The 144,179-nt window shown below is 39.3% G+C and overlaps 1 protein-coding gene and 1 pseudogene across 1 annotated transcript; one reads left to right on the top strand and one right to left on the bottom strand.

Moving 5' to 3' along the window:
- Window positions 1-29,765: 29,765 nt before the first annotated feature.
- On the top strand, window positions 29,766-104,472 carry LOC117312634 (transient receptor potential cation channel subfamily M member 3-like). The gene is made up of 6 exons (XM_033858162.2): window positions 29,766-29,862; window positions 47,136-47,349; window positions 50,478-50,602; window positions 64,193-64,364; window positions 82,083-82,157; window positions 104,294-104,472. Exons 1-6 carry the CDS (start codon window positions 29,860-29,862, stop codon window positions 104,470-104,472), a joined length of 768 nt encoding a protein of 255 aa, XP_033714053.1. The 5' UTR covers window positions 29,766-29,859.
- Window positions 80,295-80,670, bottom strand: LOC101322242 (transcription and mRNA export factor ENY2 pseudogene; annotated as a pseudogene).
- Window positions 104,473-144,179: the final 39,707 nt, after the last annotated feature.

Genomic DNA, 144,179 nt, shown 5'->3' with positions numbered 1-144,179 from the left:
GTCCTGCCTAAAAGTGGGTACAGAATGGAGTAAGAGTGATCAGGGAGGGTGGTGAGGCTATTCAGCCAGTCTGCCCATGTGTAGCTGAGAGAGGTAAGGAACTTCTGGGATCTCACTGGTCTGTCTGTAGACTTTCACTCAATATTTTTGTTTTCAATCTGGTGCCTCATGCCTTGTTTCAGCTGTGCCCCAGAACCCAATCCTCTGAAGTTCAACTTCTCAAAAGATACACCTCTGGTCTTCTGCCTGGGTGGGACAGGGGCAGTTTCCTGGCTCTGTGGAGTGGAGGAGGAAATTTGGCTCCTTCTTTTAAATATTTTCAACCAATTATCCCTGTGGGCTTGGCCTCACAACCCCACCCACATCCCAGCCTTCAAAAATACCCCAATGTCTCTATTTCTAAGCCTGTTTGAGGTTCAGCAGAGTGAATCAGCTTCTTTGTTGTTGGCTTATGCCACCCTTTCCAGTCCCTTAGCTTGGAAGAGTCCCTCGTCAGCTAAATCAGTTATCACTCATCTACTTTGAAGCTTCCAAAAATGTTGTTGACATCCTTCATGTGTTCCCAGTTCCTTCTCCATGCTCCTGTCCTCATAGGCTATGCCTTTGTTGTTGTTCCTTTACTGTCATTGTAGGAGAATATTTAAGAAGAACCAGGAAAACTGCATATATTCAGTCTTCCATGTTTGATCAGTCTCTTCCCATTCCAAAACAGACATCATCACTCCTTAACTTACGCAAAGGTCAGCGCAAGGGAACCATATCTCCTTCCTCTTCTCATCCTAGGCCCAGGAGTCAAGTCAGTGTCTCTGCTGAGCCAAAGTAGCTAGACAAAAATATTAGTGGATTGTCACAACCTCAGAAGGGGAGGGTAAGGTACATCCAGCCCTTCCAGTTAGCACAGAAATTGTTTAAAATGGTATGTAATGTACATGAACAGTGGAGGTAAGACAATAAGCAAAAGTTGAAAGCAAAACATGTATTTGTCAATGGAAAAATAAATTCAAAAATAAAATCTCCTAATCAGAGAGAAATTTTCTGAGCAAAATTTTGGAGAATATATACTATCTGGTTATTTCCAGTTTTATCTTAATTATCCAGAAAATTTTACATCTAAGATTGGATAAACCACACACACACACACACACACACACACACACACACACACACAAAAGCAAAACGTACTCTCTTAACTCCTATTAGCCCAATAAGAAATTTTTAAAAATGAAAATATTGTTATAAAAATTCAAGTTTTCAGGCAACTACTATGTGCTAAGTGGTTATAATAGTTCATAGTAAAGATTGAAGCTAAGCTTCCTTTAGTGATAGAAAGCCTCATCATTATAGTGATTTGGGGAAAGCCAAATCTTAATAATATGCCTTCTTGGTTCTATGGAGCATGCTACAATCTGTGCCAGATGCAATTAAAGAATGGTTCAAATGGCAATCTGTAGAGCTTTGAAGATATCCGTGGGAAATAGGCTGCTTGGCTGTTCATTACCATTGTAATAGATTAGAAGTGACATTGGTTTAAAAAAAAATAACAACTCATCATTCTGGTCCAGTTGACCAATTAGGGCATTCACACTTCTCATACTGCAGTTGCACAGTTGTTGACATTATTTTTCATCATATAATGGTTATGGGAAAGGAACACGGTATTTTATAGACCTTTACAATATCTGTGCTTCTGCCCAAATGTAAGTCTTCTTGCATATGAGAGTTAAATATGTTGTGTTTATGTACATAGATATAATGGAGGAAACCAGTGTCTGGTGATAAGGAATAAATGGATTGATAGTTGAAAAACAGATGTTGAAACAAACAGAAAACCAGATATCAATAAAATATGAGATTTGTATGAGCTGCCTCGCTCACCCACATGTAACGTAAATGAGAAGAATTATAACTACCGAAATGGGAAACTTATAGTTTCCTGCCAGAAGTTTATTCTTGTCATTTCAGATATTCAGGGAAACTCTCTTCTGTAATAATTCATAAAAAGAAGGCATTTATACTGACATGAATATTATAGTATAAAATTATACCTGTTAGATTTGTATCACTGTATATTCTAAAATGCTCTAAAAATGGAAGAGAAAGCATTTTTATGTTTATATTCCTTATATTGATTCCCACTAAGTTTTATTAGCACTTTAGATGAGTAACAGTGTAGACAGTGAATAATTAGCTCTTTGAAGATCTTCCCAACACTTAAATAATCTTCAATTTTCCTTTTGTAACTTCAACATTGAAATTAGGAGGAAGACTGTGTATAGATGTGACACAATTTGGACTTAATAAGACCTGGAACAATGTAAACTAAGTCACCTGAATTCATATCCTCAGACCCCTTTCTTTCTAAGCAGGAGCCCGATCAGTTGAGCATAGGTGATATGAAAGAGCTCCAAATGGCTTAGGAGTTAGGTAGTATATATTGGTAAACTTAGGCAGAATGCAGTTACAGATTTCCATTTAGAAGAATGACTCTCCTTTAAAACTTTGTTTTGGTTTTGTCTTCTCCCAGTTATTAGTGATAAATAAAGACACCTTACAGGTAAAAAGAAAAACTCTCAAAGGACCTCCACCACCACCATCTTCCTCAGTAGTCCTCATTTCACCCTTGAGCTGTTGTCCCCATCTCCTCCTTCTGAGTTCAGGGTAGCTAAGGCGGTCAAAATAGGCACTTTAGATCTGGGCTGACATTGGGTGTTTAGGATCAACTAGATGTATTTGTTATACAACATAAAGTAAGGACACAGGGCAATGAGGGGAGAATGGAGACAAGCTAATTGTTGTAAATTACTGTGATTGTTAATCCATTAATAGAGTAATTCCTAAAACCTAGAACTTCTTGGGAGTTCCCTTTGTAATAATTCTACCAAAGATGCTAACGTAGCACCTACTGAATCAGTGCTTTTCAAAGGTGATTTGAGGTATAATTTATATCTATTAAAAGCAGGAAAACACTAAAGTGAGCATTGCTACTTGGTTGGTCTGGGACTGGTTTTGTTTAATTTTGGGCTGCTTATGAGTAGTTTGGTTACTTTTTCTTACTGATTTTAACTTTAGTTAAGGGCTTACTGCAAATTAAATATTCTAAAATGTTGATAGATAATATCCTGACTAAAAATGTAATGCTGTAGGTCTATAGCACACACATTTAATTTTGTTTCCATCATTCTTGGTGAGTCAGTTATAACATATAGATTAAAAAACTTTTATTCTCTGTGGTGTGCTTTAAATGTCACTTTTATTCATTTGTGCAGTTATTAAGGGCCAACTTGTGCTTTCCCTATGCTCAGTGCTTATGACTTGGGAAGAAATACGTTCTGGTCTTTCCAATTGAGAGGGGAAGAGATGGGCAAAAAATTGGTTGTGGGACAAATCTGAATAAATAAGCTCTAGATAGAGGAAAAAAAAAAAAAAACTAGTACACACAAGGAAGGAGTGGAGATAATTAGGAAAATCAAGAAAACTTTGGAGAAGGTGGATTTTGAGCTAAGCTTTGAAGATGTCAGGTTTTCCTGGGAAAGCAAACAAAAAAAGAAAAGGATGCTTAAGGCTTGAGAAAAAGCAGAAGCTAATGTACAGAGTTGTGAATATCAATGGTTCTTGATATTGGGTAAACTAGAATGGCCTAGTTTGGTGGAGAGCAAGGATCATTGAGTAGTTTAGCAGTAGGCACGGCTGGAAACATGTTTTGGAGGCAGATCACATAGGTATTTGAATGCCATGGTAAAACATTTAGACAATAGAAGAAGAGACCTGAGGTTTAAGAGCAGTGGTGTTCAACCACGGTCTGTTTCTCCCCAAAGGGATATTTGGCAATGACTGGAGACAATTTTGGTTGTTACAACCAGGGATGGGGATGTTACTGGTTTCTAGTGAGTACAGCCCATAGATGTTGCTAAACATCCTACAAGGACAGGACAGTACCCACACCCAGCAAAGAATTATTAAGCCCCATGTGTCAACAGTACTGAGGTTAAAGAATTCTGGTTTAAGAAGATATTTCTTATGGCACTGTGAAGGATGGAAGAGGGTGAGGGAGTGGAGAACAGAGAGGCCTGTTAGGAAACCTAGAGTAATGATGTTGGAGTGAGAGAGAGGACTTAACCAAGGCAGTGGCAGTGGGTTTGGCATCTTGCAAATAAACATAAATAGCTGACTTCAAGAAACTCAGATTCCAACCAGTGGCCGAGAGGAAATCTTAGTGTTGCTCAGACAGTAGTTCACGGAATTAACTGGGGTTATTATTTAAAAATTGGGATGCTGGAGACCCACTATCACCTACAGATGCATAATCTATGAACAAGGGACCATAATGTACATTTTTCACAAACTCCTGGAATAATTTTTAGCAGGAGTTCCACTTCATTGATTCTTAAACTTGTTTTCTAATACATCAGAATGCTATAATTATCTCCAAGATTATCCTAGTTTTTTTCATCACTTAAAGTAGCAAAATACATGTCCCCCAGCTCTGTGAAGCAGGGGCATAAATCAGGCATATTTAGGATATTGCAAAAACAAAGGCATAGCTATGTCCTCTGTATACAGGAACTATTTGGGGTATTTGTATAAAATGCCACATCTCTCCTGTAATAAGGAGCACCTTTGCCGCGTGCCACTTGCACACTCTGCCCCATGCTGGGGCCATCACTAGTTCTGCCCTCACATGCCTGGTCAGCACATTCTCAGATGAATGGTTAATTCAGTTCTGCATGCTTTCACCAGGTCACTGTATCCCAGGGAGAAATCAGACATTTGCCTTGTAGGCTTCTGGGGTATCCTATACTTTTCCACCAAGAACATATGCCAACATGTTATCAGAGTTCTCTGTGGGTGGGAGTCAAGATTAGAGCAGTCAAGATTATTTTCTGTGGGTGCGAGTCAAGATTATTTTCTTCTCTTTGTGTAACTGTTTTCCAAAGGACCCTCAGTGAATTAGCACCACTTTTGTAAGACAGAAAGAATGTACAAAATAAGTTGTAAAAAAGCAAATTAAAGAGTTTGCATGTGGGCATTGTCCCTGCAAGTGATCATTGTAAACCACCCCTAATACAGGAAAACACCCTAGGAAGCTCTTCATTATGAACAACAGCAAAGGATGGAGACTGAAAGGGGATGAATCTCACTGTAAATACATGTCCCTAGATTTCTTAAGATCCCCAAAATATGTTTTTCAATATAACCAAGAAAACAGCTACCCAATGCCGAAAATTATTGGGTTGGCCAAAAGGTTCGTTCGTTTTTTTCCATAAGATGGCTTTAGTAGCACTTAGTTATCTTTAACTTCATTCGAAGCAATTTTGTTAGCTTGTATGTGACAGCTGTCATATCAGCGTGCATTTAAAAAAAGACATCAAAATTGGTGAATTTTTATGTAACCATTTTAATATTGAAGATGAAAGAAAAACAACATTTTTGGCCTATTCTCTATTATTTCAAGAAAGGCAAAAACGCAGCTGAAACGCAAAAAAACAATTTGTGCAGTATATGGAGAAGGTGCTGTGACTGATCAAACACGTCAAAAGTGGTTTGCGAAGTTTCGTGCTGGAAATTTCTCGCTGGATGAACCGCCACAGTTGGGTAGATCAGTTGAAGTTGACAGTGATCAAATTAAGACACTAATTGAGCTCAGTCAACGTTATACTACGCGGGAGATAGACGACATACTCAAAATGTCCAAATCAAGCATTGAAAATCATTTGCACCAGCTTGGTTATGTGAATCGCTTTGATGTTTGGGTTCCATATAAGCAAAAAAAAAAAACCCTCTTGACTGTATTTCCACATGCAATTCTCTACTTACATGTAATGAAAATGTTCCACTTTTAAAACAAATTGTGACAGGCAATGAGAAGTGGATACTGTACAATAATGTGGAACGGAAGAGATTGTGGGCAAGCGAAATGAAGCACCACCAACCACACCAAAGGCCAGTCTTCATCCAAAGAAGGTGATGTTTTGTATATGGTGGGATTGGAAGGGAGTCCTATATTATGAGCTCCTTCCAGAAAACCAAACAATTAATTTGAACAAGTACTGCTCCCAATTAGACCAACTGAAAGCAGCACTCAACGAAAAATGTCCAGAATTAGTCAATAGAAAACGCATAATCTTCCATCAGGATAACGCAAGACTGCATGTTTCTTTGATGACCAGGCAAAAACTGTTACAGCTTGGCTGAGAAGTTCTGATTCATCCGTTGTATTCACCAGACATTGCACCTTCGGATTTCCATTTATTTCGGTCTTTACAAAATTATCTTAATGGAAAAAATTTCAATTCCCAGGAAGACTGTAAAAGGCACCTGGAACAGTTCTTTGCTCAAAAAGATAAAAAGTTTTGGGAAGATGGAATTGTGAAGTTGCCTGAAAAATGGCAGAAGGTAGTGGAACAAAAGGGTGAATACGTTGTTCAATAAAGTTCTTGGTGAAAATGAGAAATGTGTCTTTTATTTTTATTTAAAATACCGAAGGCACATTTTGGCCCACCCATTAAGTTCCTTTAGCTGAATCCCATTAAGGGAAATGTTGGGACATCCAAGACTCTTGGTTGTCAGAGCTAACACTGTAACTGTTTCCAAAAGCAAAATAACAACTAGAATTGTGTCCTTGATACAAGCAGAATGTGTCAGCCTCTCTCTACTTATCCTACAAATCAGCCCCTTTTCAGAGATGAAAATGTTTTAGATGCCAGCTGACTCTGCCTTCCATGTGGAGGGAGTAGTGTGATGGGACTGGATTGCACAGGTGTCCGGATCAGAAGAGCTGGCTTTAGTTCTGCCTTTGCTAGTTGCTAGTGGTGTGACCTTGAGCAAGTCATATCTCCCTCTCTGAACGTCAGTTTCTCCCAACATGGAGCTCAGGTAGAGCAAATGAGATACAGCACTTGAGAGCTGGATCTGTGAACTATGAAAAAATAAGGTTTTTTGGTATCTTTTGGCTCATAAGATTTTATTGTTACCTTTCCTAGCTGTTCTAATGAGAATCACTCAAGTCATGTTAGGGAAGAAGAAATTATTGTGAGCCTAGAAATTGACTAGAATTGGAATGGGAAAATCATCAGGAAGCAGGACTACTCTCCCCATCTCTCTGTCTCTCATAGGCTACCTTGTTTCTCTCTCATACACAGCGTTTCTACTTCTAACTGCACAGGCACTGTGGAGTACTCTGATAATGCACATGTTTCCCTCTCTGAATTTCTACTTATACCTAAGTGTTGTTACCTAGTTGGAGCTTTCTCTGCCTCAAGACTTTTCTGCATTAGTTCCCCATGGTTCCTGGCTTCATTTTCTCTGAGTTTCTAAGTTCAGATTTCCAAGAAAAGGACTATGATTGATCAGCTTCCCTTTGGGGTCCTTCATAAGTCAAAGGTAGTGGCCAGCCTATGACTTTTTTGCTGTGATGTCAGGCACCACCACTGGTCTATTCAGTTATGACCATGGTGCGGGGGGGGGGGGGGGGGGGGGTAGGTGAGGATATGGTATCACGATAAAAATGGCTACATATGGACAGGCAGGCACTAACTGAGATCTCTAGGAAGCACACTGGTTTGAGTACTTCTTTATAATCCATGCTTTAGCACTCTTATATATCTATCCTTTTGAGGTTTGTTACTATCATATTAAGTGTTATAGGGGACATATATGTCTAGGGATGTTGTCTTGAGGAATGGGTCCATGGTTTAAACGATACCCAGTCTAAAACAAAATCACCGCTCACTCAAATGAAGGACCAGAATCAGGTTTCATTCTTCTCTGCCCTTTATGATGTTGTGAAGTCATTGGGAACAGTCGCCATGACCTGCAGCCAAACATCCTTGCAAAGTCACTTGCAAGGGAGAACCTTACCAGTAAGTCAAGGTAGACCTCGTATGAAGTGGGAGACATAGGAGTGGGATTAAGTTTAAAACTAATTTTGAGGAAGGTGCTATGTTCCAGAATACTCAAAATGTCTCACTAACTTTGAAGTTCAGGTGTCATTCTGAAAAAATAAAGTAGCTATAAAGCCAATGGAGAAAACAGAAACCAGCAGTGATTCCTAAGGCCTGAGTCTCCACACCTGCAGTCTTGCTAATAATCTGATATCCAGGAATGGAAGAGAAAGAATACCAAGATTATTTCTAGAAACTTATTTCTAACCATTCCAAACAGCTTTGGCATTTCCTGTTAAGAAATGTTATTTATATCACCTTCCCCCAGTGTAGCATTTTTCACTGTCTGGTTTGTGACTCTGTTAGAAATATGGCAGACCTAGGAGTCCCAGAGGAATGAGGCCTCTGTCTCTTCATGTTGTGATGACACCAAACGCATGTAACCAAATCAACTAAAGTGAGGACTGGGTCATGTCAAGACACTAAGTTAATTTATTTAGTCGACTAACAGGCTGAATGCTCTGTGTGTCCAAGAATCTATTGGGTAATAAATCATCATTTTACTCTTTCGTACAATCTCTTTCATATGTTGACTCTTAGTCTTTTGGCTAACACAGCAACTTTATACTCTGGCTAAGACTAACTTCCTAGAACTCGAAAACTTGGTGATAATGTTATTTTTAGAGCATACTTTGGATTATTTAAGATAATTCATTGTTTTTTAGGCAAACAGACTGAGTGCCTCGATATGCCAGATATGGTACTAATTGCTAAGGAATCAGATGAGAGACACGGCCCCCACCCTTGAGGTACTTACAATCTGGACAAGGGGATAGACAGAAAATTTTAGGAAATAGTGGAAAAGTTCTGACTTAAGGTAGAGAGAGCACAACTTGCTCTAACGTGAATCTTTCCATTCATGGCTTACATTGCATGTAACTAACCTTAATTTCTAAGTAACATAATTCACAGGTGATGGGTTTTGGTGTCACTTGAGAGAGATGCAGGAAACTCCAAAGGCAGCGCTCTAAAAGAAACTGCAAAAATGCAGAAATGGCCAAAAGCACCAATGTGATGTCGCCTTTTATTAGTCCACAGAGGAGATGTAATTATTCTGCTAAGTCTTTGTTTGCTATTTGAGAGCAACAAATTAAACCCCACTAATCTACCTCGCTGGATAGTACCTACTGAACCTAAGAGGCTTCAATTATCAACAGCTTAATAAACTTACTAATCTGCATTAAATGAAATCCTTTGCAAAATCACATTGAAACAATGCTTAAGTCGTAATCAGCCTGCCTGGTATCTGTAGCCTGCTGTGGCTGAGCCCCAGAATGCACTGTGTAATCAAATTCCATGTTACTTAAATCTTAGAAAATTCCTAATAGTTGGTTGTGTTTGTGTGTGTTGTGTGTGTGTGTTTTGTCACATGAATTCATATAGTGCTTTTTTTAATCCAGAGAAAATTGACATTTAGGTATAAGTCAAGCAAGAATGTAATTTAGAACTGCTTAAATTCAACCACCTATACCATAAAAAGAAAGCTTAAAAAGAATGTTCTATCCTGCATACAGCAAGCCAGCATTCTGTGTAACAAGTCTTCATATGACACTTAAAGAATCCAAGGTTGTCATCATGTTATCAATCCAGACCACAGTCCCTTACGAGGTAATAAGAGAAGTATTCTTTAGGTTTGCAAAAGGAGAAACGGAGGCAATGGAATGCTTTGTCCCCAGTCATAGAAGGGAACACCAGCAGGCTACCATTTCATTCCTCTTTCTTTTTCTAAGCAGTCCAGGTAAGGGAGGACTGTTAGAACAGAATCACTAATTGAGTGGTTTAGGATTCACATAGATATTCTCCAAGTGATTTGTATTGATGTCTGGCACAGAAGCTCAAGTTGATAGTAACAATGCCGTGAGGAACTCATCAGTTAGTTCTTAAATGTTAAATAATGAGCAGTGCAGTACAGATGAGGGTAGGATTTGTGCACCTAAGAACAAGGAAAGGGAGCCATAAAATAAACTGAACAAAGCATTTCAGGATTTTGTCCTCAATTTTATGGACTAATTAATCATGTAAGCCTGTCCAGGGCACACACACGCAAATGCCAACTAAAATCTATCCATTTAGGATTCTGCTGGCACGGTTTTATTTTTTTAAGGTATAAAATGCAGAATTTTCTATCTGGGTAAAACAGAATCTAGCAAGGACTATCATTTAAAAGCTACCTAGGTAGTAAAAGTTCTGATCCTCTCTATTATTTTGAATTATGCTGACTAGAATTATTTTTCAGATCATCTTCATCAGCCTGTAGTTTCTAAGACTTGAAAATTTTTGAGCAGAGGGGAGGTGTAACATGTCTAAATTCAGTGGTAAAATATAATTGATGGGCAATTATACTGTTTAACAAATGGCTGAATTTAAATAATGACCTCTACTGACATTAAGAAAAGACTACATACCCCCAAAATAGCATTTGACAATCCAGAACTTTTCTAAGATTTTTATCCTTAGACTACAGAATATTAATTTGAAGGTCCAAGCATTCAAGAGTGATCTATGAACCCATTGTCCTTAAAATGCACTAACAAGCTATAATGCCAACAAAAGGAAGGGTGGAGATGAATTACATTTTTATATATTTCTCCCTTTTCAGTGCTTTCCAGCATGTTTTTGTAATATAGAACTGGTAAAAGTAGAACTTGGTGTGTGCCTACCAGATTCCAACAGAAAAAAGTGTGTGTGTGTGTTTCTGTGCACAAACACCGTGTGTATGGGCATGTGATCAGTGTAATCAGTCAACTCAGTGGCAATGCTTTAAGTCTGACAGTTATATTTTGCTAATATTTTAAGGTTTGACAGTTCATGTTAAGGTTCTGGCGCAGAACGTGTTAGGAAAATAGAGAGCAATGAATATCTAAAAGAATGTTCCACCTGCAGCTGAACAATCTATTTTCTTGGTAACTTTATATTATTTTAACAAAGGTTTATTGAGGTACCAGGCACTTGGGGTTCAAGAAGAAGAGAGATGCGTATCAAAACTACAATGAGATATCATCTCACACCGGTCAGAATGGCCATCATCAAAAAATCTAGAAACAATAAATGCTGGAGAGGGTGTGGAGAAAAGGGAACCCTCTTGCACTGTTGGTGGGAATGTAAATTGATACAGCCACTATGGAGAACAGTATGGAGGTTCCTCAAAAAACTACAGATAGAACTACCATACGACCCAGGAATCCCACTACTGGGCATATACCCTGAGAAAACCATAATTCAAAAAGAGTCATGGGGCTTCCCTGGTGGCGCAGTGGTTGGGAGTCCGCCTGCCGATGCAGGGGACGTGGGTTCGTGCCCCGGTCCGGGAGGATCCCGCGTGCCGCGGAGCGGCTGGGCCCGTGAGCCATGGCCGATGAGCCTGTGCGTCCGGAGCCTGTGCTCCGCAGCGGGAGAGGCCACAGCAGTGAGAGGCCCGCGTACAGCAAAAAAAAAAAAAAAAAAAGAGTCATGTACCACAATGTTCATTGCAGCTCTGTTTACAATAGCCAGGACATGGAAGCAACCTAAGTGTCCATCAACAGATGAATGGATAAAGAAGATGTGGCCCATATATATACAATGGAATATTACTCAGCCATAAAAAGAAATGAAATTGAGTTATTTGTACTGAGGTGGATGGATCTAGAGTCTGTCATACAGAGTAAAGTAGGTCAGAAAGAGAAAAACAAATACCGTATGCTAACACGTATATATGGAATCTAAGAAAAAAAAAAAAAAGGTCATGAAGAACCTAGGGTTAAGACAGGAATAAAGACACAGACCTACTAGAGAATGGACTTGAGGATATGGGGAGGGAGAAGGGTAAGCTGTGACAAAGTGAGAGAGTGGCATGGACATATATACACTACCAAATGTAAAATAGCTAGCTAGTGGGAAGCAGCTGCATAGCACAGGGAGATCAGCTCGGTGCTTTGTGACCACCTAGAGGGGTGGGAGGGAGGGAGACACAAGAGGGAAGAGATATGGGAACATATGTATATGTATAACTGATTCACTTTGTTATAAAGCAGAAATTAACACCATTGTAAAGCAATTATACTCCAATAAAGATGTTAAAAAGAAAGGAAGGAAGGAAGAAAGAAAAGAAAGGAAAGAAGAAAGAAGGAAGGTAAAAACGTAAATAGATGTGGTCCCTTCCCTACGTGAGCCTGAGGACATAGGCTAGCTGCACATTGTTAATCAGGACAGAAGGTGTTAATGGGCCAGGAAAGAACAAAGTATAGGGAAGCTCAAGGAAGGAAACAAACACTTTCACTATAGAGTTGGAAACAGGGGAAATAAGAGAAGAAAGAAAAATTTGAGCTGAATCTTAAAAAGTGTAGAGTTATGCGAACAGGTAATTAAATTGAAACCACCTCCCTGAAACTATGGAAATAGGGAAGGACAAAAGTTATGTAACTCAGCGAAATGCAACCAAAATCATTTAAGTGCCTACTGTATGCTAGGAATGCCAGATATGTGCCAGACCCAGCTCAAATACCTGTCCTGTCCAAAGTTGATCCTTCCCACATCTGAGCACCCTGTCAGTCAGTCTCAACTTCTCTCATGTCCCTGAAGCTATTCTCATTCCTACATTCTGCTTCCTAGCTGTGTGACATTGAACTAGATGGTTAAACTCTATTATCTGGTGTCCTTACCTGCAAAATGAGCATAATAAAAGCACTTAACTTCACAGGTTTGTTATGAGGATCAGATTAGTTGATGATATATGATAATAATTAGACCAGTGTATGCATACTTCCGGTAAGGGCTATAAACCTGTTTGCTGTTATTGCTATTATTAAATGTTATTGTAATCTTTCATTCGTCTGATTGATTTCCCTGCAGAACAGTGCTTTTCCCCTGTGGGTCTTATTAAAATGCAGATGCAGATTCGGTAGGTCTGGGGTGGGGCCTAAGAATCTGCATTCCTGACAGGTTCCCTGATGCTGCTGGTCCATGGACGACTCATCGAGTAGTGCCTTATGGTACACAAACTGATGCTGGCCCACGAGCTGTTTGTGAATGATGAGAGAAGAGCAAAATTGAGAGTAAACATCTGGAAGCTTTTAGAGCCACTGCCACAAAATCCAAGTGCCTAATCAATTCATGGCATTTTACAAAACTATGAGTTTGTAACAGATCGAAAAAAGTTTTTAAAATGGTCCTTCACCACAAATCATTTGAGAAACTTTGCTCTAGAACACAGCATAAACTTAAAAACAGATAAGAGGTCTTTGTAAAGTTTTGTACCACCTCATCAACTAAAAGAACTTTGTACAAGGTTGGTGTTCAACAGATATTCTTGAATGCTTGTGAGAATTCATTTTAAAATAAGGGACTACAACTCTGACTGCCCATTTTCAAATTCTCCATGTAATGGCTGGAGTCAGAGCTCCAGGTAGCATCAACTTTAATGAAGTACAGTTAGCAGTTGTACGACTAAGCTTCTGTTTACATCTTATGCTTAATGATTGTTTAAAGACTTCTGTGTTAGAACTGTAAGCACAGGAAGGTGTTTTCTCTACTTGGTTCTCTCCTGTGAAATATTAGATTTGTACATTTGTAGAAATACATGCCCACGTTCATAATAACTGACTTTTAAATAACATTAGGATCTGAAGAGAGACAGAACACATACACACGTATGTTAATGTGAGTCTCATATTTCATCCTTGTTCTTCATCTACTATGGCCTCAGGTAGAGCAGTATTTAACAGTAGTATACATATCAGTATGTCAAAGAAAAAAGTAAAAGGGAAAAGAAATACCTGTTTGAACAAAAGAAATATATTATTATTTTGTGTGTGTATGAGTGAAAGTCAGTATTACAGTATATTTTATGACTTTACCTGTAGTGGCAGTTTTAATGACTGGTTACAGACAGTATTCTAATGAAAGGGATCGCATCCCAGAGTCAGGAATTTCATGTGAGTGTGTGTATTTATGATTTTCCTTTGCAGTTATCTCACCAGCTAGAAACAAGGTGTCATTCACCAGAAGAACTTACTTAGTTTTCTACTAAATGTTGGAGAGAGGACCTAAGATCTCTAGCAAACTTAGGGTTTGAAGTTTAAGTTAATAGATGAATCAGGATACTTGGTCTCTGCTCCATGATTTTCCAGTGATTAACATCTTTACTAATGACTTCCAAAATCATTATCTACTTATCTCTCATGTGCCAAACAGGAATCTTAAAATAAACTACATTATCAAATTAAACAAATCTGTGTTACGAAAACTTACATTCGAAATGAGGACATCAGATGATCCACAACCCCCTCCACCCAGGTCATGAGTGTTATTTGTATCCCCTCAAAAAGTAGTATTCAAATTAAAGAGTAAATTCTATCGTGACATTTTTACTCTTCCATCTCTTTTATGTGGAGAAGTTGCAGATCTGAAAGAAGGCTGGTATGGCTGGAGGTAGTGAGTTGGGATGTGACTGTGCAAGGCCTCTGAGGCCTGCTAAGGAATCTCGATTTTATTCTGGGAGTCACTGAGTGATTTAGAGTAAGGGAGATGGAATGCCACGAGCTAATACATCATTTTAAATGATCATCAGTAAAACTATTCTATATGATACTGCTATGATGGATACATGATATTATGCATTTGGCAAAACCATAGAACTGTACAACACAGAGAGTGAACCCTGATGTAAACTGTGGATTTTAGTTAATGGAAATATATCAGTATCGGGTCGTCATTTGGAATAGATGTAGCACAGCAGTGCAAGGAGTTAAATAATATGGGAAACCATGGGGATAAGTGGAGGGAGGGGATATTTGAGAACTCTTTGTACTTCTGGTCAATTTTTCTTTAAACCTAAAACTTCTCTAAGAAATAAAGTCTATTAATTAAGAAAAAAATGATCACTCTTGTTGCTGGGTGGAGAATGAATTAAAGGGACCAATTAGAAAGCCAGCACAGTCCATTTTTAAAAATAGCTTTACTAATATAGCTTCCTTCAGAAGAATTTTGCTATCAGAATATCATTTTGGCATCAAATATCCAAAGAATGGAATTCTTTACATCAGAGTAAGGGTGAGGTGGTAAGAAAACAGGAGGAAAATATCATGTTGCCATCCAATGGAATACAACTTGAAAACTAAATCTATATTTTTGCACTACCTACTAACATTTTTTACACCTACTTCTGAATTTTTGTTCATTTCTATGTGCATCAAATTTAAATTAATATATTTAAAGAAAGCTAATAAATGTATTAGTATCTTCCAGGACCTGAAATCTTTCAGAGAAATTTTTTGTATTAACATACTAAGGTAAGAATAAATCAAAAAGATATAGGCTTTGGTAGGGAGTATGTAAGGAAAGGCATAGACAATATATATGGAAGCTAATAACCTTGAACCACTTTAAAACTGTCACATTAGTACAACATAACCAGAGGCTGAATTTATGTGGATGGCTTTATTTTCTACCTAAAAATCTAGTAATTTGACAGAGAAAGATGACTATCAGACAGAAATACATTTATGCTGCATTACCTTAATACCTAATAATTTTTCATTTCCAGAGAGAGAGAGGAATAGCTTTACAGTTACATCGCTGGACCTATCTGCTTATAACTTACTTCTGATGATAAAAATGGTATTGATTTGGCCTCAGTTTCTCCAGTTAAGTAATTCTTGATTGTTAGGTTAAAAAAAAATTACAAATCATGGGCAGACTCTGCATATTCTGACCAGAATGACCATCAAGATTTGATTTATCATTTGGTTGGGAATCAGGGCAAGAGAACACCAAGTTCTGGTCTTGAAAACTCTCTCGATAGCAGAAATAGAAATGTCAAGTTATTAATTAATTGCAGTAATGTCTTAATAATACTTGAAGTCTTATTGAAACAGAATTAGGACTTGACACGTGTGCCAGATTGCTAAACCAGGGGCATTCTTAAGAATGGTTGGGGGCTTCCCTGGTGGCGCAGTGGTTGGGAGTCCACCTGCCGATGCAGGGGATACGGGTTTGTGCCTCAGTCCGGGAGGATCCCACATGCCGCAGAGTGGCTGGGCCCGTGAGCTGTGGCCGCTGGGCCTGCGCGTCCGGAGCCTGTGCTCTGCAGCGGGAGAGGCCACAGCAGTGAGAAGCCCGCGTACCGCGCAAAAAAAAAAAAAAAAAAAAAAGAATGGTTGGGGAGAATTCTTTCAGGGATTACTTATTAATTCAAATCTCCTTATGTGCTTTGTGCTCAGTAAGCACAAAACTGTGTGCTCTGCTACATTTTCATTTGTTGTCAAAAGAATAGTGGTTTCACGAATTTGTAAAAATTAAAATACCCTCTTATTTTTTATTATTTTTTTAATTTATTTAAACTTTTTTTTTAATTATTATTATTTTTTTAATTTATTTTGGCTGTGCTGGGTCTTCGTTTCTGTGCGAGGACTTTCTCCAGTTGTGGCAAGTGGGGGCCACTCTTCATCACGGTGCGCGGGCCTCTCACTATCGCGGCCTCTCTTGTTGCGGAGCACAGGCTCCAGATGCACAGGCTCAGTAGTTGTGGCTCACGGGCTTAGTTGTTCTGCGGCATGTGGGATCCTCCCAGACCAGGGCTCGAACTCGTGTCCCCTGCATTAGCAGGCAGATTCTCAACCACTGCGCCACCAGAGAAGCCCCTACCCTCTTATTTAAAAAAAAAAAAAAAAAAAAAAAAAAAAAAAAAAAAACCTCTACATCTATTTTGTACACATTAATGAGGAGCTAATGACAAAGCTGTCAGGTTCTGATTCCCAGAATCCTCAGCTCTGAGAGCTGGGGTTGACCATGAGATCACCAAGATTAAGTCCTCCCCCAAGTTTACACGACTAGGTGTCAACAAGACATGGCTAGGATGCATATTTTGGGACCCCCTAATCAGTCATGCTTCCACTAGGCTCTGCCTTTGAATGGATAAAGAAAATCAGGATTTCAGAAATAAAATCCTGCACCAAATTTAAGCCTATACTTTGTGAGGATAAAGAGTTTGAACTGAACTAATCACTCATTGATTAAGATGAGTCTGTTTCTGTACCCAAAATACTTTAAGGTAATTAGGACTGATGATAAAGAAACTAAAAATAATAAAAATGAGAGAGAGAGAGAGAGAGAGAGACATTGATTTCCTAAGTAGTTAATCCTCATATGAGAACTCTATTACAAATGAAAGTACAGCTACTTATCCATTGTCCCCTTCTTCTTAGCATCTTCATCCTTCCAGGGCAAAAGAGGCAAACAAAATAAAAATCAGCCTCTGAATCTATGATATCATTTGTTACATAAACTCCACGTTTCAACATAACATAGAATGTTCCAATTTCATGACTCAGCACATTTCTTTGGTCCCTGACAAAATCAGAATGATGCGGGAATGAATTGTGAAAGCTAAACAGAATTAAGGACTTAAAGGATGACATTACATTGCCCCAGCTCCACAATTACTTGACAGAAAAGAAGGTTGTATTTCCCATGTATGCGGCCTCCAGGAATATAAAAAGCCCTCCTGGTGACTTGCTCTATGCTGGCATTGTCACACTGTTGCTGCTTTCTAACAAATGATCCATCATTTTAAACTTTCTAGCTCTTGAATATGTCAAATCTCAGTCTTATAATTTTGTTAGTCATAATTTTGTCTTTCATTTCCTCCTTCTCTGGGTGAAGTTTATCCTATTATTATCTTCTTAAGATGTACACCGGTTTTATAGAGCTGGCTCCAATGTAGGTATGTTTTTTGGTCAATGAAGGCAGTGAAGTCGCTAAAAGTATGTGTGGAGCTTTTAAGTTTTTATGTCACCGTGTATGGAAATAGCTATTATATTCAAACAGATGTCTAATCCTTGATCATAATTAGGATACTTTTGAAATAGAAGCCTATGTCCTCATTTCAATTTTTCAGCAGTCTTTTAAGCTTGATGAAGTGTGTATATCTTTATTAAGATCATAATGATTAAAATGCACCTATCCCACCACAAAGAAGAAAAAGATGACTCAGCATTCCTAAGGTTAGTCATAGAATATAGAGGATGCAGGGTTCTCTGTACCCACTGTACCCTATGGAAGCACAAGGGCTTTGGCTCTATCAGGCTAAGCCAATAGCTGATGTACAACTTAGGAATGAGACTAAACCTCTGTAGACCCCAGTTTTTAATTTGCGTAATGGAATTTTATAATACCTACCTTACAGAGTTATTGTGAGTATTGCATAAAATACTATGTTTGGAAGCATTTGTGAACTGTAGAATACTTTATAAATGTAATATATTATTGCCAAGAAATAATTAACTGATTCATAATGAAGAAACAATTTTCCAAAGAAACATGAAATATATTTTTAAATTGTTTACAAATATTCTATGAGGTTAACATTCGTATATATTCATAGTACATCTATATAAAATTCTGCCTGTATTCAAGTGTAATTTACACAGTATGACCTACTGAAAAAAGATGTTTCAGTTGTAATTATAAAGCATAGTTTATTGAATTTTTTGCAAATCTAGTGATAAAAATATAATCTAATTTAACTTTATGTTAAGGTGTATATGATTTAAGTTTAGGGGCTATAAGGAGGATTTTAGTACAAATAATTTGTATAATAATTTATATACTAATTATAGTAATTAAAATAATTTAGTATAAATAACCCACAAAGAATTATTCCCCAAAGATGACTAACTAGGAATGAGAAATTGATATTTCTGCAGAAACAATGTTAAAAATAGAAAAGGAGAGTGTCCTAGGCAAGGCTATGAAACTCTAGTTACGCCATGATAGACCCAGAGTACTGTGTGTTTGCAGCAGAAATTGGCAGTGGGTGATTATAAATCTTGAAATGAAAACAAATAATTATAAAATTATATGATTTTTCTCCTAATGGAAGTGTGAGCAAGGTATGGAAGTGGATCGGTAGTTGTGGTGATTCATTTTGTCTGGCAGTGGCCAGCCGAGCTTGTCAAAGAATACAATATTTTGTGCAGAGTTAGGAAGAACAAACAGGTGTTTACTAAGTACAGAAGGAGGAACCTAGCATTCCAGGCAAATGGGACAGCATATTCAAAGGTTGAGGAGTATGGCACAGCATGGTGCATTAGGGAAAGAATCAATAATCTAGTGTACTGGAGCATAATGTGTTTAAAGATTTAGAGGGAGATTGAGAGATTTGAACAGATAGTTTCAGAGGCAGATCCTGAAAGGTTTTAAATACTGAACTGATCTGATCTTGTTGGGGTTGGGGAGCCAAAGAAGGGTATTGACCGGGGGTGTCCTGATTGACTGTTTTAGGAAAACCATGTTGGTGATATTATGCTCCAGAGGCAGCTGGCTTTGTCATGTTCCTCTGGCATTGTTTTACTTTATAGGTCAAGGGCAATTCTGAATATTAGAGAACACAATACATCTACTTTCATGCATTAGAATAAAAACAAGGAGCCAAAGGGACATTTAAGAGGAATTGGTCCTGTGTTTCCCAAACTTCATTTGCTTACGTGGTACCATCATTATCTACAAATCATTTTTAATCTAATTTATTAAATTTTTTGATGGATTCATTTTTTCATAACTCCACAAAAGAAAATGTATGTCACCAAGCAATAATATTTATTAAATTACAGGTTTAGCCATTCCTTAAATATTATATATTATTATAAATCCAACTGTTAAAAGAAAAATGCATCTGGGTACCACCTTTAGGGAACACAGGTCCATCTGATGTCATCATCTTACAGGTGAGGAATTGATGTACAAGTAAATCAAATGTTGTCCCTAAGTCACCTGTGTATGCTGACCACATCCCAAACACAGTTCTAGGTGCTGGGGTGACAGCAGTAACAAAATAAAATCACTGCCCTCAGGAGCTTACATTCTAGTGGGGGAAATAGACAAAAAATAAGTACGTGAACACGTGGCATAATGCTAGGTAATGTGAAGAGCTGTGAGGAAAAGAGAGGGAAGTTACAGAGTAGAGAATGATGACACAGGTTTGCCTTCAGATGGGGTGTCTGGGCCTGTCAGTGTTCCTAATGTGCTGATGGAGCAAGTTGTGGGCAATCTGAGGATGGAGCTGTCCAGGTAGAGGGAACAACAGAAGCAAAAGTACCTGAGAACTTGCCTGACATGCTTAAGGAAGAGCCAAGACAAGCTAGTGGTGGTGCCATGGAAACCTGGTTTTTAGGACCATCACCCCCCGACCCTGCTGCCCCATCAGACATACCCCCTTTCTCTACAGCAAGGGCTGACCAGTACACACCAGTTCCAGCCCACTGCCTGTTTTATCGGAATGCAGCAATGCTCATTTGTTTATATCTGGCCTATGAGCGCTTTTGTGCTGCAACAGCAGAGTTGAATGTTGTGATGGAGGCCATGTGACCCACAGAGAGCCTAAATTATTTACCATCTGGCACTTTACAGAAAATGTTCACTGACCCCTCCTCTATATCATGCTCTTGTTGTCATTGTTGTTATTAAATGTGGACATCACAGAAAGGAATGCTTTGGACATCTTTATAAAAATGAATACAAATCATCCATGTCAAAGTCTAGTTTCTACTTGTAGAAAATCTGATTTCATTTTTTAAAATTGAGTTGTGTACTAGTGGGAACTTTTTAGTATATTCTATTCAAGTGTGATCTTTTTTTCTTAACGATGAATTGGAAGAATAAGGTAATCTGGGCTTCCCTGGTGGCGCAGTGGTTGAGAGTCCGCCTGCCGATGCAGGGGACACGGGTTCGTGCCCCGGTCTGGGAAGATCCCACATGCCGCGGAGCGGCTGGGCCCGTGAGCCATGGCCACTGGGCCTGCGCATCCGGAGCCTGTGCTCCGCAACGGGAGAGGCCACAACAGTGAGAGGCCCGCGTACCGCAAAAGAAAAAAAAAAAAAAAAAAGAATAAGGTAATCTGCCATTACATGAAGATAGGAGTGAAGAATAACCACAGTTCGCATTACACTGTGGTTTCCTCTTGTTAGTATTCAAAGTATATTCTTTCTAAACTACATCTGAAACAAGATGATGATCTATCCTGTCAGGAGTTGGAGTTGCATTGTTGGGTAATGCATAGGAGTTTAAAAGATCTGTGTGGACAGTGTGGCCCAGAGCTACAAGTCTCTTTGGAACTAATTACCTTCTTAAATCAAAGAGTCCTGAAGATCATCTGTGACCTCATATGAAAGAGATGCTGTGCTGATTTTACCTCAGGCTTCCTTGTTCACATAGGCATAGAATGCTCGTGGTTCTGGTGACAGTATTTTTGTCTTTGGTGTAAAGTTCATAGAAGGTGCCTCATATTCTTTTCCCTATCAAATATTTCTCTCTGGGAAGGAAAAATAAGCAAAAAGAAAAACAGCAACAAAAAATGAGTAAGACTAGCGAGAATAAGGCTAAAAAAAATCATGGGCAATATTTAAAAGACTCAGTATGGATCTGATTGAACTCAAGATTTAAAGTAAATCAGATGAGGAACTGAAGTGAAGAAGGAAGTGAGAAAGCTGGATTTTTCAAATATTTCTTAAACTACTAGGTCAGTATCTCTCAGATGCCTGCCTGTCAGCCAGCCCCCCCACCCCCATCCCGGTCTTCTTCCATCTCCTCCTCCTCTTCTCTGTTCCCTTCCCTGCTCCGCTCGCTCACTCTCTCCTGCCTTTATACCCTAGGAAACTCACCCTGTACATTATAGAACGTCCCTTTCCAAATATTACCCACTGGGCCCTCTCTTTTAACTGAGCTCTTCGTAAGTCACTTCCTGAACTACTCTTTCCTAGTGACTTCCCATTATCATAAGGTCGAGCTTAACAGCTGGAAAAAAAATCTGGAAACCTTCTGACCACATAGAATATAGTTTCATGAGTATAAATATATGGTTACAGAAGAAAACTTTGGAAAATATAAAAAAGCAAGAGGAAGAAAATAAAAATTAGCTACAGTTTCCACTTTAGTATATTCCCAGTTATCTCTGTATCTATTTAAAATTTGTAATTGTTCTCTACTTACAATTTGGTCCTGCTTTTCTCACATAACAATGTGAAAATGTATATTTCTCTTTGTAATTAAATAGTCTTCTGAAACCTGATTGTGGTCATCAAACAGCATGAACCATAGTTTAATTAGCCTCCCATTAATTTTCTTTTTCTTCCAGTTTTTCTGAATTATAAATAATGCTGCGGTGAACATCTTTGTGTGCTCACATCTCTGTTGATTCCCTAAGAATAAATGCATAGGAGTGTTACAGCTGCATAGAAGGATGGGTATCCTCATTATTAAGGCCATCACTACGTATTATTCTGCAGCCAACTTCTGAAGACTGTCAAAGGGACTTCTCCATCTCATGTTTAATGCTAACACTCAGTCTGATGATGATTCATTTGCATTTTGCTTATTGTAATGTTTCCTCACTTGAAAGTCACTAAGTAGTTTGTTGCCCCTTGTCTCCGGGGAAACCTTGGTAAGTGAGAGGCCAGAAGATGGGGGAGTTTGAAAGAGATCCATCCTGGAAACAGCAGAGAGGCAGGGAGAAGGCTGTGGATCTGATCCAAGCTAGAAATAAGTCACCCAGTTCCCACTGTGACTCTCAGGGAGTGCCCACATAACACATACTAGGTGCTTTGACAGGAGATTGTGGGAAAATGAAGCTCAAAACGACACTGCCCTCAGAGGTTCACAGCCCACAGAGTTGATGATGAACACACCTCTCAGCTCTGACTTCCATCTGCAAGAAAAGTCTTTTGGAGATGAAGTGTTCACATAGTCACTTCTTTAAAAGTATTTTTGCCTTTTGTTGAAAGTTGAGCTCTCTTCTTCCCCAGTTCGTTCACTTATCTAGCTAAGAACTACTATTATCTAAAAAACTTATTCTTGGAAGATATTTGAAAGAGCCCTTTTGTGTTGTGTGAGCCAAAACCTCTAAGTTGCCCTCCACCCGCCCCAGATAAACACATCACAATGCCACTGCTTTCAGCCTGCATCCATGTGCTGTAATAGTCCCAGCTCATCTTTTTTTAATAGGGGAACAGGGGAGTGTAGGTTTCTAGTCACACATTTACAGTAGTGGGGGAGGGGCTGCAGGATAAGAAGTGTGATCAGTTTTATTATTATTATTTATTGACATCTCAGAAGTTGTGGAAGGTTACTGACAGACCCCAACTTTATTCTCCTTGGGCTCACATTCAGGGACCCAGCTATCCTTTTGAAACATTCAGAGTTTTTAGCAGTTCCTCTTTAAAGAAATGCTATCATTCCATCCTTTGGGAAGGAATGAACAATGCCGCTTGTGTGTTCAAACCACTCGGAGCATTAATATACTGTTTCTTTAGAAGGATTTGCTTTCCAAAGTTGAACTTTTCAGAACTCAGAACACCTTATCACACTTTCACAAGCCTTCTCTCTGAAAATGGAAAAAGAAAAGGGGGGAGAGCCTGTCAGGACTTGTGCCAGTTAAATCCGATCTCTCCGGGGATTTGTTTTTCTTCTGGCGTCAGATTAGATGTTCAAATCAAGCAGTGTTTGAGGGCTGCGAGGGAATGTCCATGGGATTCTTAGTGAGGCTAATCCCAAAGCAGCACATTCCAAGGGGCTAATCTGCCCAAATTCATTGCTTACTTGAAACGTCTCTTGGGGGAAGAGCCGGGCAAGTGACTTTTTTTCCAGTGGGCGGTCATAAGAGCATTATTAACGGGATGACCAGCCCCAGACACAGCAAAATGAAAGCAACAAGAGCCGCTCGTGGGACTGCCTTTGCCACCACCCAGAGTCAATGCTCAGGTAAAATGATTTCAGCTCATTTTCTTCTTGTTCAACTTCCCAATACTGGATCTGGGGATCTAGAGGAAGACCCAGGGAATGCCAGGGAGATGTTGAGGGAAAGCAAAAGGTAAAAATGAACACAGGCATTCAGTACCTTGGGGTCTTTGGTGTTTTGTTCTGATTAGGGCAGAGTGTACCTTTTAAACCTGAGAGTCTCAAAATGAGGGATGTAGTAAAGTTTTGCTTTATTTGTTCCTATAAAGTTAGTGGACTCCTTTTTTTCTAATTTTGCAATTACTGGACTGGATTGGTGTCCTGTTAAGTTGCCCTGCTAAAGGGTAGATTGCAGTAGCAGTTTCTGAGACTTTCTGTAGACAGATTTAATACATACTCTGTGTAAGTACTTGTAAATCATTGTTGCGCGGAGAAGGTCTTAATTCTGTAGCTAATGGGGAGTGGGTGGTAAGAAGAGTCAAAGAAGTTTGAGAGACTAACGTTTGTAGCAGAGTCTTTGTGAAAAAGAGTTGAAACCTGGTTAAATGAAACAATATTTTTTTCTTTTTTCAGTTCCAATTATTTTGATGCTTTATTGACTGTATATTTGACTTTCAAAATTCATACGTACTTTATTCTTTGAGAGTTATTATTATACTTTTCTTGAAATGTGAATGTCCTCATTTTTGTTTTGAATAAGATGTCCTTTAATTATTAGCCTTTGAAAAACAGTTCCCTATTACACATCACACATGACTGATAATGCAGAAAGACAAGAAAGAAAATAGCCCTTCACAAACTCAGTCATGGTGATGTGACTGTTCTACCTTTAGAAAAGTGATTTTCTAAGAGCTGATAGAAGCCACCTTTTCTAAGAGTACATGAGCCCTCCAAAGCATGTTTAGAAAGAAGAGATTTTAAGGCATGCTGCTGAAGTTTTGCGTTAGAAGAGAATTAAAGGGTCAGCTAGAAATATGGCATGTCAAAACTGCTTTATTCTTTCTAACAATAAGGTTAGCCATTCTGTGCTAACTTAGCTGGATGTTGCAACCAAGTATAAAGCTTCACACAGAGTAGTTCAAAGCCTTTGAACAAAAGAAAAGGGAATTAGTTTAGGGAACAAGTTAAATCATGATTATACATCAAATATGCCTTCTCCAAGAAAATGATTTTAAAAATCTAATATCCATCCACACTGAAGACTGAATAAAAGCACAATAAAGCAAAGCCCACAATAAATCATAGTAAATTGTGCATGATATTTGGTAGAATTCCTAATTCATGTGCTATATGTGCACTCTTCCTGTTATATATTATGCTTTTCTTCTCAAAAAGAGAATCCAACTCAATTATGAATGATGGAAAGATTTTTTTACATTTTCCCCCCTCAAATTTTCTATGCTTTTGCAAGAGAAACTGTTAGTTTGCTAATAATAAGAAATAAAAACTGATCCTCAATCCCTTTGCTGACAGTGAGGTAGCTTTTCACCTTTGAGAAGGTAATTAAGTTGCTAAACTGCACATAAGTCAGATTACTTAAAGACTAACAAACAAGTTGGCAATCCATATGCAGTCATTCTTATTACACACCTTCCAGGGCCTTCCAAGTTGAAACCAGGATCCATGAGTGAGAGAAATAATGGAGGTGCCCTTGAAAAGTCTAATCTATTTGTTGCGGCCCCCAGATTCTCAAGTTGGGAGTCCTGTGTGATTACACTTCTTTGGGGTAGCCGTTATAATGATCCCCCCCCTTCTTTTATGTCTTTCTTATATTCTGATGTCTGCCTAATGTCCCACCTCTATCCTTGGCCCCAAGGAGAGAGGAACAGAGAGCAGAGTGTTCATTACTCCACTTGTGGGGACTGGAAGGGGGAAATAAGGAGGGGAAAGGTGCAGGTATGAACTGGTTCCCAGACATGCCTCTAGAAGGCACTCCCAGGCAAGCCCAGATGGCACTGCCCAGATCTAGGGTATTTAATACCAATAACACCTAATTTGGAGAGGCAGTTGAGTAGAGTGGGTAAGAGTGTGAACTCTGGAGTCAGACTGCTCACGTTCAAACTCTGTCTTCTAATCTGCTGCATCTCTGACTCAATTTTTTCATTGGTAAAATGGACATAATAGTAGTACTTCCCTCATGGGCTTCTTGTGTGGCTCCATGGAGATAATACGTATACAGCGCAATTCCAGGTACATGATGAACCCGTAATAAAGGTTAAGCATTGTTATTAACTACTGAGTGCCTACTATGTGCCAGGTGCTTTCTCTGAATCATTTGCTTTGATTAATACAACAACTCTCCAAAGTAGCTGTGGTACCCTCATGTTATAGAAAAAGCTCAGGAAAGTTAAATAACTTTTCTGTATACCTTGTTTGTGGCCAGCCAGGCCTTCTGGGAGCATATCATCTCCAGTGCAAAGTGAAATCAATTTAGGTCAGATCTGCTACAGCAGTTTCATAGGAATATCATCTAACCCTTTATCTGAACTTGTAGTACCAGACCAACCTAGGACTGGTCCCTGTTCTTGAGGTGAAAACTTGGTACCTAAATAATGATAACAACTCTGTGTCAGGCATTATGTTTGTGCCCATTTTATAGATGAGGAAAACCAAGGATCAGAGAAATTATACGACTTTGTCCGAGCTGCAGAATCCCATTCACGACAACATTTTCTAACTGCAAACGTCATTGTCTACACATGATACTGCCATTCCTGCTTTCTCTCAATGAGTATTGAGCAGCACTCCCTGAAATTCCCAGATCGTGGGCCACAAAAAAAGGGAAAGTATGCTCTCCCTTTTCTGCTCCCCAAGGTGAAGGAAAAGTTGGTTTCAGATGTCCAGTGAGGAATATTTTTACCATCTATCTGCCAAGAGATGTTATCAAAGAAAGTATTCAGTTTCTAGGAAAAATCACAGCCTATGAATAGTTTAACTTACAGGCTTTTTATGAAGATAAAGACTGGTTATCTATGCTGCTAAGCTCATTTCTGCTGCAAAGATGAACCCACTAGTTTTTCCTATGTATTTGAGAAGAAAAATCTTTAAGAATAGACACTGGGGCTTTTTCCATGCCCAGATGACAAATGACTGCAAATGTTAGTTTTGTGGTGTGAGGGTGCAGAGGGCCACCTGGACCCAGGGATCTCTGTGGCAGGGTGGGTGCTCCTTTTCACTTGGACAATGTTTATACACTCAGAAATTATGCAACCTGATTGTAACCATGACTGAAACAGGATGCAGGTCCTTTGTATCCCTCAAGCATCCCCCGCGTTGCTACTTTTAAAATGTGCTTTGTCATGAATATAAGACAACTACTTCCTTCTGTGCTACATGCTTGCATAGACTCCACTGTGAGAGAGGAGGCAGGTGCAATATTAAGGGGTTGAGGGCAAACCAGACCTTAGCACAACTTATACAGACATTTGGGTCCCTGGCAGAGTCAATATCAATTACAGCCAACAAGCAGGGGCTTGTAACAGTTAACACTGGTCACTGGGACAGGCCAGGTAAACAGCTTAGTTGCACTTTGGTCCTGTATATTTTAAAAGTAGGAATTTGGTCCTGATGCTGGGTTAGAGAGAAGACGATACCTTGTAGATATAACATTACATGTTACTCTAGCAACTTCTGTCTTAAACACGCGCTTAGAGAAGGAATCTTCTGAGTAGCTTACTGGATTTCGTAGGAGGCTCCTTTACTGTTTCAAATCCTGCTAAAAAAAGGGGTTAAGGGATGAAGGATGGACACTGCTTTGGAACAAAGATGGTACAGTTTGTTGAAACTTCCTTTATCCTTCTGGGAGCCCAATCTCAGTGGCCAGGCTTCTGGGTGGACAGTCCCAACAGTGTTCATTCTAAGAAGCCATGTTTGCTATGCTGAAAGGCATGTCAGTTGCCAAAAAATGTGGTATCTTCCTTCCAAAGGCATTACCTGTGAAATTTTGGACTGTGATGAAGACATTTATCTTCCTATGTTTCCATTTCCTTTCTTCCCCTCCATATTCAAGCATTGCTAATTTGGATTTTAGTAAAAACATGGTGATGGATTAGGGCTCGAATTATGTAATTTCCTCACCGTTTTTCTCTCTTTCTATAAGGAAAATATAATGGAAGTGTTAGCCATGAAAACCATATGCTTCTTTAGATATATTTCTTCCTACCACTGAATACTTGTTAACTAAAGGGTTATAAACATCCTGCTCTGTGGCTTTCATTTTCTCTGTAAATAGCATTATTTTTCTGTTCTTCAAAAGTCACTATGAACTTGTATATAGTTTCATTACTAACATTTTTTATTATGGTCATTTCCTTTAATTCTCATATTATAATGTTAAATAACCTAACCAGCAGATTCTGGTAATAATTGATTTTGTTATATGCAGTGTTTATGTGTGAAGTAACCACAATTTCAATTCAGTTTATGATACACTAGTCTCTTAAGTGATTATGAAATTTTGCTTTCTAGTCAAAAATGCTTAAAGGTTGTGTTCACCTTTCTTCTTCTTTTTTTGTTGTTTTTTTTCAGGCTCAAAAGTCCTGGATAGAAAGAGCGTTTTATAAAAGAGAATGTGTTCACATCATACCCAGCACCAAAGACCCCCATAGGTAATCTTGCTGTCTCTATAATGTAGCAAGAACTTGAAGTAGCAATTATGGGAACAAAAATATGATAGCAGTCACTATCCATTGCAAGAGAACAGATGTTAAAAGATCATTTTTTAATTGTTGCTGGACATCTTTGAAGCAATCTCATATATACACACCATGTAATATGCCATGCCTGCAGTTAATTGTCTGAGAGCCTGTACAAAATAAAAGCTACACCATAGGGAAGGGAATTCATCACTGTCTATAGGAATGGGATATATATATATACATATATATATATATGTATATATATATAAAATATATGAATGGGATATATAGATATACGCATATACATATATATATATATTTAGTGTGGTTACTGGTTTTCCCTTTCCAGCATTTCATCAAAATGCTTACTTTTTACCAAAATGTTCTGCTACAGTGAAAAAGAGACTTTTAAAGGAAATACTCCTAGCAGATTACTAATTAGACTGCAGACCTTCAGATTTCTATCCAATCACTGGATAGATTTCTATCCAATATTCTACTTACCTTCCTGAAGATCAACAGTATATAAGGTGGAAAGCATTTGGGATAAAGTAACATATGAATGTCTGGAAATGCCCTTATGAAAAGGCAGTAAAATGGAGTAGTTTAAAATATAGACTCTGGAATCTATAGACCAGCTGTATAACCTTGAACAAATTACCTAACCTTCAAAACTATAATATTTTACTCATAAAATGAATGTCACATTGTTAGTATTTAATAAATGATAGCTCTGTATCAGTATTATTGCTAATAGTCATAACAGTGCTAGTAGTAAAGTATGAAGGACATTTTCATGATATGAGGGGTGAATTTTGTTTTCAAATACCTTGTGAATAATTTTTTCATTGTTTCTTCAACAACACTTCAGCTGCAGATCTTCATTCTCAGAATTGGATATATGACAGAGAGTGTCAATTGGGAAAAGACAAGTTAGGTTGTGACTCACATATGATTGAGAGTCCTTATTTAAATGTACCTGTTAAAATTCTTCCCTCAAAGCTGTTCAGTGTCCTTCGTGCAAGATTTGATAGATGGGAGGAGTGAGAAGTAGAAAAATCTACATGGCATTCGTTCTTTTCGTTCCAATCCTGAACAATGTGGCAGGTGTGAAAGGTGGTAGGTGCAGAAGGATGGGAGGCATGTTACAGCCTATACAGCTAGAGGAAAATGTGGAGGGGCCAGAAAAGAAAAGAAATGTATGTCAAGTAAATCCCGAGTTCACCATTTGCCAGGTATGGCCACATTATGGTTTCCACCTGAAAACTGACTCGCTGGCTTGCTACGGTTTGTAGGTTTCTCCAGCAGGTTGCCTTCAGTGTGTATTACAGTTGTCACTAATACAAGGGGTTCACTTTGACCTCTTATGTTATAGGTGTTGCTGCGGGCGTTTAATAGGCCAGCATGTCGGCCTCACTCCCAGTATCTCAGTTCTTCAGAATGAGAAAAATGAAAGTCGCCTCTCCCGAAATGACATCCAGTCTGAGAAGTGGTCCATCAGCAAGCACACTCAACTCAGCCCCACAGATGCTTTTGGGACCATTGAGTTCCAAGGAGGCGGCCATTCCAACAAAGCCATGGTAATCAGAAACCATTCAGTCACTTCTCAAATTCTATCTCAGGTCCTGCAAAGGAATGGTGAAGAGCTGGAGATTTAGTCTTTGGGCCGAATCCCAGCTTTGCCAGTCCCTGGCTGGGTGACCTGCTCTAACTGCATTGCTCCTGTGCCTCTCTGCTCTTCCACTGTCAAATGGGGCAAACCTTCCTCTCAGGATTTTTGAAATGATTAGTATGAGATCAGACACAGTGACTCTTGTTTTTAATAATAATAACAAGTAGCTATCTACAGTTATCCACTGTTCATTATTTTATTTTCTGGGTCTCATCCATTGAGACATGTTTTTCTAACTCCTTTGGTAAAAAATATCTTAACTTTAGGTCTCTGTTTCATTCTGTTCGTAACTAGCATTTCTCTCAATTCAAGGTAGAAATTATCATCCCAGACTATTTCCTTCCCTGTTCTAACAGAGATCTTGTCATCCAAATTGAGTGCTTTTTCTTCAAGCAGCTGCGTTCAATAATGTTCTCAATAGAACAGCTCCATATGAAAAGCATTTTTTTTTTTTTTGGAAAGGAGACATTAGGAAGTATACAAATTTTACTTCTAAGAGTTGTTGCTTCTAAATTTTTTTTTTTTTTTTTTTGCGGTACGCAGGCCTCTCACTGCTGTGGCCTCTCCCACTGCGGAGCACAGGCTCCGGACGCGCAGGCTCAGCGGCCATGGCTCACGGGCCCAGCCGCTCCGTGGCATGTGGGATCTTCCCGGACCGGGGCACAAACCTGTGTCCCCTGCATTGGCAGGTGGACTCTCAACCACTGTGCCACCAGGGAAGCCCTGTTGCTTCTAAATTTTAGCTTTCATCATGGACCTCTCCCTACTTGGCTGACAGATTTTGCCAGGAGAAAAGTCTACCATGTGTTTTTGGAAATTCTAGAAATGCTGTATTCCAACAAGCTTGCTTCTAACTTTTGAGAGAGAGAGAGTTAGTTGAGGGTGGAGCAGTTGGAGATGACTGTTCTCAGGCATGCCATGGAGCTTTCTGAGTTTGGAGAGGAAATTTTTCTTAGAGAAGCATACTGCAAAATGCAGGGGAAGTCACTTCACACCAGTTACAGTCTAAAAATGTGCAATAAAGCCACCTCTCTTGTCTCTTTCCTCTTCTCTCCCCTTTCCCCCATCCCCCCCTTCCCACTGCAGTATTTTCTTCACCAAGAATAGCTGACCAAGCTATTCTCACAGTTCTTCCCTAAGAAAATTAATTCTGAGCAATGTACTGAAAAGGAGGATGCTATGTGCAACCCGCAGAAAGGCCTGGGGAAAACAAAGAAAGGGTTAGGTAGTCTTGACCTGGACAGAACCAAGGGAAATGAAGATTTGGTAACTTCCTCATCCACTTAAGAGTTGGATATGCCCACACAAGATCCTTAAGGGTTCCCAATTCAATACAGTCCCCATTCACAGTATGAGATTGAACCATATGCAGTGTGGATCCTCTGGAACCGTGCATTAATTAAAAGTCACGAAAGTTCTCCCTATAAGAAAAGTGCTGCAGATGAAGAAGTAGTTTAGCGGTCAATAATCATTATAGAGTAGTATACCCAGTGACTTCATAGGGTGCTTAAATGATGCCTGTAAGCATGGTGCCACAAGCCCATTTTAGCCATTATTTCCTTCATTAATATGCAGTGTCTGTCAAATATAGAGCATAAATTTGGTCTTAAGTAGAGCATTCCTCCAAAGTCATCACCTAGGGAGATTCTAATTACCGTGATGCACGAGTGCACAGAACAAGTTTTGGGGACTGCTTTCAGACAATTTATAGATCATGAGAGAAAAGCACTCTGTATTTTCTTCAAATGATGTTTTTGATCAGAAGTTAATCCCGAGTACCTAAAATTCAAAAAACTTAGGGCTTTGTCACAAACGGCTTCTGCTAGTTTTTAAAAATCAGGTCTGTTCTCAGAAGATAAAGTTTTCCACCACTAAAAATTCTGAAAGAATGAAGTACTAGTTTGGAAGTGAAGAATGTGGGTTTTGGATGCAGACAGTCTAAGATTATCCCAGAACCATCATATATTTGCTGTGTGACATGAGAAACATCAATTAAATTCTCTGGGCCTCAGTAATTTATTGTTATCTAGGAATAATAATACTACCATTATAAATGTTAAATAGATAGCATATGTAAGTCATCTGACACAGTGCCAGGACACATAATAGATGTAAAATTAATTTTAACTGCTATTTGTACTACTGTCATCATTATTGTTTGCTTCAGGCTTTGAAAATTTTTAAAAATATTTTGATTAATACTCTGAAGGACATATATTTGGGTGCATATCTTGGTATATTATTTTAGAAAGTCAAGTCATAATTTTTCAGTTAACCATTTGAAATAATTCAAGAGGGGCTTCCCTGGTGGCGCAGTGGTTGAGAATCTGCCTGCCAATGCAGGGGACACGGGTTCGAGCCCTGGTCTGGGAAGATCCCACATGCCACGGAGCAACTAGGCCCGTGAGCCACAACTACTGAGCCTGCGCGTCTGGAGCCTGTGCTCCACAACAAGAGAGGCCGCGATAGTGAGAGGCCCACGCAGCACGATGAAGAGTGGCCCCCGCTTGCCGCAACTAGAGAAAGACCTTGCACAGAAACAAAGACCCAACACAGCCAAAAATAAATAAATAAATAATAAAAATAAAGGAATTCCTTAAAAAAATTTTAAAAATAATAATAATAATAATTCAAGAAGTTCTGATTTCTTCACCTAGTTCTTAAGCCCCGAATCTGAAGCCACATTGCTTTGTTTATAGTCTGGCCTGTCACTTACTGGTTTAAAATCTGGCCCAGTTTATTTAACTTCCCAGTGCCTTAGTTTACTCATCTGCAAAATGAGGATAGTAATTCCTGCTTTATAGGGCTGTAGCAAGGATTAAGTGAGTCAATATATATTAAGTGCTTAGAAGAGTACCTGGTGTTAAAGCTAAATTAATGTTTGCTATGTTATCACTTCCACTAAGTGTTCACTTACTATAGTTACAGGAGAGGCTTTGCAATCAATTAAAATAAAATGCATAATCTTGAAGTCATATAGAACTGTGTCTAAACACTCACTCTCTCCGCCAGTTAAAAAGTCTTGGTTAGGGCTTCCCCAGTGGCGCAGTGGTTGAGAGTCCGCCTGCCAATGCAGGGGACACGGGTTTGTGCCCCGGTCCGGGAAGATCCCACATGCCACGGAGCAGCTGGGCCCGTGAGCCATGGCTGCTGAGCCTGCGTGTCCGAAGCCTGTGCTCCGCAACGGGAGAGGCCACAACAATGAGAGACCCGTGTACCGCAAAAAAAAAGTCTTGGCTAAACCAATTAACTTAGCTGAGCCTCAAGATTTCTTATTTATAAAGTGGGCATGTTTTCCTTATGAGATGGTTACAAGGATTAGAGAGAATATAAAATCACTGGTATACAGCTAGTGCTCAATATATTTATGAAAATCATAGTAATGGCACAGTGAAGCAGCTTTGTTTACTTCCTAGGAATCCAAAGATATGTTAACATATTTCCACAGGAGTACCAGGCTGCATACACTGGTGTTAGTGACAGTCACTAATTGGAGGCTACCACTGTGGACACCAGTTCATCAGTGACTGGAGACATGTGGCTTGTAAACCACCACATTATACACTTTGACTTCTGCATTGAGTCAACCTCCTGTATCCACTTATTCTAGCAAAACGGAAAATGAGCTGTTACCTGGTATCCTCTCTACTTTACTCACTGTAGACTTCAAAAATTAGACAGCTACTGTAGGTGTGGCATTTGTGCCTTTTATGATGGACAAAGCCAAGATTCCTTCTCATTATACAATTTTCTTCTACCTGAAATTTTTCCCCTCCTAAAAATTTCTAGTGAATTTGAAATTTTTAAGAACCCTGGAGATTGAATCTCCAAATAAATTTACTAGAACATGTGTCCTTCAAAGTATCAATCAAGATACTTTTGCAACTGTTTTCAGGGTCTGTAGCAAATAATAATGACAGTCGCAATAATAATGGCAACTAAAACTTATTAAACATCTACTATGTGCCCAGCACTGTGCCAAGTACTTATCTGTGTTTGTATATTTCATGTTTATGACACTAGCATTATTATTCCTGCATGACAGAATAACATACTAAGGTACAGAAAAGTTAAGTAATTTTCTCTATGTCACACAGCTACTATATGATATGTGTATATTATGGTATCTAACAGTAGAGGAAAAACTTGAAGAGACAGCTAGATCTTTCACTCTGTTCCAGAAGAGTGAACACATTAGGACATTGAACCTTGACAGCCCTCCCCAGGCCCCACATAGCTCTGTCCAGCCCAGAGCTGTCTGTTGGCAGTCAGGTTAGGCAAGGTCAACTACATGATTTGTGGAGCCCAGTATAAAATGAAAATGTAGGCCCTCAGCAGGGGTAGGGAAATCCATGCCCCTTTCCCATGACTGCAGCCCCAACCTGTCAATGGATTGCCATCTCCACACTGGGGGTGCTCAGTATCCAGTGGGGGAGGCTCCCCACAAAGTTGTCCACAACACCCACTGCGGCACTGCCAGGCCAGGGCAAGGACATCCTTACCCTGCCCTCCAGTGCTACAGGCCACATGCCCGACCCTGCCCCTGCCCTTGCCCTTGCCTGCACCCAGGTCCCAGCCAGAGATGGAGGGTAATGATGGAACACGGCCCTGTCAGCTGCCCCAGGCAGGGCTGGGGAGGGGAGGCTAGGCTGGCAGGGATACTAAAGGCAGGAGCCGGGTATGAATGAAATCCCATTCTGGCGAGGCAGCAGGAGGCAGGACGTGCGACTGTGAATGACGTGTGAGCCGAAGCTCCAGGCCCTCTGCACATGCCCCACTGTCCCATCAGCCTTCACTTACAAAACACGGATTCAAGGGTAAATTTGTCAGGAATTTCAAGACAGCAAGTGCAGAACATTAAACCCTGAACACTGCCCTCCTGAGCAGTGTGACTGGGCTGGTGGCACGACCATGAAGCTGGCACTGAGGCTAGGTCTCGCCTGCCCTAGGTGGTCTCAGAGCAGTCACTTCAAGGGGAAACCTTTGTTTCTGAGTCTTAACCTGCCAAATGAGGACCACTTTTTCTTTTTTATTACAACCCAATATTTAACAAGTGGGAGTCCCCACTGTTCATCTAGGCACAATGAGCATTTTGTCCACTTTGGATACTTGGCCTTGAATTATTCCGATTCTCCTGTCTAGACAAAGGAGTGGAGTTATCCATAGGACAGATGACTTGTTTTATCAGGCAGGTCAGTCATTTTGTGCCAACCTGTGCCTTCTTTACCTCTTGTTCTCTCCAGCAAACCTACATGCAGTTCATCAAAGGGAAAAATCAGCAACTACTGTCTGTTAAAGAGTGCCAGTCTTTAGATGGGGAAGCCATGGTTAAATATTCACCAAGACTGAAGTGAAACAGGTCAACTAACTTAATATGTCTTTGGTCCCCTTCTCCTGACAAGAATATTTGAAAGTTGAAATGATTTTTAACGAAGTGGTCAAAAAATTCTAGAGGGCAGATTAACTTTGACCTTCATTAATTTTTTAAAAAATAAGATATAACATTAACTTTTCCCCTCAAGACAGCCCAAAATAAAGCACTTAGGTCTTCAAAATGCCGATGTGATCTGGACACAATTTGAGGCAGAATCTGCCATAGTTTGGTAGAAGATACAGATGGAGAAAAGGGACTCATTATTAAAATGTGGTGGGCTATGTGAGAACCATATCTCACATATGTATCTCTGTTACCACATAGACAGTACAGCATGATGTCACAGGACTTTGATCACCAACGACCCTTGAGGGATCAATGCAGTGGTTCTCTACTTGGAGGCTCACAGTAACCTGTGAGGCTACTGCCAATGCCCATGCCCAGGAGTCATTCCCAGAGAGTCGTCTTCATTGGTCTGATATAGAACCTGGACATCCAAAGTGTTTTATTTATTTATTTTATTTATTTATTTTTGACTGCATTGGGTCTTTGTTGTTGTGTGCAGGTTTTCTCTAGTTGCGGTGAACAGGGGCTACTGTTCTTTGCGGTGCGCGGGCTTCTCATTGCGGTGGCTTCTCTTGTTGCAGAGCACAGGCTCTAGGTGCGCAGGCTTCAGTAGTTGTGGCCTGCGGCCTCAGTAGTTGTAGCTCACAGGCCCTAGAGCACAGGCTCAGTAGTTGTGGTGCACAGGCTTAGTTGCTCCGTGGCATGTGGGATCTTCCCAGACCAGGGCTAGAACCCGTGTCCCCTGCATTGGCAGGCAGATACTTAAGCACTGCACCACCAGGGAAGTCCCCAAAGTGTTTTAAAAGTTAGCCCGGTTAATCTACCGTTCAGCCAGGCTTAAAAAATACTGAATAATCCCAATCTCTCTACCTATTTTATAGATGAGGCAACTCGAGCCCAGAGAGGTTAAATTATTTTCTGAGAGTCACCCAATTATTTGACAAAGATAGTTCTCAAACTCAGGATCCTTAGCACTCTCCATCAGTTCTGTTTCTTGTCTGTCATGTATTCCTGGTGCAGCTTATAATAGATGTTTTGAAAGGAAGCTAATTACTATTATGTTTCTAACTCTTTATAAGGGTTTCGAAAACTTTCTAATAGAATTATAAAATCACTAGTATTTGATGAGGTTAATTACACTCAAAAGCTGTGAGCAGGAAGAGCTCTCTGTAAAATTATATCCTAGGTTAATGGAGCAATTTTCTGAGCCCTTCCCAGGACTCTGTGGTATTCTGTCCTCAGTTCTCAGACTTGACAAACCCCAGTGAGATAGCAGTGAAACCAGCGTCTCTCACACTTTACGGAGAAAGAAGTTGTGACACAGAACAGAGACATTCAGAGCTGACAGTGAGTGAAGGATTCTCTTTCCTCTCTCTTCTCTATACCAAGCCACATCTTACCAAAAAATTCATGCCCCCCAAATCCATTCCTGGGCTGTTAAACAACCTGGCAGTTCATGCAGATGCCTTATAAAAACCAGAACATGAGGACCAAGGAAGAAGGTACTAAGACACTAAAGCTCTGGTTTAGGCATTTTCTTACTAGACTGGGCTCCAGGTAACTTTTAAAACTGACTGAGAGAGCAATACCAAAATGGCCCAACAGCAGACATTGTTGGGTCCTTTCTCAAAGACTCTCCTTTATCTGGGGCTGAGTCTATTAAATTATTTAGAAAAGTAAGCAGTGCTGGACTTAATTAGACAGACTCTTATTTGCTTACTAATCATCTCTTCCAGTTAATGCTGAGCTGACTTATAGACCAGGTAAGTATAACCTAATTAAGGACTTGTATTTAAACTTCTCAAGTCACCCACATAATTCTCTTTGGGTTTTCCCTTACTGTTTACTCAGCTTATTAGATCAGGTTGAGCCCCTTATTACAGTTGTTGTATAATTTAGAGAATTATCCCTGTGCTTCATTTTCACACTTAGAGCTGTAACTGTTGAGTCAGCCGGGATGTAAGCCTTCTTCTCTGAGCATTACCAGAGAGTGTGTGAGAGGGAGTAGGTAAAACTGAGGAGCTACTCAGGCAGGTGGGGAGGCTGTCAGCTGCATGACGTCTACAACCTTATACTCTTAAAATGCTTTAGGATTAAATCTGATTTTTTAAAAATTATCTTTCTTTGCATTATACAGATTTGATCTGGGAATCACTGACTGACATGCACAAAATACATTAAATAAATCCCAGTTCACAAAACAAAATAGCTCATCACTGGACTATAGCTAACTAAGAAGCTTTATATAGCATGGTATGGTTTTTGAGGGGTTTTGTAATTGCTCTGTTGCTTTCCAGTTGCCACCTTGAAATCTCTAGACCATTATTAGACTGGCAGTACCTTTGGAAAGCCTTTCTGAAGCTGGGAATAAAACTAGAATGTATCAATATCACTTCAACTTCTGATCTCAGTCACAGACCTATAGGGAAGGAAGAACCGACATTCCTCAAGAAACTCATCTTGTTCTAGAAAATTTTATACAAAAGCAATTCTGGCAGAAAAATCATAGAGTACCCCTGCAACTAGGTCATATGCTCAGTGAAGTTTTATATTATTTCTAAACCTTTAGCTTTGGCTTATCAGCATCCATCACCTGGAAGCACCTGTTATCTAACATTGAAGAACCACAAAAACAATATAGAATAAATTACAATGGCATTTTCAGTCCCAAAGTTTTGTGGGTCATCAAACTAGGAATCCAATAACAGTGACACCTTACATTTGCATTCCACATATTTTCTTTCTAGGGAACTTTTGCATACATTAAACCACCATAAGCATTAAACATTTGGTGCAAAACCAACGGCTCCATGGACTTGGAAAGCTGATATCAGCAAAATGGTCTCAGCAGTCTGATGCAACATATTCTCCTTGGCCACAACTTTAATTTAAAATACTCATTTAAAATGGGGCTACAGAGAATTAGAAAATGAAATGATGCTTGTCACAGATCTCAACAGAAAGGAAAATGGGGCAAATTCCCACTACAGGCTCAGAAGAAAGGCATTGAAAATACTGTTAAAGTAAATTTAGCTATAGTAGTTCCATTACTCAGAAAAAGTACTACTGAAATATACCAATTGGTTATTTCCCCAAATTAAAGATGGCTTCACAGTGAGAGTTAGAAAGATTTGTCATTTACCATTTCCTAGAGTGCAACCAGATTTATTGTTCTGTAAATATCTTCCCTTTTCATTTAAAAAGCTGGGCAAAATGATGTGAGTAAAAATTTAGGGCTGAAAAGGTGACAGAGTAATTATCAGAGACAAATTGCTCCACAGCAAGTCAAGATCAGAATACCAAAGGAAGATTATTATTATTTTAAATTAAACAACCCTAGCCTATTCTAAGTAGTGATGGCTGCTTCTCCACTTTCCAGCCTTCACCCGCCCTGGGTGTTGTAAAGGGAAGGATACTGTCTGGTTTGTGACACCTCTCTACCAGTTTAATGCAGTGAGGCCATAGTAAGGTTGAGTTCTACTTTGACAAGTGAATAGTAACATTTCTAATGATGAGGCAGGTTAGAGTGGCTTTAGAAAAAACTGCAGTGAAATCACCTCCTAAACAAAAATAAATTTAGCAACTGGAAGAAGCAAAAACTCAAGAGTTTTAGCTACCAAAGCCCTCTGCCATTCGAACAAAAGAAAAGCTCTAGTTTGCTCTTATAGTCTCACTTGCAAAATTTCATTTGTAAGTTTGCGGTTTGGAATTCAAAGTACGTGTTTTTGTGAAAATCATGCTTGTATGCATTGGCCTCCAAAGCACCTAAGAATAGATCAAATAGTACTATTTCAAGTAGAGCTAACTTCTGTTTTATACAGTACATTCTTTAGATGCTCTTCTGAATCTCATTAGCTCATCACACAGGCTTTCTGCTGCCAGGCAGGGGCACTAATGGTCGCAGTGCAGGCATGGGTAACTCATTTGAGCTCAATTTATTTCTAGAAATTAAAAGTAAGGAGCTAAGGGCATGAGGGAGAAGGATAGGATAGGTAGCCAGACAGAGGTAACATTTTCCCTCTGGACAGGTACTTTTTATAACTTGCACCAGTCACTCCTCTGATAGCTCAGAGTTGAGAAACAAAGGGCTGCTTCGAAGGGGACATTAAAGAGCTAATGGCAAGTTATCTGGATCCTGTTGTATGCAGAAGTCATTTATAATGTGAGTGCTTGTAACTCTTATCCAATTTACATATACTGATTTTTCTAACGTTCCAGGCATTTCCCAGAATTTAATCTTTAGTGTTCTGTGTGGTGGTCAGGATCACCCTTATTTTACAAGAGAGGGTCTCAAACTGATCAAATGACTTACAGTGCCAGTACTGTAACTGTTGCTAGAGTGTGATGCCACACGTGATTGGGAAACCTGCAAATAGGAGCACACATCACCACATCAGAGTACTGCCCAGGTAACAAAATTTAATATACACGTTAGGAAGATTTCTTGTTATTTGTAAGGTGATCCCTTGGCAATTAATGAGCTCACAAGTGGACAGTCAAAATTGCTTCTCTTGACAACCAGAATAGCTCCTAATTTCAAATCACATTGACCTTTGAGCAGGAATTGATTAATTGCTCTGGGTACAACCGTTTATGACCTTGAAGCTGCTGATTCAGCACCTGAGTTAACTGTTATATTACAAGCACTGGGAGAATTACTGAATAACCTGATTCTTATGGGTATAAGAATATAATTTAAAAATTGAAATCTCCAGGTAATCATAAAGTGTCATTTTATCCCTTAGTTTTAATTATCCTCTTATCCCTAAACTGTTTCCTTGAGCTGCTAAACAATAACATACAAAAAGTAACAAATTGATTCATTTAAATGCTTCCTTTTTTTAAAAAATCTTTTATTCTCCAAGGGAAGGAAAAAATAAATCTAAAATAATGGCCGACATTAAAGGAACAGGGACACCCAGTATTTATGTTATTTATCAGTTTCTGGATATCAGGGGTGGGCTGTCATTAATCATGTGTTCCTTTGTATAAGAATTAGTCCTGGTGAAAAAAAATTAGGTAGTTGAAATTGAGTAGCTTATCAGTGGCTGCACTTTCCTACTTCTCATGGCCTGAGTAATTTTCCATTATTTCCTCCATTCTTCTGTTTGATTTTTGTGTAAAATATTGAGTGTTCTTTCTTCCCTCCGGCCCAGTGATAAACGCTAGACACACCACTTAGAATCTTTGGTCTGGGGAAGAGTTGTAATCCTTGCTACTCCTGTGGTCCCTGGGGAGCTAGTTAGAAATGCAAAACCTCAAGTCCCACCTCATACCTACTGAATCAGAACCTGCATTTTTGAGGTCCCCTGGGTGAGTTTTGCATGTTAAAGTTTGAGAAGCACAGCTCAACCTAGAGTTTTCAGTGTAACAGTAGCTTTAATAATGGGTTAGGTGAGTGGTTAATTACTAGATAACTAATTCTGACTCCCAGTCACACCTTCCCTGGGTCTCAGTGTCATCTGTAAAGCAGAAGAACTGAAATAGAGTATTTCTAGTTCCCATGATTGCTAAGATATTTCTAAACTCCCTTTTATTTCTAAGATTGTAACTACATCATAGCCAGTACTGAAAGGCTTATCCAAAATCGTAGGTCAGACCAAACATGATCCCTCCACTCAAAGATCTTGCAAATAGGGAGATAAAACTGACACAAACAAGAAACAACAGGAAAAAAATGTATATTAGACTGCGTTTGACTGAGAGTTACATTGAGTCAACATGAGCTTGCATTCCAAGGAGCAGTCAATAAGAGCCTTTGAAAGACAAGAATGATTTATGTAGATGAAAGGGGAGGGACTGGGTTTTCTAGGACTTGGGGAATAACATTAGCCAAATACAGAGAGAAGCGGGGGAACGCCTCTTAAATGAGTAGGGTAAGGCCAAATTGTGGGGACCATGACAGGCAGAATGGGAGTTTATGTATGATGTAACTATTTGAATTGAGAAATAATATGATCAAAAAGGAATTGGGGAAAGAAATCTGCCTGTTGGTGTCTCATTGAGAACACAGGGTTAGAGGAACCAGTAGGACTGTTGCCACAACCCAAAATGACATCCTAGTAAAGAGCATTCTTATTTATTCTTAAAATAACAACTGAAGCAATAGAAGGAAAGGCCTGGATGAGAGCACCATTTGAGAAATGGATCGTTAGGACTCGCAGACTGCTTGGTTGTAAGTGAAGGAAAAGGAGAAGTGAGAGAGGAGGCATTTATGTTTTTGAGGTCAAGAGCAAGGACCTGGAGTCAGACAGACCTGGGGTGTGAATCCTGTCATCACCACTTAACAGCTGTTGAACTTACTGTTCTTTCCTGTCCCCCGTAAATGTGGATGCCACCAACCTCGTAATTGGGAGGAGTCCATGAAATGATGCATGTAAAGCACACAGTATGTATGTACCTGGAACACAGGGATTTGATTGTAGGTTTGGGGTTTTTTCTCAGTAGTTAAGAAATTGAGAGTAGAGAGAAATATGGATAGAGAGCCTATGAGCAACATGACCTTACACAGGCCAGACACTGAATACCTCTGTTTGTTCGTCTGTAAGACAGAGAACCAGGGACAAGGTGATCTAAGGTCATTCATTCATTCCCCCACTGGAGCACTTATTAACTGAGTAACAAGTGTTTCGTGATCACCAGCAAGCTTTTCTTCGTTTCCTAGCTAGGAAAAAGATGAAGCTAGTTCAAAAGGAATTTTAACATATTCACTAGATTCGTTGGTCACTTTCCAGTGAACTACTTACATGATCAGCAAATTGGGTTCCTTATTGGTAAGTTGTAACTTTAGAAGCCCCAAAGAGAATTATTTACCAAGTGAGGCTTATTCCTAAAAATGCATTAGAATTATTATTACTAATTACCATAAATAATTGAACTCCATAATATGTTATTTTTTTAATATTATTTATTTATTTATTTAATTTTATTTTGGCTGTGCCAGGTCTTAGTTGCGACGTGTGCAATATCTTCATTGCTAGCATGTGGGATCTTTAGTTGTGGCATGCGGGCTTCTTAGTTGTGGCATGTGAACTCTTAGTTGCAGCATGCATGTGGGATCTAGTTCCCCGACCAGGGATCAAACCCAGGCCCCCTGCATTGGGAGCGTGGAGTCTTACCCACTAGATCACCGTAATATGTTATTTAGCTAGGTTACACATACTAAAATTATTACACAATCTCTGTAGTGATTTAGTATGATTGCCATATCTTTTCACATTGAGTTAATTAGTAATGTATGTGTGTCTGTTCCCAGACACTACCTGTGGCTCAGAATCTCACATTATTTACCTGGCTAAATGAAACGTGCAGGTAGGATTGCTCAGTGAGGCATCTTGAAGTTCCAAAAGCCATAATCACACTACTTTTCTTGTTTTTCAAAACATTTTACTGTTCTCATGTAAGCCTTCTCTAATCATTGGGACTACAGCTTTACAGTTCTTCAGAAATTTTAGGAACCACTATCTAGGCTTGCAAGGGGATTTTAGAAGGATTTTTTAATTTTAGAAGGATTTTTATACTTTAGATGTTTTTTTATATTTAGAAGTGTAATCTATATCTCACCTTAGAAGAATATGGATTCTTATTTAGTTGGGGTTTTTTGAAGGAATAAGAAAGTGATACTGAAATAAAGTTACTGAATAATTTGAGAAGCAGTTTCTTAGCATCTTCCACAATGAACATTCTTGGTTTGTATAGTTTGGAAGCCTTGTGAGTCTCAGTTCTAGTTTATTTTACTAAATATCCCTTTCTAGAATTATTCAAAATGGTATAAATTTAATCTAGTAAAGCTACCAAATTTTAACTACTTAAGTAGCATAAGTTCAGTGTAGGGGCACAGAAAACATTTTATTCTTTTATTTTATAGCGTTCATTATATAGATAGCTTTCTTATAAACAGTCACTCAATGAGATAATAAATATAACAATAGATGATTTTAAAAGCTTTTATTTAAGAAACGCTTGTGTTTGCTTCTACCACTGCAGTACCCTTTCTCCAGCCCCAAGGCTGGACAATAAATTGTCATCTCCTGCATAACCTTTTTTATTTATACATCCGAAAGCATATGTTTGTATGATTACATGCAAGTCTATTCTTTTTGTGGTTATGCAACTTCAACATTAATACTTCACAAATTCCAAAAAAAGCACATGTTGTTGTTGAAGATTTCTGCTGATATCTGAAAGTTCTTGCCCTCTACATGAGAGTTCGTGTACAAAATATGCGGTTTCCCACATTGTAAACTCTAGTTAAATTCTATTGATATAAGTAGTATAATTCTTTTTTTTAACATCTTTATTGGAGTATAATTGCTTTACAATGGTGTCTTAGTTTCTGCTGTATAACAGAGTGAATCAGCTGTATGTATACAGATATCCCCATATCCCCTCCCTCTTGCACCTCCCTCCCACCCTCCCTATCCCACCCCTCTAGGTGGTCACAAAGCACCGAGCTGATCTCCCTGTGCTATGCAATTGCTTCCCATTAGCTATTATATCACTTATTTTATACACTACCAAATGTAAAATAAGTGATATAATTCTTTTGATATAATGTACTTAGCTAAAATTGCCAACCTTTATGCTCTTTCCATTCTGGAATTGATTTTTGCTGAGTAGATTAAATCAATATAGAACCAGCTTGTTAGATTCTAACACTTCTTTGGATTTCTAGTATATGTATATGAGAAACTTTAGCTCTTCTGTATTTCTTGATTATGCAGCTTAATTTATCAAGCTACTTTGATATTTTGTATGTTTGTGCCTCACATTTCTGCTAAATATATTTAAAATATACTTTAACAAAAGAATTGACATATAATTTTTAAGGTTTTTGCAACAGTGGGGTCTCCCCGATCCAAAAAATATTACAATAAATTGTCATCTCCTGCATAACCTTTTTTATTTATACATCCAAAAGCATATGTTTGTATGATTGCATGCAAGTCTATTCTTTTTGTGGTTATGCAACTTCAACATTAATACTTCACAAATTCCAAAATTAAAACTTTTCTCTCCCACATAATATATAGACTTTAGAATGCTTTGACTCTAATTACTACTCCCTAATTTATATGCTATATTATCCAGTGCTTTAGTTCTATCCCTTTCCAATATAAAATGACTCTAATTACTACTCCCTAATTTATATGCTATATTATCCAGTGCTTTAGTTCTATCCCTTTCCAATATAAATTGACTCTAATTACTACTCCCTAATTTATATGCTATATTATCCAGTGCTTTAGTTCTATCCCTTTCCAATATAAAATGACTCTAATTACTACTCCCTAATTTATATGCTGTATTATCCAGTGCTTTAGTTCTATCCCTTTCCAATATAAATTGACTCTAATTACTACTCCCTAATTTATATGCTATATTATCCAGTGCTTTAGTTCTATCCCTATTTTATATTTTACAACCAGTGCTTTTTAAGATTTACCCTGTATGTGCTAATATCTTTGTTTACCATTCTTTCTTGTATCTCACATCATCCATCTGGGATCATGTAACTTCTGCCTGCTACATATATCTTAAAATTTCCTTCAGTGAAGTCTGCTAGAAGTAAATTCTCAGTTTTGGTAGTCTAAAAATGTCTATAATATGCTCTCATTTTGGAAAGATATTTTTGCTGAATTCTACACTGACAGATAATTTCTCTTTGCAAATTGAAGACACTGTTCTGGCATCCATTGTTGCTGTTGAAAGTAAGCCATCAGTCTAATGACTGTTTCTTTGTAGGTAATCTGTCTTTTTTTCTAGCTCCTTTCGAAGGCTTTTCCCCCTACCCTTTGGTGTTCTCTATGAGGTATCTGTGCGTGGGGTTTCTTTTTATTTATCTTGCTTGGGATTCATTGAGCTTCTTGAATCTGAGAATTAGTATCTTTTAGTAATTCTGAGAAATTCCCAACCAATATCTCTTCAAGTATTGCCTCTTCCACATTATCTCTTTTATTTCTATCTAGAATTCTGATTACGTCTTCTAAAATTCTCAAATTTTCTTCTATGTTTTCAATTCCTCTGTTTTTCTAGGCTGCATCTGGCTTATTTTTCTGGATCTATAGTTAACATGTCTGATCTGTAGTTTCATTTATCCCCTGTATTTTTCATTTAAATTGTTATATTTTAATTTCTAGAAGTTCTCTTTTTCAAATGTATGTGATCATTTTTTATAATCACTTGTTCTTTATTCATATGTTCAATTTTCTCATTTATGTTTTTTAACATATTAAATGTAGCTATTTCATATTCTCTCTCTGAACATTTCAGTATCTTTGAGGATCTTTTTCTGCTATCCGTTGTCTTTTGGTTCTCATTCATGTTGCTTTACTTCCTTTTGTAATTTGTGATTTTATTTTTTTACAATGAAATGCTTATTTTCCCATGGGAATTATTTGAGACCTGGATTGATGATGTATTCCTCCACAGAGAATTTGCATTTACTTCTGAGAGTTATCTGGAGCCATTACCCCACCAGAACCATCTTATATTAAATACTCTGATGTTTCTCAAACCACACTGAGAGTGTGAATGTGGACCAGAACCTGTATGAGGACCCACTTTTGTTTATAAATAACCAGAGGAGAATTTTTTTTTCCCATCTGATGAGAATCAAGGTTGAGGCAGGCAAGTTTCCTTGCTCTATTCTTCTGACCATCAGCCTTATTAATTTTTCTTCCTTACACTTGAGAGTGGAGCCCTTTGAAGTATCCCAGCTTTATGTGGGGTCTCTCCTTAGGCACCTAGGCACCCCCATACTGCATTAAGCTACCAAAGCAGATGCTCATGGTCTTCCAGGATTCAGGAGAAAGCCTCAAGGCCAAAGCTTGCTTTGGTATTTCCTTACCTCCTGAGATTCCAGCTTCTACTTTGTTTAGCTATGTGAATATTCTCTCTTTTCATGCCAGCTCAGCAATACATTTCAAAAGGCTTTCAGGTGCATTTGCCCAATATTCCAGTTGTTTCCAGCTAGAAATGTAATATTTATATAATTAAAGACCTAAATGAGTATGTGTGTGTATATATATATAGTTATATAGATGTTTATCATTATATGTATTTATAGCATTTTATTTATATATACTTATCATAACTTTATTTCCAGTTGCATCTGGTAATACCTTGATATCTGCTATGCACTTCAATTTTTTTCAACTATTCTACAAAAATAATTGGAATGACTTCTGTCACTTTTCTTTGAAAGATAAAGAAAACATTTGGTATGCAGTTATTTTTAGATTTAAATAAATATAATCAGCTGTTACCATATTTTAAAATTCTTGTTACATTATGTAGAATTGTAGAATTTTTCAAAACCTCTCAAAATAATAGGGTCACAGAAACAGTCATATCTAGGTCCAGTTGGTATAGAGGGATTATTTATATTGAAAATGTTAGCAACATTTGAACTGTTGCACAAATTTTAAGGTTGGTAAAATATAAATACGATTTCCTTTGAGCAAAGAACCCATCCCAGGGAAAGTTGTGTTTACACTGCATTTTAGAAAGTTAAATAATTTAAAAATTTGTAGTCATTCAGAATTTCAAGAAAATCTTTTAAAATGGTGAATCCCTTTGTCTAGAAGGCTCTTTTGGTAAAGCAATTGATTTGCCCCTTTTAAAAAATCTAGTTTTTATAAGACGTTTTCTTCAAGTAACTATACATATCATTGCAATCAGATAAGCAGCCACAGTCAGCCCTGCCCTGTCTCCCTAATCAATGGTCGTCCTTCTTCTAGTACGTACGAGTATCTTTCGATACAAAACCTGATCTCCTCCTACACCTGATGACCAAGGAATGGCAGTTGGAGCTTCCCAAGCTTCTCATCTCAGTTCATGGGGGCCTACAGAACTTTGAACTCCAGCCAAAACTCAAGCAAGTCTTTGGGAAAGGTCTCATCAAAGCAGCCATGACAACTGGAGCATGGATATTCACTGGAGGTGTTAACACAGGTAATTGGAAGTGGGACAGAGAAGGACAACATAAGGCCACGAGAATGTTGTGACTAAGGTCATTTTCTCCTGAGGTTAAATATATTTACATTCCCCCACCTCAGCCCCTACACCTGTGTGTCCACACCTGCTGGTTATTGCTCCTTTCACTGAGTCTCTCTCCTTCCTCTACCTAAATGATAACTGTACTGTCATTTCTCAACCAAGAAGAATTATTTACACTTAAGAAACAGATTGGGATATTTAATACTCGACTCTACAGAATTTATAAACACGACTAATGGAATTTCACAGGATATTTTCAATACCTCAATTTGCCAAATAGGCATCCAGTAATTTTTTAAGGAATAACTTTTGCTCTAAATTGGAGACTCTGTTCTTTAAGTGATTTTAAGTTTGATGCAAATAGCTTTAGAGTTTGCAGAATGCCCTTTCCATCTGGGGTGACAGCAAAGTCTGGAGTAACATGTGTTTATTATTTAAAGTATTTCATTGAATCAACTCTGCACCAACAGAAGACACACCCCACTCTGAACTCCAAGCAGTTTTTTCTACCTGCCAAATGAGTTTCTATATTGTGATCCAGGCAAGCTGTCAAATCAATTCTTACAAACCCACTTAGAGTTAAGTGCTTATCTGCAGAACATTATGAATGTGCAGTAGATAATGGAACGGATGCTGTAAATGTTTTGATGTATTTCCCCAGCCTGAGTCAGAAGTGCCAATTGGAAGAGACAGGTAATGCTGCAGTAAATTAATTCAGACTTGTTTCAAGACTGAAAGTCTGCACATGTGGACACCTTTGAAGTTAGTGGGACATGCTGAACATAACCCTGGACCAACTAGTTTTAAATAAAATGTATCTCAATGTTGTTTATTCATTTGTTTGTAGTTTAGATGATGTCTGAGTGAGACCTGCACTCAGAAGTCTCCTCCATACCTAGAAGTTGTGAACATTCAGCTCACAACAATATAGGTTCATTTACACAGCGAAATCTGCATATTAGCTGCGCCCATCGTTGTCATGTGAAACCCTGACTCAGTCTGTATAGTGACATGATCTTAGAATGACCTGCTCAGCCGGCTCTTTACTGTTTACTTTGTGATGATCAAATATCTACAGAACAGTTTTATTTCGTGGCTGTTCAGGCTTTAAGCTCCAACTTTCACTCACAGTTTAACAGGCATCATTTGCCTATAATTATTCAGTCTTTTGCTTTCCTGGCATAACCTGCATCTCCTGTGGAGATCAACTCAAAGGTTTCTAAAAGAAATGCTTACCAATCTTCTGTTTGGGGGAACTTGAAACATTGTTTATTGTTTTTCTTCTTTTGTGAAATGCATCCAATATCAAAAGAAGAATTAACAGCGTAAATGTTGTAAACCAAAGAGTTCACCTCTGCCTCTCTCCAGGCATAGTGTTCAATCCAACACTCAAAGTGTGTTCGATTGAACACTCAGCTTGGGTAAAAAGTGAAGGCGGAGTTGTGGCAGATGGAGGGAGGGGCTACCATGAAGTTAACCTTCTTGTCCAGGACTGGACCCCAAATGAGTTTTGCATATAAATAGGAAAAAACTTAACACTAATATTCACACCTTTACTCTTGTATTTGGTTTTCTTTATCAGTACTTTCTCTTAGAAGATCCATAGATGAGATAGTAAGTGAAATTGATATGCTTCCCAATGCTCCCAGCACAGCTCAGCATGGATTAGTGGCTATTTACACTACTCTGTTATTTGATTTTTTTTAAAGGAGGCTCTTTCTGTTTGATCTTGTGAATATTTCAGAATTGAGTTGTTCACACATGTCTGTTGTCTCCTGTGATTAAATTGCCTGGTGTGTTTTGTGTGCTTAGTTAGTTCAGTGGTGCCCAGTTCCTGAGCCCTCGCTCTGTGCTGGCACCTGAAGAGAGTAAGACGCTGATCTCCAACCTTCCCCTAAATGAGTTTACTCTGAGCAGAGACATCCTCACATGTGATTATGAACCAAAGAAGAACCATAGTTCAATATGTTCAGTGACATATTGAACTATTCAAAATATACAAACTGCAACCCTGTTCAAATGGAGAAGAAATCAAATCCAACTCAGCTTTCATATAGGAGATGGAACTAGGTGTGAGTTTTTCCTTGAAGAATGGGTGGAATTTTCCTTAAAGTATAAATGGAAGCATCTTTTCTTAGAGAATGTATTTTATATCTTCTATAAAAATGATCACTTGAGAGAGAAGTTAAAAGATTAGAAATTATATCTTATTTAAATGGTTTATTAAAAGATAAAAGGTAGTTCCCTACCATCTTGTAAACTGAATTTTCTCACTCTTAACTATGGTGAGGAAAGGCATGGTGATGGGAAGGCCATTATGACAGAAGAGGAAAATAATTAGAATGATGTCTAAAAAGGTGTATTTATGTATTTTTAACATAAATTTTCCACAGAATATGTCAACATTTTCTTTACAAGCAGGGTCTCCACATTATGTGTCCATAAATAAGAAGTTGAAATCAAGATTAACAAAATCTGAACTAAGTAATTACTCTATTTGCTGACCCTAACTCATACACAAACTGTGGTATAGATTTAATATAATATTATTTATGATGCTTTTTATAGGATATTGTCATGGTATTAGTACTTAGTCATAGTAACACATCATTATACTTATAATACAAGAAAAGATTCTCTAAGTTTAAAGTATCGTATTTATTCTTTTTTTTTAAATGAAGTTTTATTATTATTTTGGCCACGCGGCTTGCAGGATCTTAGTTCCCTGACCAGGGATCGAACCCATGGCCCTTGCAGTGGAAGTGCAGAGTCCTAACCACTGGACCACCAGGGAAGTCCCTGTATTTATTCTTTTTATAGATACTGTATACATCTTTTTTTTCATATGAGATAGAATAAGAAATGTATTACTAGAGTTCATATACAAGTCCAGCAAATGTATCTGGCATTAGAGGTGCAAGTTTATGTTCTCTCCTGAACATGTGTAGTTCGTGTAGAAATGTGTCAAAACTTTATATTCAGTGCATTTAATCTTAGGAAAAACAGTTACCACAATTTCCTTTAGATCAATGGAAAGTAATTGCTTTAAAAGGCAAGAGTAATACTTCTCTTTTTCCTCTTAGGTGTTATTCGTCATGTTGGAGATGCCTTGAAGGACCATGCATCTAAGTCTCGAGGGAAGATATGTACCATAGGTATCGCCCCTTGGGGAATTGTGGAAAACCAGGAGGACCTGATTGGAAGAGATGTAAGTCCTGGGAGCTCCCTGTATGTGACTTCTCATAGAGGTGATATCAAAAGAGTAAAATAAAATTAGAATTCAAACTATGCATACTGGATTACTCTGTCAGTCCCCACCTCCCAAAATGAAACTGATGTTAGGAATAGTTATGGGAGACTATTTATTTTCCAGAATCTATCTATGTGAACTCCATGTCAGTTCTTAGGATTAGGAAAGGTCCTAAGTAAGATTTATCAACTACCCTCTTGGTTTGAATCAAGCAGTGGTCTTTTATCACCCATCAAATTTTGCAAGTGCTCTTGGCACAGTTATGTTAAGATTAATTAACAGCTTGAATTCATTGACTGATACATAAAATGAGGACTTTCCTCACCCCAGGTCTCCAGCTTCTTTATTTGAGTGCCCTTCACCTAGGACAGGAGGCTACAGAGGGAGATTCTTTCCATTCAAACTTGTGGCTTCCCTGGTTGGCCTTTCTTTTGCTAAATGCTTGGGTGAGGAGTGGCACAGTTGGGATCTTTATTTCCTGCTCTGGAGCTACTCAGAAGCCCTTGACCAAACTCAGCAGGTTGTTAACCTCTCTTTCATCTTCTGATGTCAGGAGCCACACACTGACCAATCAATCAACAGTTTTGCCAGAGAGAATTTGGTCCTATTTTTTCTGAGTCACTGTCTTATTTCCAGGGTCTCTTTTTCGTTTGTTTAAAACCACAAACAGGTCATTCCCCACCTACCTTCTAGGGTTTTTCTCTCCTACTAACAACCAGACTTTTTCCCTTATGTAATACTTTCCAAAATTCCACTGGTATGAGTTAGACTATGTACACAGATTGCCATGCATTATTTATTTCTTTTGTCCCCAATAATTTTAGCAATTAATTATTTATCAATGCTTCTCTATATCAGATCAATACAATCCTCCATTCCCAATCAGGGCCTGCCATAGAGTAATAAATGTGCTTCGCAGTTCTCTCTAAGTAACATGAAGTCTGTCAGAGTCAAAAAAAAAAAAAAAAATTTTTTTTTTTAATCAAAGAGGTTGAGAAGTAACTGGTCCTAAACTGCTTCTTCTATTGTGTTGCAGTATAATGAAACCATCTTATTTCAGTGCAACACAGTATGTGCAATTTTTTAAAATGCAATGCAAAATACTTTGAATTTAAAAATCAAAGATCATGAAATGGAAATAAACACTCTTTGAATCCTTCAGAACTTTATTTAAGTGATAAATAACTTTATTTTAAGTGATAAGAAATGTCCATATCTATGCTTCCAAATTACATGTAGAAACACGAATTTATCCAGAATATGTAGAATAAGGAATGAGATAGTTTTATCAGTGTAATATTCTCTTAACTAAAATGTACTTGCTGTTTTGTATCATACAAAAATTGAATATCTCAAGCAGCAATTCCCAAAGTGTTATGTTGGCAGAACCGACTGGAAAAGTAATACTAATTTTTTCAAAGTATCTGGGACTAGTCTTTGATGGAACGTATTTGGGTTAATATTTGCCTTAGATTCCAAGTTGGCTTTTAAGTATATATCAGCTGCGAACTAGAACAAATACAGTTCTTAAAGAATTAGAATATGCTAAAATGCCCCCTAATACCAAGAGCATCTAATAGTTCATTTTATTAACAAAGGAATTAACTCTTTAAAATGTCGTGATGATTCAGAAGTCATTTTTAAATGTTCATAGTTTCAGCATCTCTCTTGTAAACCTGAGTTGTTATTATTCAATTTTGTGGGGGGAAAACCGTTTTGGAACTTTCTCATGCAGATGAACTATGAATAAATGAAGGCTGATTATTTCTTTATTCAAGATAGAGTAACCATATAATTACCTCAGTTGCCTAATCATTTGCAGAGAATGCTGGCCTACTGCCTTTCTGTGTCATTTTGTTTGTCTTCTATTTCTGTATGATTGTGGAAAGACAATACTTATATTGTATTTACTTGCCTTGCTGGGTTGGGTGAATCACCCCTAATTCATTTTCCTCCAATTCTACCTTTTTTTCTCTGATTTCACCTCCTCATGTGCTCCTCTTTTTCATTCTTCTTTTCTTTCTCCCTGTATTTCTTACCTGTTCTATGCCAATAGGAACTTACATATGCCTGTGCCAACGGGACTTACTTACATTGTCTGACTTCAAAACTAGACTTGATCCCAGTTCAGGGAGCAGAAAAAGCCACTTATAAGTTCAATAAAATGTGCACATTCATTGTCCCTGCTCACAGGGGTCTAATAAAGGCAAGCCATGGCTCACAAAGATCCAAGTGAACTTGCGGAGAGACCGAGAAGAGGAAGTAAAATTGGCAGGTTGTAGAGAGCACAGGAAAAACAATCGTATTTTCATTTTTTAGTAAATCTTTGACCAAGATCTGTTGAATTTCAACCACTCTGGCATGCTTTTCCCCCAAAATTGGGAAACCACAATACACATAGGACTTCTCAGGCTCTTATATAATAAGAGTTTGTTTTTCAAGTTGTAAATTATTTGGAGCAAAAGTGCTGTTTTTTGTGAGGTTTTTTTAATTTAATTTAATTTTTTTAATCTGTGTACTGACCTATTTAGGTGATTCACTTTCCAATCGTAATTTTCTCTTTCCTATAGATTCTTTCCTCTTTTCTATTTATTTATTTATTTATTTAGCTGCACCACGCGGCTTGTGAGATCTCAGTTCTCTGTCCAGGGATTGAACCCAGGCCCTCGGCAGTGAAAGCAAAGAGTCCTAACCACTGGGCTGCCAGGGAATTCCCAAAAGTGCTGTTTTTGGTATACAGGATTTATGACATAGTTTGAGGGACATTTAAATATGTGTTTATTATTCTAATGTATAATTTAAATGATAGTTTAAAAGGAATATGATGTTAGGCTGTCATAAAAAGAAGTATTTGAGTGAAATATGTAGTCACTGGTAAAAATCTCCCTAAAATTCATTAAAACAGAAGTGTTGTCTGGTAAGCTTCTTAAGTAGTTACAATAATTTCCATAGCTAGCTTGATTTAATACCATCTATCCTTTTTCTTCCATTTTATATAAACAAACACACATGTAATAAACATCAAAAAGGAAACCTTATAGGATCAGACATCAGGTAGCAGAGAAAAACAACCAACATATTATTAAAAATCCTGACCACTTCAGAATTCTATCAAAATGCAATCATTTGAAAAAATAGGATTGTTGCATTTTGGGTCAAGTCTATGTCTATGTTCCAGAATAAGATTGAAGTGGCACAAAGTAAATGTCAAGGGAAATCCAGGAAATTTACTTGAAATAAATAAAAAAATAAGGATAAAAGAAAGGCTCTATATCTTATGCCAGATATTTTATTACAGTAGATTTATATCCAAACCAATAGAAAATATAGATCATTTTATTTCTGTGGGGCTGGCTCTCAGATGAGCACTTTTAGAAGCTGAAAATTCAAGTACTACTAGAGTTATTTTATTGATAGAAGTAGTAGACATCACAGTTGCTATTCATCTTAGAATTTGAATATACCTTTGGAATGACACCATAAAGGCAAATACTAGCCCTAAAAATAAAGAAGAAAGATTAATTTGTCCTAGGGTGTGCTTCTAGATATTCTGAAAAATGTACTTCCTTTCAAGTCTGATCTCTTAACTAGACTTTAAAGATATGAGGCATGTATCTTTGGATTCTGAGTTCAACTTAGAGCCACACACATAGTAGGTACTCAATAAATATTGAGGAGATGGATTGGCCATGATGAAATTCAGGCTTCAGGGAAAATAAACATTATGGAAAAAATATAATGATAAATTATATCTGGTTCACAACTTTACCACAACTTAATCTCTGCTCATATTACAGAGCTTGATCATACTATAGTAACTATAGTTGAGGGAGTTTTTAACCAAGTATCTGAATATAAAACTATTTTCTTATGTAGCAGCTCAAGTTGGGAGGTGGATGGTGAAGCCTCTACACGTTGGGGATGGAGACAAAGAAATGTGGAATGAGAAGAGACTCTTCCGTAACCCCTTTGAAAGATGCATGATCCTCCCAACTCAGTGATAGAACTAGCCTTGATTCTTTAAATTTAAATACCTTCAACTCTGTTTAACCAAATCTTTCAATTAATAGATAAAAACAACAGACTTTGATGAAGAATAATGCTATGAATACTGAGATAGTAACAATCTTTTGCCCTGCCATTAGACCTGAAAACGAATATTGTTCAGCTCTTAAGGTTAACTCCACCTCTGTGATGTCTCCATATTATTCCTACTGCTCTTCTCTTCTATGGCAACCCGTAATCCTATACTTCCGTCAAACTAAGCTCAAGGCTCCCTTCCACCAAGACGGCTTCCCTGACTTCACCCGCAATATCATATGCCTGATGGTAGTTCTCCCACAACTGTCTTTTTCCCCTACTTAATTAAAAACTCCTCAAAAATAGGGATTAAATTGTTTTCTTTGTTTGATGGTAACCACTAACATAATACTTTGCATGAACATAAGGCCTTGACATGTCACTTAAACTTTATAAGATTGATTTCTTCATCTCTAAGTTGACTATAAAACATTTGCTCTATTTTATACAACTTCAATGAGCATAATCATAATAGTAATTGCAATTTATTGAGCTCATATTTGAGGAAGCTCTCTGTGATTGTATATATTAGCCTGCTGAGATATGTTTTATTCCATTAAAAAAAAAACTAAGCCAAGATCCACTGTCTCCAAAGCCCATACTCTTAACTAGTATTGGGTTGGCCAAAAAGTTCATTCAGGGTTTCCCATAAAATCTTATGGGAAACCCTGAATGAACTTTTTGTCCAACCCAATAGTATGCCAAGTGATACATAAGAAAATATTTAATGATATTATGTTTTTATTGTTAGTTGAGATACTGGCAGATATCTTATGCCTGTAAATTAAACTCAAAAGTAGACTCAATGAGAGTGGCCTGAGCCCTTTTCTTTGTCCCTAAATACTCTCAATCTGGAATGATGATTATGAAAGTGTCACCAGTGTTAAGTCAAGAAAGAAATTCCAATGAATTGTGATTTTTTATATGACTCATTTCAGACTTAGATTCTTGCTTTAGAAAACAATCTGACCAGAATTGTTTCAAATAATTGAACAGTTTATGAAGCCTTTATGATTTGTCTTTTCCCAAATTTAGATTAACGAAACACATGGCAAATGAAAAATCTAGGCATGATCACAAGAAAAAGCACTTTTCATTTTAGCCTGGGGATGAGAACACAAGGTAGATTTCCAAAGCATCATCTTATGTGGTTATTAAATTATCTTGACGTTCAATATCTTCTGTCTTCCCTAAGCTGTAGATATATTCTCAGAATTTTATAACCTTTAAGAGTTGTTACATTTAATTGGCAAGTGTTCTTTTGATGTCATTTTTATATTTTAAGCCAAGAAAAATCAAGTTTAATAATGCAATTGATAATTCTAGTGTCATTTTCAACTCAGTACATTTTTCATTTACTTCAGATGCAAGCCAAATGTGACTTCATACTGTAAGCTCAGAAAACCTCCCAGGAGTGTTATTACATGGAGTTTATTAGACTTCTATGACTAGGTTAGATACGATATATTCAGAGGATGTGAGAGGAGAAGTTGAGACAAGGAGACCCACCCAAGTCTTTACAGTCATGAAGGAGCCAATGCTAGCTAAACCTGGACCACACTCAGGTTCAGGGCTACATTCAGTTGCATGGGTAATACAGTTTCAGTAAACACAGTGTTGAGTTTGGATTTGGACATGTTGATTTCAAAGTTCCTTTGAAATATCTATGTGAAAATGTCCAGCAGGATAGTGAGAAAGATCCGGTTACCCGCTTAGATTCAGAAGATATCTGCATATAGATGATAATTAAAGCCACTGCAGTGGATGGATCACTACATACAGCAGAGTATGTAGAGTGATGAAAAGGAGGGCCTGATGATATCCCGGATCCTGGTGATAGCCAATATTTAACGGTTGAGCAGAGGAAAAGCAGCCTGCGAAGGAGACCAGAGGAAGGGCTAAGAGGGAGGAGCAAAACCAGGGAGTGTTTTAGAAGCCAAGGGAAGACTGTGTTTTAGAAGGACTGAGTGAAGGGCAATGCCAAGTACAACTGAGAGTCTAAGGAAGAGAAGGACTTAGAAGTGTTCATCGAGTTGATCAAGACAGACATCATTGGTATCACTGGTCAGAGCTGTTTCAGAAGCATGATGGAGGATCAAGCCATATTTCAATGGGTTGAGGAGGAAAAAAAAGAAGTAGAGATGGCAAGTAGAAACTACCTTTTAGAGGTTTGTCTGGGATGCGGAGAAGGGACATGAGGAGCCAAAGGGAGCCATAATTTGAGGGATTTTTTTCTTCAAGATGGGAGAGACCTGAGTTTGTTTATAAGTTTATGCTAGAAATGGAGTTAGGGTTGGAGAGGAGATAATTAATGAAATAAGTCCTAGAGTGGCCCTGAGGTGATGGGGTCCAGAGCTAAAGGGGAGATTAACCACCTGTACCCTTGTAACCGAAGGAGACGAGGAAAGAATATGTAGGCAGAGAGTTGATGGCAGGATTTTGAAGTTTAGCTGGAGGTTTATCATTTATCACTGAAATAATAATAACAATAATGATAATATCAACACAATTGTAGAGTTTAATAAGTATTGGCATCCATCTAAGCACTTTACACAGATAGTCATTTAATTCTCATAATGGCACTCAGAAGTTGCTATTTTTAGTATCACTATCATCCTTCCCATTTTACTGTTGGTGAAACTAAACACAATGAGATTAAGTAACGTGCCCAATGTTACATAACTAATAAATTATGTAGCTGGGATGTAAACCTAGGCCATCCAATTCCCCAGATCATATTCTTACCTATTATGCAATATTACTTCTCCATATAAGAGCAACTGTCATTTTTTTGAGTTCATATGTGGATCATTTCATGCGTTTTATATCTCATTGAATCCTAAAAATGACCCAGTGAGGTAGTTATAATCATTATTAATCTCCATTTACAAATGGAGACACTGAGACCAGAAGGTAAATAACCTGCCTTGGGTCATCCAGCTGGCAAATGTGTAAACACAGGAGTCAGATCATCTGCCAAATGAGGAGAGATAGTGTTTGGGGTCAGACGTATGAGGAACGTGGAGGATGGTAGTCATAGCCCCAGTGTAGAATAGGAACCAGAACTGATCAGAGCCTAGGGATGGAATGCCAGGCAGCTTAGAGGACCAGAATGGGGCAGAATGGAGGTCATGAAATTATGATGCATCAGTGAATCCAGAGTAGAGGGAAGAGAATATGTTTTGAAGTCTCCAAGAAGATAATAATAATGCAGTATTATGTTAGTTATCTATCACCATGTAACAGATTACCCCAAAACTTAACGACTTTAAATATTCATTATATCACCGTTTCTGCAGATCAGGAATTGGTGAGTGGCTTAGCTGGGTAGTTCTGGCTTGGGGTCTCTCGTAAGGTCACAGTCAGGATGTCAGTTGGGGCTGCATCATCTGAAGGATTGAATGGGGTTACAGTACCCGCTTCCAAGATGACTCACTCACATGGCTATTGGGAGGAGTTTTCACCATGTGGATCTCTCCAGGAGGCTGCCTTATTAACATGGCAACTGGCTCCCCCCAGAGTAGGTGATCCAAGAGAGAGTGAAGAGGAACCCTCTTATGACCTAGTTTTGGAAGCCACGCACCATCACTTCTGTTTTATTCTGCTTAGAAGTGTGTCACTGAATCCAGCCAGACTAAGGGAAGATTTTCAAAGAATTTCTGAACAAATTTTAAAATCACCCCACTGATACATGGTGATTTCTAAAGCAAGTAACCCCTTTCAGAACTCAAGGCCTTTCCCACAACCAGTAGACCCTGTATCTGAATGGTACACAGTTCACCTCTGGACAGGGCAGAGGGAGGCGAGCCTATTCGAGCAGAAAGCCTGAAATGTGGACGGGGCAGCTCTACAGCCCGTGAGGTGAAGAACACATTTTCAAAGTGCTGCAAAAAGATGCAGTTGTTTTCCTGTGGATTTGAGTGGGAGTCACGCAGCTAAAGTATCTGGGCATTCTTTAGAGATGGATCCCTGGGTTTGCTGGTTTCTTGTTTGGATTGCTGAGCTGAGAGTCAGCATCTGGGTTTCAATATGACCCTGCTTCATACCTAGACTTGCAGCTGAGCTGCCTGAATAGGAAACAACAAGCCAGTGTTCCCTCTAGGTCAGGCCTTGCTATGATTTTGAGGATACACAGTGCCTTTTTTTTTTTATTTCATTCTCTCATTCCCCTTGTTTCTTTACCTCAGACACAGGTTGTTTCCCACTTCTCTGCAGTATACCCTCATCCCTCCCAGAAACGCATGCCTGATCTGAAGAGTACCTTGCCACTCCTTTTGTGTCTCTCTCTCCAAAGCACAAACCCCATTTTGCTGCCTGCTGGTGCCTTTCCTGACCTCTGTCTCCTATACAGTTCTGGAGAACTCATCTGGAAGTAATCTGATCAGCTGTCAGCAGGATTTTAATGCCCGGCTGAGTCACTGACAAAAATGTCCAGCAGCAAAACCAACCATAATACCCTTTATAAATTTAAAATCAGGCTGGGTCCTCTGTCTTTCCTCTAAATGTCTCCTGCCCTGTAAAGGAATTTAAGGTCTACATGCGATTTATAGGAAACAGTGAGGTTAGTGGGGCAGATCTTGTCAAGACGCTTTACTTCTCTGAGCCTCTATAGTTTTGTGTTTAAAATAAGCATGAAATGGATTAATCCATGTAAAAGTGTCTATCACAGTGCCTGGCATACAGTAAGTAGTCAAAGAATGCTAATTTTCTTCCTGCCTAAATTATAATCATGGTGCTATTAGGAGGAAAAGAATGACTCGGTGGGCTACACATCCCCTACCCTGGTATTGCCTGGGGCAGGTTGACACACACCTCACCAGGTAATAACGTCTGGGATTGCAGAAGGCCTGTGATTGATGACTCAGAAACCTGATTTAACTCAATTCAATTCTGTTCAGGAAAGAAGTCACAGATACCCAAACTGCCCTTGCGTCGTGGAAAGCACCACAAAATGGAGGAGACCCCAAGATATGAGCGAACTAATTTTTTTGTGGCCAGCACACACAGAAGGTCATTGTTCTGTGCTAACTTGGAAAAGGCAAATGTATTTTTTAATACAGACTGTACAGACTCAATTTTAGAGGTAGAAAGCCTTCAGAATTTATAGTCAAATCCTCTACCTTACAGATGAGAAAACCACCCTCCAAAAAGTTTCTTTTGATTAATATATTTTGAATATTTATTTGAGATAAGATGCAAGATTATATGTCTCCTCAAGCCAGTCCAATACTTATCACATACATTTCCTAGAGAAATTCTGAATGGGTGTGTGAACGAATGAATGAATAAATTTGAAGACTTGCCCAAGTTCACAAAAGTAGTTAGGGGAACTAGAACTTGAAGTCCCATCTCCTGACTGCCTACTAAGTACTCCTGGGTGAGACCAGAACATGCATGAAAATAGCTAGGAAAACTCCAGCAGGTGTCCTAGATCAGCTCCCAAATGATCGATTTCAGCCCATCCAAGTAAAATAAACGCAGCACGCTGCACCAACACACGAATGATGTTCAGTTTCTCCGCAGTGTCTCTAGATCGGTTCTCTCCTGGCAATGATAATGGCCCTACAAGTATCTTATATAAAGGCCCTCCACCTCATTAACTTCTTGAACAGCTTCTATTACATTCCCTCTTTGTTGCAAAATCAAGGTACACAGAGGCCTTAGAACTAGAGCTTTACCAATCAGCCAATACAAAGCATGTACAATAGATTAATGAGTGAAATACTAAGTATCTAAAATCCATTTCTAAGCAGATTTCCCTTCTAGGTATAGATACCAATGTAGTTACCGATCATGAAAGATCACTTGATATGTAGTCCTTTCAGACACAATTCAGTCTTTCCCAACCCAGATTCCTCATTTGAGCTACAAAACACAGAAAATTATTTGAATGACTCTCTTCTCATTTCTCTCAAGGATGGTACATAACATGGACCATCCTATATTCTTAGGAGAGAAGGTGATCCATTACATACAATGAATACTGCAGAGCATTAGGGCTTGATTCTCCCAGGAAACACTGGCTGAGAAACGTGCTAGAGTAATCTGTATCCCTACAGGTCACAATTGTTCTTGCTATGCAAACATGCACATGCACACACACACAGACACACACACACATACACACATTTCCAAAAAAGTCCTTTTTATGTTTGCTCTTAACAATAAAAGTTTTACATTACCTCTAAAATTTTGTCAGAAGGAAAAATTCATTTGTATTCATGTGATACAAAGGCATTATTTTTTTCTATTTGAAAAACTTAACAGGAAGATCAGCAAATCTTTTGTAGAAATGCAAATTGTAACTTGAACAAAAATAGACTGCTGGTATGTTTGTTATGAAGAATATTAAGTGTATTTTGTAGACAAGTTAGACCAAAATGCATTCCTCTGAAGTATTTGGGAAGTTATTTCCAACTTTGCAGTTAATCAACAAATATTTCCAGAATATCACCTTCTTAAATGACCTAGGAGGACATGCAAAAAAAAAAACCACTTTGCATATTTTGGCAACTGATAAATTTGTTTTCTTTACTCATATTGATTGATTTAAATCCCTGTGTAAAACAAAAGTGACTGAATTGTCTCCCATCATTTCATGTTGGTCACTAGTTTGCAACTGGAAAATCAGTTTATAGTTGTTAAGCTAAAGCAGGACTTGAGAAGAAATTCACATTTGTAGATTGCCTACTAGGAGCCAGGCATGGTGCCAGGTACTTTGCACATATAATCTCATCTAACCCCCATGAGGTAAGTGGTTTTATCATTTCTCTTTTACAGATTAAAAATGTGAGACTCAGATTCACACAGCCATTGACAGAACTGGGATTCAAAGAGATTTCCATGCCTCAAACGTTCATGATTGTTCCAGGATTCAACATACCTTCCTCCAATGATGACTGGAAAATAATTTAGGACATTTAACTTATTTTTTGGATTTATATCCTCCATTATTCAGCAGAAAAAATCCCTGGCAAAATATAACTACCTTTAACTTACTTTAACATAAGATCCAAAGAAATGGGGAGCAGTAAGATGAAGACATTAAAATTCATGAGTGACACTGTAAACTTGATCCTCTTATCATGATTAATTCAAATGTACCGTATTCCCAAAGAGCTGGTGCACCGTGTTTCACAAGAAACGAAGGTCAAAACTCAGAAGGCTGAAGCACCAATGTCCTTAGAATCCTGTGGTGGGGGAAACAGATATATAGAATATAGTCAGATTATTTAATTGTGTTCTTTTATTCTCAGATTGTGGTGATTAAGTCAGGTTGACCCAGAATCATTTTCACTCCTTTATTTGTTTGAAAACATCACTTTCACTGGTGGTCTTTAATTAAGCTCCCAAGAATTCGAAAACGTGCCCCGTATGTCATCTAGAACAAGTGTCTGGAGTTCTCCATCACAAATAGTTTAACCTCTAGAAAATCCACTGTCCCATGCCCCTCACAGAACTGCTTTGGGGTTCCCTCCTTCTTGGCATGGAGCCTTGGGGAACTGCCGTTAGGAAAGAGAAAACAGTAAACTAAAGCTTTTTCTTTTATCCAAAAGTACAGTGCAGAGGTACTTTAAGAATAGGAGAAAGTCTTTCTGCTAAGCCTTTTTCAACAAAGCATTAATATTTATTAACTTGCACTCTGTTATAGAATGAATGTTTTATGATCAAAAATGCGTAACAGCAAAATGGGAATTTTAACCACAAGCAACCTACTCTTCCAGTGATAAAGAACTCAGGATGGGGTTAGCCAACCACTCTCTCTGTAGTTCAGGGGGTACTCTCATTCACTCATCTAGACAAAGGGGTAATTGAACACTGCTCCATGTGATTACTGGAAACAATAATCACAAATTTATAGGCTTCCTTTATAAATGAGAGCCATCTAGAATAAGCTGTGAATTAATGGTATATTAATGGTATATTAACAAATAGGGACATTTATTAAAAGGTCTGAAAGATATTTCAAAAGCTCAGAATTACCCATTTTAAGTTTAGATTAGATCAATTCCCAAACAATTCAGATAAGAGGGGGTTTTTATTTTTCAACTTTTAATAAAAGCATGTCTGTCTCAAGTCTTTTGAATTAATCCATTCACTATTCATTGAGTAGATTCTGTTTGCCAGGCATACAGAAATGTGGGGTTTTGAATCAGCATCAAGGTGTAAAATATGGCTTTTATGAGATCTTTTCTACTGATGCTGTCTTTACTGAATCACTTTGTAATTCCTTTAGCAAACTACTTTGCTAAATTCCTTTAGCAAACTACAGCTTTGCCTGATGAGTTATTATATACTTAAAATGAACAAGTGCATCTCAACTCTATAATTAATGTATACACTGCATAAAGGCACAGAAATAAAAGTCCCTTAGCATTTATTTCTGTCTTGTCAATTTCAGTGATACAGTACAGAAATAACTGTATGGACACCGTGTAACAGTGAGTTGGTTAAATGTTCCTTTTCATAGTCTTGAGTGAAATTTCTGCCTAAATGTTTTAGGAGTAGGTTTCCAACACGTCATCTTGTTTCCATTGTGTCTAAGCAGTTTGGGAAAGGGGAATGAATAAGCATAGATTTTGGAATCAGGCAGACCTGGTTGTGATTTCTGGTTCTGAGCGTGGTAAACTCTTGTAAAACCTACTTAATCTCCATCTCTGTTCCTTCATCTACAAAATAAACATAACAACATCTACTTTGCAGGATTGTTGCAAGGAGTATAGATAATGTATATAAAGCAACTGGCGCACAATAGGTTTTGTTTTTCTTTTCAGATCAAAAGTCTGAAAGACCATACTAAGAATTGTTCTGTTTCAGGTAGTCTGATGCACCATGAAATTAAAATAACATAATAAAAATTTAAGACAGAGATGAACATTGTGAACCTGATTTTTATTTATATCATGATACAGTTATTTTACATTCAGCATTTCCACTTAAGGTGTCTAATAAGACACCTTAAGGTGTCTTAAGGTCTGTTTAAATAACAGACCTTCAGATTGCTGAATGGGCTTGACAAAGAAGATCACCCCTGACCCCATTCTCCACCCTCCACTCCCCATCCTCCACTGTACTCCAGAATCATGGTTGCTTTTCTCTGCCTATTAGATGTATGGACATGAAGGAGAGGAGAAAGAAAGAAACAAAATAGCTAAATTTAAAAATTATTTTTGGTTCATCAGCATATAAACAATCAACTTCAAAATGAAACAGACATTCACTTGCCAGTTTTTGAGTACAGTGAAAGCACAAACTCTCATTTCTGTATGAATCCAGAAAATTAATGGAATACTTACTGTAAATCTTGCTTCTACCCAAAACAGTATTAGGAGGAGGATGTAGACTATCCTTTCACTGTACCAAAGAATTGATTTCCCTTCTCTCTCTCTCATTCCTGTCTGTCTGGTTCTCCTTTTCATATTTTTCACTCTTTTCTCTGACTTTGCCCCTGTTTTTGAAATTCTGCAGGTTGTCCGGCCATATCAGACCATGTCCAATCCCATGAGCAAGCTCACTGTTCTCAACAGCATGCATTCTCATTTCATTCTGGCCGACAATGGGACCACCGGAAAGTATGGAGCAGAGGTGAAACTTAGGAGACAACTGGAAAAGCATATTTCACTCCAGAAGATAAATACAAGTAAGTCGGCTACTGTTCCCACTCAGCCTTCAAATAGGCTGAAAGTGAGAAAACTTGAGCAGATTTTGAACACAGATCACTTTCTACTGGGCCAGTGGTTAGAATTAGAGGAAGTCATCTAGAGGAGGATGATTGGAGGCGCAATAAGTGTTTACACAATTAGTGGACTCAAGCTCATTTATTATGTGTGAAAAATTCAACCCTGTCTGGGGTTTATAAATGCACATAAGCTTTTCCTTCCAAACTTTTTTCTACATCTTTTACACAATACTCTAAGGAGGAAAAGCACCCTGGAGAAGTTTTTTTCTATTTATTAAGCTATTTTTGGTGGCTAAAGAAAAGAAAAAAAGAAAAAAAAAACAGGTTTTGATCTTAGCATAGATCTGGCTGTGCGAAGGCATTTCAAGGGAACTGACATTGTCTAAACTAAAGCATAATGTGTAACCATGTTGATGAAACTAATTCTGTCTCTTAATTTTATGTATGTATTCATTCACTGTCTCTAGATACCTATATATTTAGATATATGTGTGTATTTATGGGTACCACGTAATACTTAGCCCATAGTTACACTGAAATGATACTATTAAGTACTTATGTGTTCTATGCAGTACTTATCGTGTACCCATTTAACTATGAGAAGGTAGCATTGTAAAAACAGCAACACTCCCCAGCACACTCAGTGGCTTGCATTTAAATGTGGTAGAGGTATGAAAATAATCTACTGACCTTCCTCACAAAATAAAATTCAATTTGTTTTCACAAAGTAACACATGGCTTCGCGGCAGGCTCAAGCTTTCTGGTAATTGTATGTTCCATCAGGGAAACTTGGATTTAATTGATTAAACTTTCAAAGCCTGCAATTCCAAGTAACAAAAGATTCTCTTTGGCTTGATAAACTTTCAAAAATTCAGTGTAATATGATTCAGCCTGTCCAAATGGCTTTTCTCATCTCCAGTCTTTTCTCTGCATCTGTCCCAAATGGATCTTGCTTGCTCTTGCCACCTTCCTCCCAGAGCTAGGATGTCCAACCTATCAGACCACAGCTTCTCTTTCCTGTACTCTCTTTTCTGGTTCCACGTTTTAGGAGCTACTGCTGTTTAAGCAGTCAAGTTTCATACCTTCATCTTTTTCACAGAGAATTCTGGAATAATAGATTTTGGTGTAGGCCTGAAGTCAACATTGTATTAGAAAACTCTCTTCTAAGAATCTTCAACTATCTTTGGAAAGAGAAAACACAGGATTACCCAAAGGTAAACATCTTTTGGGGAAAAAAGAGTAGAAAAGACTAGAAAATCCATCCAGAAACCAGCAGAGATCCAAAGTAACAAAGCACTATAGCCAATGGGTGGTAGGTTTTGTTAAACTAAAATTGAATTTTATTATAATATTTGACAGGAAGGACAAAACTCATATCATTAATATTATCCATTTAGGTTTTTATAGGCTACAGCATTACTTGTTTTACACCAGCAGGTTAAGAATGAGCCTAAATAGGAGTAGCCTGAAAGCTGAAGAAGATGGGAGCAGGGTAGACAAAGAGCAAATGCAGGGTCAAGTTCAGTGCTCAATAGTGAGACCAAATTTGTCCAGACACACAAAGCATGCCATTGTGCCAGGTCCTGGTGGCAGCTGGGCCAGGTATTTGTTAGTGTTAGGAGGAGAGCTAGGTGTGCGGTTGTGTAAGTTTAAACACCCAGCTACGATGGTGCCAGCAGGAGTTAAAACCCAGTCAGGGCTCTGTCTGCCAAGCCCTGTGCCTTATAGGTGCCCAAGGAAAGGATACTCTTTTCTAATTAGTCATCCCAGAGGGGACATTGTTTTGTAACCTTTGTGCCTGGGGAAGCACCTGTCTCCAAAGCTCACAGAGTTGCTATGCGTGGGGATTGCCCTGAAGGGGAGGCTCATAGACAGTGGCCGGGCCTCCGTGAGGAGCAGAGCCCAGCAGCATAGAGTCCAGGAGAAGGCCAAGGCTGGTGGTCAGGGCATCAGGGATGCTGGAGGAGCCAGGACCCCAGGCACATGCCTCATGCCACTCGTGTGACACTGGATCCTTGCGAGCACATCAGGGCAGGTAGTGGCATGCAAACACATTGCCAAGTGAAATCCCAGTCAAGGGTCTAGGGTGCAAAGTAGGGGATAAACACAGACCCAGGTTCCAAGCTGAAGCACCAGGTCAGAGAAGCTGGCTTGAGACTCCTAAAATGTTCCGAGTCCACAAACAGGATTAGGCCTCGGATCTGGGGTAGAGGCTGAGCCCCTAGGTTGGGTTAAGTGATAGTAGCTGGAACAGGATGGGGGCAGAGAGAGGCAAATAGTCATTGCAATCGTCATAATTTATAAACACGATTTTCCTCTTTGTTTTGGGGACTGTATTTGAGGCTTAATAGGAATTCACAGACTCCCATTCAGTGCAAATAATTAAATAAGAAGAAGAAGGTTAAAGATGCCCAGGGGAGATCCCTGAGGTCACAGGAAGTTACAAGCTCAGGGCCAAGAATTTGCCACAAGCTGTAGTGAATGATGCCATGCCTTAGCTCTTCTACCAGTTCTATCCTTGAACTTAGTAGTGGGAGGGTGACCAACTTGTCCCAGTTTCCCAGGGACTTTCTCAGATTTAGCATTGAAAGTCCCATGTCCCTGGGCCACCTCCATCACAGGCAAATGGAGATTGCAGGTCGCCCTCCAAGTCAGACTCAGGAGTCATTAGTTCTACTTCTCTTTTTACTGCATTCACCCCACAAAGCAGGGAAGGAGCAGCGAGGGCCTCAGAGCTTAAGGAGTGACCCAGGCTCCGGAAGTAGAGCAGGACCTTGAGATCTCCATTCAGTTAGCAGTAAAGCAAAGTGCCCACTGAGAACCTGGAAGTCTCCAGAATAGGACTGACTGAGAAAAAAGGAGGAAAAGTTGACCTGGTTAAAATAAGAAACAGCAGAACTAAGAACATAGACCTTTAATGTAACTCTCTGTTCTAATCTGAACACTATTTTTTTCTTTATATCATAATTAGTGATAATGTAATTCTTCTTATTAAAATAAAATTTTATTCTATAACAATTCTAAAAATCTCACCTACTTCTTAATTTCCCTCTTCAAAAGTCTAAGAAATCTAAAATACAACAGGGGAACTCAATTTTGGGAAACCCCAGTTTAGCCTCCTGAAATTAGACCCTCCACCAGGATACCACAATAATACTATCACCACCTATTACACTTAGCACGACCCTGGAGGTGTCTGAATACACTCAGCATTTTACTCATTAAAGTGCCATTCCTCTTCATCACTTAGGGATGACATGCATACCATAGGATTCTTTCCACAAGTCTATTTCTTGCATAAATAGCATAATCTTCTGAAGAATATTTTCAAGAGACCTTTAAGCCCTTTCTCATCAACATGACAATTATGAATAATAAAATATTATAAGCACCAGCATCTTAGACTTTTCTCAGCACTCTGGCATCCATTATCTCAACTCTCCCCTCCCTCCACTCATTCTTGCTGTTAACAGTCCTTACTGAAGTGTTGTCATTGGTTACTGAAGGACTTCTTTGCTGTTAAAGGAGAATCCTTTCCGACGTGAGCCACTTAGGAACACTCTTCCATCTGAAATTTTCTAAACTTCAAATTTAACATGCAAAGCCTCAAACAATCCCCATAATGCCTTTAGCAAACAAATATTTCTTGAACTCCTATTATGTACCAGTCATGGTTAAGGTCTAGAAAAGCAGCAGTAGATAATTCATTGAGCTTACGTCAAGAGGGGCAGAGTAGTAAGTAAATAAGTAAATAGGCAAATATATGTAGTAAGAGAGCTGTTAAAAATAAAGCAGAGGAAGGGATATATGTATGTGTCATGGGTACACATGTCTGCATGCATGCACATGTGTGTGATGGGAGGATAGTTTAGATTAGATGATTGGGTATGGTGTAATATATGAGCAGAGACCTGAATGAAGTGAGGGAGCCAGCTCTGAAAAGAGCATTCTGGAGGGAGTGAAAGCAGGAACAAAGACCCAGGTATTTGATGAAGAGTACGACCTTTGTAAAGAGTTGAATTTTATTCTGACCGAGTTTTGATCTGGCAAGTTATAGGATCTCCCTTGTGGTTTAAAACATCACTCTGCTGTTCTGTGTAGAGATCCAACTGACGCAGGGGGCAAGATTAAAAGCAGGTAGATGTTTCAGTAGGCTATTGCCGTAATGCAGGTGAGAGATGATAGTGTTTTGAATTAGGGTGACAGCAATAAAAGTAGTAAAAAGCAGTTGGATTCAAATTTATACATATCTGTTTTCTTAACTGATCTTTCTTTTAATGTGGTAAAATATATATAGCATAAAATTTATCAGTTTAACCATTTTTAAGTATACCGTTCAGTGCTATGAAGTACGTTTACATTGTTATGTAATCATCACCACTATCCATCCCCAGAACTTTTCATCATTCCAAACTGAAACTCTGTACACATTAAACACTTTTATTCCCTCCCTTCAGCCCCCGTAACCATGATTCAACTTCATGTCTTTATGAATTTGTTCTAGGTACCTCACATAAGTAGAATCATACGATATTGGTCCTAAGATACATTTTGAAGGTAGAACTCAAGAGAACTTGCTACTGAGTTGAGCATTCAGGGGGAGGAATAGACACATCAAGGATGCTGAACAGTCATCCTTACAGACACCAGTATATTCTTCAAAGAATGGGGCTAGTGGGAGCCCCTAAGGAGTAAGTTTTTACAGAAAAGGGAGTTGAGGACTAATCTCTGGGGAGTTGAAACAAAGTCCTTGAGAAGGAGGGAGATGATGAGATTCCGTGCACAAATGAAGAACGTGGCCATAGGTAGAACAGGAAGAGTTTCATCCTGGGTAGCAGGAGGGAAGGCAGAGTTTATGTGCGCAGATGTAGGTGGGATGGAACTTTTTCTGCTGGGAAGATCAGGTAGTTCTTTATAGATGCTTTCTATATCTGAAGAAAATAATACAGGAGGTCATTGGCTAAGAGTGTGGAAAGGGAAGAGGTGTAGAAGATTAGGAAGAAAATAGAAAAAACAAGTGTAGAGCCTGGGAGAGAGAGCTGACTAGGGAAATGTAAGACTGCCCACTTGATATTTGTGGTCATAAATTTGCAGTGGCGTGAATCATCAGGGATGTGTGTTTTTTTCCAGGCATGTTCAGCTTGAGTAGTAGAATAGGCAGAGACTTGGGTTGAGAGCCTGTTGGGATTTTGCTAGGCAAGTAGAAAAGAGGAAGAGAGAGGCAAGGGAGTGAGGCTATGTGTACTCTTTATACCTATATCCCAGGAGTATTGTCAGTGTCTGGATGAAAGCAGTGCTTTCCCACCCACATCTGTGCCCATTCACGAGAACATAAAATCATTCATCTAAAAGATCAGAATAAGGTGCAGAGAAGTGATTAAGAGAATTATCAAAGGTGACCCACACCTTTAGTTAGTATTGCCAAGCATTACATATGTTAAGTTCAAACCATTTAAGTAAACAAAGGTTCATAATAAGCAGTTCCTCATATTTTATTGTTGTTTACATATTCATATAAGTTGAATCAAGTTAGCACAATGCTGGGAACGTAGTAGCTGTTCAATAAACACGTGTTACCTGAAAGACTGAATACCAAGGGACTGCTCCAGAAAGACTGAATACCAAGGGACTGCTCCAGAAAGTAACGTGTAAGTAGCCTGATGAACCTATAAAATCCCAAGCATATTTTCTGCATACATTTTTGCTTTTAAAAAATTTCCAAAAAAATTAGAGAATATTATAATAACCCCTGTAACTATCACCCAGACTCTACGTTTATCAGCCTATAGCCAATCTTGTTTTCTCTATGTATATAACCACCTACATCTTCTTCCGGGTAAGTTTGAAAGAAATCCAAACAGTGTATCATTTCATCTATAACTATTTCAGCACCAAAGCATTTCTTTAACTTGCGTGGGCCACACGCAAGGTAGATTTTTAAAGTATTTCCTTAACTTAGTAGCAACATAATGGAAAATACTGATCCAGGTATCCTTTAACAATTCTTTCAAAAAAATAAAAATTAAGAACTATGTTATCACATGTTAAAATTTATCTAAAATTTTGATAATCATTTTCTCTTGTCCCAAATTCTACACTAAGCTGGCCAAAAAACATTTAAAACAAATATTACCTTGCAGTTCTTAAAAAGGAAGATTAGAAAAATCCCCAGCAATTGTGGCTTTCTTGGAAGCGTTTGAAGGGAAGAACATAACTTTTGGGAAAAAAGGAAGGTTTTGCCTCTTGCCAGTGGTATAAGCTGAGAGAAACAGGGAGACCTGGGGGTTCAGATCTTCATGGCTCTGTGACCTTAGGTAAATTACTGTATTTCTCTCAGACTTTGTTTCTGTGTCTGTGAACCAGGGATGATAATTTTTCACAGTGTGGTGATTAAATGAGTCAACCTATGAAAGGATTCTGGCACGTGGCAGTTCAGAAACACTGATTCCCTTCCTGCCTTCTCGGTGGCACAGCGGTCCCCTAGTGGGAAACCATGTTCTGTGTTGATATAGCCTGATGGGCTGCCATAGATTCCAACCTGAGATCCAGACCTTCATTCGAAGCCCATCAGAGTCTAGGATGTCTGTCAGAATATCTTTACCACAAAGCGAACCTGTCTCTGCTTGTTAGGGAAAAGCCATGGATCTCTGGGGTTACAGAAAGGGTCCAAAGAAAACAATGAGACTCAAAATTATATTCTGAAACATATTATCAAGCCTCTATTAACATTACTTCTTAAAGAGTAGTTCATTTAAAGTCTTGATCATTGCAGCAATAAACAGAAAACTCATGTTTTTTCATTGTTGAAAATATATTCTAAACTGTAGTTGTTCCTCTTGCTTGAGTGAAGAATATAATGGAGAAAATTTCATATTTCTTTAGAGAGTCAAGCTATTCTAGTGTCTTGGAGCAATCATTATGAATGTCAGTTAAGTTTGCAGAGAACTCTGTTTGGTGGAGGTGTTAGAATTTGGGCTAAATGTGAATTGGTCCCTAATATATAAGATAAGATTTATATGTCAAGTTAAGATTTGGGCCAATATCAGATTTCCTTCTTATAATTTACTGTTTTGTTTAAAAAGGAGATTGGAGGAAGAGGACAGAAATCTAGTTTGTTTTGGGCTCTAATTGATGAAAGTGTTATACTCCGTTGTGTTTGAATTTTATTTTAAGTTTGGCTAAATGCAAAGTTTTATTTGGATTACATATCTTAATTAATTTGTGAACATTAACTTTGTAGGAAATTTCATTATGAGGCTAGAATTTTCCAACTTTGTCATCTTCATACTATAAAGTGAAATCTGTGTCAGACTAAATCTAGTCTAAGAGACTCTGTCCCCATGGTAGTCATTATAGATACACCCATTCTGCAGTACTAATGAATGGGGATGTCTGAGTAGGTTTAGATTTTTGTAACCATTGCTTTTGCCACTGTCAGGGTTTTCTTGAAAGAGAATTTGATACTCTGCATTTTCTTTGCCCCAGAGTAACAACTGACATTTGAGCATAGCCTCATCTAATGAAGCCACAAAGAATACTTTCTCTAAAGCAGTAGATTAAAATCTGCTTGGCAGTTCTAAGCAAACAAGTAGCGGAAATGATCACAGAATTCATGAAACAATCAAATTTGGTATTTGAGGATATTGCTATTTAGAATTCTCTGGGAAAAAAGAACAGATGTTTTGTTATGCAGTCCCTAAGCCAGTACACCAATTTATATATGACTGTGTGCTTACTCACACAAACTAACAAAAAATAATAACGATAATAATGTCACCCAGTAGCACCGAATGTCATCCCTGATAAGTTATGCTTTATGATGGGAGCAGATGTTTCTGATTTCCACTGAGTTGTTTGGTATAGGAGTCCCATGAACAGACTAATCCATAGAGTGAAGTCTCATGGGTTCCAGGACATTTTATTTTAAAAAGATCATCTTTGTGATGTGACACTCATCAATTTACAGCATTTTGTTTCAGTGAAATTTCCATAATCAGAAAAAATACTCATGACTGTATCCTTGTTCCATTACCAACATTTTTTGGTGATAATTCTTAAACATGGCTGTGGTAGTTTTCAACTAAGGTGACACTGCGTCCCGTAGGAGGTATTTTAAAATATCAGAGGGGTTTGGTTGATACAATTTCTGGTGCTCCCAAATGACACAGAGAGGAGGAGGGAATGTTAATATTCTACCTTGTGCAGGACGGTTTCATATGCAGAATTGCCTGGACCAAATGCCAATCCATCCCTTAGGAAACACTACCCTGTATGTTTCCTTGAGTTTTGTTTTTCTTTTTTTTTTTCCCCAAATCTTTCCAATAGCCCACACCTGATGTGGCAGGGCCACACACTTCCAAGATACTCTGTCCTAGTCTAAAGACGTAGAAAAAGCAGCAATCATGAGCCAGCAGTGAGATTTAAAATATTGAACAACCTATGAAGACTTTAGTGTCCTCAATCCACATCATAGGCTGGATGTCAGCCCTGACATGTCCTTCAGATCCTAACATCCCTTGCTGTTGGGAAGTTCTCCCTTATATCCAACTTCATTTGCTCTGAATCAGTTCTCTTCTGGATGAGGACCAAAGTCATCATCTGTGTTAGAGCTCTCAGCTTATTTGAAAACTGTAAATGGACTTGAATTGACCTTTCTGCCATAATGGCTGTAAGGAAGCTGTTTTTCATTTGAAGAGACACACTGACCTGCTTAACAGGCAGAACTGACTCAAGAAGTAAATCAGAATTTCCATTTCGGCAGCACCTGCTCTTAGCACCACTGCTTTGTATGTTTCAGGTTCAGTGACTCCAGAAATGTGCTCAATGCTGGGGGCTCTACTGTCAGAGTCCCTGATGTTCAGAGAAATCCTACAGTCCACCATTATTAGCTGATTTGGGGGTAGAAACAGAAGCCCAGAAATGTGGTTGCTTTACCTGCAGGCCCCTGGAGAGCCTACTAACCTAGAATTCATTGCCAAGGGAATATTTTAATAAACCAAGGTTCTAGGAGAATAAAGCGTTTGAAACTGAATACAAAGAGACCTCTAATTTTTAATCTATGTATTACTGAGAATTATGTTGGAAATAAGGGAGCAGGGCAGTAATATAAATCTTGAGTGAATGAATAAATTCATGATGTAAAATGCCATAAAGCAGTGCTTTTTAAAAATTCACATTTCATTTCTAGTATATGTCTCTCATTTCCCTGGACTGTAATAGACCCCTTATACGTATTAGTATTTTTCTCTTGTTAAATTATGAAGCCAACTTACCCTGGAAATTTGACGTAGATTATCTAAAGAATACTACTGACATCCTTACTATTAAATCCTTACTATTTACCAACCTCTCTGACACCAAAACTACAGTTAATGTCATGCATAGTAAGTGCTCGATAAAGAGTTGCTGATTTGGCATGAAACAAATTTTAGTGATTTTGACCCAGTCATATTATTATAAGAAATGTGTGAATTTACAATTTCCAAAAAATTCCAAAAATATTTTAGCAACAGCAGCATTATTGAAATAAGCAGGTAGCTTCCTGGGAGGCTATTTTAAAGGATTGTAGTCATTTATATATAAATAAATAATTTGTATCATAAATACTACATAAATTATTTATTTTTATTCTTATTATGACTGTTAAGTAAGTCTCATTTCTTTGTATTTATACCAAATACAGAGAGACGAAGCCTGAGTGTCAACAATAGCACAGAGAGGGAGGCATATGACAAAGGGAAAGTCTAAGGTATGAGTCACATCAGAGTTTCCTTGGAAAGTTTTCCATTTTGGAGTAAGTTGGATAGCCATACAGTAAGAGGTTAGAGTTGGCATGGAACCATCGGGTCCCTTGCCCACTACTGACATTGCAGACCTAGCGGGACACTTTTCCCACTGAGCCTTGTTACAGCTCAGGACCATTTTGCATTCATTAAGACACAGATTCTGCTGCTGTAACAATGACTCAAAACAATGGATGCCTCAATGAGACAGGAGTTTATTCCTTATGCATGTGTTACTCTGAACATGAGTCCAGGCCTTTTGTGGTAGCCTCACAATGTTGAGGACTCAGATTTCTTCTTTCTTTTGCTCTGCACATCCCTGTTTTCATGGTCTGCGGGAACTCACTGTCACATCTACATTCTGCTCAGAAGGAATCAGGAAAAAGTCATAACCTGTTCCCTTAAAGGCACAATGAGAAAGTCGTATACAGGATTTTGGCTTACATCCTATGTGCCAATATTTGGTCACATATTTACACCTAGCAAAAGGGGGATTCAAAAATGTAGTCTTTATCCTGGGCATACAGCTAAAATTCTATCACTATGAAGGAGGAAAATAGATATTAGGGTACAGCCAGCACTTTTTGCCACACCTTTCCAGCATAGCATTACAGATGGTTATTAAGAATTGGCTGGAGTTGGCACATGAGGTAAAACATACCTGCCATTCATAAATAAGGTACACCTACATGTTCTAGTGTGTTCATTGAGTAGCTTTGTCCATAAATGACTCCTGTAGCATATGCTTCATATCATGCCCTTTCACTCTTCACGTGTGTGTTTCTTAGTGATATGTAGCTGAAGAGTCTTCCACTGGTTCTGGAAATTGTAATTTCCCCTTGAAATGGGATTGAGACTAGCTGTCTAAAATTATATACATTACTTTAGACCATCCTGGTTTAGTTAACTTTTTAGGTTAACTCAAACAGATCCTCCTAGCCTCAAAGTAATTGCACAGGCTCTACTATGCATAATTTGTGCACATTCCATAATGGATCCATAGCCATATATTTTCTTGCACATCATTTGTAACCTTTAAATGCCTAAATATTAAAAATAAATAGAAGAGATTCAGTTCCGTGTTTCTGTGACATTGTACTTAATATTAATTTTTCAAAGATAAATCCTAGGAAATAATTCTCATGTGACCTACACAGGACTGTACTCTTGGTAACAGGCAGGAGAATGGAGATTGCTCGCCTCTCAAATCCTTCCTGAGGGGGAAAGGTTGTAACTGGGCCTTGGCCCAGTTGGGGAAAAAGGACGAGAAACCCATCTTAGAGAGTAAAAAAGCAGCAGCACATCGTCCAACTCTGTTGAGGAAACGTTTGAGGAGACCTGGAAAGCAGATGCATTTGTGAGGGATTTAAAGCTGTTTTATACCAGTTATCCAGTTTGACATTCCTACATTTTATAACCCCTAAGTGATAAGTAATAATTTGGCAAGATACAGCTGAAAGGCTCTTGAAACCTTCTGAATGCCTATAAATATATAATTAAGAGTATTTCCTGACACTGACAGTTATAAAAAGATTAATTAGTAGAACTTCTCTTAACAAATGGTGAGCTGGGTCACCTTGTTTTAGAGACTGAGATACATGTGTATTACTGATCCAACCCTAGTTAGTTTTTCTTTTGATTTTAGCTTGTGTACCTCAGTAAAACCAAAAAGATAGAGCTAAAAGCAGTTGGGATTTCTTTTCTATCTTAAGTGAATAAAGCCTATGAGGATCTATTGCCGTACAGATTTAATGAAACCACAGGCCGGCACTTTAAAAATAAACCTTGCCTTTCCTCTCTGGGTATTCTTTGAATAGAACAGTTTCTTGGCCTTGTTTCTGTCTTGCCTATATCTTTTTCCCTCATCTTTTTATAGTACCAAACTCAGAGGTATTGTGACTTTTCCATTCAGACAAACTAAGTTTCTGTAGAAAATAGATTCAATGTTTAGAAACCCCATTAGAAAATAGTATAAATAAATTCAAAGAACAATTGGGAAAGCAAAGAAAATATTTGCAACCATGACAAAGAGCTTATTTACATAAAAAGCAAAGGGCATCTACAAATCCTAAAGGAGAATCCTGTAAGAAAATGGGCAAAGTATATCAACAGGAAAATCTTGGGGAAGAAAATACAAATGCTCAACTTCACTCAAAATTAAAGAAATGGGGCTTCCCTGGTGGTGCGGTGGTTGAGAGTCCGCCTGCCAATGCAAGGGACACGGGTTTGTGCCCCGGTCCGGGAAGATCCCACATGCAGCGGAGCGGCTAGGCCCGTGAGTCATGGCCGCTGAGCCTGCGCATCCAGAGCCTATGCTCCGCAACGGGAGAGGCCACAACAGTGAGAGGCCCGCGTACCGCAAAAAAAAAAAAAAAAAAAAAATTAAAGAAATGAAAGCTAAGACAACAATGAAATTTTTTTAACCTATCAAATTGACAAAAAACAGAATTTAAAAATATCTGGTGTCAATAAGTGTGTATGGAAATCTGTACTGGAGGGTGTGCAAATATGGGCAACCTTATCTGGAAGATAATTTGGCTACCCCTATTAAATTTTAAATGCACATACCTTTTGGCCCTGTAATTTTACTTCTAGGGATTTATTTTATGCATATTTATTGCCATATTGTTTATGGTAATAAAAATGGAAATAATTCAAAGATTCACCAATACGTGACTAATTAAATTATATGTAGACATACAGTGAAAGACTGTGAAGTTATTATAGATAATGCAATAGCTCTGTTTGGGCTCCTATTGAAAGATACCCAATGGTAGTTTTTATGTCCTTTTCTTAAGTTAAAGCCTATTGTACAACAGTAGAACTGTGTGTTTATGATCACATTTATGTTTTTTAAAATTATGTGTGTGTGTGTATATGTGCTTACAAAATATCTTAAAGGACACAGATGAACAATTATAGCTTCTAGAGAATGAGACTTTTGAGGTAAGGGAAGTAAGATGAGAACTGACATTTTCCACTAAATACCTTTTAAAAACCTCTCAGTGTTGTTTTTTGACAATGACCAAATATAGCTTTTATAAAAGGAAGGAAGGAAGGGAAGGAGGGAGGGAGAGAGAAAAGGAGAGATGGAGAGAGGGAGAGAGGAGGAAGGATAGATGAAGGAAGAGAACTTTTTGGAAGTAGTCAGCCTATCCATGTCCAGTACTTTCTTCCCACAAGTGTATGTTTATCATTCTTGACCTGTGGGTAAGGAGCCAACACAGCTGTGTTTGACACACCTTGATTTCTCTTGCTCACTGAGTCTGCTGGCAATTCTTTGCTTCATCTAAGACAAAAGGAAAGAGTCAAGTCAGGAGACCTAATGGAAGAGGCTGGTTAAAGACATGCCATGGAGAATAATATTCTCAAATCATATAAAGGATGTGTATAAAACAATAAGACAACATAACAGGTTTGAATCTTATATTTGATAGTGGCTGGAATCAGAGCCAAAATTATCTTCCCTGTTTGGAGTTGGTAAATGACAAAATAGCCTAAATTTATTCCCAATCCTTAGCCATAACCAGGTAGCCTAGTATAATGGGGCTCCTGAAAATGCCCTACTTCTATACCTCTACCATGAGCACAATTCAGTAGAGCTAAATTGTTCATTTTCCTTTTATTAGGCTCTTGGGCACCCCAAAGTCCAGCTCCCCTCTCCCTGGATCCTACTCCCCATGATGGAGTAGGCTCACACACAGCTCATTTAACAGCCATTTCATATTGAGTATTGTCTGTGATGCTCACACTGGAAAAAATGGCTCCCACTATATTCTTGACTCCATTGTACTCTTTAGATGCTCTGTATGGAGCCAAAATACATGTCAGAATTTCGTCAGCTTTTCAAAATATGGCAAGAACGAGAACTCAAAATATCTGTCATCTAAAATAAGTAGTGATCGCTCCCTCTGTTATTTTCCCCTTGATAGTTCTTCTGTTACTCCACCAGTATTTGCTTGTGTGCCTACAATATATAAAGCACTATAGAGGTGGCAAGATAAATAAGACATAATTGTGCACTTGAAGAACTTAGAGTTTTACAAATAAGTTAGCAATAACTAGCTATTGAGTGCTATTCTAAAACTTTACAAGGAATAACTGATTCAATCCTTACAACGACCCCATGAAGTGAGTACCATTATTATTCCCATTGGCCAAAAAGAAAACTGAGGCACAAAGGAGGTCAAGTAATAGCCCCCAAGGTCAGACTGCTAAAAAGTGGCAGACCCAAGAAGTCTGCCTGTGTCCATGCCTCAACTGTTGTGCTCCACGGGCTCTCAGTATGCAAAGGGCTGCATTAAACAGCAACAAGTGTCAAATGCCCTTGAATGATACGAAATACAACAGGAATTCAGACAGAAAGCATTTCTGGATGGAATGTTCATGGGGGCGGTGTAGTCAAGGTATTCTCAGGAAGATTTTGACAGATGGAATGTGGGCAATGGATTGCCAGCCATGCGGGTGAAAGCTTTCAACGTTTAGAAAGGTAGTGCACAGCATGTGGTCTAATTACATTTATTTTACTTTCATTAAATTGTTTTTCCTATCTTCATAAGCAAAATTTCAGCTGCAAATATAAATAAGGTCTATATGCGAACTAGGCTTAGTTTGTTTCTTTAGGAAACGCGATCATCAAAATCATAAGGATAAGATATAGATGTTTCATTGTTTCCCTTTTATTGACCCTCCTTAATAGAATGATGTAAAAATAGAATGTAGTGTAATATGATAAATGGAACATTATTGTGTATACATAGATATAGATATATAGATGGGGCAGAAGCAGAGCTATTCATACTCATGGGATTCTATATATCCATAACTATATATTATCATTGGTATTTTATATATATATATATTTCACCTAGTTCATTGCCTTCTTTTTCCAGATAGGAAAGCCCACTTGGAAAAGGTCAATCAAGTGTCCTACCTAAATTCATACAGTGAATTAACTGGCACAGCTTTTACCTGAACTCACGACTCCAAACTCCTAACTGCTACTCTTTGCTCAGCATTGTCATTACCTTAGTTTGGGAGGTACTTCTCTTATTCTGTTTAACAAAGCACCAGGGGAACTCAAATAAGAAAAGGTTCTCCAGGCACCTGAGCAAGGAATAAAAGCAGGGCACTTAGGATATCAGCGTATTTGATGCAAAATCCTTAGCCCTTTCTTCTCCAGTTTTTCCCCTTGAGACCATTTCTCCACTGCATCTTGAAGGGTAAGCAAGGAAGTATCAAGAGAATTGGAATCACAATCAACAGACACTGGATGTTCAGACATTTCCATTTTTAGCCGTGCAACAAATCGGCAAAAATCTGGTTGATCCGCACTAAAATGTCATTTAACTTTTGTTCATTAGGACTTGGTAACTGTGGGGGGAAAGAAAGAAACTAAAAATACCAGTGTGCTGTTCAGTCTGCAGGAAAGACGCAACTAAGCCAATTTTGTGCTTGGTTCCTTAAACAAGCGCTTTTGTGGTAAATTTCCAGGAGGGTTTGTGTCATCAGCTCTTTGAGGTTTTGCTCCTAATATTTAACAAGCTGTCTAATTGTTGCACAAAGTGGTGGAGTGGCCTGGGGAGGTGTGTGCTCCCAAACTGAATTTATGTTCTCAGGAAGGTGCTAATTAGTAACTTTCTGGAAAATGTACAGTAGTTACTCTTGGCTTGTTACTTTTTTTTTTTAATTCATGAGATATTTATTAAAATAACACATTTAGGGAAAAAATCAATACAATTGTATGCATCATTACTGAAAACTGTATACCATCATACAAAAAAGGATTTTATTTTGGGAAATCGATTCCTAATTTATGGCAAGTTCCCCCCCACCCCGCCCCCGCTGCGTTGGGTCTTCGTTGCTGCGTGCAGGCTTTCTCTAGTTGTGGCAAGTGGGGGCTACACTTCATTGTGATGCGCGGGCTTCTCATTGCGGTGGCCTCTCCCGCTGCGGAGCACAGGCTCTAGGCACACAGGCTCAGCAGTTATGGCGCATGGGCCTAGCTGCTCCACGGCATACAGGATCTTCCCTGACCAGGGATCGAACCCGTGTCCCCTGCGTTGGCAGGCAGATTCCCAACCACTGTGCCACCAGGGAAGTCTGGCAAGTTTTACTTTCAGAAATAAAACCACAAAACAACGCAATCTAATTCAATCTTAAAGGCTGGCATGCTGAGCAAGGAATGTTCTTATTCTTGGTAGGAGCTCCTTCTTTACACTGTCAGGTACCAGGGCTCTGCCTTTTGGTGTGATTTCAGCCACCAAGTCATCAACAGTAATGTGTTCTAGTCCTTTTTCTTTAATTACCTCTTTACAGTGTGCCTTCAACTGATCCTTCCAGCCACATTCAGTTAATTTAGCTCTCAGCCACTCTTTGAGGCATTCTCTTTCTCCAGTTTCTATCAACTTTTGGTTAATTGCTTCTCTCATCTGCGCATCTTTGTTCATCTTGCTAGCCACCATCACCGCAGGCAAGGGCTGTCCCTTCCCAGTGATGAAATGACCCTTGTGCTGACGACCATTACCTACCACACTCTTCGGCCGCCAGGACCTAGACCCTCCTTGGCTTGTTATTTTGTAAACTATTGATAATCCAGAAGAACCAACCCTTATATTTTGTGCTTCAAGTGATATTGCTTTGTGTTTTCCCCAATGAGTACATTCTTATGAAGAGGCAGCCCTGCCAAGTTATGGGCACTGAGGAAATTACCAAGTGATGTTTTATGAAAAGTGGGGTGAGACCCTACTATGCCTCTCACCAACCAGCTGTCCCCTGCCCAACCAACAACCAACAACTACCACCCCAAGCTGTGGCTGCTCTAGAAGTCTGGCTTGATTCTAGGACACTAGGGCTCGAAGACCTAACTCAAGGATCTGGGCCCCTCTGGAAATGCTGTTTTAGGGAAGGAGCAAAAAGGGGCAGAGGCAGATTCTCCTGAGGCCTAGATTTGAAATGAGATCCCGCCTGAGTCATCTAGCCTAAAACTAGCTTGTTAGTAAGTTAACAACTCCAGAGACATTATTTACCATTAAATTTCTCTCCCAGTTTGGGATAGAATAGCCAGAATTGGTAGGAAACCTGTTATAATGAAATGTCTTTGACGACTTTTTTTTGGAAGATAGAAAGGTAGGTAGGTAGGTAGATAGATAGATAGATAGACAGATAGAAAGAGGTATATGATAGAGATAATATGTGACAGATAGATATAGATATATATGGTTCTATCTATCTATCTATCTAATTAGTCATTTTCTTGGCCCATGAGAGAAGAGAGGGAAATGTGGGGATCTCTTCAGCAAGTAACATGAGCTATGTTGAGTGACACATTGGCATTGGTTTCAATTCCCTTTTAAAAAGAAAAGTTAAGTACATTAGCCTCTGAAAAAGTACTTCTTTTAGGTCAGAAGTAGCTAATTACCTGAGAATAAGACATGTATCTCTAGAAATCAGAAAAAAAAATGTTTTTAAAGGGAGGGAGGGAGGAATCCAGTACTTATTCAGCCTTGGAAGACATAATTATTGTTATAATTAGTATAACAAAAACAAACATTTCTTGAGGATTTACTAAGTGCCAAGCATTGTTACAAGCACTTAACATGGATTAACTCATTTAACCCTTTAACCACTACAACAGTTATCTCGGCTGAAACAGAATAATGAAGGCTATGTCCTCCAGCAAAGGGAATGTTGATTTTAAGGACCCGTTTATCTGAGGGAGCAGTGAGACAAGGCATAGCTGGTACAGGGTGCTGTTTGATGCTTTGCATAGGTCTGAATATGCAGCTGGGTTGCCATCACATGTGTAAATTTATAAATTGGGAGATTGGTCTGCTTTAATAAAATGTGAATCCAACCATTGGGTTGTAGAAATTTCAAAGATTTTATTTTTTGACAGGATGCCTGCCGTTTTTCTCTCTTGATTCCCGCTTGTTTTATTCATTTTGGGGTAGTTGCCAATTAGACCCAATTGGTAAGTATAATTAATGGACAACATGAATTTCCTCTTAAACCCCAACCAAGAAAATTAACCATAGAAATAATCATTTCCTTTACAAATTGCTAACACTGTCCCTCCCTGTGACTGCTGTTTATCTCTTCTAAGACATCCAACTACACCAGAGATTAATTACTCCCTATTATTTTTCATCTTAATAATACCACATAAGACAGAGAAGAGAGAAATGAGTGTTTATTGAGGTCCAAGTATATTCCAGGCACTGTGCTAGCATTTTCATATATACTGTCTCTTTCAATAGTCACAAAAACCCTTCAAAGTAGGAATTATTATCTTCCTTCTTTATAGTAGATGAAATGGCATCTCAGAGTAGTTAAGCCCTTGTTTTATATCCAGTTAGTGGTACAGACAGGTATAAACCTAGGCTGATAAGATTCCAAAACCCTTGCTCTTTTCACCCCACATAAGGAAGCATTATTTCATTCAAAAAGACACTCCGCTAAAATTTTGTTACCTTGGAGGGTTTGGGGGTCATTATTTCATTCAACAACTATTTGAACACAAACTCTGTGTCAGACATGGGTTGAGTATTGGTTCAGCTAGGAATAATCGTCAGCAGAACTTTGGGTGGAGGACAGTGGTTAGTGGCAAGATGGTAGAGGAATTCACAGGAACAAGAGGAGGAGGAAGTAGGACAGGGTGGTGGCATGGGCGGTAGGGGTGAAGACAAACAGAGGAGCTCCTGATCGTGTGCCCATGGCTACAGTCTTTCTTCATGTGACTCGTGGACTTCCCTTTGTCATCCTATGCCTGAGAATATATGAAGGAGGCTGGGAAGGCAAAGGGACGTTCAATTGTCATCACTGGCATCTTTTTGATCATTGCACCATCATCCAATGCATTGGGGTAACCATGACATGAAGTTTTCCATCATTGAGCTCATAACTGTTCCATGAGATAAATAACAACTCTGTAAGTTAAAGGTCATAGCAGAGCTTCATCCAGGGAGCCCTGGAAGTAAGAAACAGTGAATTTATATTCTCAGAGACTGACAGCCCTGGATTCAAATCAAGTGACCTGAAAAGGATGTTAAACTTCCTCTGGGCAGGTTACATGTATATCAGGAACATCTCATTGTCTTCCTTGGATGCTGTAACATGTTCAGCCTAATCATTCAGACTTTTTACTACTGGTAGAATCAACCAATCAAGTAGAAGACCATCCAAAATACAAATACCAAATTCATGATCAGTTAACTTTGTACTGTGATAATTTGCCATTTTCCAGATGCTCTCAACTGAATGTGTTGTTTGAAGTTTTTCTGCCTTTTAAAGAATTTTCCCTTCAAAGGATAGGTTGTGTGAAGAAGACAGTTACAGTTTAAACATCTGCCCTCTCTTCATTTTATAAAGTGGCTTGACAGAAGTTGGCTGTGACACTGAACTGTTTGCCACGCTTGTTAATGAAAAGTCACCTTGTCAATCAAGAAAATAACGGAGTCAAAAGAATAATATTGAAGGAGTAGAACAAATTTAATGAAACCTGTTTCTTGGTATTTGCCTGTCTTGTTTATCTGACTTATTTTCCAATTCAAGCTAGGAGCTGTCTCTTTTTTAGGAAGGAACCCCATTCCACATTGGAACTCTCTGTTCAGGGACTGGGACAGTTCCTGTAAACAAATGAGTCTGAAACAGGTAACTGTCCACCATTCTGATAAGACTTAGGTTCTTTTACACGTAGGGAAGAATGCTGAGATCTCCTTTCAGATTAGAAAGATTTGGGTTGCAAATGTTTGACTGGCATTTTGGTCTCAGTTGCTGGTCAGAACTAATAGGTCCTTCTGGTGGCAACTTTCTTGGTGGGACTCAGTCTCTTCCTTGTTTCACTAACTGGAAGACCTTCCATATCTTCTCATTTGTTGTTTTTCTAGCTTTCCTCTCCTTCCTAATGCCTGTGGACCTTATGTCCCACCCATTCCAAGCTACTTGCAGTTTCTCTTAAAGGACATGCCCTGTTCGATGTGTTTTTGTCCCATTTTGACATTTGCTGAAATTCCAACCTCTCCCAACTCTACTTATTGGCAAAAACCTACACTCTTAAGTCTAGCTTGAAAATCTTCTTTTTTCTGAAATACTACCAGAAACCATACACACACACACACACACACACACGTGATCCTCTTAGGCTCAGTTATTCACCACATAACCCTCGTTTCCACAGCACTCTGTATAAACCTGTGTTGTAGCATTGCCTCTTTGGTAGAGCGGTTGTCTGCCTGCACCTCCTCCCTCACCACCTGTAGATTGTGAGCTCCATGTGAGCAGAGCCTTAGTCATACTCACTTTTGTCATCCTGCAAATCTAGCACAGTGCCTGACACATGCAGGTAGGTAGGTGCTCAATAAATTTTTATTGTAAACATCAATACTTGGTTTTCTGGCCTTATTTTTAACTCTCGTTTCCAGCCTGATGTAAAAATGTAATAGAAGAGTTTAGAAACTAAAAGCTATATGGAAGGGACACATAATAAAACAATAATACATAGATTTAGGGAGGATAAATAAATAGGAACGTGTATAGGTAAAGACCATCATGCATACTTCCAACTGTCATGGGCATAAAAATGTTTATTCTGGAAATTTGACTGCATTTCTGTTGACTTGTGCTTGTTGTCAAATCATTTCTATCTTGTGGATTTAGAGAGTCTAGGATATACATTTTTGTAGCAGCCAATGCCATCATGGCTTCATTATTTCCATTTACACAGAAAAAGAAATAAGTATTGATTTTTCTGCACTTATCTAAAGTGATAAGTGCCCATGGCTGCTTTTCAGTCTACATTAGGATCAACCATTCAGTAGAAATGCATAGCTAACTTTAGAAAGTTAGACAAACATAAAATAGATGGGAAAACTTGTGCTGACTGAGAGCTTTTCTGCCATAATCAACAATTTTACAGTAGGATATATTTGGAGACGATAAGGTATCTCATTCTCTAGGGGTCTTTTAAAAAAGCAGGCTGAGATTTTACTTCACTGGAGATGGGTCAGGCCAGGGCAATTGTCATAGGGCCCTTCAAAGCCCCTTCCCAGGATTTAAAATAATTTGCCCATCCTTTGAAAATACTGTTTGGATCATTTCAAGCCATTTAAACTAGTGGAAGTAAGCCTGTATTTCATATAGGCTAGGAAAATGACTAGAAGTAGTGCTCCCAGAATGTCAGTAATAAAGTTGTCATAAGTTTTAACAGAATAAAAATCTTTTAACTTGAACCCTCAGCTTAAGATCATTAAGCCCTGAGAAATAGGAGAAAAATAGAGATGTTATGCCCTAATACTGGCCAAATAAGCATGCAGCTTTTTTTTTTTTGGCATCCATCACTGAAGCAACAAGCACTCTTACCCTTACTGAACAGGCTGTCCCTGTTCTGCAAGGAGGCCAGATTTCACAAGCCTCACAGAGTCCCACATGCCTGCAACCCTGCAGGCAAACACTCAAGTCCTAAATCCCAGGCAGAGGAATCAACAGTTCTTGTTGGCTAACGAGCCTTGACATCTCTGGGTCCACATGGGGTTCTGTGGGCAATTTCTGGTAGAATGAGGCAGGGTGGAAAAACAGGTGCACCTTTGCTAAAACAGAGGACTGAGGATTGAAGAGTCAGCTTTCCTGGTCATCAGAAAGATCTGAGCTGAACCCTTCCTCATTAGCAGCATTTCGTCCACCCAAAGGGAGAACACAGGAAGTGCATATTGACTCTGGTTAACATCAGAATTTATTATGAAATCATGGTGGAGTTTGGGGAGAAGTGGAAAGTTCATTACCCCCTGTATTTCCATTTTTCTATCCTGTTTTCTTGGTTTGAGTGGAGCAGGGTTTGTTTTGTTCCATTGATTTATTTATTTCCATTATTCAAGTAATAAGAACTGTTGTTATGAGTATGAATTATTGTTCATAAACTTAGGTATGTAGGAAATGTCACATAGTAACAATTTTCCTTAATTCAAATAAATCCAATTCCAAGCCCCCTTTCCATCTAGTTTTGGTAAATTCAATCTTTATCTATTAGGTGTCTCCCACCCTCTCCCTCTCTCTCTCTCTCTCTTTCTCCCTTCCTCCCCCTCCCTCCTTCCCTCTCCCTCCCTGTCTCTGTCATTCTTCTTCTCTCCGTCTTCCTCTCCTCTCTCCTCATATTCCTCTCTCTTCTCCCCTTGTCCTCTCCCCTTCTCTCCCCTCCCCTCCTCCCTCCTTCGCTCCCTCCCTCCCCCCTCTCTTCCTCTCTCTCTCTTTCTCTCTCCCCCCCCTTCCTCTCCTCTCCTCCCACCTCTCTCCCTCTTTCCTCTCCTCTCTTCTCTCCCCACCCCACTGTCCTCTCTCTCTCCCTACCCGCCTCTCTCATGCTTATGATGTACCTGGAAAACTGAATAAGAGCCTTTTAACCTCCCTCAGCCAAGGTGACCACAGATAAAAACAACTGCCCAAGCCTGCTTGGTCCCTCCAGAGTGGAAGGCTCTGGTGCTGCCTGGCCGAGTAAAGCCAGCGGTATCTTTACTGCAGCTGGCATCCCCGTGGCCAGGGCTCTGCAGCCCCGACTCAGCACCCCAAAGGCACTTCACAGCAGCCCCCTCAGACCAGATGGCTGTGCTAATCCCACCCTTAAGGAGCTTACATTTGAGTGGAAGGAGACAGAGAACAAACAAGTAAAATACATAGTGTATTGCATAGTGATAAGTGCTGGGGAGAGAGAAAAAGCAAAGAAGGCAGAAAGGCAAGTGCAGGGAAGGGGCTGCAATTTTCAGTAGAGTAGGGGGAGGACTCCCTGAAGAGGGGCCATCTGAGTCAAGACTTGGAGGAAATGAGGGAGCAAGTTGTTTGATGTTTTGGAGGAGACCATTTCCAGCAGAGGAAACAACATTAAAAAGGCTCTGAGGTGGGAATGTGGGCAGCATGTTTGAGGAGCATCAGGAGGCCTGTGTGACCACGTGGATGGAAGAGTAGGAGAGGAGTGCAGAGGAGGCCAGAGAGGAAACAAGGGCCAGGGCCAGGCAGGACTGTAAGGCCTCTGCCTTTCACATTCACTCTGTGGGAGGTGGGAGCTTGTGGAGTTCTGAGCAAAGGAATGAGTGGTCTTGTATGTTTCAATAGACTCTCTGTGCCTGCCGAGTTGAGAGTCGTCCAGATTGGGAGCAGGAATGAAAACAGAGTTGCCAGTCAAGAGAAAATGGCACTAATCCAGGCAAAAGCTGATGGTAACTAGACTAGGGGTGGTAGCAGTTGAGGTGAGAAGTAGTCAAATTTGAACTATGATACGAAGGTAGACCAGGCAAGATTTACCATCAAATTGGATATGGGGTATGGTTCCAGATTTTGGAGGCTGATCAGTAGAAGAATGGAGTTTCCATTTTCCAGTCTGGAGAAGACTGTGGGGATGGGGATGGCAGGGATGGGACAATGTCAGGAGCTTAGCTTTGGACATGTCAGATTTGAGAGGCCTCAGAGCACGCATGGAGACGTCGAGAGGGGCACGGTTATGTGAGACTGAAGTTCGGTGGAGATATTTGGCCTTGAATTATAAACATGGAAGTTGTCTGTGTGTCGACAGTATGTGAAACCATGTGAGTGGATGAGATCACCAAGGTAGTGTGTGAGGAGAGGACAGGACAGGAGAGAACCAAGAACTGAGCTTCGAGACAGTCCTTCTATCAGAGGAGAGACCAGCAAAGGAGATAAAGAAGGAGCAGCTAGTGAAGTGAGAGGGAAACCAGAGGAGAATGCTCTCTGGAAGCCAAACAAAGAACATTATTTCCAAGAGGAAGGAGTGGCCAACTGTGTCAAATGCTGTTGACAGGACAAGTAAGGAGAGACCCAGGAACTGCCCATCAGGGATGCTGCGAGTCTTTTCTGCCTGTCCCAGGAGTTGGATAATTTCCTCCCCATCTCATCCGCTTCCACCTCTCCCCATCAAATACACTTGTCTTTTTCCTCCTCCTCTTCAGGGCATCAGCGAGCTTAGTTCTTTAACAAAATCCATCATGAGAGCTTATCTTCAGGCCACCAGCGTAAACCTCCTGTGAGAAAAGACAGCCCAGTGGGCCTTTTGGAAATAAGGAGGAGAAAAAACAAATTTAAAATGAAATATGAATTAACTGATAATCAATGATCCCACTACACAGGAAGATATTATTGACTTCTAGGCAAAGTACCAAGTAGAGAGTAAATTAAATATACGTAATTTCCAGCAGTGCAGTGAAACCCCTGTTGAATTAGGATGAAGTGGTGGGCCATTGGTTTTTAAACGGTTGTAGGTGTTGAATTGCAAGAAGAGTGCATATCTTCTGGTGTGGGCAATAGTCAACCAATCACATGCAGCTAAAACAGGTGTCAGTGCTTGGCTGACACAGGTTTCCAGCTTGGTTGGTTTCTCATTGATCATAGGCATACTTGGGCTCAACATACTAACAGATGTTGCAATATATGATTCATATTTATCACATTAGTTAGACTCAAAGGTTGGCAAATTATGGCCTGTGGGCCAAATCCAGTGCATTATTTGTCTTTGTAAATAAAGCTTTATTGGAATATAGCCGTGTCCACGCTCCATCTTTCATGCACCGTCTCTGGCTGCTTTCATGCTACAGTGGCAGAGTTGAGAACTTGCAGCAGAGATCATCTAGCCTGCAAAGCTGAAGATATTTACTGTCTGGCCTCTTACAGAAAATGTTTGCTGACTCCTAGTCAGACTTCAATAGACTATTAGAAGTATAACAGGGACATTTCAGTCCTACTCCATGGGCTTTCATCTTAATTTATTCCAGGGGGCACATCTTAGATTTCACTTCTTTTCACAGGTGCAAAATCTCCACTCCCTACAGTTTTATGCTAGGGTGTTGGTTCTCAGAGTGTGGTCCGTGGACCAGCAACAATAGCATCATCCGGGAACTTGTTAGAAATGCACATTCTCAAGTCCCATTCTAGACCTACTGATCAGAAGGTCTGAGGGTGGGGCCCAGCAGTGTGTATTTTAGCTGATCCTCCAGGTGATTCTAGAGGATGCTAGGCTTGAGAGCCATCCCACTAGAGCACACACTGGTAAGAAGAGCTGAGAACTGGAAATGGGCATTTCCACACACCTCTCCTTGTGATAATTTTCAATGCACAAACTAGTTCTTTGCACGTTAGAATCAGGATTTTAAGAGCAGTCCTTAGAGTGCCACGCTCTTCCGTGTAACATTAGGATAACCCATTTACGAGAATGATAGTATTAGCACTGAGTATTGATGTCAAATGACTCTTGGTGGCAGCAGTAGGAATAACTCAAGTGGCTGTTTCACACCAACTCAACAGAGCAGGGTAATGAGGTTAACCACCCCCATGCCCCTGGGCCTTGACTGTCTCTGATTCTTCATCATGACACTCTAGTGTGCTTAAATGATAGAATGTAATGAGACATTTATTTATAAGAGAGAAAAGTAGAAGGCATTTATATCCAACTCCATCAAGGATATGCTAGAACTTTATGAGGAAAAACTTTAAATTGATCTTTTCCCCCTACAGAATTTATGCAGGTGCTGTTGTATTGTTGTTGCTGTTTTCCTTTGCTTAATGATCTAATCCTTCCCTGGAGCTTCATGCCTCTGTGTGGCTAGAAGAAGAAATATCTCTGATAACAAACAGCTGTGATTTATTTAGATGGAGCTAGAAACTGGATCTCAAGAATCAGAGAGGGGCAACAAGTGAGTCTTAGCCTTTTTAAGCCAGGAATAGGTGAACAAAGGAACAGTGAACAAACTCAGGCCCCTTTCTAAATATCCAGAATTGGCGTCTATTTTAAAAAATCTGCTAGAAACGAGTTTGAGACCCTAGAGTGATCATATGTACAGATTTGTCCAAAACTAAATAATTCTGGTTTATAGTGATCCTTGTCATCCCAGAGTAATTATTAATGATGACCTCTTCACTTGCAAGAATGTCCTGGTTTTTGTATGATAAATCACCTGGTCACCCTAGTGAGAGACAAGCCAGTGGAGTGCAGAGTGCAGGCTCTGAATTTCCTAATAGGTCTCTGAAACCCTGTTCAGACATGTGATTTACTCTCAGTGCCTCAATTTACTTAACTGTAAAATGGGGATGATAATATCTCTATCATAGGGTTGGTGAGCAGATTAAGTGAGCATATACAACTCGCCTGGCTGAGTGCCCAGCACCTGGTGGGTGCTTCGTAGCCGCTACTTCCCCTACAGGAATAAGAAACTGTCTTCAGTCAGTTGGCTGAGTGGATTTCACTACATGAAATCATTCACTGCAACCCAGAAATTCATAAGCCCCCTTGTTTGGGTTCCATTTTTAATAAGCTTTTTTTAAATCTGTGGCAATTGTTGTTTCCTTTTAAGGAGCTATAAAGACATTAAGAAAAAAACTGTCTTTCAGAAGAGGCCATATTTGCGTCTAAAAAATAAGATCACATTCACAAACTTGAACCAGAGGTTCAAGTTTGTTAGATGCTGCTGCAAAATGAATGCCAGAAACAGAAGTGACTGCACTGTAATTCATGGTGTTGGAGCTTGAGGAAGTCGAGTAAATTATAACTCACTCTTGACAGGACAAGATTCAAATTGACCAAGAGTTGAACACTGGCGTTAGGCAGATGGAGATCAAAATATCACTTTTATTAATGATGAAGTAGTTGAAGATAATGACTTATTGTGAGGGCCAAATGGGTTTGCCTGCTTACCTCAGCCCTCAGACAGCCAACCAGAGGAGAAATTTGGGTCTACAGAAACAGTTTTACTAATATTACTGACTGGCACTGGTCCATAGAGGAAAATGAAAAAGGATGCTAAATCCTCCTCACTGAGAGACTTTTAGTAGACTCGTCCTATCCAATCAAGAAACATGGACATTAGTCACCACCAACCAGGTTACTCAATTCTACATAGAGAGACAAGAGAAGGACAAGGGGCTAGATGTGTCACATTAATGGAGCCCTCCACATGGAAACTTGACACCAGAGGAAAGAAGGTTTCCCATGACATTGTCACCATATTTCTCACTGAGGATTTAGTAACAGTGAAAATTTGATCAGACTGGACACATTATCTTTTGGAAAAGATGCCAGATAATCAAATAAAAATATATCGCTTTTCCCAATTGCTGGTCAGAAATTGGATTAAATACCATTACCAGCTCCCAAATAATCAGTACCCTTCCTTTGTCTCATACATGATAATGGCAGTCAGTTATTTTAATAACTTTAATAACCTTTGTGATGAATGAAGGTCACTCCTGGCCTACAGCAAGTTAGCTGCTAAAACGTATCCATCACCTCAGAGAGAACAGAATTAGGTTTCTACTTCAGTCATATAGTTCCCTATTTATTTCAACTGGAGGAAATAATAGCTTTCACGGACATCCTTCCAGCAAGGGGAAGAGTGTAAACCTTTGTTCGCGTCTTTCTCCCCGGTGTCCAGGACACGTTGTCACTGCAGCTGGGTCCAATTCTGAGAAATAATAAGGCTTCAATTTAAAAGTACAAGACAGCTGAACTGTAATTGGCTATTCAAGTTCCTCAGAATCTGAGGAACTCTTGCAGACTTAATCCAGATGGACAAGGCAATGTGTGAGCACCCACCCAGGTCACTCAGCGTGTTCTTTTCTTGGTCTCTGACCACCACTAAGGCCAGTAGTGAAGGCCTGTAAAAGGATACCAGGGACCACTTAAATGGCTGTCATCTCCACTTTCAGCAGTTTGCATCAGTAGTATTGAGGTATGATACTTAGTCCCCTTATAACAACCCATCTATTCATGTCATTTCAGCTGTGCTAGTCCCAAGGTATAGACCCTAGGCATTGTACCTTCTAATTTTACTTCACAAGCATTTATTTGAACTACCTTCTAAGTATGAGGCACTATGGAAACCAGAATGTTGTCTGAGAGGGGTGTGGGTGTTTCTGTCCCAAAGAGTTTACAATGTAGTGGATGAAACTTTCATTAAAGCAAGGCAGAATTTAAAAACTGCCAAAGGATATGTAGAAAAATAAATAAATAATGGGACTACAAAGGAATGAATAATTAATACTGCCTGAGGGAGTTAGGAAGGGCCTCAGGAATTAGTAACATTTGAACTGGACTTTGCAGATTGAGTTAGGGTTTCTGAGGGGCTACAATAAATAGCACCTCTTTTCCTCATCCAAGTTCTAAACACTTTGAGAAATAAAAGAAGTAGTTGATGGAACTCAGAATATCATTTTTAGTTGGGGGACAAGTTAGCAGACATGGCTTTTAGACTGTTGACCAAGTGGGATTATTGACTCCCCAGAATTAGGCAGAATTCCACAGTAAGCCTTCATTCCCCATCCCACGACATACACCCGCAGGGACAGGGCCCTGGAGGATTTGGGAGATGTCAGGCTTCCTGCAGGCAGGAAGATGCCAAGAGAAAGAAGAGCGAGACTGAATGGGCAAATCCAGTTATTATTCTCAAATATACCAAGGAGTAAAAGCATAGAAAACCCAAGGATCTGCTTAGGAAAAATTCCTCCTCATGAAACCAAGAGTAGGGAAAGATACTCCTCTCTGAAAATTAGGATGGCTAAAGGGAAATTTAAAAATAGTCCTAGATGGAGGATAAGGAAGATAGTCTGGATGAGACTAGAATCAGAATGAACAGAAAGTTCTGGAGAGAGGGTTGAGGCTGTGAATAAAGGTTGGGTCCAGAACATGGGGAGCCTTGTCTGTCATGCAAAATTATTTGGGCTTTTATCTATAAGCAATGGGAACCCACTAAATATTGTTACAGAGAAGACTGTATTTACAGATGATAACTAGAATCAGTTAGGAAGCAATCTCAGTAGTCCACAGGAAAACCAGTGAGCACAGAAACTGGGCATTTGGCATCATTCCTGATTTCAGGAGAATTTAAATCAGATCTAAGTGCCCTGGATCTCAGGTCAGTTGATTAAGGGAAAATTGCTTATGTCATAAAACATTTGAAAATTTCTATAGAAATAATTACATTGTCATATAACCTATGAGCAATCAGGATATACTTGAGGTGATTCAGTATCCTGCCTTCCTTCTGTACCCCAGATTTTAGTGAGCTACATGTAGAACACTCTATGATATGCTGGGGATACAAAGATAAACCTACCTACAGAGAAAAGAGATGTCCAAACATGTAAATTAATGAGAGAAAACTTCAAGAGATATGTAAGGTACTATGAGAATTTTTTCCTTGATATCATAGTAGTTGATTGACAAATTTATAAAGTATATTCATTGGCATGGGCTTTTAAGAAAAGTAAATGCTATAAGAACACAGAAGTGAGAATAGTTAATTCTGCCTGGTGGGGGTGAAAGGGAGGGGCCTAAGGAAGACTTTGAGCCTGGGAACTGCAGGATGCATGTAAGTTCTCCAGAAAGAGTAAGTCAAAAAGAACATGCCTTAAAGAGGGAATAGAATTTTTCACATTTGGTGCAGGGAGAAGTAATTGCAGTCTCCTTCAAATGACGCAGAGATTTTTTTTTTTTAAATTATTTTGGAAGGGCAAATTAATATACAATTTTGCCATTACCAGCAACATTTCCCTCTCTCTTACCATTTACCTCTCCTACCCAGCCGTGCCCTGCACTGTGGGCTAGGTCTTTCCAAATCATAATTCCCCTGGCTGCTCTGCTGCTTACTAATTTTGCCAAGAAGCCAAAGGATCTTGTACGAGCTGTGGACCTAGATCCTGGCACATTTATAGGGGAGTGTGGGCAAGGAATTATAAAGTAAAATGAGTTAGAATCACTTTGATTACCTTACATTTGAGAAGGCAAGGATGCCTTTTGATGTGGGTTTTGAACAGAGCAGAAACTAAGAAGACTGTAGCTTTGTTTGGGCGAGTTTTCTTGTAGACTTAGATCAATTACATTAAAACATTCAGCCTGCAAACAATGGCCCCAAAGAAAAAAACGCTGGCTCTTTCCTTTTATGAGAGTAATACTTGCCTTACAGCCCATGCCATTGGCCGTTCCCTTTCTTTTGAAACGATTCACGTGGATAGTTGCTTGGATGTCCTAGAAACATATGGACGTTAATAGCAGAACATTTTAATCAGAGCTGTCTGGCCATGAGGGAATAACTGTTTTCCATTGATTAAGTCAAAAGCTAAGTTTGTTTACTCGCATGTAATATACTTGGAGTCAACTTATGAGTTTTGTTATTTGGGATTTACATCTTTGTCCAACCCACAGAATTCAAAAGACTTAAGCTCATTGAAGCACTGAGGAGAGGCCCCTTGGTAGAAGACATCTGGGGAGTGACAAAAAGATCACCTACCCCAAAGCAGAAAGTTTTAGTGTTTTGGATAGGAGATAAAGGAATTTGCCTTCCTAAGCATATTACTGGTCTGCATGAGAGAATATTCAAACTTTGGAAAAGTGTGTATCAAATTATTTATTTGTCAGAGCATACTTTTGGTTTAAATCCATAAAATGCATTTGTCGTCATGAATCATTTATACAGTTAAAATAGAAACCTTTTACAAACCTAATAAATATATATAAGAACCTTTATATTTGTTTAACCATATAGTTCTCAGTAAGTGCCAGACTCTGTTCTAAGTACTTGACAAATAACTCATTACTCAAAACAGTGCTATGAATTGTGTGCCAACTCTGTGTATTAGACACTGTGTAGAATTCTAAAATATATTGTTGGTTTATCAAGTCATATCAAGATGTATTTATGCCTTTCTAGGATGTGCATAGTTCCAGCTACCATGTTAGTAGTACAATGTCTAGACATGCTGTCAGAGTTTACAGTAGCAAGGAGGTACAATAGACTAGAGTGACCCATGCTGAGTTAGAAAGTAGGGGTCAACAGGAAGCAGCAGACAAATGAAGGTAGAGGCAGTCATGGAACTGGGAATCAGAGTCAGAGATCAGGACAGGACAGGTTCAGCCCAGTTCCAGCCAGGCAGCCCATGATCTAAAGAAACGAGTCATCATCTGAGTGAGACAGGTCCAGGCTTCCAGAGTATAGGGCAGAGATGGTCGTGGTGTTGCATGAAGAAGTGCTTCCAGAAAAGTCCACTGAAATCAAGGCAAAACCCCAGTCTTGGGGCCCACATTGCCAGTGGGGGAGCAAGCAAATGTCCCAGGCTGGCTGGCTTATAGAAGAGGGTGCCACTCTCCAGGAGCCAAGGGTATTCAGAGAGGATGGATTGTTCTCTCTGCTCTTGGGCTTAGAGCTCTCTGAAGACCATCTGAATCCCTTCTGCTGTCTGAGTGAAGTTCCTTGATCGACCACATGAGTGAGTCCTCCTCTCTTTGAGAGAAGCAGAGCAGCTCACCGTGACTGGTAACCAGGTTTCCCACATGAGCATCAGTTAAGCTCCAAAATCAAGGCCTGCCTGACACTGTGTAGATGGTAGGCTTACACCCAGTTTAGAACTGAATATTGCCTCTTAAAGCCCTACCTCAGGGCTTCCCTGGTGGTGCAGTGGCTAATGCAGGGGACACGGATTCGACTTCTGGTCCCAGAAGATCCCACATGCTGCGGAGCAACTAAGCCCATGCACCACAACTACTGAGCCTGCGCTCTAGAGCCCGTGTGCCACAACTACTGAGCCTGCGCACCTAGAGCCCGTGCTCCACAACAAGTGAAGCCACCACAATGAGAAGCCCGTGCACTGCAACGAAGAGTAGCTCCCGCTCACCTCAACTAGAGAAAAGCCCACGCACAACAACAAAGACCCAGTGCAGCCAAAAATACAATAAATTTAAAAGAAGAAAGGCCCTACCTCAAAAAAAAAAAAAAAAAAAAATCTCTGCTATCCTCCATTTTTCTCTTACAAAGAGCCCTCAACTACTGTCTTCCTGCGAGGGTCCTCAGGCTGAGAAAAGAGCATCTGAGGACTTTCCATGTTGTTAAGGACAGGTGAAGACATCCTTGGAGTCAGCAGAGGTGAGGCTGGGGAGGGGAATGTTTGGTGGCAATAAAGAGAAACTCACTCAAAATATATAAAGGAGTATTTTTGATAAAGAGAAATGTGTTTAGAGGAAGGTTTGCAAACTATGGCCCACCCTGTTTTCATATGGCTCATGGGCTAAGAATGTTTTTTTTTCATTTTTAAATGTTTGAAAATAAAAGAATAGTTTTGTGACATATGATAACTACATCAAATTCAAATTTCAGCCTCCATCTGAAAATTCCATTTTTCTCGTTAGTAAACCTGTAGTACAAAAAAAATGTATTCAGTTGTGTTTTGCAATTCGTCCATAAACATTCTGTATAATTTGTTTTCTCTCTTGTTATATAAGTACCTGCATGATGCCCTCTATTTTGCCCATTGTCCTACAAAGCCTAAAATATTTACTATATAGCCCCTTACAGAAAAAACTTTTCTACCTTTGATCTATAGGGGACTCTGTACGAACTACAGTCAAGTGACTGTATCTTGAACTGAAAAGTCACTAATAATCCAGGCAATAAATCCCGCTCTCTCTCCCACTCTCGCTCTCTCGCTCTCTCTCTCTCTCTCACCCCCAAACACACACACTCTTTCCCTCCCTCTCACTCGGGCCACGTGATCTCTCCTCTGTGATGCACTCAGTTCCCTTCTTTTCTTCCTGCACACAGACTTCTTTGCTTGTTTATTCACCCTGACATGGTCCCATCAGAGCCACCACTAATAGAGGCTTTACTCCCCAAATACTCATGCCCTCCTAGTCCCTCCCAGTTACTCACCTCAGGTTCAAGGTCTCCATTCAAAGTGCAGGAAGGCAAATCTGGCCCACTGCAGGTCTGGAATCTACCTCCATTCCAATCAGCTTTGAAAGATGCCAAGTAAGGCTGCCCTTCTGTGCTGCGGACAGTTCAGTTCTCTGATAGGCGAGTATGGATAGAGAGGACATGATGGGAGTTGCCAGTACACATGCCACAGTGACCTCTTTGGTTGGCTTTCAAGATTTTTACATTCAATCCACTCATCCACTCCCCCAGTTCTGGCCTTTGGCCTTCAATCGCTACATGGGAAAGCAAAGCAAGAAGGCAGTATCCAAAATTATAGTCCTCTGGTGGGGGCTGGTACTGAATTCCTAAGAAAATACCTGCAGCATTGATAATGCGAAAAATAGATTGGTTCAACAACAGAAAAAAATGCATTGGAAACAAACAGAAAAAAAGGGGATTGGCCATATTAATTCAGTAGATTTAACATTCTTAGTCCCCAGGGTAAGAAATGCTATGCACCATCTGTTTTCGGTCTTTTATCATTGTCTCAGAGAGATGTTTCCATGAATTCAAACTCTATATCTTCAACGTCTTGACAACCTCATATCTTCAGCCAAATTTACTGAGATTTTAACTGCCAAGATAAAATATACATGTATGTTTATTCTGGAATATTGGCACTAGCTTTAAATATGGAAAGATTGTGTATGGATGGGGTCTGTTAAGTTAAATATCGACAAGGGAGTTGCCATAGGGATTGGTGATGATAGGAAAAGACATTTAAGCAATTTGCATTATCTTTACCCCTGCCTAGTCCTCCAATGGGTTGGAAATTTATGCTTCAGGGAAAGACCCCAGTCCTTTTTCAAGGAATTGCTTCCCCACTAGAGAACCAAAAGTGTCTAAAAGTGAAGCATCTTGTTGCATGTGGTTTCCTTTTGACTGCTTAATAATTTGTGCAGTATTTTATACTTCCAAATGCTTTTCTAATCCATTTAGGGGCAGAGTTATAGTGGCAAAAAAAATGTAGTAAGGATATACATAATTGGTTTGAACTGGGATTGGCATTTACCAATTGAATACATCATCAGGATTTGCTAAAATGAATGGGTTTATTACCCATTTCCAAGTGGGATCAGGCACATTCCAGTAATAGTTCTGTTGTCTTGAATAGATAATGTATTCTATCTCTAAAACATGAAGGCAATATCTAAAACATCTGCTTCCATTGAAGACTGAAGAGACATTCTAGTTAAAATGAGATGGATTTTTTTTTCTTATGTCATTCCTTGATATTTTCTTGGGCTCACTCTGTTCCTTAGTAGCTCAAAGATTTCCAGTCACGTTTCTTTTTGCCAAAATAAAGCATATTAAAATATTGTCTTTCTATACAGTAATATTCTACAGTTGTACCTGAATATTCACGTTCTGGGAATCTTCCTAATTATAAGAAGCACCTTAAACTTAATAAATAAGAATAGTATCGAGTGTTGTCAGTTAAACATAGCTGATTACCAGCTTTATTTAATTTTCATAAATCCATCCCACAATTTGCAGACCATAGAAGAGATTCATTAAGGGGAGCAAGAACCTAATTCTCAAACTTTTGTGAAAAGCCGTGGTATTATGCAAACTTCAGCCACTATTTCTCAAGTAGAGAGTAAACTGGTGCCCATTAAAATGAGGCAAATAGCTTGACTGCTTCTTCTCCCATCACTACAGTAGTTGTTAATGCCCCCCAGGTCTGTATAAAGTTCTTTTTGTAAAATATAAGATCTTAAGGGGTTAGTGAGTTTTTATGGCCCCATTCTAGTCCAAATACAGGAGATGGTGACCAGTATATCTATTGGTCGAGTCAACCATTGAATCAAAGACCAGACTATTCAAATGAGAAATGGGATAAAGGGGACATGTTCAGTGCTTTTTTTTTTTTTTGCAGTACGCGGGCCTCTCACTGCTGTGGCCTCTCCCGTTGCGGACCACAGGCTTCGGATGTGCAGGCTCAGCGACCATGGCGCATGGGCCTAGCCGCTCCACGGCATGTGGGATCCTCCCGGACCGGGGCACAAACCCGTGTCACCTGCAACGGCAGGCGGACTCTCAACCACTGCGCCACCAAGGAAGCCCAGTGCTTTTTAATAATATACGCATTTTAATAATATAAATTTAAAATTTTGCAACATAAAATATATTGACAAATTCTCACTGTATGCACAGTTTGAAAGCATATGCATTCTCCAAACAAACTTCTAAATCATCAAGAATCACATAATCCCAGCACTGGTAAGGCCAGTGTGTTAACTGTGTTCATGTTATTGCTAAACAGCTTTAGCTGGTAAACAGAAATACCTACCCATCACTGACAGACTCATTCTCAAAGTGATTAAGATCTTCAAGAAGTCATCGCTCACGTAATGTTTGAAGCCTCCTTTCTAAATGACCTGTACTGTAACAATCACATGATCTGTGGCTTTGGTCATTAAGATTTAGCTAAATATCAATCTTCTATGCTCCATCTCCATGTAAATATAAACCGTTTTCCAACAGCAAAAAAATTATTCCTTAGGCCCACTGGCATTTTAGATCTTATATAGTGATGTTGACAGTAAACCAAAGGATTAATTTGGTTTGATCAAAATTCTATTTATCCGGGGCTTCCCTGGTGGCGCAGTGGTTGAGAGTCCGCCTGCTGTTGCAGGGGACACGGGTTCGTGTCCCGGTCCGGGAAGATCCCACATGCTGCGGAGCGGCTAGGCCCGTGAGCCATGGCCGCTAAGCCTGCGCGTCTGGAGCCTGTGCTCTGCAGCGGGAGAGGCCACAACAGTGAGAGACCCACGTACTGCAAAAAAAAAAAAATTCTATTTATCCAAGCATTTCACTACAATACACCAAATATTTTTACAAGTAACTGAACTGATCGTAGATTATAGTCTCATGTTGGCAGAAAGAGAGAGAAGAAAAAGGTCTTTCAGAATTTTAAGACATTCTTCTCTCCCTGCCACCTCCTTCTTTACACCACCCAACCCAATCTTTGTTTACGCCAATTTTGACAATATTTGAATTATTGGAAGCCCAGGCTTAACTGCATAGTGGTCATAACAAAATGGGACAAACGTGTAAGAGGTTATCTTCTGCAAAGAACCATTAACTGGGGTTCAATTTATAATTTGAAAGCCCGAGGTCAACCTGGAATCCTCTAGAATGTAGTTGCTAAGTCCGTTATTCAAGCTCACATTTTTGTAGGCTATAATGCTTCCAGTTCCAAAATTACAAAAACTAAAAAGTGTGGCAAACATCTTGCCTCTTCCTGAGTAAGCAACTCTGCGTTGCTCTAAAATTAAATTCTAATGGAAATCTCTAAGAAGTTTTTGGTTATAGTAGAAAATGAAAAATTATTGCAATCAAGGAATTAGCCTACTTTCCCCAAAACCAAAAGAACAACTATTGACCAAAAAGATCTCTGAGGGGCCTAGATAAAATGAGAACGTTTTGGTGATAATAGAAGTCATATTTTTTTAAAACTATAAATCTAAACTACTTTTTGTGAATGGTCAGTAGTTTCAGCTGAGCAAGGCTTACACTTGTGAGGCTCTTCAAAGGAATTTATGTTAAATTTTTTTGTGGGCATAAAGAAAATTGTAGTGGTCCTTATGAATCCAGCTGGATCTGCAGTGAATTCCCAAAATGTTTATTTCACTAATAAAGAATATACCATTCTTGTTTTTTAAAATGCTTTTTCTTTACTAATGATGTCATATGCTACAGATTTGTAAATTTGTGGTTTTCTCTAGAGATTTTTTTTAATATCCTACGTCTAAAATGTAATTTAGAAAAGAAAATGTGAACAGAAGGGATAAAGAAAAACAAGGAAGAGAGAAAGGAATGAAGGATGGGAGGAGAAATAACCTATAGACAGTGCTTCACCTTGGAAACTTTGGCCAGTCACTGTAACCGGCTAGTAATAATGTGATATAGTTTCCCTAGACATAGAGTTTTGTTTGAAAACCCATTCTAGAACCTGTCTCAGAGGCCTCAGTGGGCTTCATAAAAGAACACAAACTGATGCTTTTTGTATATATAGTGGTCCCTCAGTATCCTTGGGGGATTGGTTCCAGCCCCACCCCCACAGATACCAAAATTGCGGATGCTGAAGTCCCTTCTATAAAATGGTGCAGTATTTGCATTGTAGCCTACACACATCCTCCTGTACACTTTAAATCGTCTCTAGATTACTTACAATACTTAATACAACATAAATGCTATGTAAATAGTTGCCAGCACCCAGCAAATTCAAGTTTTGCTTTTTGGATCTTTCTGGAATTTTTTTCAAATATTTTCGCTTCGCAGCTGGTTGAATTTGTGGATGTGGAACCCACAGATACAGAGGGCCAACTGTATATCAGTGTTCTTAATTTAGGGTAGGGCTTTGTAAGGGTCCATTAGCAAGATTTTTATGAATAGGCTTCAGGGATCCGTGAACTTTTGAAATGCATAGAAACATTTTTGTGACTGTCCTTATGAGCATTTATTTTTCTGGGAAAAGGATCATTAGCTTTCATCAGATTCAGAAAAGTTTTCAAAGATTCTTGTCTCCAAAAAATAGGCTAAGAACCATTGCTTTAGGTCATTACTAATTATTTGATATCATTTTCTTTTCTCAGAAAAAAAGTAATATGTGTGATGGGTGTGTGTGTGTGTGTGTGTGTGTGTGTGTGTTGACAAAAAGGCTTAATGTTACCATATATCCATATATTGGCATGTTTAATTTACACAAAGCATATTTTTAGGCACGGCCTGATTCTCTACCACCTATAACTAAGAAAGTAAAAAATGCTTTTGTTTTAGGCTATAAGGGTTTTTCATTGTCTATGGAACAAATTTCCATATATTATCACTAAAGGAAATGGGAGAGAATTTGGAGGCATAGATATATTGGATATATTCAGTTTATGAAAAAATAGATGATATTTTGATACTTTACTCCAACCAGTTTTAGCTCTGGAATATATATCTGAATTAATGTAGTTCTTTTCATCATTTCAGTTAATTACAGCTTCATTCCAAATATAGGAAATCTGACCATCTAAATGCTTCTGTATTTCTAGAGGTTATAACAATTTGATTTATTGATAAATATAACTGACAGCTTATTGCTCTCAAATCTTCCTATGAAAATTGATCCTTTGCACCTGTGTTTCCTCTCAAAGAGAGGAGAGTTTTCCAGCCATCTTGCCTATTGTCTGGTAGACTCTGGATCACTGGAACATTCTAGAAGATCCATTCTATGACTTCTTCCTTCATGAGTGGGTCACAGTTGGTCTGTGAGTAGGAGTAAAGATCCACTGATAGAATCAGTGCTCAAGAATCAGAATTTGGCCAAGGCCTCTCTTAGAAGATCCTAGAAATAGTCTAAATGATATCCTTTGGTATAAAACAGTAGGTATAGCATATTGTTCCTTGACATGAAACAATATGAGAGCATGTGCTAAAGAAAAGCAAAGGGAAAAACTAAATAGCATAGTATTTTGGAAATACCTTGTAAAATCACTTTAAACATTTAAGTTTAAACTTTAAACATAAAATACTTTATAAAATAACTTTCAGTGTGCGTTGGAAAAGAGTCTCTTTTCCAAGGCACATTAGAACATAAATCCATATAGGGGTGGGTATTTTTTATGTCAGAAATTCTCCTCCAGAAGAAGTGTGCTGTATTAACATTTCAAGTTAGCCCTTAATCTTTAACGTGCCTTTCAACAGGAACTTACTTAATCCTCATAAACAATAGCAGTGGGAAAGTGTCTCTTTCATAGACACCCCAACAGAGCTTTAAAGTGGCCTTTTGTCTGAGTCATTAGAGCTTCTGGGTCAAAGGAGAACAGCATGACCTTTTACTTCCCTCTCCTTGGATTTGAAGGAGTAATTCTCAAAAACTCCCCATTCACAGAAAACTCTGATGGGGCTACAGGTCATCCCTCTCTCCCAGTTCCTTCTGGGGGAAAAAAAAAATTTGGCTTCTTGCCTTAATCAACAATTGTTATTTTCTTACATTTTTTAAATGTAGATTTAAAACAGCACTCTTTTTTTGTGTAACTGGCATTTTGGACCATTCTTTACAGATGAAAATCAAACCATGAAAAACACTGACTTATAAGAGATAAGGCCCTAGGAGACTGATGTACTTATACTTTAGAAGTAAAACAGGTCACACAAGTCTAATAAAATCTCTTACTAATGGAGCAAGAAATCAAACACCAAACTGTTATTTCTCATAGGGAAGCAGCTTCTAGATAAAAGATAAAACCATAACAGAAGGGGGAAGAGGAAGGAAGAACTGAGGTGATAAGGGCTTTTTTCAGTTCATATTTACAGAAGTGGTACAGAATCTTGACTCTATTTTTTAAGATAACTGCTTTGTGTACCTTATAAAACCCTTTCATTTTTATGGCACTGCCCAATTTCCTAACTATTCTGAGAAGATAGAGTGAGAAAATACAATGTGGTACCAAACTGAGCAAAAAAACGTATTCAATGAACGATGATACTTGAGATGTCACTTGAAAACTAATTTAATTTCTTTCTCATCATGTCTCTCATGGACATTTGTTTTTAATACTTCTCTTTGTTAGGTTGAACATACGTAAGTGTTGATGTTAGGGCAGTTTTTACTTGAAAACAGCAATGTCTATGGCTCAGCATAAGTAGCTGAAATCCCTTAATTCAACTGAATTCAGAAAATGTTTGCCCATCGTGTGCCTGGCACCTTCCTCAGTAGTGAAGGACACAATAATGGCAGAGGGCAGTTGCCATATCTCCTGAGTAATTTATTATAACTATTCTAGTGTTAAGAATCCATAATCAAGCTTATCACCTATGGTCAGAAATAGATAGACCCCTAATTTTGCCACTGGTTGATTCAACAAGTTAAAATATGCCCCCAGCTGATTTTGGTAGTCTTTAATAAAAAGAACCATTTAGGCATTTTCTTAGCACTGTGATGACTTCAGGGAGGTGGCATTTTTTTAACTTCCCATTTTTCATATAGGAAACTGACCCTTGGATCCATATGAGACTTGCTTAAGATCACATTTAGCTTCCAGTCTTTTGGCTGCTGGCCCAGCACTTCTTCTACTAACCAATTCCTTTCCCACCCTCCTCACTCTACGCCTCCCCTGTGAGGTATAGTCATCAGCTCTTTAAAACCCCGGCACCCTGGGAGTTGCGGGGAGAGGGCAGAGTCGAATGGACTCTCTAGTGGGAAAATTCTGCTAAAGGGTTTTCTGTACATTTTCGCTCCGTATGTTAGCCCTTCATATGTTGTTACCCTCCCCCATGCTCAGTAATTTTAGTTTGTGCTTTTTGTTTCTCTTTTTGTTTCTTTGGTTTGCTGGCTTTGTGTTCTTTTCTCTTTTTTTCCTTTTCTTTTCCTTTTTTAATGCAGGAATCGGTCAAGGCGTTCCAGTGGTGGCACTCATTGTGGAAGGAGGACCCAATGTGATCTCAATTGTCTTGGAATACCTTCGAGATACCCCTCCCGTGCCAGTTGTTGTCTGTGATGGGAGTGGACGGGCATCTGACATCCTGGCATTTGGGCATAAATATTCAGAAGAAGGCGGGTAGGTAATTTTCCAGGCCCCAGAGTTGACCTGTGAGTGTTAAGCTTGTGTTCCAAGCGTGGAAGAGAGGGTGTGAGTTGATTGATCATTTGGCATGGGAGGGAGGTGGGGAAGAGCAGGGAAACATATTCTACATGTCCTGTGAAGTGGGCAATTCCATGACAGCTCTACTAGTCCACACTGATGATACAGAGAACTAGGGGAATGGAGGGGTCATAGGATGTGGTCTCCTTTCTATTCTCTTCATTTTCCTTCTCTCTTGTCCTCCTCCCACTGAGGAGAAACAGGAATTGGGTTTTAACACATGAAGCACAGCTAACCTGGACCATACAGTACAGGTTAGTAACTCTAGAGAAGCTATAGGATGTGCAGCTTCCAGGCTTGACCTCCAAATACCACCTTCCCCAAGCTGCCATGTGTGTACAAATGCTAAATGTTTACAAAAGCATTTGGTGGCCTGTCGCATCAGATCCCTCTAGACTGGCTTGGAAAGTAGATTCTCTGTAATGGTAACCACTCTGTCCTGCGTAACCTGCTCTTGAGCCCCTCACGCACTGTCCTTGGTCTAGCAACCCCCTGATGCTGCTCTCAACAGTACAAAGTACCCAACCCCATGGAGGACTTCCTTTCATGGCCCTCCCCCCCAGGTCTGAGATCCACCTCAGTGAATCCTGAAGTGCAGGCACTCCTGCAGATGATTAGATCAAAGTAATTCATCTGAAGGTGTGAATGACTTTAAGGAAGAAAACTCAAGGGAGCAATTGAAGTTTTAAATAAGGAACTTCGTAACCTAACCAGTTCTCCTAACACACGCAAGTAGTGGGAGAAAGAAACCCCGAAGGAGTTGGGGGTCTTTTATTCATTCCTTTCATAAATATACAGTAAGTGTCTACTGGGTGCCAAGCACTAAGATATGAAAAAGAATAACAAGCTATTCCTACCCCAAAGAGTTCATAGCAAGTCTTGTAAGTAGACAAGCATATCATTATAATAATAGTAATAACAGGTGAGCTTGCCTACTCAGGCCACTCCCTCCTCCACCTCTCTCTCACCCAGCCTGACTTAAAATAGACTCGGCATGGCAGCTTAATACCCTCTCTGTCCCCAGTCCTCCTCTTGTCTTTGCCAGCAGCCCAGCACTCTGGGTGAGCCATTAAAACAGCACACTTCCCTGGTTAGTACATGAACTTAGACATGCGAAAGGAAGACAGTTGGAGACATAAGACTCTCAGCTTAACATTGCAAACATTGACCGTGACTTTAGGCCCTGTTAAAGCTTTTGATACTAAAAGAAAAAAAGCTAATTTTTGTACGCACCAAGTTGGAGTTTGCTTACTGGCAAATTCAATGAAGTTACTGTTATCTTCTTCTTTAATAGTGAATATCAGTCACATTTGCCTATGTGTCCGCATGTCTGTTACCAAAAAGAGTTCGAGATCCTCAACTATGCTTTGCTTTTAGCCATAGTTCTCATTGATTTAAATATAGCAATTGGTTCTTTATTCAGAAATAGGTTAGAGAATGTACACTGTTTTTAGCTTTGCTGCTTCTTTTCTTTTTAGTGCTTGCAATTATTTTGCTGTATCCCTAAAAAGTAGATACAAGTTTGCACTCAGAATGCACATTTCGTTTTCAGAAACCTCAGCATTTCAGGTTTCCAGGTCTATATACAATGAAAGTCTGGACCTAGTGCTTGTTTTTTGTCATTCTCTAGGGTTGGGTACCTTGAAAAATATTAAAATCTCTGATAAGTTGCTTTTCCTGATTCTGTTTTAATATAGGAGAAATGTTATACATTTTAGAGCTGGGTAAGACTCTATATATTATTTAACCTAGGGGAGAGATACACAGAGAAATTAAGTGCTTTCCCAAGTCCACACAGCCCATGATCCCAGGCCATTTCTGGTGTATTATAAAAATTCACTGAAATGTGTTTTGTGGTATGTGCCCTAGTGTTTCTCATATAGTACTTCAGTGATACTATCTTTTAAATATATAGGTATACTTAAGCTGCCTTCAGTTTCCTCTTTCTGTTATAATTTAATTTTTTTATTATTCTGTATATTCAAAAAAAGGTAAAAGCAATGCATTGCTGGTTGTAAACCAACATCCAAGCTGATGAACTCTACATCATGTAGATTCTTTTCTTTCTTACACCCAGACCATCATACTTCAACTCCAAAATTAAGAGTCAGAAATACCATGCCCTTTCATGCGTGTAACTAGTGTGAAGATAAAGAGTTAAGACATAATTTTATATCTTTGGAATTATTAAAATTAAAAGTTTAGTAATTTTCAGAAACATTTAGAAATGGTTATTAAGAATATAGAAGACTAAAAAGAGCATTATATTTGCCAGTCTAAATATATATGTATATATTTTAAAGTTATGATTAAAATACGCTCTGCTTCAGGAAAGCAGTTATAAGTTTAACATGATAAAATGCATTCAGAATGTTTCTGTGTGCCGTCTGAATAACTGCCAGAATTAATCATGTTTATTTACCTTGGTAAGAAATTGTCCAGCCACACATGTGCAGCCAATTTTAAAAATCATTAGTGTGCTTTATTATATGCTCCCGAAAAAAATGGCCCACCTGGACTTCATTCATCAATGAGGATTTCTTCTTTGATTTTCAACAAAGTCCAACAGAGTTGAGACATGTTTCACTGCAAATAAATATAAACGCATAACTATATGTTCATATAAACAAATCTATATAAATAAATGTGTGTGATTGTACATATACTGTTGAACATAGGAAATATACATACCCTGTTTATTAAACATGAATCAGGATTTGACTTATTCTTCAGTTATTTTGGTAATTTAAATATGATTTTTTAAATTTTAAGTTCATTTATAAGTTGTTAAATAGTATAGGCCCAAGCACTATAAATTTTTATATTCAGCTGTAAAGCTTTTCAATTTTATAATCCTAGAGGAGTGAATAGAATTTACACACTTTGTAGTTTAACTTTTTTTTCCCGTCCCAGAGCACAGGCTCCGGAGGCGCAGGCCCAGCAGCCATGGCCCATGGGCCCAGCCGCTCCGCGGCATGCAGGATCCTCCCGGACTGGGGCACTAACCTGCGTCCCCTGCATCAGCAGGCGGACTCCCAACCACTGCGCCACCAGGGAAGCCCTGTAGTTTAACTTTTGTGAACTTGATATTTTGACTTTAAATTCCCTGTTATTAACTATCTTCCAAGAATATGAATTTGAAAGGGAATCGCTCTGGAAGCAAATTATCATTGGAAATACTGATTAACTTTTGTCGATGAGATTATGTGAGGCAGGAAAAGTCAGACTGTATCTCTCCCAATGCAAATGGGTTTGGATAGACTAGGAGACTGTATCTCTCCCAATGCAAATGGATTTGGATAGACTAGGAGACAATTGCAATTAAATTCTTATTTTTATCTTTTCTCCCCACCTCTGTTCTGTGAACTATACTACCAGAAAGAAATGGTCAAATTTTGTTTTTTTCCTTATTGACATATTGGATTTTCTATTTCTCATCTGTCATAGTTTAGAATGAGTCACAAGTCACTTTCCCTACCTAATTTCATTGCTTTAGAAATATTATCAAATATTATTTCTGAATCACAAATGACTCAACACTGCAGACATAAATAGATTGATGCTATCTAAGTAGCGTTAGATTCAGTTACCTCAGTTTTTTTTTTTTTTTTTGCCTTATGCGGGCCTCTCACTGTTGTGGCCTCTCCCATTGCAGAGCACAGGCTCCGAACGCGCACGCTCAGCGGCCATGGCTCACGGGCCTAGCCACTCCGCGGCATGTGGGATCTTCCCGTGTCCCCTGCATCGGCAGGCTGACTCTCAACCACTGCGCCACCAGGGAAGCCCTACCTCAGTTTTTAAATACTAGGATTCCCCTTTTTGCTGTGTTGACTAACCAAGATGACCAGCATTACCCATAGTCAGGAGCACCTTTCCAGCTGTAGGTTTCTGAAGTTGAAGTCAGAGATTACTTTGCTTGATAATTGTCAACCCAAGTCTCAGATTGCAGAGAAATGTGGTCTAGCCCCTCATTTATCAATTAGTGAGCAATGACCCACAGATGAAAAACATCAGCATGAAAAAGGCATCTGAATGAATGTGAGTCCTGAGATGATTGCCCCCATTCATCCAAATTGTATTATCAGTGCTTATGTTTATTTTAAGTTTGTCCCAAAAATAATCTTCCGGATTTACCATTTTTAGATACCCTAGGCAAGAAGCAGAACTTGCAGTAACAGAAAGCCTTAAAGTTTTAAGTAGTCATAACACTTGGAAGGTTATTAATGGGGCAAACACCAATAGACTTCACATCCTTATGTGCCAGTGGAATTTGCATCAGGTATTGTGAAGAATAAATGAGCAAAGCCTTGCTCTTGAATACGGGAGATAAATACTGTATTTGAAATAAAAGTCTGATTTGCCTGTTTAAACGGAGCTTAATAGGGTCCCTACATTTTTGGATTAGCTGAAATAAAGGCATAAATGGAACACAAAGTAGAAATGAAGAAGGAAAATTTTGCTGCATGGCTTCAGATTATATAACTGTATCCTACCAGAGATGTGGCAAGTTTGTTTCTCTCCAAATACACATCAAAATGACCAAGGACAGGAGAAAGTCACCAGAAAACTAGTCATTTTAGAACCCCAGGTGTTGGGCTTCCCTGGTGGCGCAGTGGTTGAGAGTCCGCCTGCCAATGCAGGGGACACGGGTTCGTGCTCCGGTCCGGGAAGATCCCACATGCCGCGGAGCGGCTGGGCCCGTGAGCCATGGCCGCTGAGCCTGCGCGTCCGGAGCCTGTGCTCTGCAACGGGAGAGGCCACAGCAGTGAGAGGCCTGTGTACCAGAAAAAAAAAAAAAAAAAAATAGAACCGCAGGTGTAGACTGTATTCCCTAGGGCATATCATTCTGTGTGGTGGCCACTCTTTCCTTCTGCTGCTCAAGAGATTTCCAGCTAAAGCTGAAGGATGCCACAGGCCTATCATTTGTCTCTGTAAGATCTGCTGAAAGAAAGTAATTGATCTCGATGGTTTGTATTCCAGCATGATTTAGACATAATGGGAATGTCAAGTGAGAAGGAAGGAAACCAATAGCAGGCATGCCAACTTCAAGTGTCCATTTTATTTTTTGTTAACTTCATCTTGCCTTGTCTCTTTTCTAGAATTTTCTATAAAAAGCATGTCAAAACTGGATTCTGTTTTGTGACCTCAGAAGGGAAGTAAGAAAAATTGGAAACATCTTGTACAGGCACAGAATACTGGTGGCTTTATTTATAAAAAAGTGCTGGTTTTGTAAACTGTTTTCCAAGTTAACATTTAACTGTTAGAGGACGGGCAGGACGTGGCACTGTCAAGGACTTTGGAGATTAAATGGAGATATCCAACACAGGCATGAGTACAGATAGCTAGAAGGTCATGTATGCTATGATAAATGTATAAAGTGTTACCAGAGCACAGAGCACTTGAGTGTGGCATTCCTCATGAGAATCTATTTAGTGGAAACATTTTTGTTAATTATCCCCAAAATGGCAATGTAATAACTCTATTGCTTCTCTTCCCCTTTTCCATCAAAAACTAAAGTGAGGGTCAGTATGAATGATCAAGGAAAAGCTAACATACGAACCTCTTTTATGCACGTCAACACAGAAAAAAGAATCAATCTGAGTAGGATTGAAGGAAAGCTGGTAAAGGGACAAATTATATGAGACAGTATGGTGTTTTGTGTGGTGGTGTGTGTGTATAGATAGATATTATTAAACTGAATTTATATATACTCAAATTCAATGTAATGAAATTAATTGATATATTAATTTAATACTATAAAATTTAATTTTATATAATTAAGTATATATACTTATATATAAATGATAATAATATGTGTATGTATGTGTGTGTTTAAATTTTAAGTGAAAACTTAAATGTAGGACTGATAACCTCACTTTTCAAATCAATCAATCACCAGGTATTATTTGAATGCTTGTTTTAGGCCTTTCCTGGAGAGGTATAATCTCATTTGAACTAATATAATAGAAAATAATTTTCAACTAGTTGTTAGTTACTGAATTCTAAAAGGCAGAAAGAGGCAGAGGTTGGAGGAGATGCAGAAAGTTTCATAAAGAGAGTATTACTGCGATTTTTCCCTCTGTGGAATATATAAAGATATAGTTATATGGATACTTATGTCATTGTATCCAAGTTCCACAAGGCTAGAGTAGCTTCATTTATTTAGGAAAGTGCAAAATAAAATAAATATTTTTGCCTTAGAGTTTGCTATTTTGTCCCTCCATGTGTGCCAACATGGGGAGAATGAAGCATTGACTTAAAAAATCTAGATAGTTCATGGAGGAAAGTACCAGTGAAAACTTTTATTGATATAAATTAGCCGATAAGTTCTCTACATTGATTAAATTTACTTTAGAATTGCTCAACTCCAAGTTGGGAAAATGTGGTCTTGAACATAAGGAGCAAACATGAGAAAAACACAGAGCTGGGTAATCCATTACCGTAAAGAAATCCTTTTTAGGGAACCACTGCCCAGAACTTTTAGATACCCCATCAATGCAAGTGAAGACTTCAGAGGTACCAGTTGTGTTCCCCTGAGATTTGCTTAGCTAATTCTCGGCCACTTGTTATATAGAAAACTTTCAAAATAAGCATGTGGTTATCACATTCCAGCATGCCTGAGAATCACCTGGAGAGTGAAAGAAAAAGTCCCCTAAGCATCCCGATTCAGTGTAGCTGGGCTGGGGTGCAGGAAACTGTATTTGAAACCAAAACCCCAGATGATTCCAATAAGAGTGGTCCATGGACCACACTTTCAGAAACTTTTTAAAAATTTATTTCATTGAAGTATAGTTGAGTAACAATGTTGTGTTAATTGCTGCTGTACAGCAAAGTGATTCGGTTATACATATGTATATACATTCTTTTTCATATTCTTCTCCATTATGGCTTATTACAGGATACTGAATATAGTTCCCTGTGCTACACAGTAGGACTTTGTTGTTTATCCATCCTATATATAATAATTTGCATCTGCTAATCCCAAACTCCCACTCCATCCCTCCCCCATCCCCCCCCTTGGCAACCACAAGTCTGTTCTCAATATCTGTGAGGCTGCAGAAGCTCTTTTAAAGGTTATAAAAATTAGATTTCTCTTTCTATTTCTCTGGTGTTTCCAAAAACAGCTTCTTCACTTTCTATGCCTCATGTGCATTCTACTCACACAAGTCATTGCATTGTTACCACAAACACTTTGTACTCTCTGCCAAACTTTGTCTTTGGAACCCAGTTGACTTGAAAAGTGTATTTAGCATGAATCTCCTCATTTCTTCCTTTATCACAGCTGTTCTTGGTTCCAAACATCTGTCAGACTTGAAAATTCTTCCCTTGAAGAGCAAGCTATAGCTCTTCATACAGCATAAAAATATGCATTTAGACAGGACTGGGAGACTTCTCTGTTAGTATTTTTATTTATATGGATTTCTTAAAGCTATTCAGCTCACCTCCCTATTTCTCTTGAAAATTATTTTCTGAGTAGTTCAAAAGGTATGAACAATTTAAAAAGAGAAAGAAAAGCAGATGAGAAAAGCAATAGTACTTAAAAGTGAAGTAATGCTAGTTGGTTGTGAATGATGGCTCTCAGCTGTTTGAGAAGCCACTGACAGTCACTGGGGCTAACTTCAGCATTAGAAGGTATTACCTCACTTTCCTTTAACTTGACAATTGCAATGGATAACCATTTAAGAGTCCCAATTTCCCACTTGCCTCTAGTATTGATTTTCACTTCTTTAAAGCCCCTGGACCCCTTCTCAAATGAAATCTGTGGTACAAGTGCCATTTATAAAACAGACAAGACACAGGTTTACTCTGTTGAAGCTGGGGTGGAAGACCTAGACCACTGGTTCTCAATTTTTACCTTGCATCAGAATTACCCAGAGGGCTTCTTAGAGTCTGCATGCCACAACTAAAAAAAGATCCAGCATGCCACAGCGAAGATCCGAAGATCCCCGGTGCTGCAACTAAGACCTGGTGCAGCCAAAAAAAAAAAAGATTAAAAAACCATTAGCATTTAAAAAAACTACCCAGAGGGCTTCTTAGAACGAATTGCCCGGCCCCACCACAGATTTTCTAATTCAGTAAGTCTGGTTGGGGCCAGGTGATTTGCATTTCAAAGGAGCACCCAGGAGATATGGGTACTGTTGGCCCAGGGTCCGTACTTTGAGAACCTCTGGCTTAGCCTCCTTCTCTCTGCCTGGTTCTCACCCACTAAAGCAGTTCTGAAGCAGCTCTGGAGCTCATCCTCAAAATTCCAGGGGCTTCTTTGTAGAACCCAGTTGAAGACCATTAATCTACAGGTTAAGTCCACATTCCTTTACTTAAACTCAGGACTCTTTGCATTCTGGCCCCAGCGTCCCTCTAGAGCCATCTCAGTGAAACTTCCATTTACCTGAAACCCAGCTGAACTGTCCCCCTGCACTGCTCTCCAAGCACAGCTTGCTGCCATAGGCCTCTCTGCCTTAGCATGAGATGTCCATGTACATTTCTTTACCCACTTAATTTCTAGGAAATTTTTCTTTCTGAAGTCCAATGCATAGTTTCTCTCTCATGAGAGCTTTAAAACCCACAAATACATTTAAAACTTATCTGGATGAGGTGCAGATAATAAACTCTCCTGGTATTTAATCCCTCTACCTTAGAGGAAATGAATTCTGAATCAACCTGGCTGACATTAGAATCTGCAGCTGCTAAAAATACAGTGTATTAACATCTCACCCAGTGATCATTAATAATAGATAGTTTGGAATGTTCTTAATGGATTTCACTCAGATTCCCCATGCAATTCTCAGATGTTGATTATGAGCCACAGGATTTATGAAAACTATTTACAGCAGTAACTACCTGCTTATAAAAGCTTCTTCACCCAGAGAAACACTAAAGATGCATTAAAGTAAGACTCCAAGGTTAACTCAAGTTTATACTTCTGAAAAGTACAAACTAGAAAAGTCTCCATTCAGTTTCAATAAAGCCTGTCCTTTATTGTCCTAATTGCTGGACAACCATCCTAGAGTTAATATACATGTTCATTGTGTTTTTGGGGTTTATTCAATGTAAATGAAGTGTCCCAGGGACCCCCTAAAGGTCTTAAGTAAGCAATAAAGAATCGGTTCTTCTAACTCCATGGAAACCACAGTTCAGTGTCTTAGAGACAGGCCTAAAATTTGGAGCTCTTGGACCCTATGATCTTATTGGTTTTCACCATTTGACAGTATATTTGAGATTTATTATCTCTGGTAGAGGGATGACAAGTTTTCATCTTGAGTGTCAACAATAATCAACCAGTAGTGGCTTCCTAGGATGATGTGTTGAGAGTGATTCTGAGGCCACATCTGGACTCTGGAAAGATTACTGTGATAGATTAGCAATGATGCAAAGAAGGAAATTTATAGTCAATATACCATGGATGTCTATTCTTATTCTTGAATAAAAACAAAATCTTTTAGCTAGCCTGCGTATATCGCTACCAGGCACGCATCAAGCAGCACACTGAATTATGAAACCAGGGGAAAAATAAGAACCTTATCTGCCTAAAAGATACTTAAGAAATACTGTTTTTTTATCAACACTGTGAATCACATCAGTCTTTAAGTTATCTGATGATATGAGCCTTTTCACACAAGCATAATGCATAGGATATGAGGGACAAGAAGCTCTTTTTTGTGGGTGGTGCTGTTTGGAGCCAGACTGAGGGACAAAGTGCAATTGCCAATGGATAATGTATTAGAAAAAAGAATAACTTTTTCAAAAAGCTAGGAACTAATTCATCACAGAATACATACAAAAATAGAGAAAATTATATTTGCCCCAACATCTCATAGAGTAAGATACAGGGTTAGAAGGAATACTTTGACAAATGGCTTTGAAAGAAAAGTGATATTTACCACTCCCTTTTCCTCCACACCCCTGACCCTCCCCCCAATAGCATACTTGAGGAGTTGAAATTACTATTTTTTAAAGCTTCTACGTGCAAGAGCCTGATCTAGACACTTTATTTCATAAATGCTGTGAGGTAGCTATGATAATTATCTCAATTTTATAAATGAGGAAATTGAGTAGAGAAAGGTTAGGAAAGTTCAGTATCGCCTAGCTAGAGAGTGGTCTGCCTAAGAAGATTAGGGCTGGAAACTCTGCTCGTAGCAGCTGCACCATGTTGCCTCCTAGGAAAATGGGCCCCAGGCACTGCAGGAGGTTTACTTGCCCCAGAGCTGAGTTACTCCGAGCAACAGAGGAAGCTGCACCCAGCTTCCATCTTCTCCTTCTTGCTTCACATGCTGGTTAACTTCTCCTTCGAATTAAATGTTGGACCAACGTTTAAAGCATGTCAGTTGAAGAGGTGCCAGTGTTTTTGCCTGCCCGAGGAGCCTACACATCTCAGTCCAGCTCTGATTCTGTCTCTCATACAGGGCCTAAAACAACAAAAGTTTGATTATTCCTCTTGCCTGGCTATGTGCAATATTCACTGATGGGATTTCACTTGGAATGAAATCAGAGGATGTGTTTTCCTTACAGTTTTGGCAGCAGAGAAGCTACCTGACCATGTGGCAGTCCCCATATCCTCTGGCAACAATTCAATTTCTACTCTTGGGCACATTCATAACCAAAGGCAAAGAGAAGAATAGGAATTGGAGAGATGCAGCCAACACTGTTCAGGATTTCTCACCTAATGTCCTGCTAGTCCCTGACTAAGGCTGAGGATTTGGCACCTCTGCCTCAAGAGCAGCGCTATCCAATAGAACTTTCTGTGATGATGGATATGTTCTGTATCTCTGCCGTCCAATCAGATAGGCAGTGAGCTCTTGAATTGTGGCTAGAGTGACTAAGGAATTGAATTTTAAATTTTATTTAATTGTAATAAATTTAAATTTGAATTGCCACGTGTGGCTAATAGCTCGCACAGCTCTGGCATTTCTGTAATGGGATTCTACCACACTAGGAACCCTTGAAAGTCTGACAGATTTCCAATGTTATTAGAAATTGTTCCCTTCATTTTTAAAGTACATTCTTTCATCCAACCAACATTATGTACTCAGTCATTCAATATTTTTGGACACCTACCATGTTCCAGGCACTATTCTAGGTGCGGGCAAAAACACACCTGTGAGCCAAATAGACAAACATTTCTTCCGTTGTGGAGCTTACATTTTAAATTTTAGCACGGTTAGATAGATAATAAGTAATATACATAATAAATAAGCCTGTAGAACATTTTAGAAGGTGATATACTATGGGGAAAAGGAGAAGGGTGAGGGGAATCAAGATAAGGAGGTAGAGGAAAAGCCTCTGTCTACAGCACGTCCGTGAACACTGAGAGAAGGAGTACGTAAGTAATATAACATGTAGTCCATGCATCCGAGGAGTTAGAGTTTGTTAGGATTTTCTTAGATTAATCTGTCTTTCTTTATGAAATGCCAAATACAAGATGCACAGCACAAAGCTTGTCTTATAATAGGTGTTAACTGCCTCTCTCAGCACCACTCTCAACCCTACCTCACCACCTACCTTCTGTTTCCTTTTGTATGTGTATCTAAGCCTTCTGTTTTACTATATCTGGCTCAGGATTATAGAGTGGGTTTTAAAAAGTAGATAGATATTAGATAGGTAGGTAGGTAGATAGATAATAGGTAGGTAGGTAGGAAGGTAAGTAGAAAGAAAGGAATGGAAGACACATCACTCTATGGTTAGTGGTAGGTGAAATTTGCCAGAGAGCAGACTGTACCATCAAGGTATGTGCATCTTTGCCCAATTACAAGCAGCTTCTCTAAGATCCGTCTAACTACCTCACATTGCTAGATGGAAACCCTCAGGAGAAGCCCAGGTGAACAACTTTTCTAGGCCAGATGCTCAAACAAGATCAGAGGTACTATTTCTAACATGTCTTAGCTAATAAAGGCCATTTGTACCTGGAGCTGATCCACAGTAAAACTTGGGCAAAGTAGTTTGGTCACTTTTCTACATTCCATTCACATCCTCCCCAACTTTCTATCCAACTAGTGCTTCCTGAAAAACATCAACATCAGTCAATTATAGCTAAGTAGTTTAACATGAAATATCACGTTAGGCCTTCTAATTGTTGAGCAAAATAGTTGTTTGCCTTTTAATTAATTTTAAAAGGAACTTGGGGCATCTGCTAAGTTAAGGGAGTAACTCTGAGAAAGTAGTGGATCCTTGAAATCACATTACTCAGTCTTCTCACATATAAGATATATAACATCCTGTCTCAGGGATAAAACAGAAGAAATCTCTTGTATCCAATCGTTTAAACAAATCACTAACTTTACTACACTGAGCTGAGCCTATGTATTTAGGTTAGTGTAGTTCATTGTCAAAGGTTATTCCTTCTTATTCTCTTGTTCTCTAAGCCCAGCTCTGATGCTTTCAGCTATGTAATCTTTAACAAGTCAGTTTACCTGTTCAGGCTTCAGATTCTTCATCTGTAAAGTGGTTGTTCTGAAGTTGTATCATTCCTTTATCCTGAACTTCAAATTCCTCAATAGAATTTTTGGATTAGCACTTTTCCTAGAACACACAGACTCTAGAAATATCAAAACATAAGCTTCAGGAGGAGGTCATAGTCAAGTAACAGTTCTGATACTAACAGCAGTTTGACTTCAAGATGACATAAAATTATCTAGAGTAGTGGTTTTAGGGTGTCTTAGCATCACTTGTTTGTTTTTACATGACATTGATGAACATAATACAAGAGCTAATGAACTCTCTTCATTGATACCTTTCTAAGTGGTTTTGAATTATAGCCTTGGACTTCCCTGCTAGTGCAGTGGTTAGGAATCCACCTGCCAGTGCAGGGGACACGGGTTCGAGCCCTGGTCCAGGAAGATCCCACATGCCGTGGAGCAACTAAGCCTGTGCGCCACAACTACAGAGCCTGAGCTCTAGAAACTGCAAGCCACAAATACTGAGCCCACATGCCACAACTACTGAAACCTGCGTGCCTAGAGTCCATGCTCCACAACAAGAGAAGCCACCACAATGAAAAGCCCACACACCGCAACGAAGAGTAGCCCCCACTTGCCACACCTAGGGAAAGCCCGCGTGCAGCAACGAAGACCCGACGCAGCCAAAAAAATAAAATAAGATAAAATTAATTAATTTTAAAAAATTTTAGCCTTTTCCATCCCATTCACAGACCTGCTCCATCCAACTTTTATAGAAATACTGCAGTTTTTCCCTCCTCCGTAGAATTGGTCTCCTCCAGCTAATTTGCATATGCAATACCTTGCTTCAGCCCTGAGCTGGGCACATCATTGGGATTCCCTGCAGGTGCGAAAGCCCCTGGGGTATTTAATAATAAGAAAAAACTGCTTATTATTGAACACCTACTACGTACCAAGAACAGTGCTAGGTGCTTTCTATACCTTATCTTTTCCCAAATACATCAACCTACAAAGACATTCTACCCTCTTTCAACAGATAAGGAGATGGAGGCTTAAAGAGATTGAATAACCTGCCTCAGATCCCTCAACTAGTAAATGAAAGAACTGGATTCCAACCAAAGGCACCATATCATAGTGCTTTAATTATAACATTCCATCTTCTATAGAAGATTGCAAAACTGATCTCATCCCTTCTATGTATGACATGGAATTAGTTGAAAAAATGTAGATGTATGTTGAGTTGATCTTTTTAATTTTAGTTTATTTTATTGTAGTATAGTTGCTTTACAATTTGTTTTAATTTCTACTGTACAGCAAAGTGATTTAGTTATACACATATATGTATATAATCATTCTTTTTCATATTCTTTTCCATTATAGTTTATCACAGTGAGTTGATTTTTATGTGATATAATTACTTCCATAAAAAACACCAAGATCTTTGTGAAGGAATTATCTTGATATCACTGAAGTCCTTAAAGTCTTTAAATAGTTATTGGGCACTTTTATGGGCAAGACATTGCCCTAAGCATTATGGGGGAGACACAGTGAATATGCATCTCCTCCTGATGAGCTACAAAGCAATTCAAAAGGGGAAAACAGTCTCCAGAAGTAGAACCAAATATAGATTATTGAGTTTGGTGGCCAATTCATTTCTAAATACCCTTTGAGTTTAAAGAAAAACTAGAATATTTCTTAGAGATGGACCTGATTGAATGAAAAACGATCAAGAAAATCAGATTGTTGGGGGGTGAAGGGCAAAACCCTATGCCACTTCTCTCATTCTCCCAAATAGGTTTGAAGTCCATCCCAGCATGAGGAGCAAAGGGGAATGGGGAAGACCACCTGGTTAGCTGCCACAGAGTAGCTAATGAGTAGGCAGCTACACATTCACTCAGTCAATCCACAGATATGCTTCTAGAACCAACAATGAACTATGTACTCTTCTAGAGCTTAGGTACAGGTAGTGTGAAGACGCATTCACTCCTTCAAGGAGTTCATAATCTACTGGAGGGAGACATACATGTAAACAAATAATTCCCATACAATATAATAATAGTAGTAATTAATATGTATCCAGTGCTGTGGGAACATCAAGAGAGTGGTAATCAGAGACTTTCACACAGGAGGTGGACTTGGAGCTGAATTATGAATGATGAGCCTGAGTGACGGGATCAGATGTAGAGAGCATTGCAAGCAGCAGGTACAGCAAGTTCAAGGGCATAGAAGCATGCAAGGGTCTGGTGTGTTTGGGCGATAATAGCATTTTATAGAATATGTGTGAGAGAGTTGCAGGGGATGAGCCTAGCTGGGAGAGAGGCCATGTTAAGCCTTAAATGCCATATGCAAGTTGAGGTGTTATCTTGCTAGTGATGGGAAGCTATTGCAGGGTTTTAAGAAGGATATGATAGAATCTTATTTGCCTTGTAAGAGAACCATTCAATCAACACCGTGGGGAATATAGTAGAGGACATAGAGAAGAAACCAATTAGTGATCTGTTAGTACCATTTGCATGAGTCACCTCTGCCTGAATTCTTGGCCCACAAGATTATCAACACAGTAAATAAATACTGTTTTACATTGCTAAGGTTGGGGTGTGTTACCTATTAATAAATGACCAGAATATGTTGACACACAATCCTGTGAGTTCCTTGAGGCTAGGACTGAATAGTGTTCATCTCTGTACCTCTAGCATAGTGCCTGGCACGTAGTAAACACAATATTGTTCGTTGAATGAATGAGTGAACGCATGTTTAGGTGCTGCCTGCATGGGATGTTTGCAAGGCTCCATTATAATTAAACCTCCAGATCTAAGTATCTCTGTCTCAAATGTAAGAAAGAATGGTGATCTCTGACCTCTCTGAAGTCAGAAAGTTATTTCTCTGACTGCACACCTGGCGAGCCCAGTGATATAAGGATTGGAGTGTCCTTATACCGCTGGGCTCTCCAGGTATGCAGAGCACTGTTGATCCCAGGGGAGAGCTCTGCATTACACACAGAGGCCCTGGCCACTGGTTGTGCTACTTGACAAGAAGGGCTGGTCAGTGACGCTTCCCTAAGGAGCATTGTAGGACTGAGCTCTAATAATAGCAAACGTTTACATAGGACTTGCTGTGTGTCAGGCACTTTTCTAAGCATTTTGCAAAGATTAATCCATTTAACGTTCACAAGTCTGTAAGTACTATTATAATTCCTATTTTACATATACAAAAAATATGACTTGGAAATACTAAGTAATTTGCACAAGATCACACAGCTAGAAGTGACATTTGAACTCCAGACATCCTGGCCCTGGTGACCATGATGCTTTTATTCATGATGCTCTCCTGCCTCTCTGGGAAGAGTCATGCTGCTACTTGTGACCTCAGCCATTTGGGAAGAACTGATAACTTTTACTAAAGAAGAAAGAGAAGGAGAAAGGGAAGAGAAAAAAAGAAAAATACCAGTCTCTGTGACCTTAGACAAGACATGTAAACTTTCTGTGCCCTAATGTTGTATTTAGTACTTTGCTTTGGTTTGAAGCAAATGATAAAATTTCTCTTTTTTAGACCGTTAGAGATTCCATGGGAAATGATGTTTTGTAAGTACCAAACAGTGGTATTATTAACAGTCATTTTTATTTATACAAGTAAAATTTTCTCACGCTGTATCTGAATAGGTTAAGAGAGAGTGTCTGTGGGGGCATAAGAAGGGCTCCTCTCCTCAAAAGCCATTAGCCTAAGCCTAGCTGTTTGAGTCCCATTGAATTCTGAATGCGTTTTCCAATTTTTAAATCTAGGAACAAAACTCTGACATTGCAGATAAATTCATTTTGAGAAAAATATGTACATGTGGGTTGAATTGCCAGCATTTGAACAGAATATTAGTAGCAAACTGTGGGAAGTTTTGGTTACTCTGAGCACTGGATGAACACTGACCTATTTCAGATAACTCTGTGACTCATCTGAAAAGCTTCAGATCACAAGTACAGCATTTAAATGGAGACACAAATGCTGTAGTGTAGAGATTTTCCTCACTTCAATGACTACACTTCCTAATCAGAAAGCCTTCTAATTTGAAGTATACCAAAAATAGCATCGGTACATATGGAACCACAAATTAACAGTTTCCATAAATAGGCACCCCTTTGTCAAAGACCCAATTCTAAAACTAAAATTTTACATAATACTATGACCATGTTTTGGTGTCAAGAAATTTTCAGTCACTATTTTAGTGCCATAAAAAGAAATCTAAAATGAGCTTATTTCTATTTTTTGTTCATGATTAAATATAACAGTCAAGATTTTTAAATCATTCCAGTGTTGTGCAGAAAAAAATATGCGAAGAGCTAGGAAAGTAATAATTTCAAGAAAGTAGACCTCCCAGTATCATAAGTATAGTCACAAAATAAGAAAGGTGTGGTGGAGAAGACAGTAAGAATTTGTGCCAAATGGAAATCATCTAGGTCAGCATAGAAAATACTTGTGGAAAATTAGAAGCAAATGTAATCTTCAGTGCACTAAATGCACTTTTTCGCTGTCCTCATTTACCAGTTTCCCCTTATCTTCTCCAAACGTGTCTGATTTCCTTCGGATATTTTCTATGTAACTAAAAGGAAAAGCAATTTCCTACAACAAATACACGCAAATGTCTACCTCCAGTGCAGATGAGTAGGAAAGCGAAAGGCATATTTATAGATTACAATCAGGAAAAGCAACACCATGGAAGGAAGGCTGAATTCAGTAGGCCCAACTGAAGCACTGAGATGAGCAAGCTTTGTGACTTTGCACACATCATTTCACCTCTTTGGGCCACAGTCTCCTCTTCTGCAAAATGGAATTAATACCTGCTTTTCTCACAGATTGTTATGAAGAGCAAATAAGATTATCTCTGTGAAGCCCATTGTGTGTCATAAACACTGCTGCACTATGAACACATCAAACCATTATACAGTATCTTTTTAAAAACAATATTATTAAACTCTCTGCAAAGAGTGTGGGACCTAAAACCTGTCATTTCTCTGTCAAAAGGGGGGATTTGTAAGTGTTTGTGAGCTGTGAAAGGCAAAGAAGCATCAAAAATGAAATTGTCCTCTTGATGCAATCAGAGGGGCAGAAAAAGAAGTAAACCAGGAGTAACAGTTATTTAATATTTAATGAGTATAACCTAATGCTTTGAAAGGACCAAATCACCTTTGTTCCACCTAAATTCATCTCCGCTCCAGCAGTGACAGTTTTCCTACACTCTGGAAAACACCAACCTAGAGAATTCTTGTACTTCTAGAAGTAGAATCCATGGTTTTTGTTGCTAAATGATTTAACCAAAGCCACAATTTCAGTCAGTTGCAAAATTGGACTAAAAAGTATAAGATGCTTAGTGTCTTTCAGCTCTCTGAGCCACTGAAGCCCACAGTCAGCTGAGTTGTACATCATTTCTGAATTGTTACAAAGTGACAGACTGGGTACAAGTGACAGACAGATCCCTCAAACCGTTAATGACCTCAGGGAACTGGGATTTCATTACAGATGTTTGGCAATAGAAAACAAATTTTGAGTTGTTGTCAAAATTAAACACCTGCAGATGAGTGATTGGATCTATCAAGTGGCTAATCAGGAGAGTCTTTTCTGTTGTTAATCATGTACAACATTTATGTGCACTTGATATTGCAAAAACCTCTAGACTGTCAAGTAGACACATGCCCAGGTATGAGTGCTCATGTCTTGACTCTTACAGAAAATTAATTGGCAACACAAATGTAATCATGTTACTCTCCAATTTAAATCCTTCAATGGTTCTCCTTGCCTGGGGGATAAAAATCCAAATCTCTAACACAGTCTTGAAAATTGCCCATGATCTTGCCCTTGCTTACCCCTTCTGCAGCCTCATCTTGTTCCAGTCTTTCTTTTGCTCTCTGTTCTTTAGCCATACTGGCCTTCTTTATTTTCTCCAAACTAGTCCTATTCATGCGGTTTTGTTTGCCAAATATGCTCTTACCTAGCCCCCAGCCCCACCCCCATCCCACCTCCTTCAAGTGCTAAATGCTCCTCCATTCTTCAAGTCTCAGATAAAAGAGCACTTCCTCAAAGAAGTCTGCCCCGAACCCCTTAGATTAGATTGTATTCAACTGTCACAAGCTTCTCTGCTTCTTGACCACTGTAAATTATAGTTGAATTGCTGGATCGTGTCTTTCTACTCCACTGATGTGTAAGCCCATTGAAGGCTGTGAGTGTGTATGTCTCATCTATCCCTGTAGCCCTGGCATGCACCACAGTGTCTGGCACTAAATAGACATCACTAAGCAATTGTTGAATGAATGAATGAATGGATGGTTTCAGAGTGGTTCACAACTAAGAGTACAGAGTCCTCCAGAATAATTCAGTAATCTTGAGAGAATTTGGTATCATTTTTCAACTTTATCTGGATCATTCTCTTTTTCTGAATGTATCTGTTCATGATATAAATCTTCCTGGGGGGCCAAAAGGGTAACCGAATCCTCCATCAAGGTGAGTGACATTCCAGGATCCTTGGTATAATTCTATCATGGGGAGTGCAGCTGCCTCAAAGTAGGGCCACCATAATATCCAGCCTCGTGGGTCTAGGTGAATCTTCACACAATCCTGGGGCACAGCAGGTCAGTGATATGAAGATATTCTCAAGCCTCTCATCTTGCTTTCTTTTAAGAAACAGATAAAGGAAATTTTATAATTTCCTGCTCAAGTAGCCACAGTGATAAAGGGAGGCAGTGGTGTATTGCGAGGTGTAATACAAGGCAGCATGGTGTAGTGGAAAGAGCACCGGCCGAGGAATCAGAAGAACTAGGTTCTGGTTTTGACTGTGCCACTTGTTTTCTGAGTGACCTTAAGCATCTGGCTCTTTCTGGCTAAAATATCCTTCCCTTCTGAATTGGACAGATCTCTTGTCTATCAAATTTCTGTAGGCACCAAATGAGATAATAATTATAGTATACTATTTTATCTAGGAGTTGTTGTTGCTTCATGTGTGAAGACAATTTGTAAACTGTAAAGTACTAGGCAAATTATGGTAATTTTGTCACTAGACCTTAAGAGAAGTTTTATCTTCCTGATTTTGAATAGTATCTATTAATACAAAGTGAATTTTCTTTCCTGCTATTTGATGGCTGATAGAGATAGACCAGTTCTCAGCAGGCTCGTGGTAAAGGAGTTAAAATTAATTGTGATTCGTCCACATGCAAGAGATAATTGAGCTTTAACTTGATATGATGCACCTTCCTTGTTTTAATTCACTCCTCTATAATACGAAAACTATCTTTAAATAAAGTAGTCAATATAATACCTCTTTATGGGTCAGACTCTTGTTGGCACACAACACAGCAAAAGTTCAACATAAATAGTGAGGACCTGAATTGTGGGCCAGATCAGCTACTACCTTCACAGAATGATTTTAGAGGAAACATAAGTCCTATTTCTCCTCACTGATACTCAGAAATCCCTTACTGAGACAAAATTTTTCTTTCCACAGTTAGACATGAAGGTGAAATTTAAATCTCCTTCAAATAAGTAATATATTAATAGTAAATTTTTACCAAGATGCAAAGGATTAATTGAAGGTATTTTTTTGATAACAGCACTTGAGCAAGAGGGCATTAGACATATGCCATATGAAAGAAAAAAGGGAGAGCCAAAAAAGAACTAAATCCATCTTCTTCCTTTACTCATTTAGGTACTGAGATGTTGAAATGGGTTTATTTTTAAACGCACTTTAAAAAAAAATTATCACAATCAAAATAACTGCTATAGAAAAAAAATATGGGAAGAAATAACTCCTATCTAAAGTAAATCCTCATAATGCTTTCTCGTGTTCTATATTTGTCAGAAATATGTACTAAATAGGAGCTGAGTTAACCCGCTTTCAACATTTTTTCACTGCAGACTTATAAACGAATCTTTGAGAGACCAGCTATTGGTGACCATCCAGAAGACTTTCACATACACTCGAACCCAGGCTCAGCACCTGTTCATCATCCTCATGGAGTGCATGAAGAAGAAGGAATTGGTAGGTAACATTGTGTCCATGGGTGGCAGAGACCTCCCCACATTCCCTCTGTCTGTTTAACCATTTTCTTGAATCACACATCCACTGTTTCTCCTTTCTGGCCAAGCTCACAACCATCCTCAGCCTCCACTGGCCCCTGTAGCTTCCTCCCTTCAGTAGCTAAGAAACTTTTCTGCCTGGATCTAATGAAGTGTGGGCAGCAGGGTTCTAGCATCATTTGCTACTGAAGCTCACCTGAATGCTCCGATTGCCTCAACCCAATGAGGTGAAGAGAGAACATGGGTTTTCCTCTTGGAAAATGCTTCAGTTGATACTCTGTTAGGTTTGGAGTTTCACTTGACTTGTGAGTCATGAATCACTGATGTGCTTAGTATCAATGATCTTAGTGACACAGGGTCCAGGCTGATCTGTTCATCTGTACAGGTGGAAAATGGAGAAACGTAGCCAAGGAAGGGTGGGAATTTCTGTAATTTCCGAAGTGTCCTTCAGTAACTACTGAAACATTTCTTACATCTGGGGAAAATGTCTTAGAAGTGTGTCAGCACAGAGACCTTCTGTTACGGTGCACAGAAATAACCTGAGCTAACACTGAAGGAGTAGGCAGGGTGCCAGATCTTTCCATGTATTAGTTCACGTGATCTTGGTGACTGTCCCAATGTGAGAGGTACAGTTATTATCCTCACCTTACAGAAGCCCAAAGTCACCTGATGAGTAAATCAGGAACTAGACTAAAAACCATTGGTGGGCTTCCCTGGTGGCGCAGTGGTTGGGAGTCCGCCTGCCGATGCAGGGGACACGGGTTCGTGCCCCAGTCCGGGAGGATCCCACATGCCGCGGAGCGCCTGGGCCCGTGAGCCATGGCCGCTGAGCCTGCATGTCCAGAGCCTGTGCTCCGCAACGGGAGAGGCCACAACAGTGAGAGGCCCGCGTACCGCAAAAAAAAAAAAAAAAAAAAAAAAAATCATTGGTATTTCATCTCTGTGGGAAGTATTTTTATTCAGAAATTGTCTCATTGAAGCAAATGCAGTGAATCACCCAGTCTGGGTCGACTTGAGGTAGGCCTCAGTGAGCGGAGACTATTCTCAAAGGCCATGTGAGCTCACCTGCTGATGGGAGGCGAAGGAGCAGTTCAGACCTGAGCAGTAGCCTCACTCAGGCTTTGACGATCTCAAAGTCTGCGTAGGCATCCTGGAGTGTTTATCTCCGGAGACGTAGGGGGGCACAGCTCCTCCAGAGGGGCACCAGGGCCAGACCCTGAAAGGCTCAACCACAGGCAGGTAGGTGGTGAGGAGAAGAACTAGAGAGAGCTGCCTGCAGGCAGCTCCCCACTAGACTATAGCTTCCTGGGCCTGGGCTGGAACTGTCTTGCTCATGATGGTGTCCCTGTGTATGTGACGGTGGCTGGCACGCACAGGTGCTCACTGAGGCTGCCAGGATGGAGGGAAAGAGGCAGTTTCTGAGTTTAAGGAACTAAATATTTAGAAAAAAAAGATTTTATTCAAATAAACAAGATCCAACTCCAGAAAGCATCACACAGCCTTTGTGAAAAGCCTTTCAGCAGCTTCTAGGTTTGGGAGGAGAGGAGTGAGGTGAGGAGAATGGGGCAACACCTCTAATCCTTGAGTATCCAATCTAAGTAGTCTGGCCGCCCTGCAGAGAGAAGCCCACGTGCAGACTGGGTTCACAGTCATGACCGCTGGTGTCCCAGCAGAGCCTCTGCCAATCCTGAAAGTGCCACTGGAGTCCTCCCATCTCGGAGGCAGTTAGCTCACAGCACTTCAGCCCATGTGCTTCCTGCACTCCCAAGGAGGGCATGGAACTGAGCTTCTGCATGCTTGCAGCAGGGATTTTCTCCTAATTGAGGATTAAGGATTTTCCAATGGTAAGGCCAATGGCTGTGAAAGCTTACCAGAGCTATGCATTTCAGCAGTCCTGCAAGTTTCCTAGAAAGGCAGTCAGGCTCAAAATTCTAGGAACCAGTTAGAAGTCATAAAATCAAATGAGGCTGAATGTACTTTTCTGGGTACTTTACAGGGCTGTTCCCTGGGATTCTTTCTGTCTGATAATTATCTTGTTGCTTAATCATGGCCCCTGCTGTAAGGTCAGCTGCATTTTCATGCGAGATATTTATTCTAAGAAACGTGAGGTATCCCTAGCTCTAGGCTAAGGACATGTGATCTAAACAAGCAGTAAATTGTCCTGATTTCCATCCACATCTGGACAGAAATTAGGATTTTTAAAATCATAAATGTAATTTAAATAATTTCCATTATTGAAGGACTATGTGTGTGGACAGTACTAGATGCTTTAGAAAGGAGGTGGAAGGAGGTAGGCATTATTTTTCTCAGGGAGGGAGAGAAAGAAACAGGGGAGGGAACTGAGGCTGGGGAGGTGAGGAGATGTGCGCACAGCCAGGAAGAGCCACACTAGGTCTGTCCTGCTGCAGAGCCCAGGCACCTTGTCCAGGCCGCCTGGCTTAGCACACACAGCAGCATTGCACAGGGAGCTCCTCTTCACTTTTACATGCTTCAAGTTGCTTTTTTTTTTCTTTTCTTTTCTCAGTTAGGTAGTCTAGAGTTTTTATTCCCCCACTGGAGATTTAATCCATCAAGTATTAGGTACAGAGTTTCTTTGCAACTTTTTTTTTAATTGAAGTACAGTTGATTTCCAATGTTTCAGGTGTACAGCAAAATGATTCAGTTATATATATATATATATAAAGAATTTTCAGATTCTTTTCCATTATACGTTATTACAAGATATTGAATATAGTTCCCTGTGCTATACAGTAGCTCCTTGTTGGTTTATCTATCTTATATATAGTCCTGTATATCTGTTAGTCCCAAATCGCTAATTTATCCCTCCTCCCCTTTCCTCTTTGGTAACCATAAGTTTGTTTTCTATGTCTGTGAGTCTATTTTGTTTTTAAATAAGTTCCTTTGTAACATTTTTTTAAATTCCATGTATAAGTGATAGCATATGACATTGGTCTTTCTCTGTCTGACCTACTTCACTTAGTATGTTATTCTCTAGGTCTGTCCATGTTGCTGCAAATGGCATTATTTCTTTCTTTTTTTATGGCTGAGCAATATTCCGTTGTATGTATATGTGTGTGTGTGTGTGTATATATATATATATATATATATATATATACACCACATCTTCTTTGGTATACTTAGGTTGCTTCCATGTCTTGGCTATTATAAATAATGCTGCTATGAACATTGGGGTGCATGTTTCTTTTTGAATTAGTGTTTTTGTCTTTTCCGGGTATATATGCCCAGGAGTGGGATTGCTGGATCCTATGGTAGTTCTATTTTTAGTTTTTTAAGGAACCTCCATACTGTTCTCCATAGTGGCTGCACCAGTTTACATTTCCACCGATAGTGAAGGAAGGTTCCTCTTCAAGTTTCTTTTGATTTCCTTTACAAATGAAGTGGGATGTCATATCCTGAGGTCAACCTAACCATTCATTGCCAAGTTCAACTTAGGGATTTGGTTCTAGAGCTGATCATACATCTTTCTCATCCCAGCATCCTATTAACTATGTCATAAAGATCTGCACTATAGATGCTTGTGAAACCCAGGCCTCTGGGCTGTGTGACCTTATGGAAAATACGCATTGATGGGCCCTTTCTGTGAGTGCTTTCTACTAACTTCATATTGTTCTTGAAGAAATTCACTTCTCCTCTGCTTACTTCCCAACTTGGGTCAAAACACCTGAAATCCTGTCACCTTCTGAGAAGATAAATCCCCCTAGAAACCAAGCCATGAAGTAAATTCCATCATTGTTATTGAGGAAAAAATTTAAAGTAAAGCAATAAAAACTGTCCCCAGCCAGTATAGTAATTTGGGGGCAAATGTAAGGGATCAGTGGCCCTCCACCTCCTTCCTCTCAAGAGGAATCTGGTCATAAAGAACATCAGGACAGGAAAAGTGGTATAGCATACTCTGAGGCTGATTGCGTGTGTAGAAACCACAGAGCCTTTTAGTTCCAGAGGACAGTGCCACCTCCTGCCTCTTGGAGCTCCTGCAGAAGCCTCCCCCCATCACCACTTCCAACCCACCAGTGCCAGGCTGGGCAGTACCTTTGCTCGTGACACTCCGTAGTGATGGGGTACTGGTCAGACTCAGCAGTGTAAGCCCCATGGTACGTGTGGCCCTAAACAAGTCATGGTGGAGGATGGCACCCCCCTGGCTCCTAGTTCACTACTTCCACTTACACACTGATGGCTCCTCTAATTTGCTACCCTTCTCTCCCAGCCGTTGGACCTGCTAGGGGCCAGTGCTGTTCGTCTGGCCACCACTTCCCAGTCACACCTGAGGATCATGTCTCCACTCAAGACTGATGCCGCTTTAAATTCCAAGACTTTAAATTCCATTCCCATCTCCAAATACAGTCACCCTCCCCTCCCCCCACCACCATCACTTTATTCATATCAAACTTGAATGCCAAGCTTTTCCATAATTTGCTAGTCTGAGATCAAATTCTTGAGATCATCCATGTGGAAGCATATTTTAGAGTGTGGTTTTCTTTGTCCTGCTCCTAGTTGAGAGTCCAAGCCATCACTCCCAAAGCTGAGTCATTGGTTCTAATTCAGTTAGGTCTTCAGTCATACCGGGCAATCTCTTTATTCATCTCTAGTCAATTCAGGATGTACAAGAATGAAGATAAACTGATTTTTTAAAGACATCAGATGTCAAGAATCTAACAAGGATGTCTACAGGTATAGAGAAGAGGTAGTTTGGGGAGAGTTGGAGGGGACCTGCTACCTACCTTTCTTTGGAAAATGATGGACACGTGCAACCTGAGAAGCTAAATTTAAGGAATAGGTCACTATTATGTCCTAGCAGCTGAACCTATAGCATCTCAATATCATCACATTCTCACTTGGGTAGGGCACCTTAAGGCAAGGAAAAGCCAAGGACATAGAAATGTGCTAATGGAATAAACTGAAGCAAAGATATTAGGTCATCAGGTTTGTGTCCTTTTCAGTAACTTCTCTGTAGCATTTGATGCTGTTAACTCCCCTTCCCTCTTCCAAGTTACATTCCTGAGGAGTCAGTGATGTTAGACTCTGTAGATTCTGTTTCCTTGCCATTTCTCTTACAGTTCATATATCTTTCTATTGCTAGTTCCCCTTCTTCCTCCCCACACTATAAAAAGATGTTTATCAAAGATCAGTTCTTGGGGCTTCCCTGGTGGCACAATGGTTGAGAGTCCGCCTGCCAAAGCAGGGGACACGGGTTCGTGCCCCGGTCTGGGAAGATCCCACATGCCGCAGAGCGGCTGGGCCCGTGAGCCATGGCCGCTGAGCCTGCGTGTCCAGAGCCTGTGCTCCGCAACGGGAGAGGCCACAATAGTGAGAGGCCCGCGTAACGCAAAAAAAAACAAAGATCAGTTCTTGGCTCTTTCCCCTTTCATTCCTTATTCTGACCTCAGTTATCATTTTGAGACAATTCCCAAATTACACATATTAAGCCTTGTCTTCCTCCAGGATGCTTCATTTCCAAAGTCCATGCTCTCAGACATTCCCTTTCTTCCTTTCCTATCACTCTTCCCTATTAACATGGTTTCCCCTAATCCAGTATCCCACCAACAATCCATTTTATACACTGCAGAGGTTGGCAAACTTTTCTGTAAAGAGGCAGATGGTAAGTATGTTAGGTTTTGTGTACTACATGCAGTTCTGTCATATAATTTTTCTGTTTGTTTGCTTATTTGTTTTTAAACAAACCTTTAAAAGATAAAAACCATTCTCAGCTTACTGGCCACAGGAAAACAGGCCATGGACCAAATTTGACCCACAAGCTGTGGTTTGCTGACCGCTGCTATATAGTAATGCCAGGTACTCTTGCTGGAGCAGAGAACCAATCACGTCAATCATTTGAATATGAAGTATAACGTTTTGCTTGTAGTTCCAGCCTTACATTCCATCACTTTTTTATGGACCCCTTACACTAACCAAACTAATCTTGCAGTCATTTTTTTATTTCCTACTTCCCTGAATTTGTTCAAGTTTAGAACCCTCTCTTTAGACGTAACCAGTTGCCAAACACATGCAAATACATGCATGTACATGCACACATGCACACACACACCTAGAAGACACCTCACTCCTTTATTTGCAACTCTCTTGTGGTACTTATCATTTATACCTTAAGTTATTTATGTGTATCTCTAACTTCCCATGTAAACTCTTAAGAGCAGAATCTCTGTCCAATTCGTGATTCTCACTCATCCCTAGCTGTACTTAGTAGCATAGCATATATGTAGCAGATGCTCAATAAATCTTTGTTTAATGGATGAGTGAGTGAATGAATGAATTCAGATGAATATACATTAAGGCAGAAAGATACAGATTCAGTATCCATAAATTGCCCTAAAAATTTCATTAACACAGCAGCATGTCTCCTTAGGGCATCATAGATATGGTTTATGGACATAGATTGGATTCAGGGCCATCTGCTTAAGTTGCTGGACCTATGGGAGGTATCCCAATGCAGTGGTTATAAGGAGCAAGCTGTAGAAGCAGACAAACCTGGATTCCAGTTCTGGCTTCAGCGCTCAAGAGACTTAACTTCCATTGAGCCCCAGGGCCCTCAGCTTTAAAAGAGAGTGATAATAATACCTGTGTGTTCCAGGATCTGCCACATTTAGAGCTTCTTCCTTACTGGTACAGATTATGCTTTGATTCTTTTTTTTTCTAACCACAATGAGACAAATATCACAATACCAAAAGATTAAAACTGGCACGAGGATTTCACATGCCCTGTGTCTATGCCCTACTAAGTCCAAGGCCAAGCAGTACCCAGACATCACTCACGTGGCTTCTTGTCCTCTGCTTGATGGTCCCAGGCTCCAGAGCTGATGAATATCCGCTAGACACTGGGAAAGGCAACAGAGGGGTGTTTTCTGTGCCTTACAGGTGAGTCTTTGGAGGCCCAACTCTGCTACCTTCCAATGCAGGGAGATGTATTACTTTTATGAGGGCATATGTAAAGCATATGCTGATGTCCCATCACAACTCTCTAACCACATTTGGGAAACTGAGAGACAGCTCTCTACTTGTCATTTCATAGATTCATAAAAACCAAGCAAGCATGACTTCTAAGCAAACAGGTTTCCTCTCCTTTCGCAGATGGGTATCCTATATCTGAGGGAGAACCACAAAGTGCAAGATGTTCCTTGCTTAGAAAAATAGATGTTTGTAAGACTCTTAATACCATAGACAGGAGCAGTTAGCGTACCTTGACGCATTGATACCTTAGCATCGTGTAGGAGATATTCCTGAAGATCCCAGTTACCCCTCCACCACCCTGGGATGCTGGGAGAGTTGAGTGTTTCAGCCTATGCAAAGAATGTTGGCACAGTTTGTGGCTCCTAGGAAATACTCAGTAACCTCAGCTATCATTACAGTTATGTGACAAGTCACTACAGATGCTAATCAGAGTACAAGCACAGATACCTGCTCTTACCCTCGTTTTCTCCCTAGTCCTATCGATAGTTATAATTGTCACTGGGGCACAGTTTGACTTGAGTCACTTGTCATCCATCTTCACGTTCCGTCTTCCTTCCTTGCTCATCACCACGGATAGAGAGGACAGAAAAGAGGAAACATATTTATATGTAAACTCCCATGTGATAGGAGAGGAGTGAGCCTGCGCCTTCCCTGTTTAACACCAATGGCCAAACAAGTGCAGTAGGTCTCGTGTGGTCATGAATGAAATAAAACCTCTTAGAGCTGAAAAAAGGCTTTTTAGGCCAAACGGCTGAAAGTCAAAGTCATGTATCAAGTTTAGAAAACAGTTCTGTCTAACACAGTGTATGGGGAGAAATAGAAATGCTCTTTGAGATCAATGCTGAATTGTACCTAGCTCCTTTTAAGTTCATTTGACTATCATCGTAACAATTTAAATCCAAACGTCTTAAATGAGATGGAAGGAGGATAGAGGAGCAATATTGTTCCATTAAAAATGTTTTCATATTAGTTCTCAAAACACACTGAGTTACTGATTAATTTTTGGAAGTTCTGAAACTCTTTTAGGTGATAGAATATCACTATTCTAGGAATAAGGATGATGAAGGCTTTGGAGTCAGTTTGCCTGGCTTCAAATCCCAGATCTGTCATTTAATACATGCCATTAGCAAGTTATTTAATCTCTTTAGTTTTCTCCTCCAGAAAGTTGAGATAATAATAATATTTATGTTATGGGGTTAATTATAAGGATTAAATGAGTTAACATATGTAAAGCATTCAATAAATACTTTTATTGTAACAGTGATGATGATGTCTATATAGCACTTTATTTTTAATGAAGACAATTTTCTTGTCATCTTATTTGATACTACAATCAACCTTGCTAAGGTCAGTATTAGAATCTCCATTTTACAGCGAGAAACCAAGACTCAAAGACTTAAGTGACAGGCCCAACGTCATGTAGCTTAGTCAGTGGCAACCCCAAGACTTGAACCAAGAACATCTTTCTGCAAGTCCTCTGCTCTTTCCACCATATTTCAGCTGATTCCATATTCAAAATATCAGGTATGACCAAGTTAAAATGACTTTAAAGTAGGAGCCAATTTTCTCTTTCATTCCTAGAATAATCTGAACAAATATTTAGTAGATTTTTAGAGCCCTGGAAGGAAAATAAAAGAATACATTGTTGGTTGATATTCCTGGAATGCCCTCTGCCCCTGTAGCCATTATATTCCTACAAGGAAAATGTAAGTACAGTGTCCAAATCACTTGAAATTTCTGCATCAAGGGCAAAGTGAAATTATTCTTTTCCAGCATAATATCTTAATCAGACTAACTAGAAGTCCCAATTAGAGATCAACTCTCCTATGTCTTCTCACAAAATATTCATTGAAATAAAAAAGAAACTTGAAGGAAATGTCATTTACACAATTCCTTGCCAAGACAGCTGATCATAATAACACCTTTCATTTAATGATGTATAATAACACTTTATAATAGACAAAGGTCTGTTGCACTCCTTGTGTCATTTGAGCTGCACAGCAATGGGACAAGAATCATGTCTATTTTTCAGCTAACCAGAAAAATTTTAAAAATTGGGAAAGACCAGAGAAGTATACAGAAAATGGCTATCTGATTTTTAACCCCACTATCCAGGTCTCACATTCTCTCATAACCAATAAAAATGCATAGAACTTTAATGCTCCTGACTTTTTTCAACCATATTCATTAAATATTAGTAGATTAAGGCAAAGGGAAAATATAACAAGCATTAAAATATAAATAATTAAATATAAATAATGCACAGAAATAAACATATTATTGTATTATATTATTCCTTTAGGAGCTGACTTACTAAATGGTTTACATGACAGTTGGTTTGAGTTCCAACTCTAGGAAGACTCCATCTCACCTCCAGTCTGCATTTTCCCTCTGCCTCCCTGGTCTAGGGTCTCACCATGTTCACCTAGACCATTGGTGTCTACTTGGTCTCACCACCGCCAAGCTCTCCATTCCAACTGACACTCAACTGCTGAAGGATTCCTTTTACAGAGCATCTCTCATAACATAACCTCCCACCCACTCAGAAGTCCCCATCGCACTCTCTAGTGTTTCCCAAAGTGAAGAATACCTACTGATGATTGCATGAGATCATTTTAGGTAGAATGCAAATTCATATTTTTATTTTAGGAGATATAGTTTTTTGCATATGTATTTGAAATGATTACAATAAAATGCAAAATATAAGTATATATTAAGCCTTTAAAAATATAAGTTTTAAAGGGGAATCAGTTTGAAAAAAAGATCTAATTGTCATGTTGGGATATAGATATGGCCAAAAGATGAAGATTGTACAAGGATGACTGTAGGCTGGAACATACTGGCTTTCAGAATTAAGGTGCAGCTTCTTAACCTAGAATTCAGGATCCTCCGTGATCCAGATCTAGTCCTCCTTTCCAGGCACAGCTACCAGTACTACTACTCTTGTCCCTTATACTCCAGCCTCTCCATACCTAATTTTCTTTGAGGAAAAAGACTGTGCCTTATACATCTTTCTGTATTTTGTGCAAGCTCTTGAATCCTCTCTCAAATGTTAAATGCAGTAGGCTCTACAAGCACCAGGATGGATTCTTCACCCCTACCCTACAGCCTATTCCCAAATAGGAATTTTTCTGTTGTAAATAGGAATACATGGGCTAGTGTTTTCCCTGAGTTCAATAGGCTAACAATTCTTAGCCTAGTGTTTAAGAACAACTAGAAGTCTCTAGGGAGTTCTGCGAATCCCCTGAAAATATACATAAGATTCTGTGTGTGTGTGTATGCCTTTCATGGAAAGAATGCATTCAATTCTCAGATTCCCCAAGGTACAAATAACCCCAAAGAGTTAAGAACCACTACATTAGAGACCTCTCCATGGTAGCAACCAAATTAGAATCATGGGAGCCATAAACATTGTCTCACATTCCTTTTAGTTCCTCAGAGATAATCCCATTTGGATAAATATTTAAACTCTGAGAAATTTTTAAATGTGTGAACCGCCACATTTCTCAATAAGAGTTTGTACACGTAATCTCTTCCATGCAAAACAGTCAATCATGCATCTCAGGAAGTCATCAGCTTATAAATGGGCTGTGATCCAAGGATCTATTTACAACCCAGAATCCATTTTCTCATAAAGCAATGTAAATAATTTAGCAAAATTCTGGTTTGCTATAAAGAGTCTGAGAACAAGAAACCAAGAAACGTAGTAGGAAAGAAGGAAAAGATTGTCATTCCCTTCTTTGGGACATCCCCATCTTGTTCCTCCATTGTGACCCATCTCCCACCTCCTACAATTCCAAGTCCTCTCTGCAGAGCATCTTGTCTGGGAACCTGGAATCCCAGCAGCAGGAGTGATAGTTCTTTGACCTCCATAACATACTTGAGCTTCCAATAGAGGAAACTTATTGAACCAAAGGAATTATTGATTAGGGGACTTTAAGGTACTATAACAAATGAAGGGGGAAATACAGGTGGGAAGGGCAATGAAGAGGTAGGATGTTGAGTCTTTTTTGGAAATCCTCTGATGTCAACTGTCATATTCAAACCATTTCCAAACTCTGCTTCCTACAGCATCTTCATGATGGGTAAAGGCAAGAATAAAAAACATGCTGAATATGACAGACACCAGCCCACCCTTTCTCTGTTTTAAATTCATCTTAGTTCTGTAACCCTTCTCCAGTAACAGTTCATTCAACTAAAGATCATAGGACTAAAGTTTGAAAATCACTTCTCCAAAATAGGTGTTTCCCAGCTTATTCCCTTTCTCCACTTCTTTTTTTTTCACAGCTCTTTTTTAAAAATTTTATTGAAATATAGTTGATTTACAATGTGTTAATTTCTGCTGTACAGCAAAGTGACTCAGTTTATATACTTTTTCATATTCTTTTTCATTATGGTTTATCACAGGATATAGCATATAGTTCCCTGTGCTATACAGTAGCTTCTCGTTGTTTATCCATCTTGTGTATACTAATTTGCATCTGCTAACCCCAAACTCCCAATCTTTCCCTTCCCCACCCCACCTCCCCCTTGGCAACCACAAGTCTGTTCTCTATGTCTGTGAGTCTGTATCTGTTTCGTAGATATGTTCATTTGTGTTGTATTTTAGATTCCACATATAAGTGATATCATATGGTATGTGTCTTTTTCTGACTTAACTTCACTCAGTATGACAATCTCTTAAGTCCATCCATGTTGCTTCAAATGGCATTATTTCATTCTTTTTTATGGCTGAATAATATTCTATTGTGTATATATATATATATATATATATATATATATATATATACACCACATCTTCTTTATCCATTAATCTGTTGATGGACACTTAGGTTGCTTCCATGTCTTGGCTATTGTAAATAGTGCTGCTATGAACATAGGGGTGCGTATGTCTTTTCAAACTATAGTTTTGTCCAGCTGTATGCCCAGGAGTGGGATTGCTGGATCAAATGGCAACTCTATTTTTAGTTTTTTGAAGACCCTCCATAATGTTTTCCATAGTGGCTGCACCAATTTACACTCCCACCAACAGTGTAAGACACTTCCTCTACTTCTGATTCCACAATTTTACTCAAACATGTAAGTTTTGGTTTTGACCCACAGTGTTTGCAGGAGGAAGAGGGGAGTGGAGGGTTGCCGGGGGCCGGGGGGCGGATAAATGGGAAGGAGCTAGAGAGGCTATTTGTATGTGTGGATTATTTGTAAACCAGGTTTCGAAACCAGATACTTTCTGCTTTCTCTTCCATGCTAATCAATGTGTATAAAATACCTTCTATCATTTGATCTCATTCAGCCACACTTCCTTCTATATTAGTATTTATGCTTCTTATTAGATGTGAGGCTCAGTAAATGAATACATTCATCAAATTCCAAGGTTTCAGGCAGGGCCATTAGCCTGGTGTTGATCACATGTTGCCCAATATATCATTCTCCCAATTCATGATCTGCCTTGCCCAAACCCAAACCTTGACCTGAGAAAATTTTTCCCAATCAGAAGACAAACATACACTGCATAAAGAGCACTCCTACTACTATTATCTCTATCATTTATCTTTGGGTTTTTACTTGACCATCTTCTCCCTTAAAGGGAATTTAAATATTTTACCCACTAATCTCCTCCTTTACATTAAATAATACTTCCTTTCTTTTTCCTTCTCATTTGGCCTTTGTATTTTCTTTATTCTCAGCCCACTTCTACTGTTTGTTGTCAGCACATGGCTATCAACTGTAGGGCCAGTGCTCAGGCCTTGTTCTGGAGCTCGTCTGTCATCTTCATTCCATAGCAATGTGACTAACACTTCCCCCGTCCTTGTGGGCCTTAGCATTGGCCCATGGCAGCCACATTAGTTTCCTTACCCTACTTCTTCTCGTTTTTAATTCATAGAAACATAGACACATAGTTCACAGAAGTGTAGAGGCTCGGGGTGTTAAGAAACCACTTAATAGTGATTCTCAACCTTGGCTGCACATTAGAATCACCTGGGGAGTTTTACAAACTGCTGATGTCTGGACCCCACCCCTGTGAAATAAATTAAAAGTTGCCTTATGTGAAACTCCTCCTTTTTCAAAGATACCAGCAAATGAAGTATCCTGATACAATGAGAGCAGGCCTGGTGGGGGGCTGGGCAGAGAAAGAGAAAATTATTAAGTAAAACTGGCCCCAAACTGACTTGATTTTAAATGTTGTGATCACATCCTCCTCCATGCGCTCGGCCATGACTAATAACAGTGGTGAGAATGACTGTTGGGGTCTCACACCACATCATGGGCTGTCTGCACATGCCAGCGACGAGCCATTCAGTGATAAAAGACAAGAGGCTCAAGGCGTCGCCGACTGGTGGAGGGAAGGGAAGAAAGGAGTGAAGTGGAAGAGGAGGGAGGAAAGGGAGTAATTCATCCCTAGCTTGCCAGTTGCTTTTTGCAATTTTATCTTCCCTACAGCAGAGGCAAATAATGCCATCCCTATTTTTACAGACAGAAAAGTTGCTTGGAGTGACTAGAGGTCACTCAGCTAGCAAGTGGTCTGATCAGGCTTCCCCCTACCACTCCTACCTTACTGTCGTCACCTGTTCAAAGTCTACTGCTCTGGTTTTGAAGGTCAGGGAACACAGAGCCTCCAGATCTGAGTGAAATAAAGTTCCAGGTGGGAGGAAGGGCAGCCTCCACCCAGGGGGAGGAGCATTACAGCTCTCAGCCCTCTGGGTAGAGGCAGGCTGACTTGGGAGCCAAGAAATGGAGTTTGAGTTTTTCTGGCAGTGGTTGGCCTCCAAGGGGACCTGGGTCAGGGGAAAAACAAATTCCACCAAGCAGGTTCCAGCAGGCGCTACATGAATGCAAAGTCTGGAGTATGAGTCCTTTTGCCAGGCTTCCCCAGGAAATGGGCTGGAGGAATTCTGTTACTGAGCTAATGGGGGGACAGTTTCAGTTGTTGTGGAGAACAGCAGAGCATAGAGTATTAACAAAAACCCACCATCTTCTCATCTAACGACACTAAGAAACAGTCAAATACTAATGATTCAAACATTTGGGCAAACTTGCACTTCCACCAAATGGCATCGTTTTGTTTCCATACTTGTAGAGGACAGAATGATAACCAAAGGGAGAAATCTCTTACAGCACAGCATTTAGGGGCAGGAGGTGGCCAACTCTCAAAATAGATTTTCCGGAGGAATGACTACCAATATTTTCACCCTGTTTTTCTCTCCTTGCTCTAGCACTGGTCTCTCATCTCAGCCACTCTGGTCTTCTTTCAGTACGTCAAACAACCCTGTGTCTTCTTTGGTCTCAAGACATTTGCTTATATCCTTCCTTTTGCCTGAAACCTTTCCCTCCAGTCTTCATGTGGCTGGTGCTTTCTTATTCTTCATTCTCAGCTTGACCATCACCTCCTCCAGGAAGCCTTCCCTGAACACCCTATATAAAGCAGTTCCCCCTTTCATTCTGCTATTTGTTTCCTATTAGCATTTATCACACTTGACAGTTCTCTCATTTGTTTATGTTTGCATGTGTTTTTGTCTATCTGCAACTTTAGCCTCGATGAAGGCATATCCATCTTGCCCAGCAAGTCACACATTTTTAGATATAACGTAGATGCTCCATTTAAATGTTTGCTGAATACATTAGCAAACAACGCCTACGTGTGCCATGTCTCATGCTGTATTTTCTCCCCCCACCCTTTTTTATAACTTCTTAAAGTTATTCAGGGTGGGCTCTATTCCAAACCCTATGCTCATATTTCATTTAAGACTCAAAACAATCCTATGTGATAGATATTTCTCCAATTTTACAGATTAAGAAATTAAGGTTTGAGAAATTAGGTTTCTTGCCTAAGGCAGCATCATAATGAAACAGTCCGGATTCAAGCACAGATGTATCTAATTCCAAAGCTTTTGCTCTTTTCACTCTGTGACACTATCTCTAAGGAAAAAAGAGGGATTATTGGGGTGGATGAATAATCTTTCCAAAGAATTGAACAACAGTGCTTCTCATTTATCTTTCTTCCTCTCTTTTTATTTGTTCATTCCTTCCCCCCATGCCCCCATTTCACATTGCCAAAAACATGCACATCCATTGGCAGGAGACACAGGGAAGTAATCTCTGTCCCAGATAGTGCCTTTAGAAACACTGAAGTCAGAAAGCCACTTTGAATGGAAAGCTCCTTTTCCAGTCATGGAAATCTCCTCTTTTAGTACCTATATTTCTAGAGCCTCAATGCAGCAGACCTCAACGCACCATACTTAGCCCCTGCAGCTTCAGAGAGATGCCCTTGGAAGGGCTGAGTGCTCTGGGGAAAGGGTACAGGGCCCAGATAACACCCCCATCAGCATCCCCAAAACTCAGGGCTTGCAAGAACCAACTTGCAAGTTCTACTGTGGACAAAAAAAAAACGGATCAGGGTGTTGAAGGAGAGGACCCCAATCCTGACATAGATAAAGTTTGAGATTGCTAGGACTGTCACTAGCCTATGCATAGCTTTAAATGCCCATGTTCCAACTCAGCCTAAGATAAAATGTTTCTCAACAACTCATTTCCTAACCAGACCTCAACCATCTGCCATCCGTGAGCCATAAGCTCTTTGTCTTCCTCTTTCATTGGTCCTCGGAAGCTCTCCATTTCCACTACAGCTGTTTTATCTCCTTGTGTCGGTTGATTCTGTCACTCTGCCAGCTTAGGAATACTTAGTAGCTTTCTCATCCCCAACAGAATAAACCAGAGAGCTCAGAGAGAATTTCTAACCCTTGTAACATGCCAGTCAGCTCCCAGATGCCCTGTGGGCACAGGCACACGGAGGGGCAGGAAGCAGAGCAGATGTCAGGCACAGCATACATCATATACACATAAACAAGGGCATTTGCAACTGAAGCTCACTGCAGAAAAATCCAAGTGGGAAATGCATCTCTTAAAGCCAAATCATTACACATACCAACAAATTATAAGCACTGAACAGAAGTCCAGAATGTGCTCAGGAACTGCCCATGGCATCCATGGGGTGGACTTCAGCTTGGAACATACATTCACATTCCCCTCAGGGTCTCCTTCAGGGAAAGGCAGTCTGTTGTTACCTGCAATAGATTTTTGCTGAACAGACTACTTTTGCAGTCATTCATTCCACACACCTTTATTGTATGCTTGCCACATGCCAGGCACTATTCTAGGGGCTAGGGATACAACAGTACCTGTCCTCATTTCAGTCTACATTCCAGTGGGGAAGAAATAGTAAAGAAATTGGTACTGACCCTTTCAAGTCTGGCCCCAACAAAAGTCCTCCTGCCCAATGTCATTTGAGCCAATACAACGAGACCGTGTTCAGTGCAGAAGCAAAGCAAAGTTTTATTCTTTGATCAGCGAATGGAGAGGCGTGAGCTCACGCTCTAGAGTACACGGTCTTTTGACAGGCTGTGGGCGGAACTCCTTTATAGGGATCGTGTCATATGGGAGGGAGCGGAGTTCTGGTAGGTTGGCGGGGCCGTGCTGTTCCGGCTCCAGATAGCAGTGCCGGGCGCAGCGCCTCTGCACACAGCCCACTGCCGCCATCTTGAATTGCAGTGTCGGGCGCAGCGCCTCTGCACACAGCCCACTGCTGCCATCTTGAATTGCAGTGTCGGGCGCAGCGCCTCTGCACACAGCCTGCCCAGCTGAGGCGTCAGCACAGACGTTCGGCGCTAGGAACTCTGGCCCGAAGGGCCAGGCGCAAGGCCTCTGCCGGCGGCACCCTATGAGCAAGTGACACTAGACTAAGCACAAAGGAAAAAAGGTTAGACTTTATTACCCAGATTGTTTTTATTTCCGGGGACTTGTTAATGGGATTTGCTGGTGACAAAATAAAATAAATACATGGAAATATATATTATAATAAATGTATGATCTTGTGCATTTAACGCATCAAGTACTATAAGTATTAAAAGTCTGCCACCAGATTTAGCAAGATGGAGTACACTGGTGGCCTTAAGGAGCATGGTTTTGGTGGCGTTGTGGGCAAAAATCCTATGAATAGGGTACATTCAAGAGAGAATGAGGGCTTCCCTGGTGGTGTAGTGGTTGAGAGTCCGCCTGCCAATGCAGGGGACACGGGTTCGTGCCCTGGTCCAGGAAGATCCCACATGCCGCGGAGCGGCTGGGCCCGTGAGCCGTGGCCGCTGAGCCTGCGCGTCCGGAGCCTGTGCTCCGCAACGGGAGAGGCCACAACAGTGAGAGGCCCGCCTACCGCAAAAAAAAAAAAAAAAAAAAAAGAGAATGAGACTGAAAGGAATGAGACAGTGAGTAGAAACTGCTATGTGAAATTGAAATAAAGGAAAAGAAAAAGTGGGGAAGAAGCTGGAGGACAATGGAGATCAAGAGATGATATCACAGGGCTTCCCTGGTGGCGCAGTGGTTGAGAGTCCACCTGCTGATGCAGGGGACGCGAGTTCGTGCCCCGGTCCGGGAGGATCCCACGTGCCGCGAAGCAGCTGGGCCTGTGAGCCATGGCCACCGAGCCTGCACGTCCGGAGCCTGCGCTCCACAGCGGGAGAGGCCACAACAGTGAGACGCCCGCGTACTGCAAAAAAAAAAAAAAAAAAAGATGATATCACAATAACTTGTCCATTAAAAAAATATTCCATGACCTTAAATATTTATCCTATCCAGTACCGGAGACACAGGACAGAGATTTCAGTACTTATCTTCATTCTTTTCTAAACCCAAGAGAAATGGCATCAAAATACTTCTGGCCTGGGGGCCACCGAGGAATCAGAGAAGTCAAATAATAATGATAATGTTAAAAGCTGCCATTTTGAGGGTGCTTTAATGATTAAGCAGTTATATACATGTGTGTATATATATTTCCCTCTCATTTAAATCTGAAAAACACAGTAAGAAGTTGCCATTATTGTCACCTTCCCTCTCTGAAGTTGAGAGAGGTTAAGTAATTTGCCCAAGGCACACAGAGTTATGGAACAGCATTAAGATTTGAATCCAGACTTGTTTGAATAAAAATCTTGTGTTTTTTCTTCTCTCTTCTAATGTGAGAAGAACAGACTTTCAACTCTCCAGCCTAAAAATCTCACCTTAAAATGACCTGATCAGATGGAACACACTATCTAGATGATCTCTAAGTCCCTCTGGCACTGCTTTTCTTTTATTCTATGATTCATTTACAAAGAAAGACTCTTTCATATTTCAGATTCTTTTATTTTTTACAAATTAATTTTACATCTCTCAGTGAACAATCATCTTAAACTTAATTTTTAATGTAGTTTTGATTTTGTTTATTTCTTCCATTGTGAAAGTAATATCTGCTAATTGAAAATATGTTTTTTATAGAAAATTTAGAGACCACTAAAAAATGAAAGGAGGAAAACTATCACCCACAGCCCCACAAGCACCAGTGACTTTTATTTTTTCCTTCTATGTGTTTTCTATGTGTAAATTTTTAGATTTATTTTGTTTCAAATACAGTTGTAATTAAGCATATATTTTTAAAGTAAAAATTTTCATTTAACATTAAAATATTGGCATTTTTTCATACCATTCGTAAGTATACATTTTTAGGATTAAATTATTCATTATGTTACAGTGAGATTTCCCCACTGAAAACATTAGGTTGGGTTTTATTGGGAAAAGATATGGATAGTGCACTTAAGTCCCCCAGCCATGCTATTAGAAAAGAATAGGTGTCTGGTTATAAGGATACATGACTCAGTACTACTAGCAGCTTCTTCTACCATGGTTCTCCACTATGATTCTCAAAACTACTTTGAGTAGGGGATCCGCCTTGGCAAGTATAAATTTTGGGGTCATCCTGTTAATCAGTGTTATGACCCTGCTGAGAACACTTGAAAAAACTTTGGATTAAGAAACATGCCAACCCCACCTCTGCTTAACAAAGCCCTTCCTAAGCATTAACATTGCACATGAATGCTGTTTATGATCATGTACTGAATATTCCAGCATTTGAACAGAGGATAATGTAGAGACGACCTTTACTACTTGTCCCTTTTCACTTGTGAAGTTTATATAATACAATTAATTTGAATCCACTTAATGTCCAAACAGTTTATTGGGCAATTTGCAGACTTGGTGAGTGTCATGGATTCTTAGACATTATGGAATATAACCTACTAGAGAACCTTTGTCCCCTAAATAGACAGTCCATGTGAAGGAGCCACAGCATAACAAGAAATGGCGTGACGAAAAGAAATATGAAGACCCAGCTTGTACTTGA

Source organism: Tursiops truncatus, chromosome 6 (assembly GCF_011762595.2).
Source record: "Tursiops truncatus isolate mTurTru1 chromosome 6, mTurTru1.mat.Y, whole genome shotgun sequence".
NCBI lineage: Eukaryota > Metazoa > Chordata > Mammalia > Artiodactyla > Delphinidae > Tursiops > Tursiops truncatus.
Note: the sequence above shows the minus strand (reverse complement) of the source record. Positions and strands in the feature narration are given on the sequence as shown.

Bases quoted from the DNA above. Each gene is read 5' to 3' on its own strand.
- LOC117312634 (XM_033858162.2), top strand. The intron at 50,603-64,192 runs GTAAGTCCTGGG...GAAATTCTGCAG, and splicing joins AGGACCTGATTGGAAGAGAT to GTTGTCCGGCCATATCAGAC. The intron at 64,365-82,082 runs GTAAGTCGGCTA...ATTTTTTGACAG, and splicing joins ACTCCAGAAGATAAATACAA to GATGCCTGCCGTTTTTCTCT.